At 37.4% G+C, this 127184-nt stretch overlaps 1 protein-coding gene across 4 annotated transcripts; it reads left to right on the top strand.

Annotated features, from left to right (window-relative positions):
* Positions 1–38467: 38467 nt before the first annotated feature.
* Positions 38468–113196, top strand: HMGCLL1 (3-hydroxymethyl-3-methylglutaryl-CoA lyase like 1). 4 transcript variants are annotated; one of them, XM_048936547.1, is made up of 9 exons: positions 38468–39512; positions 59967–60044; positions 60948–61055; positions 64919–65014; positions 66603–66751; positions 76916–76979; positions 81092–81280; positions 108000–108125; positions 111892–113196. In XM_048936547.1, exons 1-9 carry the CDS (start codon positions 39420–39422, stop codon positions 112003–112005), a joined length of 1017 nt encoding a protein of 338 aa, XP_048792504.1. In that variant the 5' UTR covers positions 38468–39419; the 3' UTR covers positions 112006–113196. The 4 variants fall into 4 exon arrangements, with proteins under 4 accessions (XP_048792504.1, XP_048792503.1, XP_048792505.1 ...); XM_048936546.1 differs by lacking the exon at positions 38468–39512 and adding an exon at positions 39640–39825; XM_048936549.1 differs by lacking the exon at positions 38468–39512 and adding an exon at positions 39951–40030.
* The last annotated feature ends 13988 nt before the right edge of the window (positions 113197–127184 follow it).

Here is a 127184-nt window from a genome sequence, read left to right as displayed (position 1 = left end):
CCCTTCTGGAAGGGAAGCGCTCCGAGCAAATTTCAGATGTAGAAGGTCTGCTAGAATGCACAGAGGACCATGAGTTTGTGTGATTTAACTGACTTTGTCAACAGCACTTGACACAAGAGTGGAATCATGGTCTCAGAACAAGTACACCATTCTTAACATACTTGGAGTTCTTAATACAATTCCAAAAGAGTGAACATACAGCAACTGTCTTTGCATTTATATCTGTATTTGTTTGCTTGTGTTTGTGCCTTTGTTTTTATTTTCATTTTTATTTCTTCTTCTCTACTGGTGTTTTGTTTTTGTTTTTGTTTTTACCTGCCAGAGTATCACAGCATCCAAGATAGACCGATCTGTCCTGTGTGCTTTGTGGGGTGTTGTGAGAATTTGTAGCAGAGTAGAATGTTGCAGAAGGCAAGCAAAAAGGGATGTAGAAATAAGGAAAGGTGGTCAGAAACAGTCTTCCTCCCTGAACCACCAAAAAATAAAGGAAAAAGGAATGAGGAAAAAAGGAAAAAAATTACCAATACAATGTTGCAAAATGTAGTGGGGATCTTGGCCACTAAGCTGAGTGGGGCAAGCAGAAGAAACTGCAAGACTTGATGCAGTGTGGTTAGGGGGACAGAACAGTTAAGATGTTATGCTGAAGTGTTTCCTGTGGTGGCCTGCTGTTTTTCTTTCATGCCTGTCATACAGCTGCTCTCTGACGGAGCCACAGGAGATGAGATTGATGGCAGACTTGTCAAAAGAATGCGTGCCTGAAGACTAAATCCTTCCCCCTTCTCCTGTCAATAGTTTCATCCCATGGTGATATCCTGGCCATCTCCTTCTTTTCCATTAAGTAATCCCACTGAGAGCACACTGAGCCCAGCACATGCTTTCTGTTGAATCAAATCAACAGGAGAAAAAAGATTGGAATAGATATGTCTGTTCACTTGGAAGGAGCAGCTTCACATTTCTGTATCTTTCCCTTCCTTCATCTTTGAGACAGGATATGCACCATCAGGATCCTGGAGAAATGACTTCCTCATTCCTCAATCATCCCTGTGACTTTCAGAAAGAAAGCTACCACCTTTCTGAAATCAGTTCTGTAAAAATGTTTAACTTTCTACACGTTGACCTTCTACAAGAAAATCTACTTTTTTTGCTTAGGCTTTCATAATTCATGTAGCTGCCTATACTCATCTTTAGCCTTTAAGACAGAGTAGTTCCACAGTGATCATAGTATCATTTATCCCTTTGAGTTTCTTTCTCTTCAAGTATTTTCTTATTCTGTTCTCCTGAACTATTTTTTTCTTCAAAATACATCAATGAGAAGGATACTAAGAGACAAAGAGATCAGTAGTTAGTATTTTCCACAGGATGCTGAGATATTGAAGATGTTGCAACATGCCTTGAGAAATGGAGAAAATGTCTAAGAACCCTCAATCTCCTTAGGTTTTCAAAAAGATGATTGAGGGGATGATTTAATTACTGTTTAATTACATCTGTAGAAACTTTTTGAACTCATCTGAAATAGGAGTTTCATGAGGACTGAGACAACCAGCAAGCATCAATGAATTCAGAATATAGTTTGCTTGTTTTCTCACTTTTACAGCTAAAGCTAATTAGTGCATTTGAAAATACTTAAAAAAAATTACTTCAGAAAGTGAAAAGAGGTTAATAAAAAGTCTAATTTAAACATTTTGTATTGACCTAACCCTTTTGTTTGTTAAAGCAAAATCTGGGTTAACTCACTATGTTGATACCAACTGCTCTAGCAGTCCAGTTATCACTTGTTGATTATTCTAGTGCTAAACAGACATTCCCCACAGTGGGCTTTGTATTCTCAAGTTGATGTAATCAAAAAGGCAACAAGACCCTGGAATCATCTGAGTGTTCTTGGGTACAAATAACCATGGTTTTCTGTCAATGGGAAAGTGAGAGAATGGCCTACCCACATTTTAATCTGATAATTCATCTCATATATGTTGAGAGGGAAAGGGAATATTTAGCCAAGTACTGTTATTATAATCTTTCAGTCTTAATATTGATTTAAGGCTTTCATATCATAACCTATTAATGTTAGCAGTGACCTTCAGGTGGAGCTTTCTTATGCCCTCTAACTCTTGCCTTCATGATTTGAAGATCAGCTTTATGAGGCACTTTGCTAAAATAACTACTGTGTGGATTACTGCAGAACATGTGTCATTTAGAAAGTTATGAGGAATGGAAGAAACACAGACATCCAGGATCAAATTGTTGAAGCAGTCAGGGAAATGGACCCCTTGGGTCATGACCCAAACTTTTGTCTTAATGAGGAATATCAAGCTCAGTGTTTAATTAGGAGAAGTAAAATTGTGAAATCAAACAACCTATTTTTAAAATAGGATGCAAAATGACTTTCTTCATATGCAGCTCTTGTATCTGCTTTCTGGAATAAGTGTTAGCAAGGATTCAATCTAAAGAGTACCAAATTTAAGACAATAAAGATGAACAGTCTTCAGCAGAAGTACTCATGTCTGCTTCATAGGCCAGCCAGCAGCTCTGGACTTCTGCAAGCTGTTCTAAAAAAGAAAGCATTTGACTAATTGGACAAAGGTGCTTGGTGGAGCTCTAAAATAATCACTACCATTCCTCATCTTTCCCAGCCCTAAATATACATTTGAACTCTATCTTTTAATCCTGTTTTTTGGCAGAACATCTTTAATCTCCTGTCCTCCATACTCACAAAAATTCATCTGCATGTGAGTTTAAATAAAAGTCACTATTTATAGTAGATTTATATTGTCTAAATTTTTATTATACTGTCATGAAGAATTTTTCAGAGTTCTGCTTTGAACAGAGATTTAGATGTGCGCTCTACTTATACCCTCTAACTACTGACATTTGATTTTTTTTCCTACCAGTAACGATTATCATTACTCCTTCCTTTTTCTAAAATGAAGTTTGAAGTCATTCAACATCAGCTGCAAATTTGATTTGAATTTTGTTTAACTGTTCTTACAAAGTGAAAAACTAAGGAAAAAATTTGGAAATGAGAAATTTCCAAATGCTTTAAAGTCTAGTGTTTGGTTTACAACAAATCTAAGATACCCTTCATAAGCATGTTTTGCCACTGTCAGTGAACTCAAATTAGGATACAGAATTACAGAACTGTAGGGGTTGAAAGGGACCTCTGGAGATCATCTAGTGGGTTCTGAATATCTCCAGGGAAGGAGACTCCACTGCATCTCTGGGCAGCTTGTTCCACTGCAACTGTCACCCTCAAAGTAAATAATTTTTTTCTCATGTTGATATGGAACTTCCTATATTCCAGTTTGTTCCCATTGCCCCTTGTCCTGATACTGGTCATCACTGAGAATATCCTGGCCCCATCCACTTGATTTTCCCTCAGTGACTCCATGTCATCCAAATTCCTTGGAGATTAACATCTTGAATAAGCTATTCGTCATCTTTATCATCTTCACAAAGACAGAGATTAAGCTGAGTGGCCTGTAGTTTCCCTGGTCCTCCTCCTTCCCTTTTTGAAGACTAGATTGACATCATTTTTCCTCCAATCCTCAGGCACCCCTCCCATTCTCCATGACCTCTCAAAGATGATAGAAAGTGGTCTGGCAATCACTTCTGCCAGTACACATGAGTGCATCTCATCAAGACCCGTGGATTTGTGCACACTGAGTTTGCTTAGACAGTCTCTGACTGGATCCTCGGGGGAGTCTTCCTTTTTCCAGACTCCCTCTTCACCAGGGAATAGGACTCCTAAGGGGCAGTCTTAGCAGTAAATACTGAAGCAAACAAGGTGTTCAGTAACTCCACTGTCTCTGTGCCCTCCATTACCAGAGGACCCACTTCATTCAGTAGGAGGGCAGCTCACAGGAAGGCAGCTAAGGAACGTCTGTCACTCTTCTGGTTGGCCTGGATTATTCCCCAGTCAGTTGCAATGGCATAAGCTTTGCCATTTTTGACCTCACCCCTGAAATCCTTCCATTTAAACCTCATTTCACTAGGTTGGCCAGCCTGCTGCCAAAGATTGCTCTGCCTCTTCTAAACAAATGGATCCTGTCGCTCCCTAGCAGGTTATTATTCTCATGATTTCTTTTGTCACTTCGCACTGGCTGCAGCCACATAGCTGTGAACTGATGTCTATTTCTAGCTGCCTTCTTTCCTCCAACTGGCAAAATTAAAAATAAGGTAATTTGGGCACCAGTATTCTTCACTTGTGCTCCTAGTGCTTTATAGTCTTCTTTGATTCTACTTGTGTTCCAGCTTCTGCTGTCATTCATGCCCACATACAAGAGCAATAGTGGACAGTAGTCTGTGTTCTTGACAAGCTTTGGCCCTCTCTTAGTAATGTCCTGGATCTTGGTTGGCTCCTGGGAGGCAGCAGACTTCCTGTCAGGCTGCCAATGGGGAGCCTCAGTACCTTTTAACATGGAGGTACCCACTACAAGAATAGTGCAGTAGTTCAGGTTCCTTAAGAGATTCAGTTCCTTAAGAGATATCCTACTTGAGCCCTCTGCCCACTTCGTTCTTGGAATGTTTTCAGCATTTTCCAGTAGATTACGCGTTGGTAGCTCTCTCTATCTTTCATTCTCTCCCCATGAATCTGTGTTTAAATCTCTAATATTTTCGCAAACTCATTAATTAATGCTAATTTGATTAGTGGACAAAGAAATAAGAATTATATTGTGTATTTTGGTTCTGTGGTCATATAGAAAAAGCAGTTATTTTTCACAATCCCTTAACCCCACACTAAATTTTTGGGTGATGATTTCCTGGATACATTACGTTGCGTTAATAAAGAAATTTGATGCCTTGGTTTGGGTGGCAGAGGTCTATAATAAGCTGTCTGTGTTAGTCACTGACCTAAGGACTGTTTACGTCTTAGAGACCATTTCATCCTGCATCCTGGTTTCTTAATGACTCTTTAATTTTATTTTAATTCCATGGTTATTGTGACAGAATGAATTATCAGATATGGGAAAAAGTCAAAGCATATGGGCCCAATTAGTCATTAATCCCCTCATGGTTTTGCAGCGAGCTATGGCAGGAGTAGGGAGAAAGCTCTAAGTCCTCCAATAAGCCAGACTTAAGTCACTGCAGGACAAGAAGTATTCAGAAGTTTCTGAAGTACCAAGAAAGAATTTGTCTAAATTGAGACTGGCAGATTTTGGAATATGAAAAATAATCCTTCCATTCTCATCAAGTCTTCCTGCATTTATTTTTGAGCCTTGCACTTCAGGAAAAAATATAGTTTGAATAAAAAGAGAAAATGGAGGAAATAATCTGAGACCTTGTAGTCTCAGATTAAGTGGTGAAGAACATGCTTCCAGGTATCTATCAGTAAAAGGAGAGACATACCTCAGAAAAAGCTAGGTTTGACTATCCAACGCTATCGTGTCTTTCAATGTGTGAGTTCTGAATCAACGAAATTCAAACGTGTTCTTCAGGTAAATGCTATAACCCTTGGAGGAAGCTAAGGAGACAGACCCAGTAGTGAATAGGACAGGACTGATTTGTATTTTTGATGTAATATAAATACTATTGCTCTAAGAGAGTTTTGACTGAGACAGAAATGGGCAGTGACTCTGGCATAGGTAAGTTACTCTCCCAAGTGACAGATGCTTGCATTTTGGTCCTTGGTCTAGGGGAGGTATGTATATATAAACACTCTGTAACTTTTAACTCTCTCCTTAAAGATGAGGGTTAAAATTCTTCAACCCAGACAATGAATTAGCTATTGTCTTGTTTAGTACTTTAACCCATGATGTATGTGATGAAAATCACAGAGGAAGTATGTTCACACTGGTTTTGTGTAAAATTGAACCTTAAGAAATACAAATGAAACTATGGTATGAATTTAGCAGAATTTCTGTGTAGTTTTATCATGACTGAAACTGAACTTTTAAAGGGGAAAAAAAGACCTTCTTAACACACTAAAATGTTGTCATGACATTCTGCTAGTACTTTTAATTACATTACAGTGTTAATACATCTAGACTTACAAGGCTAAATCTAATGTTCAGATGTGCTTTCTGTGAATATTATGTCTTCACTCTTTTTTTGGAAAATAAAGACCTGAAAACAGCTGTTACCCTCAAGAGAGCCATGTTCTGAACATTGTTTAGATGTTTGCTGCTGTTTTAAATTGTTTCAGGAGACCAATATGCAATGCTTTTTAGTATTCTTACACAAATAGATAAAAAGTCACATTAAAAAAATGAAAAATGAAAGCAAAAAGAAATATCTTGTTTTATAACCAGGGTACACTATTTGCAAATACTTCTTTTCATGTTTGTCCATTGATATCAAAATGTACCATCAACTGCAGCATTTTTTTATATGACAAATTTTCCTTTTCCTTTTTCATCCATTTATCAAAAACTAGAACAGTCTCCTGCACTATTTATGACTTGTAAGAACAAGTTTAAAGTAGCATCCCCATAGTATTTATTGCTTAGTTCATTAACGTTTGGAGAGCAATGATGGTCTAGTGAAATGTAAGCACTAGTAAATAGATTATTCATTCTTGCATATAGAATCTTCACAGTTCTCAGACTGCCAAAACATGTATTTATCCACTCCTTAATTCCCGACTACTCAAACCAGAGAGCTATTGTTTTCTAAGGCAGAATTTATTATTTTTTCTTTCATAGGAGGCCTCCATTACGTGGCTATCAGTGATAGTACTGAAAATCAGCATGGGGGACTAGGTGATGCCACGTTAAGCAATATAAGGGAACTCAGAAAAAAAAACCCAACATAAAACATAAATTAAAAAGTGTTCTTGGTCTTTTCTTGCACCAGTGTTTGTTGCTATCACTCCTTTTTCATTTCAAGAAAGAAGCATGCCCAGTTTGGCACAATTAAAGAACCTCAAGAGCAGATGAAGGGCTGTTGAACCTATAGCTGTGGCAATGCTTGTGGGAAAGGCTGGAACAGCTAGGAGGAAGGTGTCAGCCAATAAACCTGAAAAATGGTCCAAACACTATCATAAAGCCCTTCTTTAATAGCATTTTTTAATTTTAATAATATGATTTGGTTTGTTTCTTAGGGCCCTGTGCTTATTATAAATCAATCCTTGAAGCTGCCAATCTATGGGATCTCCCCTAAACTCCCTCAGTACACAGTTTTGGTAGTTTCACTTTGTACTGAGAAGGTCCATTAATAACCATACACTACAAGAGGCATTAAAAAGGCCACCCATGCTTCTAACACGCACAGTCCATATTTCTCTCCTCTCTTCATGGCAGCTAGCCTAATGGGAATGATGTCAAGGGGTGCAGTGAAACACTGTTTGCCTCTTGACTTCTATCTCAGGGTGGATCTTTTCCTGGTTGACAGCCATTCATTTACTCAGAGAACACTAAAGTGGAATTCATTTACTGCTGACAGGAAAGGAAGAGTGCCACCTGCCATATCATCAGCAGCAGACCTGGCTTACAGCCTATGTTGCTGCCCTCCGGTCAAGTCTGCATACACAGACCTGTGAGTTGCTCTAATGACACATAACTCTCAAGTTTATCATCCACACGTGTTGCATGACTGTGACCCATAAGCAGCATCTGCAGTGATGGGAGCCTCATTTCTGGCTGACTCCAGACAGCTTCAAGCTTGCTCTGTGCTCCTCCCGTCTGTCTGGCGAGCTCCTCTGTCTGTCCAGAAGTAGACAAGCGAGCACAGATGAGGTTTTCAAGGAAGTACATGTCTATGTGCAAATGTCTGTGCGCAAACTTCTATTACAGACAGAGCTCATTTATCATTCTGTTTATTTAAAGTTGCCTGACACTTCTGACTATAAAATCTCATTTTCAATGCTGAAGTGTAACCATCTGATCTGAAATGGTCCAAGTCAGTAGTCTACCTCAGACCGAAGTGACTGTATTGGGGCATGTGCTTATTATGTGAAACTTTCAGGCAAACCTCTTTGGTGGTCCCCTGAAAGTTAGGAGCAAAAATACGCAGCTTTACAAAAAGTGCCCTTCTTTCCCACAGTACAAAAATGATTGCTCTTTGGTGAGTTTTTCTTTGAAAATTGCTCATGCTTCATAATAGCAGGAATGACTGCCAGATCAGCTGGCATATGGTGGCCTTTAGCTGAGAAGGGTATGCTTTTAGTGAAAATGTGTCCAAGTCTGGCTAAGAGTTAAGCCACCAGCTCAGAAATTACAACCCGCCCTGTAACTGCAACTTCCTTTGTGTTGCTGCAGACACCTGAAAGAGTGTGGACTGGTTGTAGGCTGCTCACTGCCATCTCTTGACCTACCAGGCTCCTGACTGCAGTGCTGTCAAAACTCACATGTCTGAGACTGACAGCTACTCTACAAGACAATTGTTTGAACTGTTTGACTAATTTAACTGTTCTCTACTGCCTAAGCAATGGATTGGTTCCATTTATGAACTGTAGTGCTGATTAGTGGTGTTCCCTGGTGCGTGCCATCCCCTCTTGAGGTGCTGTGGCACTGAAGGGAAAAGCACTAGTTAGCACAGGGAAGTTAGCTGAAGCCATTTCTCTAATAGTACTCATTATTCCGTAGCACAGTCAGAGCTACTGCTCTGACCTAAAAAGAGGATGGCCAGAATGCTCAAACTCATGCAGTTAAAAAATAAGGGTATTTGTAACAAAATTCAGACTTTCAGAAACCCTGTAATCAGTCAGATTGGTGGAGAGGCAAAAAGCCAGGCACCTTAGAAAGATCAATTGAGTCCAACACCAGGCAAAAAAAGAATTTACTTTCTGAAGGCTTCCCTTTGCAGTCAGAGCCCAGCGCTCCTCCCCTGCTATCATGCAGCTATCAGCAGACGCTAAAAATGTTAGCTACCTTCTTAGTGATAATGAACAAAGAAGAAGACCACTCTAAGTGTGTTATCGAGTTACTTCATTTGTTCAAGTGGAAGATTTTTTGTCTGGTATTGTATTAGGACATCAAAGGGCAGATTCTGTTCTCTTTTCTGTTTTTTTTTTTTCCAATTTGCTTCAAATGAAAGCCCCTAGACCTTTACACATAAAAGAACTGTAATCCAATCGTGTTCAGATATACAGAATTTAGGAAATTCCAGAATTCCAGTGTTTCATCCTGGCAGTGTTTGTATGAAAGCATAATTCAACAATACATAAACATAGAAAATTCCATATAATTTCTACCAGTATAAAATGCAACCAGACATTTTTCACAAGTCTTAATCACAACCTACATTATTTTCGATTTCCTAATATATAATCATTTATCTCTGTGTCTGCTTTACAAAATTTTACTGAACTGGTAATTTTTTCTAGCTCTTTGTTATATACCTATTATTATTTCCCAGTCAACTGCTAACAGTCAGATTGATCCTTTCTTCTCTCTAGAACTCTTATTCACGAGTATGGAACCTAAGCACATACACATTTTTCTACTTAATTCGACATTTTTTTTATGTAAGTATCCTGAATTTTAATGAAGAAATTAAGCCCTTCAATCATAATTACAAAGAAATACAATTGCATAGAAGAAAAAAAAATGCACAATACAAAATAATAGCAGACTATTGTTTCTAATAATTGTTTCTAATAATTTTAACTGTTGTAAAAGAAAAAAAAAACAGTCCACATTGTCTTCAAGCAGAGCAACTTTTATCAACAGCAGCTGTCACAGATGGGTTATGTTAGTTAAGAAGATTCCAAAACAGGAAAAAAAAAGAAAAAAAAGAAAAAAAAAGAAAATGCTTATATAAATGAGAAGAATATCAGCTTGATTATAATAGTCTTTCATGAAAAGAACATTTAATGCTAGGCTCATCTGTGTTTCCTTAGACATGAGTAAGGAAGTGTAGACCATAAAAATACAGTTCAGAGCACTTTTTCCCATGTAAAAACTTGCATTTATTCACATTCTCAGTGATTAAATAGAACACAATATATCATTCTGCATATTTTGAGAACTTCGTAGGAGCCTGGATGAGAGAACTGTTAAGATCATGAATCCAAATGCTAAATTTGTTAGTAAAAAAATAATACTTTATTGCCAGATTCGTTTCTGAATGGTACTGATAATTTTATCTTAATGTATCACAAATTTATATAGCTATTTATTTTTATTTCAATCTTTACAGAACTTTAATTAAAAAAAACTGTTTAACATTGACTTAACATAGGAGTCACAAACCAAAATGTATTAATAATCTGAAAATTACTGGAACTTTGTCTGACATGATCTCACATTTTTATTTTTAGTCATGTCAATAGAATTAACTGGAGTATACTCTGAGATTTCTGTATCTATGCTATACAGCTCTTCATGAAGTGAAGATGATGGTGGTGGTTGTTGTCAAGTTCATTACATAGTCAGATGGAAGAACTAATTAGCTTCAGAACATTGATTTAAGTAACATTTCTCTAGCCAAATCCATCAGCATAATCTAATAATAAGCAATTCATTTCAGTTTTTGCCATTGAGATTATGTATACATTCTGTCAACTGAGTTCAATGCACGTGGTTCCAAAAATGCGAACATGATCTTATGCACAGAGGGCTCCAGCAGCCTGAGGTCCTTCTGATTCCACAGTTTGTGTTCTTGACATCCCAACTGGGCACCTTCACCAGGGCAGTCAATAAACGGAAAAGAAAAAGATTCAGATCATCTGGGGTTAAATTGGGATCTCATTTTTCTGGGCCACACACTAAAGGCAGTACAGTGCTGTGTCAATGAAGGTAGTACTACTGTTTGTCACTTCTCACCTGAAGAACTGGCCAGCCAAAGAGCATACATGATGTTTTAGGTAGTGATAGTAGTTTCAGCGTCGAAGTCCATCTGACAGAGCAGCTAAAATATGTAGAAGGGTCAGAAATATCAACCCTTTATTTTGGCTGCTTCCTTTACACTCATGTAGGCTGATGGTATCCACACCCTCCTAAGGCACCTAGTTTTCTCTATTTATTGCATAGGGAATGCAGATTCATGATTCAGTGTTACAAATTTCATTCCATGGTACTGGCACAGCAAGTCAAACGTTATGTGATACCAAATGCTCCTCTCAGAACGTGCCTGAACAAGAGAGTAAGATGCACACGGTGCACCTTAACCTATACTGGTACATGAATTGCACAACCTGCAGAGGAACAACTCATCTCTGTCTGCATTTAACCATGGCTAGGCTGCTGTTCAAACTAATTACTTTCAAACTTGATATTTTGGTATCCTGAATATATGTTTCTTTAATTACCTGTCTGACATAACCACTGGAAATGAGGTGCTGGAGGAATCTCGTTGTAATACATTGAGTAGAATGTTTAAACCCATGTGATCTCAGATTTATTAATCACCTTGTAAGGTGGTATTTCTAGTGTAAAATGAGACCTGCAAATGGAAAATGTGAAAACAATGCACAGGTTTGGATATGCTCCAGAACTTCAGTCTTCTGGATAACATGCTTCACTAAAAATTTGTGTTTGCTCATTAAGGACTCAGAAGTTCACCTATCCCATTGCTGACATCCTCATCTATTCAGACGTCTATTCTGTCTGAAACAAATAATTCAGAAAAGTTAGAATTTGCACTTGAAGATTGAAGATTGTTCTGTTTCTGATCAGCAAAAAGTCCCATGTTCCTGGAAACATACCTGCTCTTTCAAACAACATTGATCTAATCCCTCTAAAGTCTGCACCCTATTCTTGTTGAAAATCACAGCCTAGAGAAATCTGTTGAAGATCTATGCTTCTAAACATGTCTGTAAGCTCTTTTTGGATATCTGCTGTGTATAGAGTTTTCTGAACTCTGTTAAGATAAGGCATGAAGTGTTCTATGTGGGAATTGTCATATAACACATTGTAAAATTTGTTAAAGTTTAAAAAATTTTACTGTATCAAGAGGTCAGACAGATAGGAGATTTGGGAAAAGGAATGTGTTAGCTTGCTTTTAATAAAGACAAGAAGAAGGGTCACTAAGGAATGTATACTAAAGCTACTAAAGGATTAAAAGGTGCAAAATTCTAAATAAAAAGGTAGTAATATTTAACAGTGACAGATATTTAACATGATATATTTAACATAATATTTAACATGACCAGATCCAATCATTCGTTATATTTTATATCCTTTGTGAGCGTAGCAACATATTTGGTACTAAAAACAAACATTTTTTTTTAATTAAAAAAAATTCACAAAGCCGTATTTTAAGAATCATTAACTATGAGAGATAGTAAACAAGATAGTAAAAAAGATAGTAAAAAAAGAAAGTAAATGAGAGATAGTAAAAAAGGATGTATAGCAATGAATGACTTATACAACCAACATCTAAGCAAAATAACAAACTTCAAACTGCTGGTAAAATTAAATTTGTTTGAATGAGATATCTTCAAGTAGCCCACTGAACCAGTAAAATTGAAACCAGCTATTGAAAGCACATCAAGGCATCATCAAAAGAATTCACTGGAACCAAAAGCGGAAGAGGCTGTTACTGATTTCAACATGAGTGTATTATGCAAACAGCAAGAAATACAAACAAAAATATTATTTATTTTTCCTTAATTGGTGTTAATGAAACACAGAGTAAGATTTTTAGTTCGCTATTTTCCAAGAGACAGTCAGAATGAAATATTAAGGTAACTCATCCTTTTCCCTAACAATTTTTTTTTTCTATTGTTTTTCATTGTTTCTATTATGGAAGGATCTTGGCCCAGCTCTTTGTCCTTTTTTCCTTCAGACATAATTTAAAAAAGGCCCAACACCTATGTTTCCAATGACGTAGCTGTAGTGGAAAAGCTAAGAAGAGCACACTTGTAAGGGAGTAAGATCAGCAGCCTTTTTTGTTCTCACTTTCATGACGTAAATACCCTTGTTTGGTAGACCACAGGAGGAAGTTCAGCCCACATATAACATTTTCACCCAATCTCTTGTTCAAAAGCATTAACCTAGTTAGCAGAACTGAAGTCATTCTGCCAGAACACTGTGTACCTTTGGCATTCCCAGATAATCAGACGCAGAATATATTCCTGTAGTTATAATTGAATTCTGAAATAAGTACTTACTGTAGTATAAAATACACTTGGGCAGCATTTTCATTACAGCACTTAATCCAGCAGGAATCTGTATGAGTGCCTCAGAATTCCCCCAAAGAGTATCACGTTTTCAAAAATAGATTTGACAGATGTACAATAGGTCATGAAGTACTTAACAGAGATAACACCTTGAAAACATGATTACTTCCACAATGAAATGAATAAAAGAAACGTGTGGAGTCTTAAATAAAACAAGTCTGAAATGCTACACATCTGACTGGAGTACCAAAGAGGTCGAGCTTTCCAAGAAAAGAGCTGAAACTTATTACAAAACGGAGGTGAAATATCTGCTCTCAGGACATGGCTTCCAAAATGGCATTTATTTTATTGTGACTGTAGGACATTTAAGACAAAGATTGGTCAGAGAAGTATTTTAGTCGGGCTTTCAAAAGAATTCCTAAAATCTTTGAAAATTATTCTAGTGATTTATTTTCAAAAACACTGTACCTAATTACAAGAAATAATAGAAAAATTCTGAATAGGTTTTCAGCTGCCAAATTAGTTTAAGAACTAAAATAAGTCTAGAACTTCTATTGTCTGACATTTCAATGTTATATGAAACTGCACACATAGAGGCACGTATTTCCATTTGATCACTTTAAATGGTATTTTTATAATCTTTACCAAAGAGATTGGAAAGTATGTTCAGGTAAAAATATATGCTACAAAGATATGTCTGATAAGAAGTCTCATTAAGTATATGCATAAATTCCCTTATGTCCAAAAAGAAACATTTAATAATATATGAAGCAGATGTTTTCAGCATAGGCAACTGTAGAGATTGTATATACAGTTGAATTAAAATTAAATGGTATAGAGTCTTTTTTCCACTTACACAATATCAAAATATTTCACTGCTAGGTGTCTGATTTGCCCAACTACTTACAGTTGCTTCTTAACTATGCAGTTTGTACATCTGTTAGCTCTGATTGCCTAATTGTGGCTGTCAGGTAATCAGAACAGATTAATTTGCATGATGATGATATATTTCTTCTTCAACAGCTATAAGCTGAATAGACAAATCTCTACTTGATGGGATGACTATAGTCTTAAAGCTTTTCAAAATTATTACAATGCTTGCCAGCAGTAATGATTCTGTTTCTCTCCTCCCTTCTCTTCAGTGCAGGCAACCACTCCCAATTTAAACCAAGTAAGTGAGAGAATTTACATACATAGAAGAGAAGGAAAATCTCTTCCCTCCAGACCTAGTTCTTCTGCAGTTGGAGTCAGTGGAAGTTTTGCCAATGACCTCAATAGGAATAACACTTTGTAAACTTCCTTTCTTCTAGCAGGCCAATAAACTTCTTATCTGCACAATGACTGCTACATATTTGTACCACATATTTTTACCTACAGTTTGACTAGCTTAACACTGGGAGAAGTTACATAGTCATAAATTTTGGAAGTGTTTAATAGGGCTTTTAGGCACACAGTCCCCTGCAAATCTGCAGAAACTATGCAGCTGAAACCCGACATTCACTCTGCAAGTGCTATTGAGGTACCATTTTCTTATATATGCTGACTGCTAGTAGACATATGGGTTTTTATATCAGAATAATGAATGTAAAACAGATATTATTTACTTGTTATATATGCTATTGAGCATCTGAATTAATGAAACAGAATTTGTGTATGGATGGCAAGGTCAGGGAAGAATAAAGATATTATTGCCTATAACTCAACCTTTGATGTATTCATTTACGAGTGGCTGAGGAGGAAAGCTTGTGTTGCTTGTTTTGTTGGCTTTTACAGTTTACTTATAACTTGATATTTGGAGGAGGAAAAACAAATAGTGAGATTATATGTATAATTACAGAGTAGACAATTGCAGGCAAGGCTATTTTCCAAATGTTGGTTTACTAGTGTGCCTCTGTGAGGACTTGAAAGAGTATCATAGATTCCAGGCGGATGCAGTGTTTTCTGATAGCGGAAGTAAAAAAGGTAACTGTAATGCAGCTGTGGGATAATCACGTATGCCCATTAGGCTCTGGACATCTATCTCTCTTTAAACAGAGCTACTGCACAGCCATCATTTACATTAAAACTCCTGGTCCATTACTAACGGGTGACCTTGTGACCTTAGTTTAAATGCTTCACATCCTATTGCTTTCCTCTGAACCATCTACTTTCTGAATACTTCTACAATGAGTCTTAGCACTGTCATGTATTTCCGGCTTCCAATTCTGGAAAATGTTTCTGTTTGAGAAAAAAAAGTGCATTATTTTACTTTTCTCGTGAAATTAAAATGAAGCATGCCATTACCTTTTGCTCTCCATAGCAATAGACTGAAAATACATTTGTGTGCTTCTCTGTCCTGGCCTCTGGATGATGGCAGTTAATTTTCTCAGTCTTTCAAACAAAACAAAAAAACCCCCAAAAAACGAATGTAGTCATAAATGCATTGAAATTAAATACTAATAAAGAGTCTTTGAAAGAAAGCATATATTCATGTTCCCACTTAAAATAAAGGTTTATTATACTTGAAAAAGGTATTTAAAGCATTCCAGCTCTCTAAAGCCTTGCAATACACTTCTGCAATAGCTTGTTACCCATTACCGAATAGATCTAATTATATTTTCTCTGTAGTAGAATTACAGTTACAGATGTTTTTTTGCTACTGATTGGAACGTCAGTAATAATTTAATTAGATATTATGACAGTTTCCATGCCTTATATGTTAACACAGTTAAATTCTCTCTGTAAACTAGTTTTGAGAACAAATGTTTCTGTTCAAGACCTTTTACAGTGGAAATGTTTCAAAGGTAGAAAAAGTTAATTATAAGGCTTTTTTCCCCTTCTAAATCCTCTGAAGGAGCAGGAACATTTTCCATGGAAATATGGTCAGTGGCTGAAATGTCAGAGAGGCTCTTACTGTCAGGCACTGAATAGTAAATGGAAAGTATATGAAATTTAAACTACCTTACAATCTAAGTTAAGCGGTACTATTTATTTATACAGCTATAGTGACCCTCACTGTGCAGAAGATATGCTTTTTACTGTGTGGTTTGCTTGTATGCGAGAACATTGAATGGCTGTATTATATTTAATTAAAAGCAATAGTGGGCCTACCCAGATGTTAAAAGGGCTTGATCTCAACAGTGTGTTGACATCAGATGAATAGGAGAGGCCACCTGCTAGCTCCACTTTTGGCTTTGTGGATGATTTGCATTCCTGTGGCCTGTTGCTCTGCATGATTGCTCTCAGCACTTTACAGCCCCATGAACTGTTTAATATCATGGATACCTTCCAGCCATGCAGGCTATCTCCTTTTGTAACATCAGTGCAAAAGAAAGAATGACCATTTGCATGATTTTGATGGGTAGAGAATGATGTTTTCACTTAGTATATACCACATCAAAGAGGGGGAAATGCTTTTATATAAACTGGCTTAAGATAAAAATTAATCCATTCTTGCCTAAGAGCACCAACAGACTTTATTTTTCTCTTTCTAAGGGATAATGCTCATCATTTGAATCTGTGTATGATGTGGCTCAGTCTGTGAGCAGTACCCTTGTCTTTTCACTTGAGCTCAGAACAGTTTTAGTGCAAACACGCAAAATGAGAATAATTTACTAAATGTGTTCAATGATTGTCTGAATGTTGAGGATCCCTTTAGCAGTTTAATGTATTCATGAAGACAAGTGCAGCTGTTAGACTGTATGATTTATAAGGCCAGTGCAGTCCTGATTTCTAAACTCCTTCTAAGAAATAATAAATACTTTAAAGTGAGAAGTAAGAAGAGTAGAATCAGAAGAAAAAGAAGCAGTCGTAACAATGACTGCAATGATTTCCAGTAGGTAATATTAAAAGACAGAAGAAAAATGTGAGATGCGTTATTTCCATATATTGTCCTCTCCTGAAATTATATGTGCTGTGTAAGTCTCACTGTAATTAAGTTCCAACTTGAATGTTACAGCATCATCACTCAGGAAGCAGAGGGATGCCATTAGCTAAAAATAGTCTTAGTTGTTTTCCAGATTCTTTTGTATTTGTGATCTGTATTTATTATTTCAGCAATATGTTGATTCATCCCAGCAAGCTCTACTAATGTTTCCTTGAAGTTTTGTACTTTGGTATTAAATAATGCATTCAGCAGACACAAAAATGCATCCCATTACGCTCTGATAAAAGGTACATTCATTTACTAAAGCTCTAGAAGCAAAAGCTAACAATTTAACTTACAACAGACAGCTTGCTTTTTTGTTTATCTTTTTCATCATGCAGTATGATGATTAAGGTACAAGATTGAAAAATAAATTATTAATACACAGCGGATTTATATACAATATGTGCAATAATTCAGTTTTAACTTCATGCTAAAGGATTGTTAAATGTTGAATATTTTATATCGACCTTTTGCTATAACTGGACAATGATTTCTTGTGCTAAATTAGGAAATTGAGATCTAGGATAGTTGAGATTAAAGCAGAATCTATATACCAAGACTACAGATTTTCTGAATCCTTACTAGTTAATGCCTTGGGCTAGCAGTATATAAAATTCCTATGCATTTATGTTTATGATTTCAAAGCTGCTCATGGGTCTCAATTTTTTTTACTCAGCATATCCACAGACAACTCCAGTCTCTGTGCTAAGGGACAAGAGAGATTTTATTTTGAATTTCAGAAGACAAAATGCCCCTCACACTTATGAGAAATACGGTTTCAGGCTCACCCTTTGGCTGCAATGGTCTAACTGTTTCTAAACCACCAGACTTCAGAGGTTTCAGGGCACAGGAGCTGCCACTGTCTTGTGGCTAACTGAAGTTTTTCAAAGACTGATGAAACATTTTCTAATCAGCAACTGTGATTCAGAACATCAGTTAGTCAGTATTGGCACTATTCCAGGGAAGACTGCAGTGACAGCTCAGCTAGGGTGACCTGTGCCACTGCCACTGGCTAAGCAGAAGGTATGTGACTGCCTCAGTTTTCTTGCAGGAAAACTGACACCAGTTTCCAGATTGTGAAACACCATTAGGCAGAGATATCTCTTAAATCTGTAATTAAGTATATAAAACCTTACATGGGAGTAAAGATGAAGACAATTCACCACTTACAGCATTTCTTACAAGCTGCTTTTATTGACCTCTGCTTTCTGAGTCCAATTCATGTGTCCCTGATTCTGCCCCACTCTTGAACAGGAAATCCAATACGTGGCCGTGAAATCTGTCAGGGACCTACATTTGGGTGCTAAATATTCACAACTGCAGCACTTCAATACTACTACTACTACTACTACTACTATTATTATTATTATTATTATTATTATTATGGTTCCAGACATAGGATCTGCAGAGAAAAAGATCAGATTCTGAAAACACTTATAGTGTCTGCATACACACCAGTCTTGTGGTCTTCTCCTGGACTGCCATTGCAATTAGTAAAACTATAAGGATTTAGAGAGCATACTGCAACTAATACAAATGTTGTATACTAGCCATTTAAAGGTAACTGTGGAAACTAGGTACTGTATGCCCAGACTGCAGCATAAACTGCAATTAAGTAAACAACATCATAGCATCAGGAAAATGTAGAGAAAAGAGAACAGTAAGCTGGATTGCAGGGCATTTAACCATGCGCTCATACTGCTCATGTCCACTATGCTTCTTCTGGAGGGGCCATGCAGGCTTAGGAAAGCTCAAGAAACTGAGACTGGCAGCAAATTAAAGTTTAATATGCACTGCAATTTGTATCTTTTAGAATCCTACATCACTTCCTGATCATAACTGTGTGTGTTAACTGCCATTACATCCAAGTATATGAAGTAATAAATAGGTCCCAAGTGCCAAGTAAATAATAATAATAATAATAATAATAAAACAAACCCGAGGCATTTCTCCATGTGGGAACCATCCCTGGTGAACTATAGTTCTGTAAAATGAAACTTATTACTGTTGTTCTACAAGTGTTTTCCTTCACTAGAAAGCTGCTATGGAAAATGACAAAGAATTTACTCTTTTGTTGAGTGCTCTATATACGTTGTATGCCTTCTCCAGATACAGCTTTACAGATGGAAGTATTTGAGGTGAGGCTGAGTGCTGTACTGAATTGCAATCTGTTATAACAGGAGTTTTCTTCTCAGTCTAATTCATTCTGCTTTGCACTAGTCAGGTGCTGCAAACCAGCTGTTGGACTAGCTGCTTTTATATCTGTAAATTCTCCTTATGCGTGAATGCCCGTGTAATGTTGACAGAAAAGGACTTGAAAGCTGTGTACCAATAGATTTTTAGACATGAAAATCACAGAATCATAGAATCACCAAGGTTGGAAAAGACCTCCAATATCATCTAGTCCAACGAGTGGCTTCCTGGGGTACATTAAAAGGAGTGTGGCCAGAAGGCCAAGAGAGGTGATCCTCCCGCTCTACTCTGCCCTGGTGAGGCCTCACCTGGAGTACTGTGTCCAATTCTGGGCTCCCTGGTACAAAAAAGGGATCACTTGGACAGAGTCCAGTGGAGGGCCACAAAGATGATAAAGGTCCTGCAGCACCTGTCTGATGAGGAAAGGTTGAGTGACCTGGGTCTGTTCAGCCTTGAGAAAAGAAGACTGAGAGGGAATCTGATCACTGTCTGTAAATATCTGAGGTATGGGAGGCAAAAGGATGATGGCCATCACCTTTTCAACAGTGTGTGGCAATAGGACAAGGGGAAACAACCACAAACTGAAGCATGGGAAATTCTGCACAAATGCGCTTAAGAACTTCTTTGCAGTGGGTGATGGAGCACTGGAACAGTCTGCCCAGGGAAGTGTGGAGTCTCCTTCTTTGGAGAAGAACCCAAGTTCAAGACCCGCCTGGATGCCTACCTGTGTAACCTGGCCTAGGGAGTCTGATTTGGCAGGGTGGTTGGACTAGATAATCTCTAAAGGTCCTTTCCAGCCCCTACAATTCTCTGATTCTGTGTGATTCTGTGAACAGGACAGTCCCCAATACTGACCCCTGAGCAACGCCACTCACCACCAGTCACCAGCTGGATTTAACTCCATTCACCACCACTTTCTGGGCCTGGCCCTCCAGCCAGTTCTTTACCCAGCAAAGAGGGTACTTGTTCAAGCTACAGACTGCCAACTTCCCTGGGAGAATACTGCGCAAGATACTGTCAAAAGCTTTGCTGAAGTGTAGGTAGACTATGTCGACATCCTTTCCCCCATCCACCAAGTGAGTCACTCAATCATAGAAAGAAATCAGGTTGATCAAGCAGCACCTGCCTTTCATGAATCCATGCTGGCTAGCCTTATCCCCCAGCTGTCCTGCACTTGCCATGGGATTTCACTCAAGATGATCTTCCCTGGCACCAAGGTCAGGCTGACAGGCCTGTTGTTCCCTGGATCCTCCTTACAATCCTTCTTGTAAATGGGAATCCCAATGAAATGAAAACAAAATGGATTTTACTAAATAGGTGATAATCCAGAACATTCCTGCACTCCAATACTCCCTGCTTCTTTGTGTTTGTGAACATATTCATATAATTTTGAAGCACAGCTAACTTCTACCACAGTCAAATTAGTTTTTGCTGAACCTCAACAACACTGAAAATGACCTGAAGTCAACTGTGCCACTCATCCCATGTCAAGGGATTATGTTTAATTAGACCTTAGTAAGGAATTTAAGTAGAAAAGAATAAGATTATATAAATTTAACTTTTAAAACAAATATAAGATTATCATTCCTTTGACCATTCCTTCTTAGAGACAGCTTTATGATAGTATCTCTAAATATGCCCCAAACATGATAAGGAATTGATAGTGGATGTTTTTGTTGCTATAGCAAATAGAGTGGCAAAGCACGATGAAAACCACTGCTATGTATTGCTATTGTATACATACTGATGGGGTTGTAGGGCACCACTCTCTTTGCTTATCTTTGTCTATTTTTAAGCAAAGTGTTAATTGAGTGCAAATGTGTCTGATTCTGTGATGTAGAGAACTGTGCTTTGTTGACAGTCTTTAGTCTCTTGATTGCTTGTTTGGTACTGACCAGCTGTGGCCTTCAGTGATGAAATATCTTAAAATATGAACCATGCTTTCTTCAAAGTATGTATTTTGCCTTCACAGAAATCAAACCTTTAGATTTAGCTTACAGGAAGAGAGGAATTTTGCTATAATAAGTGCTGGGGGGGAGACCTCAGTTCAAGGAAAGAGGATGCTGAGGAATGTTAAAAGCAGATACTGTTATCACTCCATTTGAGTATTGAGTTTACCTTCAAGTACAGTTGCTTCAGATCCTCCCTCTCTAACCTTAAAGAAAGCCTTTCACAACTACTGTGACATAATTTAAGGAAGATTTAGCATTGAGGGAGGGTAGGAGGAGAATATCTCCATTTTCTCCTCACAGTATTTTTACAGGAAATACATAGTGAACCCTCTGGATTACATGAACCTTTTTAATGTTCTGTTTTCACAGTAACAGTTCAAACATACAAACAAAACCACAATGCTCTAGTTTTGGTAAGAGAAACATAATTTAATAAATCAGAAATTCTAACCTAGAAAAATTTCAGATTATTTTCACACGAATTCCATGATTGATACGTGTTAACAACTTTTCCTCCTGCTATTGTTGTTGGGAATCAAACACTCTTTCCCTTATATTCTAATAGAATCTCTAATATTCTAATATCTATATATCTTTTAGCGAGAACTACTGGTGATACGTGGATGGTTGGACTGGATGATCTTGTAGGTCTTTTCCGACCTTGGTGTTTCTGTGATTCTGAGATTCCGTGATATCTAATATCTGTACTTGAGGATGAGCCTGTCACAAGACAAAATCTGAAAAGCTTAGGATCTTCATGCTTAAATGAAGAACTGACCTCAGTCTCACAAAGCATACTTAGGTGGTAACTAAAAACTGACTAAGTCTGTGGCTCCATTGGATCTGGAATGAGGCCATTGGGACATTCATTTCAACAAAGCTACTCAGATGGGATGAGAATTCACAGGACCAAGTGCTAGTAAGTTGCTTGTCCCTCAAAGGAAACATCTCTTGCTACCTCTTTTCCAGAATACAACTCATTATTTGTATTTTTAGCATAGTCTGTGGTTTGTTTGTGAAGTGTGCCTCACAAGATTTGTTCCACTTCCTTGAAAAATGAATGTAACAATCATATTTGTGGTTCATGTTCACTCCAGTGGCATTCCTGTTTCCTATGTCTTCGGAAGTCACATATTCTCTGCTCTTAAACCAGCTCTCTTACCTTCATTTGGCTCCATTAGGAAAGAGCAAAACTGTCTGTGACTCTCTCCTGAGAAGTATTTCCTTCCCTTATTCTTGTGCTTATTGTGTGAAGAAGGCAAGAAAGTTCTCTCTGGCTTCATAATTTTCCTGGCTACCCTTTCTTACTGCCTTCCGTCAGCAGAAAAGTTGGCATTCTGCTAGCATATCTTTCTCACTCGTACTTTGTGGGAACTTACGCTGTTGTGGGCACAGTGCAGATCTTAGCAGCTGGAAATGAACTGTCAGGCCTAGCCAAAGACAGGTGTTGGAAAAGACAAGATATTCTGATTTTTATCAAAAAAAGTCACCATAGTCTTTATATTTGCAGCAATCACGAGTTAGGTATGTTTTCATATGTTTAAGATGAAGTCTTTCACATGTGTGTGGCATTTATATATGTATATGTGAGGCTCCATCTTGCACAAATTTCTTTGGTAAGCTAGTATCAACAATTAAGCTAAAAAAAAAAAGATCTGATTATTTTATTTTTCTTTTTTTGCAATTCAATTATGACAGAAGACACTTCAAAACAGTGCTTAGGTGGCTCTCTTGAGATCATCAGAACAGGTTTACTTCTGCTGTGATGAGCCAAGAGGAATTACAGTATGTAGAGCTTGAGTAGGCTGAACCCAAATTTCTTACAACTGGAAGATGGAAAAGGGCAAAGAAGGAAGGTAAAGTAGAAGGGGTTAGAAATGGAGCGTGTTATTCCCTTTCCTTCCAAAATGAGTTCTGGAAAATTATAAGACTGCTGTCAAGATTGTGTTCTCAACCTACAGTAAGGAACCTAGTCTGCCAAAATGAAGATGATTTTCCACCTTTGAGGCTCCTGTAATTTTTCAGTGAAGCCAACACAGCAGGACACCTACCGAACAAAACAACTCTACCTACTGTTTGGAGAAAAAAAAAAAAATTACATTACTGTCATGACAAAGAAATGTTATTCCTAAGCCACTTTGTTGTGGTTTATTATCCAGTAGAAAAGTTACCTTTGAGGATTTTTTCCCCCTGCTACTTGTGAGCACATTAGCAGGTATCCCGAATCTGGAATATCTCTTCTTGAAGCATGATTATGGTTATCTACAGCCCTGAAGCACTGCACTCTTCAGAGTTAAGAAGGCAGAGCAAAGGTCAATGGAAGCTCAGCTCATGACTTTTTACAATCCAGCTTTTTCTTTAGCACACAGTGTGAGGAAGTCCAAGCTGTGGTGTTTCACTCTCATGAATGTCTTTTGGCTTTCACTTCAGCTTGTATTTAAAGCTGGATAACTGTTTTAAAGGGCACTTGAATTCAGTGTCCTTTGTAGCATACTGTTCTGCGTCTATTTAAGAGGTGTTCCATGTGCTTTTGGCAGATGATATTTCCAACCATTCTGAAATGTTTTAAAAGGCCAGTTTTCTGAACTGCCTGCTGCTATGTATGCTGTAATTCCAATTCAGGCTTTTGAAGCTATGGCTAGATTCAGCATTTTAGTTTTACTTTGTTGTGAAAATAATAAACACAATAAAATACCCTTCCAAAATACAAATAGCAGAGGAAAAAAAATGAGAAAAATACAGATTTAATGATTCTGTGGTTTGTCTTTTTATATTTGTAAGACTTAATTTTGTTTCTTTTGACCCAGCCAAGAGCCAACAGTTCTCACTGTAGCAATATGGGAGGCTTCAGGCCCAGAAAATATAATTGCAACAGAACAATATTGTTAATTGTTGGGTAAATAAAAACATTGAAGGTGACTCCCAGAATAAGAAGATCAAATCTTTATAAGCTTATCTATTGTGACACTTGTCATTGTCCTATGGACAAAATGAGATGGAATAAAGGAAAGTTGTTTCCCCTTGCAGCATGATGCAAAAATACGTATCCAAGCAAATAAGATGGGGTGATATCTGTGGATGCCCGCTCTTTCATTTCTGTTTGCTCATTAGAAAAATTTTAAAAAAATTTAAAAATAAAAGCTGTTCTGACAGAGCTTGAGGCAGAGCTTAAAATTCAGAGGGCGCTGAGTTGCTTATTCTTATGTTGACCTTAAACCAGTGCTACTTTTTCGGCAGTTACATTAGACCGCCATTCTGGATGGGAATGGTTCACAGGTTCATTTGTCTGCCGTGCACATACAAGCCACGTATCATACCTTGCATTTCAAATTCATTAGCCCCATACAAACATCTCATTCACTAAAGTGCTTAAAAATATAAGACAGCCACGTTACGAACCCGAATCACTCCCCAGATGGACTAATTGAGAAGAAGGGAGTCTGTTCTTGGCAAATATTTATAAAGGAGGATTCAGTGGTTGTCCACTGTTTTTTTCACCAGCAAACAAGTACCTTGTTTGTAGTTTAGGTATTCATATGCCAATGTTTAAATTCTGGTAGAAATATACATGAATGCTACGCAAGTTTATGTCCGAGTATTAACAATAAAAGGTACACTTCATTGTGTGTTTGTGAAAGTGTTTGTGCAGATTTTCTACTTAGAAAATGTACTGTTGGAAATACTAATCTCCCACATTTTCACACGTATAGAGAACGGACAAATTCTTCCAACTTAGTGTACATTAAATATCATTCTCTAAGTCACGTGCTTATGAAATCTAATTGAAATAATACATATTCATAATATGAAGGACCTGCTACCTTTGTTTAAGCTTCTAAATTTACATTAAACAATGTAGCTAATGCATTTTTAGTCATTTAGAAATGGTCATGACAATCAGACATTGCTGGTATTGAGGGCGTTTAACTCGGTACTTCAATAGCTTTCATATAATGCTGGCAAATAGGATATTGGAGTGTTCTCTCAAGCGCAGTTATTTTGAGTAATCAGAACTGATGACATAATGAAATGCCTTTCTTTTTGCCCTGTACAGCTCCACATTTAAAAATATTATGTGACTTAAGTTGGGAGTGCTCAGCACCTCACAAAACAGTCCTGGAGCAGCACAGTTGTACAGTTGCATTTTATTAAGCTAACATTAAACATTCACTTTTCAGCCTTGGTATCAATTTTATGCTGTTCACATGCTATGGTAGTTTGCTGTTTTCAGATTTGTTGCTTTTGCCTCACAGTAAGAGGCCAGTTTACAATGCTGCAGAACTGGCTGCACCTTGGTAGAAGCAAATATATTGCAGACATATGCTAAGCAGCCACCCTGTTACACTCTGTTTCTTCTGCTCTGTCACACCACTGTTACCACCGATCAGAGCCTCTCCTGAGTGAGGGCTGCCAAATGTGCTGAAATCCCTCCAACCTGTGTGGCAAGTTTCTCAAGGACTCTCCTAACGTGAGGGAGGCTTGGTACCTAATGAGGTTTTTGCCTTAAAAAAGTGTATCAAATTGGAGGCAGTTGTAATTTGGAGCATAAATCATACATTGAGTAACATAACTGTAGTTTGCCCATCGTTTTTCACAAGGAAAATTTGCATAAAAGGTATTTCAATGGATAATACATAAGTGGTGTTAAAATGCGAGAGACAATGCTTGCTTTAAAGAAAGACTGGCCCTTTACTTGAGAAAGCATATTTTATCATTAAGATTAATAAAGGTATCCAAAACAGTATGTGTCTGCAAAATTCCACAATAATTTAAAATGGATTCCTTTTGGTGAGCAAGGCTCACCTCAGACCAATTTCCACATTTGTCGACTTGCAGATCAGGGTCTAAAAAGTTTACATCTCAGTGGGGAATGTCCTTTATGTTCTTTCACAGCAGGTGAATCTGTCAGATAGGAAGAATGATACCAAGAAGACTTGTTCCAGCCCACTCTATCTTTCACTCTTGTTTTGCTTTATTAATTTTTTTAAACGATTCATCAGGTTAGTCACCAAGCTTTATTCTCTATTATTACACTAATTTTAAAATGATACTATTTTGTCTGCAAGAATAATGAGATAAAGTCATTGGGGATCAGCTGTGGATACATGGCCCCTCCTTTACTCATGCTCTCATGAGGAGGATTAGTCATATGTTGGTTTAACACATCCCTACAGGCAATGTCTTATTGCTTAAGGTTCAGAAATATGAATAATAAAACTAGACCATAAGCTATTTAACTTGCTAGAAATTAAATTTAACAGCTTCAGCTCATGAATCCAGCTGTAAAAGTACATACAAGGCATTAAATTAACAGGAACACATGGAAATCTACAGGATCATATTCCAGAGGAACCAAATTTTGTGTTTGTCTTACCAGATAATGTGGTAAGACTAGACAAAACAGATTTCTTTTTCTTTTCCTAGCATGAAACTTTTCATTCCACTATGGAAATCCTTCTCCGAAGAAATGTCACTGTTGCAGAACAATATTCATAACCCTGATTTGTCCTTAACTCATAAAAACACCACATCTCTCAGCTACTTTCCTTTGTCCCTGTTGAAAAAAAAAAAAAAAAAAAAAAAAGTTGAAGCAGGATTAATGTGCCTAAAGAATCATCTGCTTTTTTTCCTTCCCAAATATAGTGACTAATCTCCCTAAAAATACAGCCTCTACCTACAGACTTGTGCATCTCCTTAGATCACAGCCACAGCAGTGCAGTGCTAATAGCATCAGTATTTGAGAATACATCCGCATTAAAAAAAAAAAATTACTAAAATCCTGCATCTCAAAAATAAATTCCAATCCAAAATGAGTTTTTGTGTTTGTTTGTTTGTTTTTTGCAAAGTAAGGGCATTGCTTTTGTTACCGATTCTATGCACTCACTCCGCAGCAATAGGCAGCAGTACAGGGAGTGTTCACTGATAGCACTGTAAGATATATTTGAGTCTTTTGTGGCAGAAAGTTCATACAGGAAGTTTTTTTGCTTACTGCTATGACTGGCTTTAAGATGAGTGAGAAAGTAAGGATGATAGTGTAGGGGCATCATAGAAAGATGAGCTTTGAATCTGCTGTAGATATATCAGTGGGGACATATTGGAGTAGGCCAGGTTACAAGCAGAAATGAACATCTGGCCACTTGTCTTCCTCCAAATCCTACATGCAACACCTGCAGAAAGGCCAAATACTATGTAATTACATGGGACTTTAGGATTTCTCATTGTGTGAGGAAAATAAAGTGCTTTTTCTCCCATGAGGAAAATCTCAGCTCTGCTTTTGAGGCCAAGAAGACTCGTTCTATGCTGAAATTGTGTTTTGGCAGCAAATGTCATGACTACAGACTTTGATGGTGTATCTCTGTACAGACCGGTGTACCAGTAATGGCTTAGAAGGAGAGCAAGGCCAGTGATCAACTATTAGTCAGCTGTCTTCATTCAGCAGAGCTACATGAACTGCACTAGCAGTAGGATGTTCTGCTTATTTATCCACGGCACTCAATAAAAGATGAACTGCTATCAAAGTCTTGGGTCATAACTCGTATGAAGTCAGTGTTCCCCTGCTGCCTACATATTCTTTATGTAGTTACTGCTAGGCAGCCCTTTAGGAGAAAGCTGATTTCATCATACCCCCATATCCATCAACTTTATTGTTTTCTGACATCATCTCTCATGCCCTTGTATGTCTGTTGCTAGGTGACATCACCTATTGTGAAATCACAGCTGAGTAAGTGTTCAAGTTGTCATGCTCACTGTCTCGCTATTGTATCCAGCCTTATATTTTGTGGTGGTAGAGATGGAAGGATTCCGCAATGGCAATATAAAAAGGAGCAATCAAACCTTACTTTAAAATTACAACCTGATTAATATTCTTATCAAAAACATAGCACTGCATACTGGTACACATGCGTTTTGTTCACAGCAGAGGCATGTATTAAGATACCTCTTTATGTACAGATAAAGATACAATCACATCATGTCTAAGGTCTAGCTAATAAGTAATCTGTCTCAGGAGCTGCAGTCCATTGGCTATTATAAAAAATCAGACAGTGACCAAAAATTAAATCTGCTTCTAAGGAAAACTCTCTAATTCTTCCAAGTGTCAAGTGGTAAACACTTGGTGTATTTTTTCAGCTATCTTCTCATGCATGTGGTCACTAGTCCTTCTCAGAATTCTGCTAAGCTCTTAGATTTCATGATATCTTGTGCAAATAATCCCTACTAGTTAAGAATTGCCTAAAAATGTATCGAAATAAAAAATATTTCTATCATTTTGAAATGTTTTGCTTGACATGAAATTCATTCTTGCTTTTATGCTATAAGGGAAAAATGTGACATATTCAATTTTAACCTTGGTTAAGAAGTCCTATTTGTGATTTGTCATGATGACATATGTTAAGAATCAAAGGAATCATTTGCTTTCTTAATGGGATGGGAATATAATTTGCAGTTTGTTTTTAAAAGCTGAATCACTGTTTTCAGATATCATTCCTCAGAAAATATGTTTTCAATTATACGCCCTCCCCTTTTTCTCTGGCTACACAGTATTTTAAAGCAAAATATATTAATGTTTTTCATAAACTTACTTCCCAGATACCTTCTTTTCTAAGTCATTTTTCTTAGAATTGCTTACGCAATATCTAAAATAAGAGGCCACTTATTTTGATGTCCATCTCACTAATTGTTGACTGTGTTCAATATTGCTCTGTCTGATACAAAGCACAGACCATTAGTGTTATATTTAAAGACTGATAAGGACAATCTTTTAATGTTTTAATTAATTTCTGTACTCTCTGACTATATATAGAACTAGCTGCATAATAACTCAAGTCAGGGAATTTCAGATAGCCCACATTCTGAATACAATAATACAGTAATACAATATAATACGATAATTACCATGCTTAACAGACCATTTATGAATATAATTCCCAAATCTGTCTGGGTAGCCTAGAGGATTAGAATAAGAATTGCTTCATATCTTCCTTCAGAAACAACACTTCAACTCTTTCTGTCTTTTCCTTATAACTCTCTTCGGAGTGGAATCTTCGTAAGTGTTAATACTTGTTCCTTTCTGCCCTGCACTTCGGGAGCTCCACCTATCTTCTCTTCTCCTAGGGCTTGACTTTCATCTCTTTCCATTTAAGAAGAGCCCATCTTATTATCTTCCTAGCGTATCACTCTTTAAATGCCATAGCAATGATTTGCTCAGAGATCAAACAATGAAAAACAGATAATTTCTTGCATTTCTTATGAGGTCTTCAGCAATGCATCTGCCCCTCCTTAGCTAATGTACTCATTCATAAAATTTAGTCATGACACAGATAAACAGAAAACAGCAAGAGATTCTATACTCTGTGGTTTATTCCTAAGTTTTTGTGCCTAAAATAGTTTGTATTTTGTACCTTTGTCAGTGAAAGGCTTTTACGTCTGATTATTTTCTGATTACCTTTCCCTTCCCATGTTTCTGTGATTCTACGATTCTATGATTCTGCTCTCTCTTTCAGCATTTTGATAATCTGGGATAAGGACCATGTTTCTTTTTTTTCCTTTTTCTTTTTTATGCCTGGATACAGCCGAGCTTAAGAGAAGCATGGAAGCATTGTTTTATTTTCATATGTTTATAATTAATATCTTATGTGTTAACAGAATGGCCTCTTGCTGGAAATCATTGTTTCACTAAAAAGAAAATAGTCCATAGGTACAACAGAACACCTCTACAGCTAGCATTCTGCGACTTAGCATTCTGTGACCTTTCTGTTCTTACTGTAAAAAAGTATCAGACATTTAATCTATGAAGCACAGCATCCTGTCAGTGATGGCAGCCAGCACCAGATGTTGTAGACAAAGGTGAAAAAAGCCCTTACAGTAGGCAGATGTTGGATTATTTTTCTATTAAGGAGATCTCATCCTAAACCCTAATACTTAGAGATTGTCTGAAACTCTGAAGAATGAAGTTTCAAGTTCATTCCAGAAATCTTCTTTAGTGTCTTACTAAGTTTGTTTGTTGTGGAACAATGGCAGGAATTGTGTTGTGTGGGCTCCAGATGTAGGTTCAGCATTGTTTCCCATGCCGGAGCAACGTGCAAGAGCAGAAACTGCTCAACCAGTATATTAAACTACTTAGCTGTTAGTCTCTAGCAAACATAAAGAAGAAAAACATAGCCAGAAAATTACATTAACAGTTTGGAAATTAGATCGATATTCACCTGGACAACAGAGTGCACGTTCCCGACTTCAGGCTGTACAGCTAGCAAACCCCAAAGTTTTTCTAAAACACATGGAGATATCTGCCCTTCAGAAATAGCTTGACATACTTCTGCAATGGAAAAGCTTTGGCAACTTAAACTCAGTGGTTGCTATTTCAGGCACCGATTTACCATGAGTAAACAGCACTGTGTTTACAATGGGAACACAAGTTCATTGTCTCGAGAAACTATGTGGTGACAACAGTATGGCCATGAGCAGGAAATGGATGCTAATGAGGCTGGAAGAGCTGTTCTGGTACTTCCAGAAGTCTCTCCAGGACCAACTGCGAAAGAAATTAAACCTTCCCTTCCTGGCTGTGATGCACTGGAGCAGAGCTCCTGCCTCTGTGAATATAGGGCTGCCTCTGCTATTAGGCCTTCTGGAGCTCCATGCCTGCCTTCATTCTTGTCCCTCAAACAGCCCATTGAAAGAGGAGCATAAGAACTCAAACACCTCCATTAACGTTGCTGTATGAACATTCTTGATAGCTCTCTCCTTGAGCTCTGAGTTATAAAGCTGATTTATAATAATGAAGGCAGTGGGTCAAATTGTTCCTTAACATGGTATGAAACACCTCAAAAATTTCAATGGAAGTCCTGTATGGGCAGGACACAAAAAAGCTTTTTACAAAACCGATAAATCATAGCTTCAAGTCCAAAAGTCTAGAAGTCTATTTACCTGTTCTCCTCAAGGGAAGCTATAGATCTTTAAGAATCTCTCAGCCTTAGAACCAGCAATACTTAAAGGTCAAAGAAAAGTCAGAACTCTAACACTAATGTATCACTACAGAAATACTCTGTGCATTGTTTTTAATTCCTTATTACTCAAATTCCTGGCTGTGCAGTGATCCAGTGTCAACATTTGGTTTGGCATTTAGGATTCTCTCCTAGGAAATGGGAAGTGTGGGTTCAGTACTCTCAAGGCTTCTCAAATCCTGAGCCAAAAACTCCATGGCCATTCTTCCGTGCTTGAGGTTTCCTACTGGCCAAACCTTAGTGGCTACTTGTTCACTGTATGAGCATATGGCACTGCCTACAAGAGACACCTAAACTTCCCTCATTGCACAGCAGAAGCAAGCCTAAATCTTGGCTGCTTCAAACAACTCCCTGCGAGTGATGCGGACACCTACCTCTCTGCACTGGCTCTGCAGAAATATGCAGCTAATAGGCAGTCTACATCTCTCTGAAGGCTCATAAATGCTGCAGTGCCTTATTTAAAAGCCTAAAGTAGGAGGTTTGACTAATACTGTTCATACCTATTTTAAGTCTCCGCAGTCACATGCAGATCTGTATCTGTTAACCCCAGCAGGCAGCTGAGCACCACACAGCCACTTGTTTGCTCCCCCTCTGTGGGATGGGGAGAGAATGGAAATGGGAAAACAGAGAAAAAATAGGGGTTGAGATAAAGTCATTTTAATAGGTAAAGCAAAAGCCACATGTAGAAGCAAAGCAAAACAAGGAATTCATTTGCTACTTCCCATCGGCAGGCAGATGTTCAACTAGAAAGATTAGAAAAGTGCTAATTTTCCAAGGAGGCTAATTCTTGTGTTGCCACAAACCCCTAGACCTTCTATGTGAAACAGAACCCTTCTTGCTACTGCCTTCTGCTTTGGAGGCAAATTGTCCTTTAAATGGGGGAGAGAAACCAATGAAGGGTAGAGTGGTATAGTTGATACTGTGATGACGTTCTAATGAAAAAGAATGTTGTCCTCTTTTACAACATGGCATCAGTATTTTCATTTTAAGGTCGGTTGTTTTTTTTTTATTTATTTTTTTCCCTCAGATGAAGCTTAGTTATGTCTTTGTTTCAAATGCTTTGGACTCAACAGTAATATGAAGTAGAGAACATGAATTTTTAGGTGATCATGTCTTATGATAAACTGAAAAAGCAGATATAAAAAACCTACAGTTTTTACAAGTGTTTTATTTTTACAGGGCATCTTTATTTTTAAAGGGAATCTCTGAGCATAAATACCATTCCAGTACTTCCTATGTGATCCCTTCCTCTAGAGTTACAGCATTCATTTGCTTGATTCTGTCTTCGCTATTGAAGCCAAAAAATAAAACCTTTTGTTCTAACTTACGCATGCTACCAAAGAGGATTTTAGATCACAGAACACAGCTGAAAACTGCAGCCTGACTCTGAAGTTAAATACAAACAGAAAGGGAATAAATAAATGACACACACATTTACTCGAGGATCTCAGATTACTTTGTTTTATGGTGCATGTGATATTTGTTTTTCTTCTCCATTACACACTATTTCAATTTATTTTTCATTATTTAGTAGTATTTTGTCCAAAAGTTTTTTGCTATGTTGATAGTTTAACAACTGCATTCAGTTGAATATCCATTCTAATTACACATTGTTTGGTCAAAATGATATAAAGTAAATTGGAATACGTCATATTAAACACAAGGAGACTACCTTGGCAAGCATGCTCTTTATAAAATTTTGCTGTAAGGAAGAGAAAATTACACAAGATGCATTATTTCTGTCTTTTCCAACATTGTTATTTTAGTTGGAGAGAAAGCAATTTAAAGAGGAGTTAATAGGGTAGAGTACATATCGATAAGTTAAGAATGCAACAGAAATCTTCAAAGAATGCTTGGAAATTTTATAGAGGTAACAAAGGTTTTGGAACCCCAGTACATTCAGAACTAACAGAAAGTTTAAAAAAATCAAAATATTAAATTATATTGAAAGAAATCCTTGTATGCACATCTATGAATGTATTCAGTAGATGGTAGTTGCTGTATTTTTTAATGCAAGATCATGTATTTTAAGCAATCTAAAGAAAAAAAATGTCCTCCAGACTAGGTAGAAACCTTTTCTCTGATATAACACAGCTTATGTCCAACCCATAATGTACCTTGAGTTCTTACACATTCTTACAGTTCTGACTAAAACTGGAAAAAAATGAAAGTTCATAAAATAGCTCTTCTTACTCTGATTTTGCAATATATTTTTAATGAAGTGTGCAAATATAACTATGTTTGGACATTAGATTTCAGAAAAGCCATTTTATTGATCCATTAGCTGCCATCCTCCATTGTGTTTTTAAGGAATTGCCATTCAGAACTCAGATATTTGAGGGGATACTACATGAATCTTCTTGGAATCAATGATTTTGGATTTATATAGCTACCAAACTGGACTCTGGTTGTTTTATCTGCCTTAGGAGGTCAATGTTTGTTAACTAATACCTTTGCCTTTTTCAGTTTTGGGTTGGCAAATTAGGAGGCATGTTTATAGTACACCAGAATACTTCTTTTTCTGCATTTATTTTTTGTCTCACGTTGAGTACTGCTGGTGACAAAGAAGAAATAGAAAAGTTCCAGTGACAGGTTACTAGTCTGTCTGGACTTTAAACACTGCTATTTTTTTAGGACAATTTAATGACAGGGAAATAGTAGATGAGCAAATACAATCATTTTAGAAGGATAACTGTATAGCCAACACCTAAAAAAAAAATTTCCAACATAGTCATTCCTGGTATGGTCACAAGTTATTTTCTTTTGTAACATCAGCTTAGTAATTACAAGAATAAAATTAAAAAGAATAATGAAATCTAACTTCTGATTTTTATTGTCTACATGTATTTGTGCCTTATTAGATAATTGTCAGAGCTGTATCTCATGCACTGTCACTTCCTAGAAAAGTCTGAAATAAAGTACTCGCATATTAGATTTTAATATATTGAATCCTAGGATTTGTAATAAAATCACCAACAACCAAGTTAGCAACTCATCAATCTATTTCTCTTGAGATTTCACTGCCTACATACCCAGTTCCCTGGACTATCTGGGCTTCCCAGAAATGTTCTAGTCCTATTTCATCTCTTTTTCCCTGCCCTTACTGCAGAAACTGCATTCAGCTCTGGCAGTCTGAAGCAGGGACACACTGTTTGTTTGTCTCTTTTATCTACCTGCCTCAAAGCTATTACTGTAAAACCTTTAGCAGGTCAAGTTTGGCACCATATCTCACGCAACAAACAATGAGATTATATATACCTATTTTCAATTTGCATTTCATTTTCATCTTTCCCTAACAGAAAGATGACAAAAAATAAAATGATTAACTTGTACATGTCATTTCCAGGTATTTTCATTTAAATCAAATTCACTATACACAAAAATTGACTCTACCGCTTTTTACCGAGATCACAAAACATGACACGGATAATTTATGCATCATCCTGCTGTAATTTCAGTCCACTTTCAGCTTCTTTGGTGACCCTTTCTCTAAAGCCAGCAGCAGGTTTGCAAATAATACTGGTTTGAGACTTTCCCTGTCTGCACAGAGCAAGTAGAAATCAAATATGGAGTTGAATGGAATGACAGTATAATGGACTCAATCATGTTAGCTGGGATTGGGTCTTATTTAAGCATATGTAGGTAATGCAGCTATCTGTATCTGAGTAGTTACTTTTGGCTCTTGTCAGTAAATACATATGCATACAGTAGAATGTGGTTCATTTGGTCTTAAAATAAATGTTTAAAATAAGTTAGAAGAATTGCTCCCTATGAGAACACAGAAAAGGTCCAGGTCTTTATTTTTTCTTTCCTCTTTGGGAAACTCTATTCTCAGAAAGCACTGCAAGTTCGCTTGCCAGATGATTATTTTGTGGTGTTCTGCTTTAATTCCAATAAATGCTAAGCACCTGAGAAGAAATGAATGTAGCATAAAAGTCAACCCAAGATCTCCTTATTCAGCAAACATTTCTTAAGGATGATTTAGGGTTTCTGTGTACCGAGTGACATAAAGGGGGTGTTTACTGGAAGAGCAAGAAAACTGGCCTCACTGACAATCAGTGCTGTTCTGCTGACTCTCAACAACATAAAGGGAGGAAGGAAATCAGAGGTTTCTGCCTATTCCTCCTTATACTCCATATAACAGATAACATCTGTAATTACTGGCAGAAAAGACTGGATGGAGAGGGAGATCACAGAATCACAGAATTGTAGGGGTTGGAAGGGACCTCCAGAGATCATCGAGTCCAACCCCCCTGCCAAGCAGGTTCCCTACAGTAGGTCGCACAGGTAGGCATCCAGGCAGGTCTTGAACGTCTCCAGAGAGGGAGACTCCACCACCTCCCTGGGCAGCCTGTTCCAGTGCTCCGTCACCCTCACTGTAAAGAAGTTCTTGCGTATGTTTGTGAGGAACTTCCTATGCTGCAGTAATACCAGCAGCATTTATGTGCAGAGATGCTGCAGAGATACCAGCTGCATTTATGTGCAAAACACAGATGGAAACATAGTCTGTGTAATGGTAGGCAAAATATGTGCTCTGAAATGTTTTCTTAAGTATCATAGTAGCACTTTTAAAATCCATTCAGGCCATCAGCTCTTTGTTTCTCCTGATGAAGCTGAGTAGTAGCTCAGATACCTAAGATGAAGAACTTACCATCTAAAAGATGGAGTCAGACAAGAGACATATTTGTTCACTATTTATGGAAAATGGAAAATGTAACCCATAAATAAACCCTTTCTGCTGCAATACTTTTTGCCTGTGATAAGCCTCACAATGATTACATTTAGCTGTGTAGTGCTGGCACTTGAGAGGTTCAGAGTACCATTCTCAACACTGTAAGAGGCAGTGTCCTTTATATATATAGCATAGCTTTCTTTTCAGACTCTGTGCATCAGTGAATAACTTTCATGATTACAACAAGAAACAAGAAGCAAGCTCTAAGCTCACAGAATTTTCTTATCTTTTACTTAATACTGCTTAGTAGCACTATAATTAATTTTTTTTTCTTTATGTGTTCTACGCTGCGATCTAGTTGGCTAAAACACTGCTATCTGATTGAATTAGGGAAAGAATAGACAAGAACAGGATCCAACATCTGGCAAGATGCAACTTGGACTTTCTTCCTGATTATGACTGTTTCAAATGCCAGGTGTCTATCACCTGGGGTGCAGTCTTTCTTTGGCAAAGTAAATCTATTACTACCTCTCTGAAGAATGCTGTCTCTGAATGATGCTGTTGCTAATGGAACACTGATTTACTGCCACAACTGTAAAGAATCTTTTTTAACATTGTGTTACACTTCCCATCAATTTAGATCAACCAGACCTACCATATGTGAGAAGTTATCTGCATTTTTCTCCAATAAAACTGAAATGATGAAAGCTTTGCTTTCCCTAAGGTATCATCCACTATTGGTAGCGCAGTTGTTTTTTCTTTAGCCCCCATCCTCTCTGACAAGGCTGGAGCATATTATTCCTGCAATGCTTGCCAGAATTCTATGGCTTATTTGTTGTTTGAGACTCACCATATGTGTCTTTGATCCCTGCCTAGTAGGCACCTTGGCTGCTTGCCAGTTTGGCACTTAATGATTATCAGCGGTATGAATAGCTCCCTTGCTTCTGATTCTGTCCTTCTCGCTGTCATCAAATCACTCTTTAAACAACTTTCTTATTTTATTTTAGATGCTTGTAAATGACCGACTTATTTTTACTGTGCCTCTCTTGGCCAAGGGTTTGTGTCGCGCTGCAGGAAATCCAACAGTTCGGTGTTTTCACTTCTAATGATCTGACTGCCAACTACCTGTGTAATTGCATGGAAACAGTAAGCACTACAGAAATATCTCTCATGGTAATAGCTGAAGTTTCTCTGCATTTTACCCAAATGTGCCGATTCTTACCATCTGGTACACTCGGTGGCAGGATTTCTATGAGATTATTTATTTCAGTGAAAAGCATTCCTTTTAATAAACGTTTTAAAACCTTTGACCAGAATACAGTGAGCCAGCGACAATGATAGATTCAGAGAAGTATCAAAATGATAAATAGTTTTAAAAGACAGATGGAGAGCCTAAAGCCAGTCACGTGCAATTTCTGTTCACTGTTCTGACATACCACTAAACACATCTGAGTCCTTCCATGTGTTCCTGTAAACTGACATTCCTCCAAAATGCCATTTTTGAACAACAAAAAATATGCAGAATCAAGATAAAGAACAGCACAGGGCATGTAAAGATTCAGACCACAAGAGGACTGCGTGCTGCAGATCTGCCAGAAGTCTTGATTCTTCTTCACATGATTTTGCAAAACCTTCCATCAATAAATATGCTGGTAGTACCACTGAGGCCAGATAAGGTTAAGCAGCACGTGGCACCACCACAACATTCAAGTTAATTCATATACTAGGGTGAAGTTAAGTAAGTTTTTTAACCCCTGCAACTAAATGACAGCATCAGCATGGTTAGGTCTGCCTAAGGTGCACTCAGAGCTCCTTCTACTTTCTGTTGTTCCACGTGAGTCTAGCCTAAGAATAGCAATTTGGTGTAGCTCTAAAGGTTTTAGCAAAGTGTTTTTTCAGTAGATAAATCATCATTATCCTAAGAACCAGCCAGTTTTCAGATGAATATTGTGCAAATGCAATTATGTCTTTTGATTTTAAGGAAGCTGTTTACAAATAATTAGAAGCATCAGTTGAAAAATTCAGTGCTAAATTGCCAAGAATGAAAAAGATACATATCTGTTTTCAGGAGAATGAGAGGGGCAAAAGAAAAGAACAAACAAAGCAACAAACTACGAAAATCTGTTTATTTGGGATTATATTTTCAAGTATCATCATTATGTTTTTCTTCTCTGCTCAACACTACTGGGATTTCAATTAAAAATGCTCCTTTTCAACTTCATTAGTGGCACTCCGAGTCTTAAAGCAGATCTGTGCTACAAAATGTTGACAGAGGGCCTAGCATGGAATAGGACTGGGAAGCTTCGAGCCCCAGAAATACAGCATTCAAATCTGGCACAATGTTTTTCTGATTGCAATAAGAGTGACACAGAAAAAGGCTTATACCAAGTCTTATCATGAAACAAATTTCAGACGTATTTGTAAGAAAAATGATTAAAGGTTTGACTTCAGTGCTGAAGTAACTGGAGAAGAGTCCAGGTCAAGTAGGCAGGAGAGGTACACTGTATACACAGGCATACTCTACCTTTCTCACATAATTGTTTTGCAGCGTACTCCAATTTGCTAAGAAAACATAAACAATGCAAAACAAAAAATATTTACATCAATGCAGTATTTTCCTCTTCACATACAACACATCAGAAATAAACAGCCTGTCACAGGGACACAGAATAATGAGGCTTGTTTTATGATCAGCCTTTGTGTATTTTATTTCCAGTTTTACAGGTAGCAGGACTCAGAGTCAGCATGTTGCAGGTAATTTGTGGAATCCTGAGCTTTAAACATGTAAGAATTTTAAAGGCAAATACTTGTCTGGTAGAAGAGAGAAAGGATATGAATTGTGTACGATTGCAGCCATCAAAGAATCACCTCTTCACTTTCCTGTGGGCAGGTTTGAAATTGCAGAGATGCCCAAGACTGGCATTTTATAACATACTGTAAAACTGTATTTTAAATGTTTTATTTCTGAAGAGCTGTCACAACCCTCAGAAAATAAACATTTCCCAGCCCTTCCAAATTGTTCCAGCATTGTTTTACAGGGTTTCAATAGACAGAGGAGCAAGCCTGAAATACAAGAGACTGCCTTGAGAGTCTCAAGCCTATCAGCAAAGGGCTGAACCAGGGACTTGGCTGTAAACTTGCTAATCTTCTGTAGAAAATGAGGGAAAGGTGAGTGAAATTATGAACTCGCTGATACCCCAGAAAAGGAATTATCCAGAAAGCATAAGGTATTTCATTTGAGGAGCCTGGAAAATTGGCTGACACTGAAAGGAGTGCTGAAGGGAGATGACAAAATATAACCTGCTGCTTTTGAGAGCTGTTAAAGGCGAGCAATGTGCCGCTTGCTTTAAGTTTCCACGGCCCAACTGTAAAGCTGACACGCTGACAAGCACAGAAGACTTTTGTCAAAGATGTGCCACCATCTGAACTGCCAACCGGGAAAGGTTTTATCTGGAATCACCGGCACAGCCCCAGGGTCCCCAACCAGGCCGGCTCGCTGTCAGCCCTTCCTTGCCCATCTCTCCTTCCCCTCCAGCCTTCCGCGGAAGCACGCAGAGCACAGCCTGCACTCCGCTCCCCCAAGGACGCGTGTGCTTGCCGTCGCCCTGCGGCAGAGCGGTTGGCTGTCCCACGTTCGTGGCTCCCGCCCGGCAGAAACGTTGTCCCCGCGTCCCCTCAAGAGTTCCCTGCACGGCTTCCAGCAATGGCAGGCAGCTGTGGAGCCGGCCAAGCCGCCGCCCGACGCGGGCAGCCAGCGCCCGGGCTGCGCAGCGCTCGGGACGGCGTGGAGGGGCAGGTGAGAAGCGGGGCAGCGGCGGCGGCCGCCGGTTGCGCTCAGGCGCGGTTGCCGCAGCAAACTGTAGGCGGCGGGGGTGCCGGCACGGCGTGCTCCCGCCTTCCGCCAATCGCAGGCGCTGCCGGGACCGGGCTGCAGCCAGTGGCTGCGGCAGGAGCGGGGCCGGGAAGCCGGGCTGACCTTGCGGCCCGCCGGCCACCGCCCGGCCATGGGTACGGTGCCGTCGGCGCTGAAGCACTGCCTCAGCTATCAGCACCTCCTCAAGGAGCAGCTGTGGATCGGGGAGCCGACCGCGCCTCCTCATCCTGGGCAGGTACCGCCCCGCGCCGCGGGAGGTGGAGGGGTGGTGTGGGGCCGGCCCTACCAGGCGCCGCAGCCGCCAGGGGGAGAACAGGGCGCGGTCGCCGCCATGTGCCTCCGGGCGGGGATCTGCCTCGCCCCGCGCTCACCTGCGGCACCGCTGCATCCTGCCGGCGTCCGGTCTCCGAGTGTCCGCAAACCGTGTTGGCCCTCTCTTGGTCAGTACTGCAGTATTTTTCGTTTGCCCGAGGGTACGAAGACCCTATAGAGGATTCTGGATAGGCTGGATCGATGAGATGAAGCCAACTATATGAGTTTTAACAGGACCAAGTACCGGGTCCTGCACGGCGGTCACAGCAACCCCAGGCGATGCTACAGGCTTGGGTAGCATCAGAGTGGCTGGAAAGGTGCACAGACGAAAAAGCTCTGGGGTGTTGGTTGACAGCCGACTGAGCATGAGCCAGCAGTGTGCCCAGGTGGCCGAGAAGGCCAATGGCAGCCTGGTCTGTATCAGAAACAGTGCTGCCAGCAGGAGCAGAGAGGTGATCACATGCCTGTACTCAGCACTGGTGAGGCTGTACCTCAAGTGCTGTGTTCTGTTTTGGGTCCCTCACTACGAGAAAGACAACAAGGCCCTGGAATGTTTCCAGAGAAGGACAGTGAAGCTGTGAGGGGTCTTAAGCACAAGCCTTTTGGGGAGCGGCTGAGGGGACTGGGGTTGTTTAGTCTGGGGGAGGCTCAGGGTAAACCTTATTGCTCTTTACAACTACATGAAAGGAGTGGCAAGGTAGGGGTCAATCTCTTCTCCCAGGTAACAGTGATAGGATGTGAGGTAATGGCCTCGAGCTGCACTGGGAGAGATTCAAACTGACTACTGTAATCTTTTTTTTTTTTTTTTCTCAGGAGTGGTCAGATGCTGGAACAGGCTCTACAGGGAGGTGGTGGAGTCACGCTCCCTGGAGGTGTTCAAGAAACATGTAGATTTGGCTCTGAGGGACACAGTAGGCATGGTGGGAATGGGTTGGCAGGCTAAATGATCGCTTGCAACCTTTGTGATTCTGTTAACATGGCAGGTTTTAGACCATGCAGGTAGGCATCTTCTGAGTCGATCCAGGATCAGGGATGATGCATTGTTAAAAAAGAGTTCCACTTGTGCATCTCGCACTTCCACCCCTCTGTTACAGTTCACAGTGTGAAAAGTGAGATAGTTTAAAAATTGTAGGGTGACAAAAATCTTGACAAGCCACAGTATCGACTTTGCTTACCTGAGTTCTCATTTCTCAAACTGAAGTTCTGGGCCTCTCTCTGGGCTGCCTGTGGTGCTGCCCACAGTTCCAAACCATGTTGGTATTGAGCCTGTTGCTGATGCTGCTGCTGGCACCAGTGGAACTGTCATGCCCTCGTGTAGCATGCTGTGCTCTTACCAGCCATGGGCTTGTCATGGAGCCCACCAACACATGGGTCAGCAGGAATATTCAAATTTTTTTTCTGTATTACCTCCCCGTGCTTTTATTGGATGGTTTTAGTAATTTTCTTCTACTTTCATGGATGTTCAGATTTTCATTTTTCTCACACAGAAGCTCAAACAACATGCAAAAGTTTTCCTTATGCTTGAGTGCGTTCTGCAACTACTACGTTCAAGAAAAAATATATTCTTTATATGATAGAAACCATAGTAGCTCAGTTGATGGCTGTAAAAAGGTGAGATGTGTGTTAGGTAGCTGCTGTTAAGACCTAGGGGATGGGCAGGCAGAGAGAGAAGAGGGGAGAGCTTTAAGTAGGAGTTTGTTACCACATATACAAACATATATACCAAGGAGTAGAAGTTCAAGAGCTAAGAATCAATTGTTGGTGATCTGTAGTAGCTTTTGAATCAAAATTACAGGCCTAGTTACAAAATGACAGTCCAGTTTAGAAATCAAGTTAGGCTATGCAGTGTCTATAGCAGCAAAAGTGAATGGATTCCTAAAGGAGTTTGAAGCTTGTTTAATAAGGACTGTAGGCATAAACATTTAAGTGATTGTTGAAATATAGGCAGTTCCAAATTCAATTTTTTGATGACTTACAGTACATTGAACAAAAATGAGTTTGGACAGTTGGAATGTGTGCTTCAGTGTGAAGATTCATCTTCTACTTTCAATCAGTGCATCCTCCTCTGCTGTGGGAAAGTAGTAGCTCAACATAACTGGTTAATAAGCATCTTTCTCTTGGATAATTGTATTTTTATGTGCCACTGGCTAGATGTACCGAAAGGTGTGTCATATTAGTATTCATTTGCTCTGTTGAGAGCTGCTTATATCTATTATGTGCAGAGCTAAAATGATTAAAAAATAATGCTCCGGTCTCTTGCTCTGCTGGATGAGGCTGTGACTCTAGGAGACATAAATCTAAACAGTGCTGATGTGTACAATGTAATCTTGTCTAATTTCTGGGTCCTTTGTTGGATGCAGTATGCTGTTATTAACTGATTGATATGTTATCACAGCAAATCACGGTATACATTAATGTTAGTTATGTAACTACAGATGAATTCAAAACATGTATAAACTTGTATAATAACAAACCAAAGCTCACGTCCTCTAATTTAGACAGCTAACATCTGTTTCAGTGCTTAGGTCACAGTGATTTGTATGTTACATGCCTAATTATGTTTAATGACCTAAACCTAAAATGCACAGCCTTAAGATTCCTTCTCTACTCACCAACTGGCACTCTTGAAGCAGGAGATACACAGAAGAAAGACAGGGATCTTCTAGAGAAAGTCCAGAAGAGGGTTATGAGGATGATTAGGGGCCTGTTGTATCTCCCTTATGAGGAAGGCTGGATGTTATCAGCATGGAGAAGTCCGAGCAGGGATCTTGTCAGTGTGTATGAAAATCTCATGGGTGAGAGCCAGGTGAATGAGGCCAGGCTCTTTTTGGTGGTGTCCGGTGGTAGTACAAAGGGCAGAGGGCACAAACCACAACCCAGGAAGTTCCATGTGAGCATGAAAAAGGGCTTCCTTTTTTGTGAGAGCAACAGAGTGCTGGGACAGGCTGCCCAGAGAGGCTGTGGAGTTTCCTTCTCTGGAGATGTTCAGAACCCACCTGGATGCTTTGCTGTGTAACCTACTGTAGGGAACCTGCCTTGGCAGGGGGTTTGAATTCCATGATCTCCAGAGGTCCCTTCCAACCCCTACGATCTACAATTCTGTACTTGTCTTGCTTTTGCAGATTTAAGTTAGTAGTTTAGATTTTGCAGTATGCTGTCATTTTTTAATGGTATGCTAGAAACCTCTCAAATTTATTTTTAAAGTAATTCAAGAATGATGTGATGAAAACTGACAAATTTATCTGTTTTTGTCTTTGCCACTTGTGTTTAACAACTGATTCTTGGTTGAAATTGCAGCATAAAAATGGAGGTGTATGATATTATGCTGCCTGGAAAATCGAGGCATGCCTGTTATATTTGAAGCTTTTAGCTACTCCTCAGAGTGATTGATTTGGGACATACTGCATTTCATGTTCTTTTTATCTCTGTGTAATTTTATATTCCAGCAAAGAATGTGCATTGCAGACTCTGCTTAAATTGCTAGGTTATTTTAATTTTTTATTTAACATATTTAGCTTAAGAATTATAAAAAAAATTCTGGTGTTGCAAATATATTATGGCAATTACAGTGTACAATAAAAATACATCATAATTCACGTTCATTTTGTTTTGTTATGCTGAAAGTTGCCTACCAAGTCTGTTTTTGTGGGAGAAAAGAGAAGCTTGAAGTTGTAAACTTTATATTGTGGAACTCTGGTTTCATAATTTTTAGAAGGGTGATGTTACTGAAAGATGCTTAATGAACTCAGTACAGAGAAAGAACATTAATTTCAGGGAGTGAAGATCTGGCATCCTTTCCCCCCCCCCCCCCCCTTTCTCTCTGTGCTTTAGCCACTGTCTTTACCTCATTCTGTGTTTTTATTCAGAAATTCCAAGGTATTCAGACTTAACATTGCCTTTCATGTAGTTTAAATAACTCATTGTTAAGCAACTTAGAAATTTCTGATTTATAACCCTGCTTGTTCCTCTACATGCAGGGGCCGTGTCATGCATCCCAAGAATGAGACTTTTTTGGTTTGTTACAGATTTCCTCACATTTCCAAGCATTGTTTATTTATTTGGTAAGGCAGAAGGCATACAATCTTATTCAACCAATGAGTACAATCACAAGAATAAAGGAGGAAGGATTACTCAAAATAAAGAACAATTTAAATTGTTAACTGTTAGGTTGATATCAGCATTTCTTGATGACTTTGGAGATGGTAGATGCCACTTGACACATGTTAACACTGGAGGTACAAAATAAAACACAAAACACACTCCTACTGAATTTAACAGCAGTAGAGAGAGTTCAGTGTCAAACTCTTTCCAAAATTTTCCTTTAAGTCAAGAAGAATTTTCCCTTTAGAAGATTAGTTCAGTAGACTCATCTCTATTTTTTCAGCCAGATATTCTTCATGCTGTGATTTAACGTCTCGAGAACATCGCTGGATAAAGCATTGAAGAGTGGAAAGTCTGAAAAGGCCAAGCAGTCAGTTTTCTAAAAGTGCCAAGCAGAACGTTAGAAGGTCAAGGTTGGATAGTAAAATTTAGGTTTGACACAGGTGAAGTCACAGACTTTTTTTTAAAATGCTATTGGATTGTGAATAATGGAAAGATAACAGAAACTTTTTAGCTGATACAGGTTTATCCTATATTGGGATTATTATGTGGGTTTAGAACTTCGTAATGCAGCTGGAGATGTTGTAAAGGATTTTACAGATCTTGCTCTGCAAATTTGGGAATTAAAAAAAATACACAGGAAATTTCTGCTCAGACCCAACATCTGTTTTTTGGTGAGATCCTGTTTTTGACTTGTCCCACCTCCACCTCCTTCAAAGACTGCATATGGGCAGGGATGTTCATTTCCTCTCTTGCCAGCTCAAGGAGGGAGATTAATTTCAGACACCCCATGTGTCAAATCATCATTCTGTAAATTCATATGTCTTGAGATCATTCTTCTTGATTCATTTTCTAGTTGTTTTTGCTGCAGTGAAGATAAGTGACTTGTCTAAGATGAACTAGATTCACATTTAATTCCTATTGAAATAAATGGAGCTTTTAGCATTAGCTCAGGTATTAATAGTGGTTCAACTTACAGTTTCTGGATCTTCAAGCTTTGGAGTTGCTGTACTTTGAGTAAGGAAATCTCACAGCCTGCCTTAACAAATCAGCAGTAAGTCAGGTATAAAAGTTTTTGTAAAGCAAAATATTTACTGCTCCTAATGAATCAAGTTTTGAATCCTGAAAATGTTTGATGAGGATACTGATAAATTGTAATGACAGTAGTTTCTGTGGTGGCTTGGATCAATAGTTTGTTTATTCTTTCTTGGACTTAAAGGTAAAATGCTGGGTACTTAGAATGTAGTTACGTTTATTTACTCTCAGTTTTAATCCTTTTTTTTTTTTTTTTTTTTTTTAATGTTGTAATTGTTTTGGAGGAAGAGGGTAGCTTTTGTTCTTGCAGAATCTCTAGTAAAAGATTCACTTGTGTACGAAAAGGTGTGTTTGAATTTCAGTTTCCATGTGAATATTGTGTGGGAAGAAACCGGTGCAGTGTAAGTACAGTGCAGAGATAAAGCTGAAATGAGTTCTTGTCACCCTCTGCTCTTTCACAGCGTAAATATTTGAGGTATTTAACCAAGGCGATGATTCCCTGAAATTTTAGGAATTGAAGGTTACCGAAATCCTTTGATGTGTCAAATGTGGAAGGAGTTATGTTAAAAGAAACTGTGGGGGACTCCAGCAAAGTAGTTATTTAATACTTCAGGCTGTGTTGAACTCTCTTGTATTGTTCAGCTCCCTCATTCATTTAACAAAGATGGCCTATTTTCTTTAACATTCTTCTTTTCCCCCCAAATGTGTATTATAAAAGATACATGAAGTATGAAGAAGAAAATGTGTGTTAAAGATGGTGCTTACTATTGCGAACTTGCTGGGGAATGTGTGCTACAGCGTGTGCCAGTGCACATCATAGTGCACACGTGGACCTTGACGTGCTCATAGTGCCATCAAGGACCATGCACCCAGCTGCTTGTAAGAAGTAAGACTCATCAATTAACTGATCTTCAGAAAATACTGGAACAGAAAAATTAATTTTAAGAATGTGAAAGACAAACTGCCAGACACAAATTTATAGGGAAAGGTTCCCTTTGGCTGTCTAACCCATCCATTTTCTATCATGTGGAAGAACTCAGCGGGATATTGAAGCTCTCAGAAAACTTGCTTTATTGGCTGATTTGGAATTTCTGAGATAAGAGCATGTAATACGAGGTCTGTAACTCCGTGATCAAAATCAGGCTTTCCAACTGTGCTAAATACCAGTAAAGCTAATTCAGCATTTTAGCTTTTCAGCAAAAGGGAAATATTTTATTGCTGCTGTATTAGTGGTTTACACATGCATAGACCTCATGGGACGGAAATGTCAAAATTGTGCGCAAACTTTAAAGCTGAGTAGTGGAGTGGAGATAAAAGGTTTCCTTTCAGTTTTGTAATATGTTGGTCTGGACGTAGGATTTAATGAATAAAGAGTTTATTCAGGAGATTATGAATCAGATACGGATTTTATTTTTCTGACTTTCTGGCATTTTAATCAATCTCTTGCTCCAGAGGAGTCAGAAAACTGATAAATGCATGATATGCATTTCAGGAAAAACCTTACAGGGTTACTTTTAAGGTTTCTTTTTATCACGAGGTATTGAGTTGAAAGTAATCAACTTTCCAGACTTTCACTGGGTTAAATGTAACGACTGGCAGTGAAGATTTTGAGCATTGTTTGGACGAAATCTGATTGTGAAACAGAGGCTGCAGGAGATAGGGAGTACATTATACTTTCCGTCATAACATTGCTGTACCTCATACTGTTCTTAGATAATTCCTTTGTTAAACAGGGATTTATTTTTTGGTTTAATATAAATGAATGAAACTTACTCCAGTTGTTCCGTTTGAATGTGTTGTTTGGATTAAATGTACTTAAGAGTGCTTCTCAGCAGCTTTAAAAAAAATAGATTTATTACATGCAGAAACTGCTAACAGTATGTTGGTAAAATGCTGTATTGGATAGATATTTCTTCTTTGTTTGGCTGTTGTTTTTTTTTTTTTTCCTTTTGTCCACAGCTGTTAGCTGTTTTGTATGAGAATAAAGGTGTTAGTTTATGAGTTTCTTGGAGAGAGAAAAAAAAAAAAAAAAAAAAAAAAAAAAAAAGTTTAAAGGCTTTGAATGCATGAGATGTGGACTGAAGCGCCAGAGGACATTGGTGGAATGTTAGGTGAAACCCACTGGGAAATAATTGAACAGCAGCATCTGGAAAGGAATTGTATGTGGCTTTAGGGTTTACTTTTAATGCAAGTAGTTAAGATGAGATTAAATATAGGTGTTAGTATGTGAGAAATGGGGGAGCAAGCTAAGTGATGAAGGTATATCATGTGGAATGCTGGGATTAGGACAAAGATTTAACTGAATCTGTAGCTGATCACAGCTGAATTTTTAAAAGCTTGGAAACATAATTTGAGTTGAGCTATGTGTTGGCTTTATAAACGGCAAAACAGCTTATATGAAGAATACATTGGGAAAGAGAAGAGAAAGGATGGGGAAGCTGCTTGGACCTGCTGTTTCTCACTTTGCCTGAATGGTGTGGAGATGGCTTAGTTTAGCTGCTAAGCCAGCTGGCTGTTGGCTGTATGGAGAGGAATGTGCTGGTGATTGAGAACTGTCTTATCTCATCTCTCTGTCATCTTTTCATCTTTAGAACTTGATGCAGTTGCTTAAGCATAGTTGACTGGTACTGTTTCAGATGGTCTGAGGTAACTGGGACATCTCAGATTGTTGGTCAATACCAAACAGGATTTATGGGAGACCTGTGTAGTGGTAGCTGGCAGTCAAGTGGGATGCATCTCAGAAGGTGCTTGCAAATTAACCATCTGAATTGTGCCCGTATTATTCAGTTGACTTATGTCATATGCTTTTGGCCATTGCTGACAGTGCTGAGAAATGTCGTTGTAAGATACTCTGTCATATCTTGTACTCCATGTCCCAGAAATGGCCACTGGTCCCTGTGTTCTACATTTTGTCTTTCAGGAACTTTAAGACTGTACATGTAAAGGTGTGAATTGACTTTACTGAGCAAACTTGTAAATAACAGTGTAGAGTGTTGATACATTCTTGTTCACGTGCCTTAAATTCCAATTCAGTTATATCACAAGGTCATGTGAGGACATTTTGGGCTTAATGGTAATGTTGGATTGCCATTTAGACCCTAAAGATTATTCCCTATCTTCAGAGTTTAGAACAATCCTTTGGTACTAAAAAGAAAGGACAGCTAATTATAATTCTTTTAGATATTACTTACATATTTCACATTTAGTTAACGTTGACCCACTGGCCTTATTATGAATTCTATAGCAGCACATGCTTTTTTTCATATGTTGTACATCTTAATTTCTAGAATATTAAGGCTGAAAAAAGTCTTTGCAAAATCAAGAAGTGGAAGCAGTAACATCAGGAGATCTCATGATTAATTTTGCCTTGACAACTTGTATTCCAAAGTAGTCTGAAGTGATATGATTCCATTCTGTTTTTCTCTTTGTCCAGTATTTGTCTCTTTTTCTCCAGTACCACTCATATTCTTCTGCCTTTTCCACTTTAATGTTTTCATGTTTGCATGATAGAATATGTTCAAATCTTATACATTGCTGTCTGCTCATACTACATACTGTACACTGGAAACTTAACCAGTTTGTCAGAAGCCTCAAGTATACATAACATATCTTTACAGTGGCATGTCATTGTTTGCTTTGAAGTAAGATAATAAAAACTGATAAAAAATTAATATATTTAAAAGTGAGGCAGCACACCTGTCTTTTTCTGAATTTTAAATATGGAAAAATTTCAGTAGTTTTAATTGTTATCACTTAAATGGTCAGAAATTGATATTCTTTAAATGTGTTCACGTTTTACTGGTTCTGTTGTGAAAAGTGGAACACTCTTACAATACTGAGAATGTTGTAGTGTTCAAGATACCATAATTTCCTTCCTGCTATTGGGAAATTATTATGGTAACACTTTACAGATGTTACTCTTCTAAGGAGCTTCATAGAGTTCAGATTCTCCTGGAGTACAAGTTGCCAACTGTGACTAAATAAATAATCATTAAATTACTGTCGTTTTTATCAGTGTCTTTTGGGGAGAGCTGTGGAAAACGCAGCGGTGAGCCAGCTGTACTTGAGCTGAAAATTTCCTTGATTAGGTATTGGTTTTGGACACAGAAAGTTATTTTGATGACACTAATAATTGAGGATAGTTTATTTGCTTCCAGCTTTTTACTTGAATTCTCGAGGATGTGTGCATAACTCACTTTTATTGACAATGAGGTATTCAAAGAGCATATCTGATAGAGTGGATGGACTGCCTTGTCAGTGTATTCTTTTTTTTTTTTTTGCCATTGATATCCCAAAGTATTATGAAGGGCAAATTGCTTTCACATGTTGGTCTTGTAATAATGATCATGCCTCTGCTTTTTCAGTGTGTGTGGAAAAACACCACTCTTTCTGCATTCTAGAATTCTGTCTTCAGTCTTGCCTGTAAAACACCATACACACCATAATGCTATTACCATAAATAATAGTAAAGGAAAGTGTGGGAGGTTTTGGCTCCAGTGTCATCAGTATGCTGTTGATCACAGTTCTCTGTATCCTTTTCATCCAACCCAGATGGCAGAGTATAATTGCTTTTCCAGACTTTGACCAAGATAGGGAAATGGATGAAAGTGAGTTGGCTGCAAATCAACTTGGTTAATGGAGAAATGCTGCTTGTTAGCCAAGGGAAGCATTTAGGAAAACAGAAAATGGTAATGTATACACTGTGTCCTGAAAATACATCTTTAGTTTTTGCTAAAGTGACCAACAATGCTGAGATCTAACTAACAATAGGCCTGTAGTACTGTTTATTATTAATGATTCCATTGTAACATGAGTCTAACTGTGGTCATCTGTGCCTCTGCTACTGCCTGATTCCAGTAATACATTCCCTTTGTCATTATTTTGTAAATTTTACAAAGTCATCTGTGACTACAGAACATCTGTCTGCTTTTAGATTGCATGAACTATTGTTAGCTGTGATTGACACTTGTATGCAAAACTCTGTGATAACACATGCTCTCCATTTGTAGAAAATAGCAAAAATTTCTTTTTTTAGAAAATGGCAATTCAAGTTGTCCGTGATGATTTAGAGTTCAGACTCATCCAGGAGTCTGTTAGTTGACATACAACGTTTAACTTTTTTATTCTGTCATGTTACTTTATGTCATATACATGCACAAATGTGGAAGAATATCTTTGTTTTCGCAGGCTTGGAATAGCCTATGGGCTTGGTTTTATCCTTCTGAGTATCTTTCTTGTGGTAGTCCTGCTCGTTTCACAGCATCCAACATCACGGCAGGGAATAAATAGGGTGTGATTTGCAGTTGCTGTTAGAACTAGCTGCTGGTATTGCTGGATGTTGAGTCTGCAGTTCCTGACATTTCATATTCCTAGGGCTGTCAGAGCAGCAGTTTGGATAGCCTGCCTGTGCCGTGTTCCAACTGGAACAGGTTGCCCAGTAAGGTTGGGGTTGCCCCCTCCATGGGGCTGTGCTGGGCTTTGAGCAACCTGTTCTGGTGAGAGGTGTCCCTGCCTTTAGCAGGGGGATTGGAACTAGATGGTCTTAAAGGTCTTTTTCAACCCAGTCCATTCTATGATTCTGTGATGAGGTAGTCTTGATAGGTTTTGCTCTCTTAATTACTTAATTTTCTCTCCAGCATAGCTGTTACTGTGTACCTGAGACATAATGACCGGTTAAATTGTGTTCTATCATTTCACTGTACCTGTGCTTTGCACTGTTTTGGGGTTGGAAGCAATATATGAAGAGTTAGGAAGCAGGGACTGCGTTAGAACTGATGCCAAAGAATGTAGTCTAGCAACTCATTGTTTTATGCACTGCCATTGGGGGAAAAACACGCACATGCCTGATGTAGTATTTCTGTATAGTTCTTCAAACCTGGAAGAAATAATACTATTACAATCTGTGCTTGCATCAAATAATGAAGAGATTGAGAAGAAAATCCAGTTTGTGAGGAAACTGAAATGTCATTAATAAGTACAGGATTCTGTGAGATCAGTGTGGTAGCCTATGCGATTTGTTTAAGTAACAGTAGTTTCAGAATGCATTCCAAATGCACGATATGATAAAAAAGTGACGAGGAAATTTTAAGCCTGTTTGTATTACTTTTGAACTCATGAAAGAGGAAAATGAGAAATAGTCTGAGAAAGAATGTCGGTTTAATCTTTCATGTAGTTTGAAGAATATGACAGGAAAGAACTTCTTTTCTGTATTAAAAATGTATTAATAAAATATTAGTACTTTGGCTTTTAAAAGAAATGTAGAAGTAGACATTCCTAAACAGTACTCAAATGTATGACTGCTCTTTCAGTTAAACAAGAAGGAAGGAGTCAGGGTTTCTGTGTGTATTTGTAGTTCAAGCGGAGTTCACTAGAATTGGTTATACAGGCGAATTATCTGATGGAGGCAGCTGCAGGTTTTATTTGCATCTCTGATCAGCTAAGGACATCCGCTGCAAGTCAAGGGTAAACTGCATCATAGAAAACAATATCCAGCAGGTGTTGCACACACAAGATGCAAGAGTTCATCTCATCTTGTGTGCTGTAAAGAAAAACAGTCTGAAGGATGACGACTTCTCTTATTCCCCGTGTTTGACTCCTGCAAGCAGAGATTATGTCAATTTATGAATTCTATAAGATTGTTTGGAAAACATGCTTTTCTGTGTTTGGCATGAAATGAATTTCTTTTTATCCAGAAAGGAGTTGCTTTATTTAATCTGTTGTTATGTATAATCTCTTGCTGCATTTTGCTAAGACCTAGGATATACCATGCTGGGAAACAGACATACACGCTTATTAGTACTCTCCTGATTCCTGGTGATTCTCCTAGCAGAACGTGGCCTAACATGACTGCATACACTTTTTTTTCTTTTAAGTGGATTTGTATTTGTGTATCAGAGAGAGCTCTTTGAAAGGGTAGATAACAGCAGGACAAGGGGAAATGGTGTTAAGTTGAGGGAGGGAAGATGTAGGTTGGATGACAGGGGAAAGCTCTTTACTATGAGAGTGGTGAGGTGCTGGAACAGGCTGCACAGAGAGGCTGTGGATGCCCCATCCCTGGAGGTGTACAAAGCCACGTTGGATGGGGCCCTGGGCAGCCTGGTGGCCCTGCCTGTGGCAGGGGAGTTGGAGATTCATGATCCTTGAGGTTTCTTCCAAGTTGGGCCATTCTGTGATTCTGTATGATTCTGTGATTGTGTGATTCTGTGTTTTTCATGTCAGAGACCTCTGCTTGTATTTGGAGCCCATGTCCTCTCAGGACTTCTCTTTTGGGATGACTCTCATAGCATCTAATAACTGCAGCCTCCACTGAATAAGGAGGCAGTGCAGTGGGCTCAGAGAGTTAATGTCCAAACGCTAATTTTCAGAAATAGCTTACAACTGCTGCTGTGGAACATACTATGTTGCTGGCCTCTACTTGCAGTAGTGGCCATTAAGAACTGCTAACTCTTCTGTTTAGGTGCAAATGATGGAAAGACACAAAGAGGGGTAGAAGCAGGCTATATTCTGTTCCTAGCATTTATGGTCACTCAGGGTAAAGAAATGTTTGCCTGCAGCTGCCTGAGGGTGGGGAGATTAGGGTGGCCTTGGGGCTGGGACAGTAGCCAGGTTCAACCAACTGTACAGAATTTTCTTAACCTTGAAATGAATACTGCTTTTAAACCTTGACTAGTGTAGCTTTCTATTCTATTCTGTCCTATTCTAAAGGATTTCCAAAAGGAATAGTAATGAATGGATCATAGTTTGCTTTTTTAATTCATGAGCATATGTTTGTGAGTAGTGTAGTTAGTACAACCTAACCATCTAGTTTTGTGTATTTTTCTTAACAGTGCAACGTTTATAAAAAATTAGTTAATGTCATTTGTTAATTTTGGATCTATCAGTTCATGAAAATTCTGCTTGCTTGATATAATTGTTTTTCTAAAAGATTGTCTCAACAAAGGTAGCAGATTTTTCTTACTGATTCTTAGTTAATATTCTTGGCATTTGATGACTTTTCCGGGCAGTATTGGTGGTTGGTAGATGGTTGAAGTAGAGGATCTTGGAGGTCATTTCCAACCTTAGTGATTCTACTTTTCTCTTGACTATTACAGTCCTCATTATTAACCTAATTATACCAAAAAACTGTCCACTCTGGCAGCATAAGCATTTATCGTTTGGCTGAATTCCCCTTGTGTTTAAAATCACATTTATTTTGTTTCTGTATGACTTGTATTTAGGTGTAAACAGCCTTGCAACAATTTAATAGGTGTGATAGCAGATTATATTTAGATTTCACAATTAAAGGAAATGATGGTGGAAATGTTAGATGTATTACTTTGCAATAATGAATTCTCAATTTATATAATTTCCTGATATATGTAAATCTCTTTCATAAGCTCTCACAAGCCTTCTGATAGAAGTTATAAGCACATTTGAGTTAAATTTGAAGAGGTGGGCTAAAGTAGTAGCTGTATGTTTACTTCCCATTAGAAGTCATGTGGATGTACTGAATTGAATCCAGCAAAGGGCCACAGCAGTGATAATAGATAGGAGCATCCCTCAGATGAGGAGAGGTTGAAAGAGTTGAGATTTTTCTAGCCTGAAGAACAGATTTGAGACATCTTACTGATGTATATATTAATACATCAGTACATTAACACTGATGGGGAGAAGTCAAGCTCTCCTCAGTGTCATGTCAAGAGGCAGTGGGCACATACTGAAGGATAAATTCCATTTAAGGATCGGAAAAAATGTTTTGTACTGTGAAAGTGGTCAAACACTGGCACATGTTGCCCAGGGAGGTAGTGGGTTCTTTGCATGTGGATGTTAACTCTGCATACAGCTCTACTTTATAGAATGAAGCTCATTAACAAATTACTTTGATTTTCTATTTTGCCGCTCTTTGGTTGGTCAAATTCTTTTTTTGAAGCATAGTCCAAAATTAGGCCTAGTATTTCTACTCATCAAGTGCCGTGCTGCCTTTTTAATTTCTGACATCTGTTTTTATCTCCTAAGACCAGGGTTATTGTTTCACTTTTGTTTTTTCTAGTAAGTGTTATGGACTCTTATTCAGTTTGCTACCAGTTTAATATCCCAGTACTTTCCTATAGAACTGTTTATTCAGGTACCATCCATCTTTTGAATTTTCCAAGTATCTTTTTTTTTTTGTCAAAATTGTCAAACTAGAGAAATGAACAAAATAGAATTTGTAAAAGACAAACAAGCAACAATTATTTTAATTAGTCAGTATAAGTATGATAATTAATCAGCCAGTATTTAATTAATCAGGATTACATACAGTAATGCTAATCCTAAGTGTTATGCATTGCTTTATTGAAATGCATTGTGTTTCACCAGGGGATGCTGGACCAGATGACATTCAGAGTTTCCTTCTACCTCAAACGTTTTGTGATTCTGTGTTTGTTTCTCCAGTGTGCAAATGGAATTTCTAAAGCATTTGCAAAGCATTTGACTGTGGTATTTCTATTCAAGTTGTGAGTATGCAGTAGTATCAAATGAACAATTTACTTGTGGAAAATGTTTCATAGGCTGATGAATTATTTTACTACTGACATGTGCTCCTGGCTAGTGGTTATCCAGCAATTGTGTCAGCAGCATGTAATAGATATTCTAGGATGGATGCTCAGTTTATCTTTCTCATAGAATCATAGGATGGCTTCGGTTGGAAGAAACCTCAAGGATCATGAATCTCCAACCCCCCTGCCACAATTAATACCTCCAACACTTAATACCAGACCAGGCTGCCCAGGGCCCCGTCCAGTCTGGCCTTGAACACCTCCAGGGACGGGGCATCCACAACCTCCCTGGGCAGCTGTTCCAGCACCTCACCATTCTCATAGTAAAGATCTTCCTAACATCCAACCTAAAACCATTTCCCCTTGTCCTGCAGTTATCTACCCTTTCAAAGAGTTGATTCCCCTCCTGTCTGTAGGCTCCCTTTAGGTACTGTAAGGCTGCAATGAGGTCACTCCATAGCCTTCTTTTCTCCAGGCTGAACAAGCCCAGCTCCCTCAGCCTGTCTTCATAGGGGAGGTGCTCCAGTCCCCTGATCATCTTCGTGGCTCTCCTCTGGATCCTCTCCAACAGCTCCCTGTCTTTCTTGTACTGAGGGCCCCAGACCTGGACGCAGTACTCCAGATGGGGCCTCACGAGAGGAATATTTACCAGGTGTGTCCCTCTGTTTTCTGAATATTTGTATATATTCTTCGTATTTCCAGGTGAATCTCCCCACTTTTTCCCCTAGTTAGATTGGGAATGAATCTCTTTTATAAGCAGCTTCCCATAGCGCGAACAGTATAAACAAGTCTCTGCAATATCACTTCAATCATTGTTTGATTTATAGTAATATTTGAATTTTTTCCTGTTTATTTCCTCTATGTCTTGTAAAGTTTAGAGATGTCTGTGTGTTCAGAAAATTGACCACTGTTTTCTTTGTTCTCCTTCCAGCAATTGTATTTTTTATCTCAGAGTCTTTACTCAGTTATTGGGCATTTATCCATGTTGCTGCACGTGTGCATACGAGGTCATGATGCCGCATCCCTGCTGATTTGTCTTTAAAACCATTCTCTTCAGCAAATTTTCTGAGATGGACCTGCTTTTGCTCAGTTGTCCTCTATGAGAGAACACCACCTTGTGGAAAAGGAAAGCAGAGCTTCATCTCGGCTAGATTGAAAAGACCAAACCTTCAACTTATTCTCCCTTATTTTTGGGTCTCTTTAGTTAGTTTTGATCATCTCTGGATAATATTTGCCAGTGCTATTAATCCCCATGTAGGTGAGCTGCACGGAATGAAAGTCAGAAGTCTGAATAAACCTCAGTGCCTTTATTAGAAGTTTTGAAGCAGTGACAGAGCTTAAAAAAGCATGTTTCTTTAATTTGATTACATTTATGGTTATGTTAAATTATACTGCTCTAATTAAGGATTACTAGGATTTTCTATAATAAACTTGAATGTTCAGCTATTTATAACTCAGGGAAAATATTTCCTTACAGAAATTTGGCATCCAGTGTCTCAAGCTGAACAGCATAGCTTTCCTTTTTCTAATTTTTTTTTTTTTTTTTTTTTTTTTTTAAGACTCTTTGGCTGGATTCTGTTTAGAGGGAGGCAGTTTTTTTTGTGGTTTTATATGCTTTTTGTTCTCCCTTGGCAAGGCTTAGATACATGGAAAAAACAAATTTTCTAGGCTCTTAGTCTTTTATGTCATCTATTTCCTTTTTGATATTTCAAACATCGTGCTTTGCTAGCCATTACTTTTTAACAGAGCCAGTATATAATTCAATAAACAGTCACCTCTAACTATCTGCCATAACTACTTTTTATATTTCATTACATGAAAGTAGTTCATATAATAAAGTTATGTATTATTTTTCTGAAACAAAACTGATTTGCCTTGCATGTTTAGTGTCTAACATAAATACTTGTGTATTTCTGTAGGATTCATCGTTTTTGGATTCTCTTCAAATATAAAAAATATTTCTCATTTTTCTGTTTATTGCAGAAATAGACCATTTAATGCCATACTTAAAGGTATCAAAAGTCTCTTAAGTCTTTCTGTTCATTGGTTCTGAAAACCCTTCCCTTTTACCCAAGGGGATGGTGCACATTTGAAATCCCTGTTTTAGAGTTAAGGAGACTCCATTCCTCAATTCAAGAAGTTCTGGTTAAGGTCTGATACCATCCAGATAGTAAACTCCACGTAAACTCTTTAAGACTTCAGTCTGTTCTGTGGGTTTGATGTTTGCCTAGTGAATGCAAGTGGCATTGAGCCTGGCACAGAACGACTGGTGGCTGTGCTCGCTTCTTCAGCTGTGTTTTAAGTGGCATCCACACACTCTGCAAGTGTGACATTGTGATCAGAAGACTGAGCAAGAAAACAGGGAGTCTCATTTTCTGATTGCATTGTCAAGTACGTATCTCCAGCTTCTTGGAAGTAAGTCCTAACTGCTTGGTTACTGAGTCCTGCGAATGTAGGACAAGTGAAGTGAAAGTGAAGAGATGTTTCTTTCCCCTCAAATTCAACTTGGAATACAGACTCTAAAAGATACCGCCTGAGAAGATGTAAAATAGTCCCTCTTTATTTATGAGCTTTATTCAGTGATTATGTACTGTAAAATGCGTAAATAGTACATGGGACTGAATTTGTCTTTGTGTCTCTTTTGCTCGTTACTTGAGCTTTGGCAGTACAGCACAAGAGAATTTGTATGTTAAGTTGGGGAGAAAGATGATGAGAAGAGGAATTGCAAAATGAGTAAAAAGCTGGCTGAGGAGGAACTAAGAGATAATGTTGAAAGTAGATGTTATACTGAAGAGACATTGCTGGCAGAGATCCTCAGATAATTTTGTTTAACGTGTTTCTTCAATAGTGCTAGCTCAAATGTATTGAATTGAATGTATTTTTGCTAAAATGAGGTATACTCATGGTAGTCCAAGTGTTTTAGTTATGAAATTAGTAATGTCTGTCTACTGATGACAGAAAAACAGGAGACCACGTCAGTACCGCACTGGATAGCACACAGGAGGAACTGGGTGACCTTGAAGACAAAGCAATAGAATGTAATAGGTGAAATCAGAAATAATGTAATGCAAAGCAAGTCCTTCCTGGTCTGAGGGCCAAGGTGTTTACTCTAAGCCATTAGTTCATTAGCATGAAGAAAGTCAGGATTTGTCTATAGCGCTGCCTTGAATTTCCATTTCGTGACTTGTCCTCATGAAAATCAGCCTGTACCCTATCAGTGTTGTGGTCAAGAACAGAGTTTAAATTGGGACTGACTGATGAGCAAAGAAGGCTACAGAGAAAATCAGATATGGTATGCCTGTAATATCACAAGTGGAGAATATAAATCAATGCTGGAATGGCTTTCTGCAGCACTTTGTCTTTTTGAAGTTCACTTTGTCTTTGTGAAGTCCGAGGGCTGCAGAGCTCCACTTGTCCACTGGTCGGCCATGTAAGTGACTACAACACATTGTACAGTGAGCATGCGTGAGCTGTTCTGTAAGAACAGGTACAACTCTTCCATTCAAACAGAAGTTTTACAACAGTAGGAATTGAGCAGGATTTACAGGATTTGGCCTAGGAGTTGAACATTTTTGCCACCAAAGTTTTATGGATATTTTTCATGCTCTAAATTAAGCTTTGCATTATCTATTTTAGCTCCTTTTTTTTTTTTCTTTTCTTTTTCCCCCACTTTTTTTTTTCTCCCAGTCACAGCTTCTATTCACAGCAACACTGTGGCATTTGTCTTGTAACAAGAAGGATCTATAATCATGAAATAACCCAGATTTATGCTTGAAGCTGTGCCATATTTGTGAAAATAACTCGAGGGGAAAAAAAAAGAAAAAGGAGGAACAATATACAGCAGATGTGAAGGTTTTACCTTCCCATTTAAGTAGGTTTATACTGTCAGCGAGTGTGGGCTTAGCACAGCCTGACAAAGTTTTAACTTACCAGATGTTCCACGTGATCAAATAGATACTATACAGCTGTTTCCCATTCTTTTTACTGAGCTCAGATAAATATACAGTAAATGCTCTGAAATAAGTTTATTGTATTTTGGCCAGTATGTCGCCTGTTACTGTAGAGAGCTTCCTTTAATCCACGGGCGCTGAGAATGCGGGGGAAAACCAAAGGTGCTGTAGAAGTGCAGTGCAGATGGCTCATTTGCCATTGCTGTGAGGAGAAATTAGCAGCACTTTGATTCAAACTACACTGATGCTACTAATAAGGAAGGGATGAAATACACATTTTGAATAAGACCACTGGTCTCACAACATTCATGTGTGGCACAAATGAATTCTGTGGGCTGTGCTTGGTCTCTGTGCAAACTCAGACTCTTGCGTGCAGGGTTGGTCCCCCGGAGCTGACAGCTTCATGGATGCAGCGGAGTTTAGCAGCCAGGGGAGGACATGGCTGTGAGAGAGCTACTGTCCCACAGGTAGCTTGCACTAATCCCATCAAGGGCTTTAGCACGAATTGAAGACACCAAATAAGATTCTGGATTCAGTGCAATATAGAAAACAGGGCACCTCCAAAGCTTCTGGTGGGGCTGCCTGTATTCTTCATCCTGTCTGCTCATCCAGGGGCTGGCTGCCTGCCCGAGGTTGGCCATTTGATTTGTTTTTTAAAGACACACAGCATTTGGGGGTCAAACTAAGCAACTACTCTGAAGTGTTTCAGGACTTCAAGGCGCAGGTTACATTAACTGCCACACCTGTCAACTTGATTCAATGACAGAGCAGCTAAATAATAAAAAAGGAAGTTTAATTTCCCCTCACCTGCTTTTCTGCTCTTGTTTCTCGTTCCTCCCCCTTCAACTCCCCATGCTCTCCTTAGCCCTATAACCTTACTGCTGCCTTCTTTCCCTCCTTTGAGCCTCCTGCTTTTTTGGATCTTCTCTTACACCTGGAAAATTCCTCTTTTCTACCAGGGGCCTTCCTTGTTCCCCTTTAAATCCTTCTTTAAAGCCTTCATCTTCCAGCAGAGGAATTACTTTCATCTTTCGCTAATAATCTCTTCAACATTTCTTGACTTCTTTGCCCTGTTCTTTTCAGATTTATAGCCTAGTCTTGCAAACCTTTACACAGAAGTAAGTGTTTGGTTAAATTGAGAACATTCAGGTAAAAGTTTAGAGGATGGTAACACTTGTTTGTTGGGAAGCTTTTAGAAATGGGACTATTTCTCACTTTGTAAAACAAAATGTTCATTTATGGCTTTCTGTATATTCTTAAAATAAGCATTTTTGGCTTCAGAGTAGCTGTGGAACATATATGTCAGTAACTTCTGCTTTTCATTCCCTAATTGAAGGTGTGTAACATATTCTCACAGATTTTTTTTAAATTCACTGTTGACAGTATGACTTTATACCTGGAATAACAGGAGAAGTGCAAGCTGTGCCTTTTATTTTAGAGATCTTCATTGTTTTGTGTTTCAGGAATCCCAAGTATCTGGACTGCCGGAGTACATAAAGATTGTAGAGGTTGGGCCAAGGGATGGTTTACAAAATGAAAAGGTAATTTCTTTTTTTTTTTGCGTACCTTGACATGGATATCAGTTTCTTTTCATTGTGTAAAATACGTGTGTCATACTAATCATATTTCTTCCATTTTGTAAAATATAGTTATGTATATTAATAACTGTCTTGCATAGAATTAAAGCATGTTACTGTTTAGCCAAATGTTAAATTGCATCACCTCTTGCAATACTTGATTATGTAGCTTTTATTTTATTCCACCACCTTTTTTTCCTCTGGATTTTTTGTCAGCTAATCACATTCTGTTATAACAAAACACTAGCTATGCTTGTAATATGGAACATGTAGGTATATATATACAGTAGGAACAGTATGATAGATTTTGTCATAATTCCTGAGGAAATGAAATTATTGCCTAAAGGAGTATAGGGAGTATAGAAGTAGATTGAAAGGGACTATTTAAAACACTGTATATTTGTCAAAACCCAAACAATAATCCCTTTCATAAATGGGTGGTTAATCTCATTTATATTGTTACTTATGTAAAAGGTTTGGTAGAGTTAGTAGTACTCCAGAATATGAGAATAACTCTGCCTCAGTTGTGGAGCTTTTATTTTTTACCCCAATATTTCTCTGGTTGGACTATTCTCTGTTACAGTTTCCTTTATTGCTTCTTCTCCAGGCTGATGTGAGGACAGATCTATAATCAGTTATGTGGAAGTGTTTCCTCATTTTATTTTTGTGGTGGAAAAAATGGAGTAGAATCTTGTGTACCATCTAGTGCTTTCCCTGAATGTCAGTTTCCTCTCTCAGTAAATTGCATAGTACAAGTATAGTTCATTATTTTATAACTCATGTATGGATTATTGCTAGGAACATGTCACTTATAAAAACGTCTTGCTGAATGAAATGCTTTATGATAATATGTCTCCATGTTCACAGGTGATTGTCCCAACTGATACCAAAATAGAGTTAATCAACCGGCTTTCTAAAACAGGCCTTCCAGCAATAGAAGTGACCAGTTTTGTTTCATCCAAATGGGTGCCTCAGGTATGTAAAGTCATCACGATTTCTAATTTAAATTTACATGTCATTCCATGCAGTGGAGTTTTCCAAGAGTATAGCCTGTATACTTATCCACGAAAGTGGAACAGGGGTAATACACTGTGTCTGTAAAATCAGATATTGTTGTCTGAGGCTATTTATGCAGTTTTCACGTTTTATGGTTTTATCTAGATTACTGAAGTTGAACTAATTATTAAAATGTAGTCTCAATACATACACATATATATATATAAACTCTACACACCTTTATCTATCTTTATGTCTGTGTCTTTGTCCCACAGCGTATTCCAATGAAAAATAACAAGCTGAAAGTATTTTTATTGTTTTCAGCTGCATCCATTGAAGGGCTTGTTGGAACATGAAGGTTTTATAGCTTCAAATTATAATCTAGTGTTAGCCAGAGCCGTGTGTTGCATGCCCTGAGATGGGAGTCACCTGCAGTGAATGCAGACACAATCAGTGTCAACAGTTGAACAGAAGTTCTGCAGAAAAATGGTTAAATCCATAACTCAGTAGAGTGAAGGAACAGCAAGAACAGATTGCTCCAGAAGGGAAAGGAAACCCTGGTCCAAACACAATAACCAGAGGACCAGAGGCTGTAGCCTTGTTGACAAAGGGGTATTCCAGCAGTGCCCAAGAACAGACCAAGGTGGGTGAATGTAACCGGGGGTGGCACTTACTGAGGCAAGTCTATGGTGATTTGACAGTTCAAGATAGGAAGTCGTATCTATCTGAGACATAGCCAGAATCTAGTCAACAGATACATGGCCAAGCATGGGGTTGGTTGCTCCACAACTGTGCTGTTTCTCCAGCAGGGAGGAAGAGTAGAACCTCAACTTTTGACCGAAAAGGGAAATAGTTTTAACAGAGCTGTTTGGAGTATCCTCTGCTGAACCTTCTTCCAGCTTTTTCTTGCTTCCAGCTTTCTTCTTTCTTCCATAGCTGAAATCTTAGACATCATCGTCGCTCCCAAACATAAGAAATTTTCTAGAGGAAGAAAACATAATTACAGAACTTGTGCAAACTGGGGATTACTTCAGAAATGTTCCCTAGCACCAAAGCAAGGCAACTGACTCTGAGATTCCTATGTATACGCAGAAGCATTTGAGTATTTGTATATTTAGTAAGGACCACATGAATTATTTACAAAGTTATACATGTATATAATTGATGTGAGAAAATATGCTAATTTTTAACATTTTTATTTGCACATCTTCTGTTAAAATGTATAAAAAGTTTGTCCAATTGAAGCTGTTGAGAATATGTCCTGCGTTCCAGGCTTTCATCTGAGAAAAACATGGTATGGTCATACTTCTTGTTCTTGAGATAGCAGAACAAACTGGCTATAGAGCACACACGTATTTATTTCAGTGTTTCTGGGATCATCAGAGAGGAACGTAAAGAAAGGATAAGAGAAAGATAACTACAGAATATCTTGAGTGGCAGTGTACTTTCAGTTTGCGTTCGTTAAAGTGCCTATGCTAAGTGTCATCAAACTTTGCTGCTACAGCAACAGAGAATAACACAAAGATTTTAAACATGTGAGGGAAAAGTCTAAAAAAAAAAGAGATGGACTTCTTCATTTCCTGTCTAATTATTTTCTTCTCCTATCAGCCATTAAGAGTATCAAATTTAGTACTGATGTGACAGTTTCAGAAAAAATGAACAATCCCTTTTTATCTTAAATCCACATCTGAATGCTTTATTTTAATGACTTAAGTTGTGCTTAAAATGTTTCTTTATTTAAAAGATAAGATTGTGTTGCTTTGATAGGAAGTGCAGTCTTGACTTTGTCTTTTCTTTGCTCCTTTTTATTTTCGTGCGTCATGGGAACGAAATTCTTGGTTATGTTTAGATTACTCATTCACTTATTTCTTTTTTTGGTATTTTCGAGCTTTTTATAGTTTCCCATCCACTTCTTTTTTTTTTTTTTTTTTTTTTTTTTTTTTTTTGGCCCAGAGATTCTGTTGCTGAAAAAATGCTAAAAGAAGTTCCACGGTAGCAAGATGCCATGTAAACAGGATCCCACACCTATAACTTAAATGTCCCAAAATTATAAATCAGAAAGCTTATTTTTAAACACATTTGGAAAAGAAATGTTTTATTGCAATTTAAAATTTTCTAACATGCAACATGTGTTAAAATGGGATTTTACTTACAGGAAAAATAGTAATGGGACAAATGTACTACATAAAGTATTATTTGGACCTGGCAGTTTTATGCAGTTTGAAACTGTGTCATTTTGGTTTTCTAATATATTTTAAGTTGGGCTATAACTTTAAAGTGTAGAATTACTTCCAACATTTGCCATTTATTTAATCATTTAGTTTTAAACATTCTCCTTTGCCCTCAGAAATTTTATTAAATTGTGGAATGCAAAATTGTTCTTAAATAAGGCAAGACAATGTTTTCTGTAACTTCATCAGATATGTTAATTATAAAGACCTATACAGTTTACATACAAGCAATTACAGAAATTTACTTTGTGCTATTTTCTTGATTCCTGATGAGAAATAATTTGTATCAGTCTATAAGACATTCTGTACGTACCGTGTATCTACTTCTTTACAGGCGCACGTTGGCCTTACACTGGAGGAAACAGGCATGCATATTTCTGATGTATTTAATTCATCCATTTTCATAATAGGAAACCAGTTATGTGAGATTCTAGGTTACTGGTAGTATTGGCACTTAATTACCTAGAATATACTTAGAATTCAGGTACTGCAAACTCTCATTATTTCACGTCTTACTTTTCCAAATAACAAGTAGTGAAAGCTTCACAGTTCATGTATTTTTTCATATAGTACTCCTAAGCTGACTCTGCACAAGTGTGAAGGTAATCAGAAATCCAGTTAAATATTTAAAGTACTGTTTGTTTGGAAATTTATGTAAAAACTGATGTAAACAGCACTTGAAACGTATGTAGATTGAGTATTCTAAAACTCAAAATCTGAAAGATGCAAAGTAGGAATTACTTGTGTTGTTAACTCTGTTGTTTTCAAACGTGGGCAACATTAAAAAAATTAATTTTCTCCCACTTTTTCAAGAAATAAATTGTCTAAATAATATACAGTTTAAATAAGTCTTTGATTTTTCTTCTTGATTAATACATGGATCTATATGTAATCTCGAGTGAGAAAAAAGTAAGCGTATCCTGCAAGGTATGATTTCTCTTGTGAGGGGAGGCTAAGGAAAACAAATGCTTCAGTAGGCGTTCAGTAAAGTATTGTTCTTTGACTTTTGTTGTAATAATTTTTTTTTTTTTTTTTGGAAAGAAAGTCCCAAGTATATTAAAATGTTGCGCTATGCAGAAATTTGGATTTTGCTGTATTTTTTAAGAAAAGACTAAGCACTTGGTTCTTAGTCTTTTCAAATATGCTGGTTACAGCATTGAGTAAGTTCAATTGTTTTCAAGTTTGTGAAGTCTCATTTATCTCATATCTGATGTCTCATTTATCAAAGTGCTCCATTTTCAAGTTTTGGATGGTTTTATTCTGTTGATTTCACCTATGGAGTCCATCAAGGTAGGTTTAAAGTTGCAGTAACAATCAGAGATTAGCATCATAAAAAAATTTGTCAGTGTATAATGCATTCTTTTTTTTACATATACATGTAAAACAAAACACTACAGAATTTTTAATCCCAGTTCTGTATTCATGTGGAACTTAAAAGCTTGCAACTCAAATACTCAAAAGTTAAGAAATACAAGAAAAGACGTTTGTGCAACCTCAGTTGAATCCCTGTGCTGTTATTCTTTTCTGTGAACGGTATACCTGAACTAGACATTGTTTTTTTGCTTAGATATATAATATAAAAATTAGCTGCAAATTATTTCTGTATTTTAGATGGCAGATCACAAAGAAGTAATGAGAGGCATTGAGCGGCATCCTGGAGTCCAATATCCTGTTCTCACGCCTAATCTTAAAGGTTTTCATTCAGCTGTAAGTGCATTTGTAGAAGACATTCACAATTACCTCCTCCACGTTTTCATTTTTTTCCTTCCCTAATTTCTCACACCAGTGGAAATATCAATCAGTCCTTGCATATTTGTATAAATGATACTTGCATAAAAAGGAGAGCTTCTTTTCTTTCTTAAGCTTGTTGGCTCTGGAAAAGTTTCTGCAGAATTTTTTCTTATTAGAAAGTAGTGAGTGAATTAAATGAAAATGGTTTAGAGGAATGTGTTAGGTTCCTTAAATTTTTCATTTCATTTCAAAAGTTTTTAACTGTTCCAGTTCATACAGAGTAAATATTCATTATGTTAAGACTCAAAATGGTGTAGTTCAGTCTTCATAAAGCAATGCATATTGATAGTTGTCTTTACATTGTTGTTTTTTTTTTTCTGAAAATGTTTCATGCTTCCATGCTTTGCTTTGATAGAGGACAGTCATATTTAGAAGGCACACTGCTTTGCAGATGGACAGTTGTGGTGTAGTCTGTTGTTCAGTTTCTATACTGCACATGTAATCTCTGTTAAGTAGAACTCTATACATAAGTGAGTCAGTTACCAACAGTCAGCCAGCTTTGTCTGCAGTGGCAACTTGTGTAAATTAAATTAGAGCTCTGCATACCCTGCTTAGTGATATAGTGAAGGGAAAACAAAAACAATAGTTGCAGGTGATTCCTCTGTCCTTTCTTGATATTTTTTTATCCTTTTATTTGAAAGGGTTTTTGTTTCTGTAGTGGTTGCTGAAGTTAAGACATCCCACAGAAACAGCAAATAAAGGGAAAAGTGAGCTGGAGAGAGAAAGCTACTAGTATTTGTACCAGAAAGTGAGAATTAATTAATTAGCTTAAATGTTTTCTCAGTGTTCTGATTTGCCTCCTTAGTTAGTTAGTTGATTAATTGAGAACAATCTTGGGCTAATCACCCCTTCAGTGAAGCTTACACATTGACACTAGGCATTTTCTAGGCTGGTATTTGCTCTGAGGCCTTTTCTCAGCAGAATCCAAATGCCCTCTTTGTGTTCTCAGCTATGACACCAATACCAGTGGAGCTCTTGATGGTAGCAGTCAACTGTGTCAAGGAAATCTTATTGGTTACTGCTGCTTCTCTATGTACTTGTGGGTCACAGATGTTGTGAGAATGACTTCTTGGCACTGACAAGGAGCTGACTTTGTACGGAAGCTGAATGTTTCAGAGATGTTATGCGATCTTTACTTTTGCAAAAAATTAAATGAATTGTTATTTTCATTGAATGTTTATGTATTTTCCTGCATTTTAATACTTAAATTTTATCACTTTAAAATATATATGTATTTTTAATATATATTTATGTATTTATATTTTTACGTGTGCATGATTGCTAAGAAGAAGGAGATTTGTCATAGGGTAATGCACTCAATGTTTGATTTGACTGATTTGTATGAAATAGATAGGAAAAAAAAAAAGTAATTAAACTTATACTTCAGAAATAGAGAAGACTTATAATGTACTTTAAAGTTCCAGAAGGTCTTAAGAAATTAAGTACTTAATCTCATCTTGTAATGTAGCGTTATAATTCTGTTCTGTTGAAATGTATTTTTCAGATTGCAGCAGGGGCTACAGAGGTTTCAGTATTTGGTGCAGCATCTGAATCTTTTAGCAAAATGAATATTAATTGTTCTATTGAAGAGAGCATAGAAAAATTTGAAGAAGTTGCTAAGTCAGCAAGAAATATGAATATTCCAGTGCGTGGGTAAATATAAAGATTCTTAAATATTATAGAATTTTTGGAATACTGTTAGAAGTTTATTTTTTTTACAAATAAAAAAGCATACTACCATATTTTTATGTAATAAATTAATGAAATAATAGCCTTTACTGTGATATTATTTTCTTAAGTGAATATATTTAGTAATTTTGTTCTGTATCTTGCAACAATTAGTGGCAACTAGATTTATCTGGAAATTACAATGTGTATATACATATCCATTTTATTATGCAGTTTTTTTTTATCATCACAGATGACAGAAAAAAACGTCTTTTGTGTTGCTGAACCTTAAAAAATATCCTGAATGCTTTTATTTTATAGTAATATTCATACACTGTATAATCAAGGTATAAAAATAATGAAACAAATCCATTCCTAAAGAAAAAAATATTTTTCATGGAAGTTGTTGTGAAAACTTGGAGATCTGGAGCATATACAGTATCTACTGCATGAAACTCTGAAATCTTCCAGTATTTCTCTTTTTCTAGTATATTTTCTTTTAAAATTTCAGAATTCCTGAATGGTGTGGCCTTTTGACAATCTTCTCCGTTTCCATTTTCTGTTGCATTACATTGAGCTTTATATCTAAGATTGTTTGTGAACGCAAAAAACATTTGTATACATGTTTCAAGATGAAACTCAACACTGGGATTCATTGAGGAGTGCTAGTCATGCAAACTGCATCAGACTCAGGAAATACCTGGAGCTGAAAAGTAGATATCTCAGAGTCAGTTCTTGGAAACCTGCCTGGGAATAAATACTGAGATCTGTCTTTCCTTCAGAACAGTGAAGAGAGAATGCTACTGTGCACTTTTTGCACAGCGCAGTGTTTGCCTTGAGAAAAGCTTTTATAATATATCTCATACCTGCTTATGTCCTTTTTGCCTGGCCTGGTCTGGCCCAATTTGGATGGACAGTCACTTGGATAGAGAAATAAGAACCTAATTAAGAAACAATAAAATTGTAACGGAGTTTAAGTACTCCAACTAGCGGCTAATCTCTTGAGTCAAGCTTTGCCTTCCTGAGCAAACTCTTTTATAAGAAGTCTGTTTAACCAGTCTCTGCAGCCGCTGTTTGCTGTGTTTTTCTGAAACTGAACTCTGAGCTGAGAGCATAATGAGTGACTTAAGTTTTCCAGGAAGACTAAGCTCAGGGATTAGCGTGTGTCAAGCAATGTTTTCTCTTTCGTGTTCCTGTATTTCACTACCAAACATCAAACATATGGCCCAATAGAGCCAGCCAGCAATCAAGGGAGTCCTCAAAGCTTGTGGATTGCATTGCATATATTTTTGGATAGCTACGGGTGTCAACAATTGAAATTTCTGAAGATGTAAACTGCAGGTGATGAAGAAGCCCCCTGTGGTGGACTCTAGATTGATGTTGAAGCTTAAAGTGGTAACTTATATTCTCTGCACTAGTTTGCACATGCTTAAGAAGCTGGAACCCTGCTGCTTTTTTTGCACAGAGTACGCATTTAAGGCATTTGTGATATGCCAGCAGCAATTATTCTGGCTCTGATAAACTGACATGTGATGGAAATAGCCGTTCCCATGGTAGGATTCTACAACATTCCCATACATTTATTGTTAACTATCTGATCAATTATGTATGGCCACAAGGCAGAAAAGAATGAGAAAAAAACAAACAAAAAAACCCCCAAAAAACAAAAAACCCCACACAGTATTCCAAAATGAGATGATTTAACTCAGAGAAAATATAATCAGATTATGTATATATTGCATTAGCTTTGGACTTGTGGAGCTTTACACTGCATTTAATGACACAGAACAGAATGTGGAAAAGACAGTCAGGAAGTGAAATTTAAAAATATCTTTAGTAGAAATATTCACTGCAATCAAGGCGACTTTTTCCTGGAGATAAAACAGTCAACAAAGTTAGTTATCAGAGCTTGTGATTTATGACCTTGATATACTAATGCCAATTTAGCTGCTATTAAAAGAATTAGTGACAAGTGAAATAAATGTTATTTTCCCTAAAACATTTTAATAACCTTTGCAAGATTCTCTGAATGCTAGAAGAAGCAGAACTTTGTGGTTTATAAAAATTACAACAGGTAGAATGAATGTATCAGTAGTTTTTGTGGAAAGTAACATAAAGTAAAGCTGTATAATGTAAGGGCAAAGATTTGCATTCTGTGCATTGAGAATTAACTTTTTTGTTTTTAATTAATCTCTTAGAGAACAGCTACATCTGAAGAGCTGTGGCCAAATTCCACAGCCTTTACACATGCAAACGTCCAGGACTACGCATTTTGGTTTCTAATATAAATGTTGTAGGCAAAATATTTTGTTTGAATTACTTAGGTAATAAAAATATGCATGAATTGTGTTTCTATTAATTTCAATACAGTGATTGTTTCCTTTCTAAAGAACTATTGTTGTTTAAAGTGTTATTTATTTTCAGGAAATGGATAATTTAGTGTCTTGCCCTAAGTCCTTATTTGTGCAGTTGAAAAATACTTTCAAAATAATTTTAAGGGGTTCAAATTTTATTTCCCATTTTTACTGGCAATTTAGACTTTATGTATTGAGTGTAAATCATTGGCAATCCTTGAATCTTATGAAAAATGCACTCAAATAGTTGAAACTAAATGGTAAGCTTTTGCATGTCTTACTGTTGCTACAGCTGCACTAACATTGACTCGATCATCATCCAGAAAATTTATGTTGTCAGCTGTCACGTTTAAAATCTGTAGTGTAGTACACAGTTTTCTAAATGTTTACTAAATTAGTTCAAATGTTTATGAAGAATTGAAATCTTGCATATGGTCACAGAAGTTAGACAATTTATTAGCATCATAAAGGGGTTTTAATTTTTAGTTTTTGTACATGTATAAAAACTTTACAATAACATCTGGGACACATTCTGTGAAGACACTGTGCCAAATCAGTGTTATGAACTGTGTGGTCAGTTAATGACTACTATGCGTATTTTGCATGGGACATGGCACAAAATATATAGCTGGTTTTAGGATTGTATCTTTTAATGCATCATTCAGGTACTATTACAAGTATCACATCTTTTTCTGTGATTAAAAATGAACTCAAATAATCCAGGATTATTGAAAAATTGTGGCACGTGCTAGTTCCAAGTAGTCCATTGGACTGTGTTTTACTGAAATTGAAATTTTAGTGTAAGTGTAGGTATAGTAAGAAAGTTAAGAAAATTCTGGCTAAGCCACATTCTTTAAAGTTAATATAGTACATAATTTGAACAGAGAAAGTGCAGTTATTGCAGTAGAGAGCCTTTAAGAAATTAAGTAGTTTCTCATCCACGCTCTCCACCTCTTTTCACAAATAGCTCTTCAGTTCCTACTTTAGTTCTGTGACAGTGAAGCAGTATTTTTCATTTGAAACGTTTGGTTCTGTGTAGGATTGTGTTTGTCCTGAAGAAAATCAATGGTGAATATAGAGCTGAAATGTTCCTTTTTTTTTTTTTTTTTTTTTTTTTTTTTTTGTCTATCAAAAAACACCTTTCCATGACCTGTAATTAAAAGCTGTACGTATGTCACAGTCCTGAAAAAATTCCCTGTGAATAGCCCTTTTGGACTATTTGCATGTGCATGTGTAAATCTGAGTGTGTACGCGAATGTTTAGAGTCTCAGCGTTGGAAGAACAGATGGCAATGTTTGCTATAAAATAACTTCTAACTCTGGAAGCGTTTCCTTACAAAGCTGCTGCTTCATAAATTAAAGCACGTGTAATCACACATTAATTCTAAACTGATGTATATAATTCCTTTGTTTATAGTCTATAATTTTTAAGAATGAGCAGCAGTGTCCCGAAGTTCGCAATATGGAAACGATTATTGAATTGTATCAATATTTGGCAAACATCCATGTTTGTATGGAATTCAGTGCCAGTTGATACACTTGAAATTTAGGAATTTTTTTTTTCTGTGGCACACAAATGTCATACAAACAATTACACAGCAAAATTATTCAAATTGTTCAAACAATACATTTATTATGTTATAATAAAATTATCTTAATGTTAAGATTTAAAAGTGTATGCTTCCTTGTTGATCATAGGAAATAGTTATTATTGTACATCTATGTTAATATAAAAAGTAAGAAGATACAAAATAGTACAAAATCTAACAGAAAGAATCAAGTTTAATTTTCTTCATTCTGCTAAAGATATTTGGATTTATTCTGGGGGGGAAAAAAAAGGAGGGGGGGGAAGAACACATTGGTATTTTTTTGATATATTTTATGGCATGCAATTCCAGAGATGTTTATTTTTATAATGAAACATTTAGAGTATCTGAAACTTCTGATTTTCAAGACAATTTGATCTTAATAATTCAGTTCAATAATGCCATTTTTCCATTTTTGACCGTTTACCTTAGATACCTTAATACAGGACATTTGGCTGGCCTTACAACACTGTACCCAATGAGAAGTACTATGAGATGAAACTCCGACAATGCAGTTTTGCACAGATCAATGTGGTTTAAAGCTATGTATATTTTACCAATAAAGACAGGAACTTAGAATTCACATTTTTGGCTTTTTAGAGAACTTAGGGCTAGACTACATATGCTTTTTCTGAATTGCATTAAACCCTCATTGTTAGGCCAGATTGAGAATTCTTTGGCATAGCCACAATTATATTAATAAGAGGGTGATTTGTATTAGTATCACTGCTTTAGAAAGTTAGTAATAGTAGCTTAGCACGTTCATGTCGCTATAAGTGAGTCTATGTTTGAGACTGTGGGAACAACAAAATGTAGACAAGTATTTAGCAGACTTGGAAGCAGTGCATTTTAATGTGTAAATGGTAAACTAGTCTACGGGGTTGTACAGTATTAAGCCATCTGGTCACAGTCCCCTGGAGAAGTTTGAGAATCCAGAAACTGTTAGAAGTTGGGACTTGGTGCATTTCTCTCTACTGCGCAAAAGTTAAGAAAATAATGAAGGAACTGTTATAATAATTCCATCATGGTGGATGATTACACAATATTAGAAGAGAGATTTTCCTTAAGAACCATGTTATACCAATTTGTACTCATCTGTTTGGTGCCAGGAAGATAGGAAATATTACTGTAGGGCCGGAAGTGTATTTACTTGTTTCTCTTATTTCTCTTCTCTGAATTTAAGCAATCCCTCTTCATTGCAAGTGGTAGTGTAAAATTAGATATAATTGTTTGTATGAAATTATAAAATAGATAACCACGCAGTGCTTGGTAGTATGTTATTGATTATTGCTTGAATAATTAGTCATAGTTACTAACCCTGAAATGGCCCTTCAGTATAGAAATAGTATTCTGTTTTTAGAGAGGTTGAAAAATCATTCATAGAATTCAGTGGTGTTTTCTGGACTTTTTTTTTTTTAAGTACTTAAAAAAATCCTGAACTTATTTACACATTTTGAGGCTGTCTTGGAGATTTTGTTTCTAGAACAATCTCCTTTCCCCCCTCTCTTTGTATTACCCTCTCCTTACAGTAAAGATTGTGTGTTTCTAACAAATGGCTTCCTTTGCAAAGAGACAGAATATATCAACCTTAATATTATGAATTTACCAAATGATAGGCATATACATTTTAGCACGAACATCCAATAAAAATAAATACATCTGCAGTGAACATGGTAAATTATATGCGAACTTACACTATAATAATAAACAGGAAACAGCAGCATCTGAGTCTGCAACTGGCTTCTCAGGAGGCTCTGTGCTTCCAGCTGTGGTAGCAGCTGTGGATCTGGCTCTTGAACTCTTGCTGAAACAAGCTGACAAAGGTCTGATTACAACATGGAGTTGAGTTTCTGCTTGGATTCATTTTCATTTTAACACTTTGGTTATGAAAAGTTTGTTCATTTACCCTGTTTGTGGTTTTGTATCCTACATTTCACAGTCATTGGGCTGGTGTGGTGATTATCACTGCTACTAGTCACCTTGATCTCAGAGACTTTATACTGTCTATAGCATTTGTGGAGCACAGCAATTTAGTTTTGGCTTATTGGAAGAAATTGAAAACTCTCTTCCTCTTCCTTATCCCTCCCCATCCCCAGAGGCTGTTCAGCATTTTTGTCCAAAATATTACACAGTAAATTTGTTGGGTTTTGTGTTTTAAATTGTTATTATATGCATAGAAGGCAATTTAGGAGAAACTCAAACGATCCTCACCTGCAGTGAATTCTGAAAAAACATGCAAGAGACTGGGCAAACTCTGCCTGGGGATGCAAGTAGGGATCTTTTTATCACTTTTTTTACTAAAGGAAGTAATTGGTCTCATAAAACCTGAGTGAGAAAAACAGCATCTACCTGTGTGTTCCTAAGGCGGCTTTATAGGTAACTTCACGTATTGCAAGTTCTTCTTTCTGCTCCCAATTGCTTGAGTTCTTTTAGTGATAGCATGCTAAAGACACAGTTAAGCTACTAAAATGCCTGGCCCTCATTCAGCAAAGATTTAAGCACATACTTAGAATTAAACACTTCCATTGCAAAGTCTGGTTTGTGAACTCCCAGATATGTGCTTCTGCTCATATAGTGAGGAGTGTCTCTGGTGAATATCCTGAGACCAAGACAGTCTTTTTCATTACAAATTCCTCTTTTCTTTCAGTCTTGCCATCTTTTGTAGAAAACAGCTGTATTCTCTAACTTAAGTGAATCCCCAAATTAAATCCCAGTTGTCTCTATAACTTATTGCTCAAACTCTTCCCTCTTTTTCCCTCTGCTTCTTTTCTTCACACAATGTCTTGCTTTTTCTCATGTGGAAAAATAGATACACTGTGCTCTTCCTTCTGTCATTCCCCTTCCGTAATCTTTTCTCCTTCTCCACTGGCGAGCAGCAGGAGTTTCTTGTCTAGTTTCCATCTGTACCCCTTCTACTTGCCCCAGTGACCCCATGTTCTGTTCTCCCTCTTATTTCATCCCTCCCTTATTCTCTTTCTTAACCTCTCGTTGTCCTCTGGCTCTTTTCCACTGCAATATAAGTAAGCATTTGCCTCTTAAAAATTGCACCTTTGACCCTACTTGGTTCTTCATATCATATCTCATTGCCTATCTCTCCTTCATTTCTAAGCTCATTGAAGGCGCTGTTTATAATTACTGTCTGGAGACCCTCTTCTGTGATTCTCTCCTATAACTCCTACACTTTGGCTTCTGTTCCTTGCTTGCAACTGCAACAGCTCTCACCAAACTCCCTGATGACACGATCTCAGAAACAGTAGTCTATCTCCATTCTTCTTGCCTTGTCAGTAGTGTTTGCTGCACTGGACCAGGCTCTTCTTTAAATGTGTGTCCTTTGTTGCTTCCTGCAGCTCGATCTTGTTAATTTTCTTCTTTCTAAGCAATTCTTTACATGTTCTTCAAGGTTGTCTGCAATTTGAAAGGGTGTGGGTGGAGGTCTTAAGGCCCTTGCCTTGACTGGATTCTTTTTTTATGCCTTATGGATTATTTCAAATACCGCAAAGAAAATGTAGCTACCAAATGTATCTGTAGATAACAGGTTTTAATATAAAGTTACCTCCTCTTCCTCGAGCTTATTAATTTGTGTATGTGTTTTCTTTTCACGTGAGAGATTGTACTGCTGCTTGCTGTACCAGCCCTTGCAGGCATCTGTTCCAGCTTTTTCTATGGATGACTCAAATCATGTCTGTTTTCCAATGAGAACATAACAACTTGTCAAATGAAATTCATGTTTTATATTCTCTTCTAGAAATGCTTATCTTGATATATGCATTTCACTATCTTACAGTCTCAGGCATTTCATTCCTTTGTCATTGCTGCCTATTGAGTCTCATTTATGTTGATTCTGTCCTTTCTTCATAGAATCCCACTGCTTTTTTGGTAAGGACAGTACCAAGAAATTTCATGTAACCACCACGTTTTTAATTGCAAGTCATTAAATGAGTGTTTTTGACAAAATTCTACCAAATCCTTAGTGTTTATCCTTGACAAACTCTACTAAAAACAATTATTTCATTATCCGTAGAACTTTGCTCTCTATGGTAGGAATTCCTTTACCTGGCTAATTTTTCCCTAGTCCCTATTTTTTCCAGTCTAATATTGAATATCGGGTGCCCAGTTAGATTATATTTGCTGTATTTTCCTTGTTTAAAATTTCATTCTAGTTACAATGGTGGAAGCATGCAGAGAGTTCATAATCTCAAACAGATTTGTGCATTGTAGTAGGCAGATTTCTTAGGTCACCACATAATTTCATACCCCAGCAGGCCCAGCTGCATTATGTGAGCTCAGGCAAGTTTCTGCTTGTTGATGGGAACTACAGGGAGTAGTAGTTCCTTGTTCTGCAGGTACCTTTTGGCCTGTTTTTGCTTCTGTTTGCCATATGCCATTCAGGATGCCACTTGTGCCACATTATCACTACAAAATGCAGGTCTTAGTGATCTAAGGTGCTAAGGTGCTAGTAACATGTAAGTTATACATAATTAAAGTGAACGTGTAAATAAGTACTGTATGTTTTGTATTTACTTTGTACTAGTTTTGCCTCACTTCACAATGAGTGCCGTGGTTGATATTGCAAATTCATTTCATTAAAAGTCAGTGTGTTTGGTTTGGTTCTGACATTTGTCATGTTTGGTACCTTTTGAAAAACTCTTTGTATGCAGACAAGAAAGTTAGGGAAATTTTCTCCAGTTGTTTCTGAGTTACATGTTTCTGAAAAGCAGAGCAGTGCTTAACTGTTAAAAGTAGCTAATGTTTTATATAAAATTTGGAATGTTAAAATTTAAATGGTGACAACTAAATTGAAGGATATTTATTAAAGTGTGTGGATGAGGTTGAAAAACCTGGTTTTTATAGTAATGTAAAGATAATTGAAATCATGCCTACTGGGCATCTGGGTTAAAATTACAAGTAGGATGTAATGGACCCAACCACTTTTGTGGAAATGAACTTTCTTTTCCATTTCTTTATCAGGGCTAATCAATGGTTTTTTAGGTTCAGGATCTGCTTCATTCTCACTGCTAGTTCTAATGTGCCATATATAAATGAAGGATGGAATATATTCCATGCATTAAAATGCTGACATTTTTTCACAATTAGTTTTTGCCTGTTACTCATCCCGATTTCACATTCTATGAATCAGTTTCTCTGTCAACTGCAAAGAAAAAACATGTATTTTACCCTACAGATCTTGACTACATACAAACTGGCTTCTTTTCAATCTAGTTTCATTATACAGTGTATAATTTTGTGTTATATTCTTCTGTGCTGAGGGAAGGGAAATGACGGGATCGATGAAGGCTCTTGTTCTCCTATTAAGCAGTTGAGTAACCTCCCACTGGGGCTGGGGCTTTGCCTGTCTTTGAAGCTGTTGTAAATCCCTCTACAGCAGCACATGCTTAGATTTTGAATGGCTGTTTCTGGTTGGTTTAATCCTATTCTTAATCAATTTAAGATAAACAACTAGAAATGTAATTGAAATTTCATGGCTTTTAATTGTTATTGAGAAAAGGAAATTTAAACCCAATTCTACATTATCACGGCATTAAGACTGAACAATGAAGATTCATCTGTGGCTTTCAGTTTTTGTGCTTTGTGGAATAGACAGCTGCTGAGAGACACAGTCTGGTTACTCGATTTCTTCTTGTCCCAAGCAATGAAGCTGTAGTTCTCCTGGGGCACTGAGACAGAGATGCCAGCACAAAGGGCCAAAGCTATCCTATTCACTGCAGTTCCAACTACTGATGAAGTGGTGAGGTGGTTTTATGTTGCTTATGTCCTTCTACTGCTCTCTGTGATCCAGGTAACAGGCACAAGGAAGGAAGTGTTAGGATGCTTCCTCTGAATAGCTTGTGTGGGCCAGGCAAGGCAAAACTTGAGTGGACTCTTGTAACTTATAAAGGAAATACCAAGAAAAACTGAAGTTTCTTGCAGCAGAGTTAACTTGGCTGCATTGCCAGTGCTTTACAACTTGTAACATGTTGAGCATAAATAAAACTATAAAATCTTGTTCTGTGATTTAAAAAGAAATTTGGGAAACCTGCTATTTTCATCTAATGTAATTTTAACTTTTCATTGAGAACTTTATTCTACACTGACTAGCTTAATTGTTCAAAATTATATTTAAGCTTTTTCTTTTTTTAATGTAGCATGGATAGTTACAGAAATGCATATATAGAACAGAAGCATCTTTGTGTGTTGTTCTTTTTACTGTAGGTATGTTTCTTGTGCATTGGGATGCCCATATGAAGGAGACATCACACCAGCTAAAGTGGCTGAAGTAAGAGTGAAATTATGGCTTTTCTTTTTAATGAAATTAATATATATTTGAAAATGTCTGTAAGTCATGTTATCTAATTAATCCTAAAAAAGATCTTCAATGAATAACAGGAGAAACAAACACAAAATGCAGCTAATACTAAAAGTGGGTGCAAAACATCACTATTTTTTTCTACCATCTGTGGTCAAATCTAAGGAAAATTGTGTGTTTTGATTGTTTTCAGTCATGAGAAAATGTATAATGTACTATTTCCTTCAACAAGAAAGTAAGGAAACACTTAAAGAAGTAGATCCAAGCATACGTGTCGGTGTACCAAGTTGTATGAGATGATCCACTCTGCGCTGGCAAGAGTATGCTCTTACAGTCAGCCAGCAGAGTCACAGGTAAAACTTTGTGTTTTGGCATGTGTCATACAAATCACATGATTGACACATGAACTCATGCCCAACATGATTGTCTACAACTTAACTCATGCTCCTGTGATTAAGTACACCTCTCTCCACCGATTTTTTCCATTTTGGATAAAGGACAATGAAGTCCGGCCTTTTCTTTGCTAGCAGAGCTAGCAGACAGAAAAAACTGGGGAGTAGAACACAAGTGTTACATTTTTCAGGAAGATGCAGAGTGCACTGAGGGTAAGATGAATTTGAGCAGCACAAGGCAGAATGCAACTTTCCTCCTGGAGAAAGATTTGTCTTCTCTGTTACACTTAATCACCTATTTTTGATGATTTAGCAAAATCTGCAAAGCACTTCTTTTTTTGGTAGCACTAGCAGCTAGTCAACATTTGTCTGATTTATTGTGTTCTCCTTGTGTGGCTTTCAGGTCCAATTCTCATGCATCTTTTTTCTGGGGTACATTCCAGATGGAACTTGTGATAATTCTGCTCCCACAGCAGCCACATGATACTTGAACTCTTTGAAAAAATAGCTAAATTGGAAGGTACTCAGTATTTCTAAATTAATTGGTTTTAATATGAAGTGAAAATTAGAAGTGACGCAGCTTTACTTGGAGCGGTGATGACAGATTCAGCTGTGGTGTTGGTAAATTGCTTACTGCAATATCATGTTCCCCAACAGGCTTCCTTCCATGTGTTGCTTGTTTTCTTAAACTAGGTATTCTCCTTGTGCAGAAAAGCCCCTTTTCAGATTTACAGTGGGAGTGCTATCTAACGTTCCAAACATGCGTATATTTACATACACAGCTATCTTATGTCTAAATCTTAGTATGTGTCTTTTTGTGTACCTCTACACCATTGTGAGTTTAAGAATGAAAGCTTCCTCATTAAAGTTACTAATTCAGGCCTTGATTCAGCAAGCATTCATGTTTTTATAGAAATATCTGATTAGCTGTTAATGGATTTTATGTGAACATCTGCACTCATCCTTTGCTGAACCAAAATGATCAAAATTACTGGCCCTGTTGCTCAACCTGTCAGAGATCTGCCTCTTGGGTCATCATCTTTTTTGGGATGGGAGCGTCTGATTGTGCACGGTAATCAACAGCTATGATTGAAAGGTTTATGCTATTTTGATGCTGTCATGAGAGAGAACAGATTATTATTTTTATTTTTTTAAACAGAAGCTTTAAGTGAAGCAAAAGTAATTAGCAGAGAGAGGTGGATCATCAACCTACATGCATTTTAAGCTTACTAGGTCATAACTATTTTACAATTATCTACTGACTCCAAGCTTCATATGCATATAGAATACATCTGGTTCATGCATATAGTTCTTTATTTGAAAGTGAAAAAAAAAAAAAACCTAAGCATTTTTAATGTATTGAAATAAAACTAGATAATCTTTTTTATCAGTCTGCTTCTTCTTGGAATAGTCTCTGATTAACTGTTTTCCATATAAATATTTATTCGTAATAGTACTTATTCATATTGTTATTAACTATGGAGTAATTTCCATTCATTGATCAGACTACAGAAAATGTACTTAATCTTTTTTTAACATTGTTTTATATTATTGCAGTTTCTCTTGCATCACAAAGACTGCAGAGTGTTTTTTTGTTGTTACTCACTTAAAAGTATTAGTAACTAGACTAAGGCCTTTTTTATTAAATTTAAGAGTATAGTTTTAGATTTTCTTTGCAACAGTGGAATTATTCACATGCCTCTGGGGTTGCAGTGTTGGGTCACCAACTTCCATTTTGATCAGTGCTTGGTGTCAGGGCAGTACTCACAGAGGGAGCAGCCCAAGGCTGATGCAGAGAAAAACTCTTCAGTAGTGCAGAACACAACTGTCCAATTAAAAACCTCTAACACATTCTCAAAAATCTGTACCGAAAAGTTACAAAATTTTATAACTAATGAGCTGCCTCTTAGTATGGTAGATTAGAAAATTCAGCATGAAAAACTCATTCATTTCTTAAGCATGCACATTCTTCTTGAAACTAAACATGTTTCTCTTATGTCTCTAAGACAATGATGAGCTCAGCTTGTTAGCAGAGTTTCCTATTTTCTTCTTTCAGGACTACATATTCAGGGAGCTGGCAGACAGAAGAACTCAGCAAAGGATTGAAGGGAATCCAATAGGATTTCTAGCAGTTGATATACTCTCCTGGTCATCACTAAAATACTCACCTATAAAATGAATCAAGCATGGAAAAGAACGTGAAAACAAACAAAACAAAAACTGACGTTTGGGGATGAACTGGGCGTAATTCACCTCTAACTGCAGTTGATCCATTTTGTGTTACAACAGCAGTCCAGTTTAAATGGATCCAGTTTATATGCAGTGTGTTGATGCAGTTAGAATTCATTTTTGCAATCTGGTGAATGTCCCTCCTTTTCTTAAGTATATATGGAATATATATTGATAAGACCAAAGGATTCTTCAACTGTAAAGCAGGAGTTTTATTACATTTGCAATGGTCGTAGCACTTACAGGCTTAAAGCACTTACAGGCTACAAGCAAGACAACTCGGACCACTTGAACTTCTTTTTCAGCTGTTCTTTGAATTAAGTGAACAATGATATTGATCCAGTCCTTCTGGGACTGCTAACGCAGCACTTTGTCAGCTTCCTCAGACATATTCACAGCAATCCTGCTGATGAAGTCTTGGAATTGTTTTAACAGCTAAAAGCAGTGCAACCAAAGTTGTCTTGGAGAAGAGTCGTGTTTTTTCGTTTCTAAACAGTTGATGTCCAGATCAGGATTCCTCTCCAATGGAGTGGCCTGTTGGGATCGCTGATGCACAGTGGGAAATGCTAAAGGAGGCAAACATACTCAGCATGTGTAAATCACTTGAAGCCTTTTCCAAATAGGTTTGACAAAGTTAAAATAGGGAATTCCTACATTCAATTTCTAAAGCAATATATTTAGTGCAAACATAATTGCTGCTTTCTTGTGTATGTCTCTCCTCGTGCAAACTGATCTCATATTTACACAGTGAACTCAGCAAAGACATAATTCCTGAAACATTTAGGGCACTATTTCTGTAAGAACAGCAACAAGTATGGGGTTTTGTTTGTTACTAAAAGAAAAAAAAAATAGGATTTAAAAACTGGAATACTAATTACAGTTTTGCTTTTATTTGTATTTTAATGAATGGCTTCATGAAAAGCAAGCATCTTAAAACTTCAGTTTTCATTGATGTTTTCAGTACCAAGACAAAGCCAAATCAAGCTGCTTAATTATTTATTGTCTTAACTAAGCCACATGCTTGATTCTGTGTAGTAAGCAAACAAAAAGGCAGATCTTTACCCTACACAGTTTGTAATCTGGAAAGTACATGGAGAAAAACAAACAGCTGGGAAGTGCCCAGAGAGAGGAAAATGCTGGGAAAGGGCTTGACAGAATCTTAGTTCACAATGTAAAGTCTATCGTATTTAGATTATGTGGGAGAGTCAGCAGTTGTTGATGGATTGCTTGGCTGGTTTTTCCATATGTAGAAACGGACCTATAAACTTGAAAAGGAGAGGATCTATGGGATGTTCTTCTTGGGGTGCAATTTTGAAGAATGAATAGAGGTTTTCTTATATATAGGCCCACTCATTGTGACTAAAACTAAAACTGTAGAGAAATGTACTCTTTTTAATGTATATTCTGGACCTTATTTTCACTCTTTCATCTTGATCTCTTGTTGTTTCTGTTTCTGATCAGGTGTCTAAACGTCTGTACAGTATGGGCTGTTATGAAATCTCTTTGGGGGACACAATTGGTGTGGGGACTCCTGGAAGTATGAAAAGAATGTTGGAAGCTGTTATGAAGGAAATCCCTCTGAATGCCCTTGCTGTTCACTGCCATGATACATATGGGCAGGCGCTAGCCAATATCCTCACAGCCATACAGGTAACATGGGTTCTTATTTTAAAGTCATGATAGAAATAATAGCTTAATTCAAGTAAAATTGTTTTTAAAAAATCTTACCTTTAAAGGAGAGGAGCCACTCATTAAACTTTCAGCAACTATTGCTCACTTTTCAAACTGTCTGCGGGTATTATAGAATCATAAATCCTTGGAGTTGGAAGGGACCTTTAAAGATCATGTCATCCAGCTCCTCTGCAAAAACCAGGCACATCCACAGCTAAATCACGTTTGTCATAGCCTGGTCCAGCCTCGCCTTGAATGTCTCCAGAGGCAGGGCTTCCACTACATCTCTATGCAGTGTATGCCAGTGACTTTAACAGTGACCCTCACTGTTTCCTTATATCCAACCTAAATTTGCCCCTCATCTGGTTTCAAACTATTTCCTCATGTCCTATCACTACAGACCCCACTAAAGAGTATGTCTCCTTCTTTTTTGTAGCTCCCCTTTAGATTCTGAAAGGCCGCTATCAGATCTCCCTGGAGCCATCTCTCCTCCAGGCTGAACAGCCCCAGCTGTCTCAGCCTGTCCTTGTAGGAGAGGCATTCCATTCCTTGAATCATTTCCTTGGCCATCCTCTGGATGCGCTCCATCAGGCCCATGTCTCTCCTGTACTGAGGACTCCACATCTGGATGCAGTATTCCAGGTGAGGCCTCACCAGTGCAGAGTAGATGGGCAAGATCACCTCCCTTGCATTGCTGGCCATGCTTCTTTTGATGCAGCGTAGGATATGGTTGGCTTCCTGTGCAGTGAGGGCACATTGCTGGCTCATGTCCAGCATGTCATGTCTGGGCTGCCCTCACAGCCCAGAAAGCCAACCATATCCTGGGCTGTGTAAAAAGAAAATTACTGCTTTTGAAAAGCAAACAAACAAAAAACTGCAACTGTAAAAAAATTAGTACTATTTTTTTTTTTCAAGAAAATGTCAAAACATATTCTGATACCTTGCATGAAATAGAAAGTTCTGAATTCTGATATTATTTTCAATTCTGTACAAAAACACTAAGAAACGTTGATGATGAATAAATTCCGTTTATGTTGCATGAATGAGAGAGATAAAATACTTTTTATTCTGATGTCTCAGATTCCACTTTTTTTAGGAACATCTATATATTCATTGTTCATTAAACTAAAATCTCTGTTTTACAGATACATCTAAATATAAAACAGAATAATGCATCATTACATCTTGATTTCAGATTGATAAGCCTCAGTTATTGACAGTCATGTATACAGAATGGTATAGATAATTTTTTCACTATTAACACACTTTCAGTATGCTTTTATGTTTATGAATTTCATCTTTCAAGCAACTTTGCACCTTGTTCAATCTTATTTGAAATTCATAGGTAAGTTATCAGGAATACTTAATTTCCATAACAGTTTTTTGTTTTGTTTTGTTTTTAAATAATATAACAATACAAAAAATAGACTACAAATTCTAATGGAATTTTTGTAAGGATAGCATCTTAATGAAAAATACTTTCACAGGTACATGCATTCCTTAGGAGAGCCAGTATTGTTAAGTTTTATACTTAATGGCACTTTCTGCTTCCTTGCAGTTCTTGGTGTTACTTTTAAGGTCAACTTTTCTTTGTACTGTCTTTTTGTTTTGGCACTGCTCTTATTATTTTGTTTAGAAAATAAAAGCATCTTATTAACAGTGTTAGTGATAAAGGCAACAAGAAAGTACACAGAAGTGTTTCAGTCAGCATGAGAATCTCTGCAGGTATTAAATGCTGGATGACAAAATCTGATTAAAAAGGGTTCTAACATAGTATGTTATTATTATTATAGTATTCATTATAGACCCTTACTCACTTTTACTATTGCAAATATGTGTGTATGTGCCATGGGATAAATCAATTGCCAATTTCGCAGTTAGCTTCAGTTGCAGATGTAATAGCTAAAGGCATGAAAACCCCTGAGTATGGGAGGAGTTTGCCATAAAAATGTTTGAAGGATTGTTTTCAAATCCTTCCTTAAAATAATTGCTGTCATGGTGCCTAATAAACACTGAGCTATGGTTACGCTTTGTTAACCCTGGTATTAGTTGTGATACTCATTTTGTGTTTCCATCATGTTGCAATCTTTTTATTTACATCTTAACTCTGGAAGAGTTAAATGGGGAAAAAAAGTCTTAGGTTGCCAACGTGCAGTTCAGACTATTTAACAGGTAAATTCAAGAAAGCAATAGACCTGAAAAAAAAAATCCCTAGGCAGCCTTCTCTGATTCCTGGGAAGCCAGAGGTGCCTGAGCTTCCAACAGCAAACTTCCTTATGTGCTCAAGTTCTGCTACAGTGCATGCCTAAAGGTGCTGTGTTTTTGGCTGAACTGAGCTTGTCATAGATTTTGCCAAAATTTCGTGATGAAGCAGGCATTACACAGTCTCCCTGGCTGGATTTATGCAAGCAGCTCCTTGGCTTGGCCTGAAGGTAAGTCCCCAGACTCTTGGATACTCAAATGGGTCTGGAATGTCACAACATATCCTGCCTCTGGTGCTGGCTCTAAGTAATGGCTTTGTTTGAAGAGATGGGGCAGTTAGCAGTGAATTATAGCTATTCAATATTGTTTCTAAAATAGGGCAACTGTTACTGGTCAGTTGGATTGTAAATGACAAAGGTGGATTAGAATTCCAAGTCACTTCGTAGTCCCTGCTGCTGGGTCTGTCTCTGTTTTCCTCTCTGCCAAAGAAACATGAGTGGGCAACTTAAAATACTGGAGCAAAACTGTTGTCTTCAACTCAGTAATTTGTTTCATAGACCAGATTCTCCATAGATGGAATTCCTTACCCTGCCTGCTTTATGAGTTTTTGTGACCAACACAATATTTCATCAGGAGTGAAATGTGATTGAGGGGTTATAGAAATAATGGGCTGCAGTTATTGCTTGAAAACAGTTTTCAAGAATATTCAGCAGGTAAATTACACTATTCCTGAAGCAGTGCAGATTACAACCTTCAACTGAGTACTATTGCATTGTATATTGTGTTTCCTAAGAATTAATGACTGACAGCTGGAAAGCCACAAATCACTCTACACTAATTCAGGCATTACTTCGATGGGAGATCTCCTAGGAGTGGAGAGAGGTGCTAGTGATTCAGTAAGTGATTTTTTATACAGATCACATTGTTCCATGCAGGATTATACTACCCAGAATATTTTCTTTTGTTTGGGGCTGGTCCAAAGTCATCTAGAACTGACAGACCATATCTGTATAAGAAATTAGCAGGGAAGTAGCCTTGTAATTCTAGTATTCAGTTTTATGTGTGTTGTTTTAGCAAAAGGATAGGTAGTGAAAGATGGAAGAGAGATTAGCCAATATTTAGAGGATAAGTAATTTTTTAAGTTGGAGTGAATAATATAGGTAGAAAGCACTGCATTAAAGAAAAGAAAGGAGATTCACTTTTATGAAAAGAGTCTGTGTAAAATGTGAAAAACATGAAGGGATGTTTCAGAACAAAACATTAAACAGATGACTGGCTCTTGGTTAGCTGCCTTAATATTAAAATACAGGAATACAGAATTAAATGAGGGGGCAAATTCAGAGGACAAGAAATGATGTGATGATTTAATTAGAAGTTGTGGTATGTTGAGTAAAATTGCATATGTGGGTTAGTTAATGCGACAAATACAAAATGGGGCTAAAAGAAGTAGTAAAACGTCCATAGAAAATTGTTACAGACCTCCAAAGAAGACTAAAAAGAATGGTCAGGAAACTTCTGTGCTGGAGAGGCCCCAAAAAGGTAGACCATCTATCTCAGGAGATCTGAGTTACCTTGATAATTGACTCCTATAGCATTTATAGAACAAGTAAGAAAGGAGAAGTTTTTTAATGGAAATAGTACAAAACTCTGTTTTCTTTTAATAGTTTGTGTAGTTGCCAGAAATAGCTTTGACTGTTTTCATAGCACATACCTTAACATGAGAAAAGAATATGCTAACAGGTAAGTGGGAGTTTTGTCTTGCAGTGATACCTCAGTGAATTAAACAACTGCCTGGTAATCTCACAGAATTTTATCAAATTCAAATTGCTATCTTAATTCATTGATATGAACTGATCCCTACAATACTGGGATCAAGTCCTAATTTTGGGAAAGCGAGTGTGAAATTCTTATGACTTACAAGGAGCAAAGATTTTTGTCACTGTGTGTAATATTTCTACCTTACTAGAATACAAAATGAATGAGTTTGACAATTATTGACACAAAAATGAAAATTATTTTTCATTAGTCCTTTTTTTTTCAAGCAAATAGGAACTTTGAAATGAAATGCACACTTTACTACCAGAAACACAATCTAGCAAGTCTATAATTAAGCTTTTGAGGCTCAAATTGAAAATTTCAGATTTGTGAATAGGGTGTTTCTCATTCTAGAAATTATATGTCCCCTTGTAGAGATGAAAAAAAAAAAAAGGTAGTCTCTCATTAATATCTTTAATGTCCTTCAATTTTAAAAATTAATTTCTTTAAAAATGTCAACAGAACCAACAAAGTGGAGTGGTTGGCTACTGAACTCTTCCCTTCGTAAGTTAAGTAGATTCTAGACCCCTTTTTACATGCTGAACAGATTAACCATTTTTGTGCTCAAGCTTACGTATGGAATAAGGGCTACATTCACACAAAGGCAGGCAGTGATGATATGGCTAAGTTTTAAGTGCCAGAACCGGGAGATGAATATGAACAAAGATACTGAAGGTCATGGTGTATTAATTCACAAGGATCATTATGTTACAGGAGCAGAGTTCAAAACAGCCAGCAGCCTGAAATGGGAGAGCCTTAGGCAACTGAAAAGGGGATTATGTTTTAAATTCCTTTTTATCATGATTCTTATAAGCTTACATCTGAAGCCTTAGGTGAGATGAATTTTGCACCCCAAGCCATCTCCTAGATATAAGTGCCTGACTCGTTTGTTGATGGTTTTCTGTTTTTTTTTTTTCAAACACAAGATTTGCTTTTCCTGACTGATTAGCTTGCCTATAGCAAGAGCTGACTGTTGGTCCATTTAGCTGCTTGTTAAAGCCAGCTCACCATTAAGATGTCTTTCCAAGAAATTGCTCCTAAAATGCTTCTATTTGGGCTCCCCCTCCTTCACCTGAGGGTGACTTTAAACCTGAAATCTTGTGCTTGGCCCCCTCCTGAGCTCCCCTGCAGGAGAGTTGCAGCTGTGCCTGCAGCCGTTCTTTTATCTTGATTCTCAGACTCATCCTCACACACTGACTTTGCTTTGGACCTGGCTCATCAGTGAATTACTGTGTGATCGCTGGACTGCTACCGATCCTGATTACTTGGCCATGAACTGATGACTCAACTTCTGACTCCTTTTTGGTGAGATTGATTCTGCTGCCTGCCTAGCCGTGACTCTTGGCTCCTCGTTTGCCATCCTCTAAGGCGCAGACTGTCCTTGGCTGCTACTTGAGATTATCAAGTATTTAAAGGGGAGACCAGCAACCACTATCAGAATTCAGGATAGAGTTGAGCAGCAGCTACTGATGAGCTGGGAGATACAGCATGAGTTAGCATGATCCAGGTCTATAAATATCTAAGGTGTGGGGGCAGAATGGCGAGGATGTGGTGAATTTTCAGTGGTGAATGGAGACAGGACAAGGGGAAACGGCCAGAAACTGCAGCATAGGAAGTTCCACACGAATGTGTGCAAGAACTTCTTTACAGTGAGGTGACGGAGCACTGGAACAGGCTGCCCAGGGAGGTTTGGAGTCTCCTTCTCTGGAGATGTTCAAGACCTGCCTGGATGCCTACCTGTGCGACCTACTGTAGGGAACCTGCTTTGGCAGGGGGGTTGGACTCAATGTTCTCTGGAGGTCCTTTCCAACCCCTACAATTCTGTGATTCTGTGATTCTGTTTCCTGAGATCTTGGAGCTTGGCTGGTGGCCTTGTTTATCAAAAGGCAAGATATTGCTATTAAGTACAGAAAACATTTTCTTGTGTGTGGTTGCACACAGAGCCCTAGCAGTATTACACTGAGAATTTCACTGTACTTAAGAGAATGCAGAAAACCCAGCTTGAGGTATTGATGTATATAGCAGAGGAATATCAAGATTTTGAACTAAAATATCTCTTTTAAGAGCCAGATTGAACTTTAGCCACACTTAACTTAAAATTCATGCTAAGTTTTTAGTCCAGTATTTCTGGAACTAATTGACTTAATGTATACATAATGATGAATTTCCAACTAAGTACAGCATCTGTAAGAAAATTTGCTTAGTATTTGTATCCTACAGTCAATTCTTGCATTTTTTTCCCAATTTATTTACTGAATAATTTTATTAGATGGTGTATGGTAACTGTTGAGTCACAGCCTGAACCAATTGAGCACTTGGGAAAAGGACCAGGTCAGCCCTGGGAGCACAGGTAAAGGTAATTCACTTGTGTTAGCAGAAGGGGTGGAGCCTGGCTGCACCTCTCAGGCCTCATTTAAGGGCTGACTGGCACTGGGGAAGGATCTCTGCTTGGAGATCCCTTCTTTGTGGAGTTCTCCCTGCAAGCCTAGGTCTTTCGAGATGGGTGAGCATTTCTTTTGTACTGCCATTCTACTACCAGTCCCTTTGCTACTATGCTCCTGTATTGCCCTTCCAGTGTTTCCACAGGATAGTGAAAAATTCAGCACTCATGCTAATGTGCCCTAGTAAGTGGCCATTATGTGCAGCTGGAAGCTGTATAAATTAGAGTAGCTGAATAAAATGGGAAAGTAATAGAGAAGAAATAATGGTAAATTAGCATGAAGGTATCAGTAGTGGTGGAGGAAGGCTGGGTAGCAAGAAGGCAAATATATTTGTTACGTATAGCTGTCCAAAAGCTTAGGGCTTCTGTTGGAAGTTTGTTACACTTTTACTTTTTCATAGTATGTGAATGATTTCATGATTTATATAACAGCATGTACGTATGCAGACTCAGTGTTCTTAATTTTTACAAGAAGCAGCAGGACAGATGTTTGAAGTAGAATTTTATGGAATCTTATTTTGTAAAAACTTATAAGCATGTTTTCCTGTGGTTTAGTTTTCGTGAGCTTTGTGTCCTGATTTTTTCTTTGTAATTCATTTCTGAAAAGACACAAAGTTAAAAGGGAATTTTCTGGATTTATGGTAAAATCTGCTTTTTTTCTTTCTTATAATGAAAAGACATCTCTGGGTTCTGATCTTTTGGATGGCTGCTTGGACAGAGTCACAGAATTAACAGTGATGTTAAAACTAGATGGGTTGTAGATGGGTTGTATTGCAAAATGCTGTATTAGCAAAGAGTGGTGAGGATGTGAACTAAGGAAAACATCAGCAATAAAACCAAAAGACTCTTAGTTCCCTGCTTTTCTAAGGATGAAATAGCAATAAGAAAGCAAAACAAAGTCTGTAAAAGAGAGCAAGGAAAGCAGGATTAACTCAAATCATCATTCATTCGGGCATGCACATTAATTTATGTGCTGTTATATACAGTCACCATTTTAGATTATCAAAGTTTGGGTTTGTTTGTTTTTTTATCTTCCTTCAGTTGGGATTTTACCAGTATCTAAATTCCTTCACTAAAACAAAGTGTTGTGAGTGCACAAGCCTCGAATAAAAGTATAAAATTTCTTTTTTTGTTTTTTTTTTTTACCCTTGATTCCTAGGCCTTGTGTTTGTCATTGATAATTGTACTTCTTTCTAATGACTATAGGCTACAGTTGTGATAGTACTATAAATACGTGCTATACCCACATCTCTCACGTATTGTCTTACTTACTAGTAACCCAATATTGGACATTCAAGGTGGTACACAGAAAAAAATAAGCCTTTTTCCTTTTTTTTTAATGAAATGCTATATTTTAAATTCCTTACAATGCACAATCAATAGATCTATAGTGTAGGAGAATAAACTTCTGTTGAAGGATAAAGACAGGTAAACCAACATTGAAAATGTATTGATCCTTGCATGTAATCATTGTGATAGACTTGAACTAGGAATTTGTCATGGAACAGTGAATATGAATTTACTAGCTGTGGAAGACAGTCTGCCCTTATTTGCCTACTGATAAACAAGTCAAAATATACTCATTTTTGAGCAATAAATAGTAATGGAGGTGATAAACTTTTATGTAGTAGACTGCTGAAGTTCTTGATTGAGCAATACGTTAAATACCACTGGGATTTTGTTTTGCTGTGTACTGGAATGCCCATTGCCTTGCAAGGGAATGATTTACATCTAAACTCATTTTTAATAGTGTAGTTAATGTTTCAACATTATACTAAAGACAATTTTTTAAGCCAATAGGGAGGTATTATATGGAGTGAATGAGGTACAGAAGGCAGGAAACATAAAATCTTGGCTCTTTTCCTGAGTTGACATGTCAATGTGTACGTCAGTTCTCTTCGAATCATCTGTGTTTTGTAATACGCCATTACATTTCTTTTGCACAGACTGGTACTCTGAAGAATTTGTCCAGACCAGTGTGGGAGTGAGAAAGGCTTACCATGTGAAGCACTTGCATGTTTTGAGATTTTGAGAAGTATTAATATTGTTCGCATCTTTAATTTGAGAAATGCATAGAATTGCTGAAGTGTCATCAGACTTCACAAGTTTACTTGATTCATTTGTAAACAGCAGAATAAAGATATGCTAGAATTCTGCTGAAGTCTTAGCAGAGAACTCCAGAAAGTAATTTCAAGGTTCAGATAGGGAAACATTAGAAAAAGCACAGCTTGACTGAGAATGGGGTTCAGGAAGGGCTGGTCATGCTTCACTGTTTTGCTGGAATTCTTTGAGGCAAATGCTGCCAAAGAAGACAAAGGATATACAGTGGCCATCATATGCCTTGATTTGTCAGAAAACAATTCACAGTGTTCTGTACTGGAAGTTAATACTAAGGCGTGGAGGTGTAATAAGTGGAAAATTGGCTAAATGGCATGGAACAAACAGAGTTACAAAACAGAATTTATTCAAGCTGGAAAGTACCCTTTAGCAGAGATGTGGAAGTACTGGCCTGATTAAATAAGTAATTCTTAGTACCATAATGTTCTTAAAGGCAATTGGTCTTAGATACAGAAATTAAAATCTTCAGACTTAAATTTAGAAGTTCTAGACTTCTGTTGTGGCTAGCACAAATTTTATGTATAAATCTGTCTAATACTCTAAAAAGAAAAGTTTAGGATCAAAAGGAGGAGAATAGGAATGAATATAATTTTTTGGTAAGGTAAAATGTTCTTTATTACGGTGAGCCTCTCAAAAAAAAAAAAAAAGTCTTCCTGGAGCTTTCTACTTTTGGGTTTCTTAGGGAGCTATTTAGTCCTTGGTACTTAATAGATATCTTTTGGGTTTGAAGTGAAAATGATACTTTTGAACTATTTGCCAGTATCCTAATAAAGCCATTAACAATAACACCAAATTATTTAGAAAATGTCAGTTTGTGTTTTTATTTTCCTTTTTTCATTTTCTTTTCCTATCAGAAACAGCAGGAAACATAGGTATAGCTAGTAATTCTAAAGTTCATGTTTAATCTGAAGAGATATGTGATGTGATGAGATTAAGAAGGGAAAGAGTGAGCAAAATTACTCAAGAATGAAAACTAACAAAAAAGAAGTGAGGAAAAGTGTTTGGAAAGAAATAAAAGAGAGGCAGGTGAACTGTGAAGAGATACCAGATTACAGTATTTCTGTTAAGAAATCTTAAGAGAGTACATACTTGGGGAAAGTAGAAAAACACTTGCATTATATCAAATAATATCATTACTACGAGTAGTCAGCTAGTTACTTTTGCAAGCGAAAAAACATACTGCAGAAATGAGTATATCAGACCTACATATGGGAAGAAAATGAAAGTGTAAGCATTCATACTGAAAATCACAGAGATTTCCCAGTATTTTCTCCGTTCTTTCTCTTTTGGGGGCTTATTTCTTCATAAATATACTGGTTTTATATTATTGCCTGTAATCTCAATGAAATAAAGGAAGAGAATAAGCAGACAGTACCACTCCTGCTCTTTACTCAGATCAATACAAAAGAAGCAGCAGCCCTGTTTCTGTTGCTTTCTGCTCCCTTTAGCAGGATGTGCATAGTTTTCTGAAGGGCTAGATGTTTCTGACCTTTCTGTGCTTCAGAAAAATATGGGAATGTTGTTATTTACCAAAATAGCAGCCAAAGTTGCAAGATGAAGAAATATACATTTACTTTAAAAAGGTAGCATTTATGTTTTCTTAGTGTATTGTAAATGATTATCAAATAATAGAAATCCTCATTCTAGCTGCTTTTAATATGATGATTGAATTTCAGAAGCTTTCAACCGTAGTTACTGAACCAGCAAACCTCAACTCTCTCTGTTTTGGGATACTGATCAGACAAAGAGATCCTTCATCAAAAATAGATTATTCTCATTTCCAAATTCTCTCACTAGTACTGACTCGGAACAGTATATACTGCTTCCCTTTGGCTTAAAATCAAGCCTTAACTAACTTTTTAAACATTTTTAAACAGTGTTTAAACTGAATTTCTCATGCAAATTCATGTATGTTTCTGTATGTCTCTGATAGTTCATATGGATTTGTCACTCTAGATGTGGAATATGAATTGAGAAATCACTGTAGTATGAGAAAAATAAAATCTGAAGTGGTTTTAGTGATTTTTTTTTTTTTTTTTTTTTTTTTAAATCTTAAAGGCAATGATAAATTTATTTACAAATAGCACTGAAGCTGCAGATTAATGGAAGGAATGAGTTTGGCCCAGAAGTTTTGTTGTCTATCTTTTTTTCTGTGCTTGCCTACATAGTCTTTATTCTTAGATTGCTGTTTTTAATGTAGTTTTCCTAATCTTCATTTGAATGCTTTCATTTCTGAGTTTTCCATGCTGTAAGTGATGTTCAGTTGCACATTTCATTCTTCAGCGACAGTGATATGTTCCAGTTTTAGCTTTGTTGATAATTTTCTGATTCGTTAAATCCAGAGCCCTTAAGACAGTTCTGTTTTGATTGACCAATACCTGAAATCTAGCATTGTTTCTATAACTGGACATCTTTCTCCTGTTGTGAAAGCACTTCTTATGAATGTAAAAATAAACAAATTTAGATTGCTTATTATAAATGGTTCCTAGGTTTTCATCAGATGCTGTTCTACTGCATCATTCTTTACTTGTCATATCTGGGAACTTTGTAAAATGGAAAGTAATTAGAGTCTGTAAAGTATTGGTAGACAATTCTGTCTTATTTCACCTTTTGCCTATTGATAACAGGTCTGGAAAATCGTGCTTGCAAACAAGGCTCTCACAAGGTAATACACTACATGATGTAGGTACTTAACCCATAGATTAAAAGCCCTTCTGAGGACAGTGCTCTGTACAGGATGTTATCGTCTACCTCTGTTCTTCGTAATCCTTTTCTTTCTTTCTTTTTTTTTTTTTTTTTTTTTTTTTTTTTTTTTTTTTTTTACCATTCTTTGTCTCCCTCAGAGCTTGGCTGGGTAAATACACTGCTGGCAATTCACTGACAAGAAGGGAAAATGATATGAGCAGATACAGTGTTCCTACATCATCTAATCATAATATTTTCCCTGGCACTTAACATTAATTTTCTCCTCTCTTTCACTATTTTCCTAGTCATTGTTTTCTAGCTGTAAGTCCACATGACCAGAGAAATAGTCTTCTTACAGACCTCCTTCTGTCATCCCAACTGTGTCTTGTTTAACTTGACTATTTAAATGGCGAGGAGTCAGCATCATCCAGTTCTGAAGTGGACTGGGCAGTAATCCAGCTCTTTCTGTTAGAGACAGACATTCATTTTTTTGGAATAGAAACAAATTACTTCCAAATGCTGGAAATGTAAGAAGGCTTTTCAGAAAAGGTTTTCAGGTGTTTATAGAACAAATCAGTATAAAATAGTTTTCAAAATGCTAAGCCCAATTTAAAATAAATATTTAGTGCTTTTAGGAGTTGTGAAAATATAGCACTAGAAAACTGAAGTCACTAATCTGTAGCATGCATAAAAAATGTTGTGGGGGCACACAGTGTCAATTTCCCGATGAATTTTTTTTCTGTTGTGCCTCAACTGGATTGCCTGCATAGAAAAGTAGCACTTCCTTTTTTTTTTTTTCCTCACCTCCCTTTTTTTTTGTTTTACATGAGACTTACATGGCTGGCTGAAAGTTTGTGAAGATGAATGTCCATAACAATCCAAAACTGAATTACTTTAAAACAGCTTTTGGTGCAGTGTCTGAAAATCTAGATTATCTGGACTGGAAAATGCAGACTTTTTGTAGAATCATAGAATGATTTGAGTTGGAAGGGACCTCAAGGATCATCAAGTTCCAACCCCACTGTCACAGGCAGGGTTGCTAACCACTAGATCAAGTACTAGATCAGATTTCCCAGGGTCTCATCCACCCTGGCCTTAAACACCTCCAGGCATGGGGCATCCACCACATTTCTGGGCAACCTGTTCCAGCACCTGCTCACTCATTTATTTGAAGGTGGTTTTTGTGTGTGTCTCTCATTCTCCACAGCTATTATCTATCTCTTGGTTATACGATGTCTTACTTAACCTATTACACACCTACAGAACACAAAATGGGATTTCCATGCACAAGTATTTTACCCAGCTGACTCATCCTAGATCTGCTCCATCTTGTCGGGCAAGTTCCATTCTCTCCACTCAGTATGCTTCCCACAGTATGCATTTCTTTATCAATTTCTGTTCCATCAGCTGTCACATAAATTTTAGGTATCAGTCTATGTGTCTCAATAGGTGTAGTGCTTGTAGAATTGCTGCACTGCTACTTTGTGTGTTCCCAGTCTCATCCTACAATTCTAGTTGTGTAATTTCTTCCCTTGTACATTTCATACTATTTCCCATACTGTATTCGTTTTTGTCGTAACTCCATTTGAATCAGTCACCTTTCTGTTGCTGCGTAGGTCTTGTCAAATGTCAAAACTGGCTACATATGTGCTCATAAATTACCTGTCCCTAGGCTTCTGTGGCATCAAGGCTGATTGATATAAAAAGTTGCATCCATTAAATTGTTGCCTTCCAAAACAATGCAATCACCTCAAAACTGCCAACTAAGGGTGATCTCTAAATAGTGCTAGTTCCTAAAGTACACCAGAAATGGTTTGTTGGAATCCTACATGGCCAAGGCTTACAGCAAGAATTATGCAGAGTGTTCAGTTTATTTCCACTACTTGGAATTCTTCCATGACATAGTTTAGTTTACTGGTCATGTATGTAGTAACCAGAGGGCACAAGTAACATTACATTAAATGCAGGAAAGAGAGTTTTTGTCATCATTACTAGAGGTAAAAGCCACCGGGCTGTCTGCACTATTGAAGTTTTGAAGTTCTGGTCAGCTCTGGCTGTGCTCTGTGCTGCTAGAGTCCCTGGGGGTTTTCACTACCCCACTGACAAGAGTCTTTATCACACACCTGTACAGTGTACGTGTTTTTGTGGTGGGAGTCCCCAAGTTACATGTCCTTGATTCAAGACACTGAGCAATTGCTCTTCAGGAGGCTAACAACATTGTTTTGAAAAGCTGATCTATTTTGGCTGGGTTTTTCCAAAACAATGTAGTTCAGGGCAGACATCCTTCCCACAGGATTTCAGCTCAATTAGCAAAAATTGGCAAAGTTGTAAGTAGCGTACCATGGGATCTGAGTGGTGAAGATGCTGGCCGATCTTTGTAGCTGATATTTCTAATATGGCAATTTAAATTTCTAATTGAAGTACACCACCAAATTAATGTCTGTACTTAAAAAAGTACTCTGAAACATATTCTTGATTAACAATTTATGTTAATAGGCAACCTACTTCCTCCCATGATTAAGATGTATTTATGATTCTAGGATATGTGCTTTAGCTTCTTTGTGATCTAGAACATCTGAGTATGCTAATAGTTGTGCACTGACCTTCATGTTTTAAGATAGTTTCCTTCTGGATGGACTGTGGTATTTGTTTTGAGCTTACATGCTGTACACTGAAAAGCAATGTGGTACAATGGCAGTAACACTGTATAGTATTTCAACACAATTTTAAAGCAATTCTGAAAAGAAAATCAGAAATTTGGTTAGGATATATTTAAGTGCTTGTAAGAACGTTTTGTTGTGACATTAAAAAAAAAAAAATACAAATAATAAGAGCTGCTTCACTTGTTTTTAGAAACTCTCCCTAAAATCATCTTGCACTTCAATAAGGTTGTGATTCTGTATAAATCTGCCAGAAGATAAATGGTTTTTAAGCTTTTGTATTTTTCTCCCTCCCTTTTTTTCCTGAAGTAAATGGTTGGGGTTTCTTTTTTGTTTGTTTTTGTGTTTCTTTATTTGTTTGTTTTTTGTTTTTTTTGTTTGTTTGTTTTTGTTTTGGTTTTTTTTATTTTTTTTTTTATTTTTTAAGGCTTAACAGTAAGTATAAAATAAGGACAGAATTGCTACAATGCTTCTTACTTGAAAATGGTATTTCTTTTCATTAACTTACATTGTTTGTGAGGATGGTAGAGTAAGACTAATTTCCCTTGGCTGTTCCTGCCATGGCAAACAACTGCAACTGGGTCCCAAATCTCTGTGTCTCCTGCAGGGAAGTGCAGTGTTTACAGCATGATGCTTACTTCCTTTTTGGGCAGCTCTACAGACAGCTGTGCTGAGGGGGTGTAACTAAACCTCTGGCCGTTTTTGCATATTTATGGCTTCTCGGAACCAATTTTGTTATGATCCAGCAGGCAGTGAAGGAGACAGATTTACTTCCTATTGTTGAGACACGTCAGGCAGCTTTAAATAAGCTGTTTAAGTAAATTAAACTGCAGAAAGTCTAGGGATGCCGGTGTCTGACATGGTGAAGTTTCAAATTCTCTGTAAGGGAGTGTGTTCAGTAGATCTTTGTAGCTGTATGAGAACAAATGGTCATCTTGCGTAACTGCAATGAGCCAAAGATGACTCTTCGGTCAAGACAGAAACCAAAGCTGATGCAGTACTTAAAGTATGACAATCATCTTTCCCTTCTGTGCTGTCCAGAAGCAATGCTGAACTGCTCTTCTGAAGCAACTCATTTCTCATTTATCTATTTTTTCATTTGAAATATTACAGTACAAATTGAAGCAGCCAGGGTTTCGAAAACAAAGCCTTTTTGATCATTGTAAAGACAAATGGATGATACGTTCCATAATTTTTACCAGCTTGCATATTTTCCTGTTTATTTAATTCTTTTCTCCTTTGTTGCTTAGTGCAACTACTATACAGAAGCAAATTGTCAGAGGCAAATGATATGATTCGCTTAACACAAAGTCCTTTCAAATGCAGAAAGTAGACAATTATAGAAGAAAGTTTTTCTCTGATCTGTGTTCTTTATAGTTAGATGTTGCTCACTCTAGTTGTACCAATATGTAAGAATTTTTATTTTGATGTATCTTTTCCACTTAAGAATACTCTGTATGAACTGAGTAGAAGTAATCTTAACAAGACAATATAACATGCACTTACAGCAAAAGAGAAGATGCTAAGTTGAATTTTTTTTCTTAAACAAAGCCAGTGTTCAGGCTTTAATGTTGGAGTTGTTTTGGATGAGCGATTTGCAACTTTTTTTTAAGAATTTTATGCAGATTAAGGAGAAATAGTGTATAGTAGATTACAGTTTGTAATCTTCTTTAATGTAGCTTTGTGCTACCATTTAAGTAGTCACTGTATTAGAAAGCAAGATTTTCTTGGAAGTATTGTAATATGATAAGGCATTAAAATGCAATGTGGTAAATATTACAGAACTGATGCTCTTACAGCAGAATAGTAGAAACTGAGCAACTGTCACACTCTCTTAAAGTTTACTGCATTGTGATGAAAATCATGCAAAAAATTTAAAATGAAGATTAATTCTTTCATATAATGTCTAAAAAGATGCCCTATTTGATTACATTTTCTCTGGTCACTTTACATTAGTTATTAACTGTTTAATCCCATCCTGGATTCCTGCTCAGGACATTACATTTTAGAACAAAATGGGTAGTTCTACTTCCTTGAAATTACGTAGATGAATGAGTAAAACGTATATTCTGCAGTTCCTAAAAGGAGAATGCTCCTTGGTTCTGTATCTTTACAGTAGAAGCCATTTTTTTTCAACAAGACCTTGATGGCCCATTTGTTAAATACATTTGTCTGAGTCTTGAATAAAATTAAGCCTGTGTATAGCTATTTGCAAGCTATAGAGGGTATTTAGTGGGAATGAATAGAAAACTCAAATTTACTGATGGAAACAATCTGTTTATTCCTTTCTACATCTTTTGCAAAAATAACAATAATAATGATAATAAAACAGGAATATTTATTAATTTATTATACCATAACTTCCATTGAAATTTTTCTGTATCTTGTGCTTACCTAAGTGGGATCCTAGTCTTCCTTCCTAGGAGCGATAGATATTTGTTTTTGTTGTTGGATTTTGTTTGATGGGGTTGGGTTTTTTGTGGGTTTTTTTTTTTTGGGGGGGGGGGGGGGGGGGGTGGTGATGGTCCTTTTTCTTCCTTGCAGTGGTTTTCATAACACAGATACCAGTGAGGAGAAAAAAAAGCAGCAGTGTAGCTATTGTAAATATTCTACAAAATGTCCATCTGAAGCCCCTCAACCTCTGGTAATTAGAGGCCGTACTGTGGAGATTGACAGGGTAAATTACCAGTTAATGTTTACACAACAAAACATATGCCCAGTACAATATCCCACACTGATGTTACTGAAACCAAAGTCCGGAAATGTACAGTGGAAACAAGACGTGGTACTTTTCTTGTGCCAACACAAACAGCAATTACAGCACAGTGTGAGAGAAGTCATAAGAAATACTACTGCATATCAGTAGTTCAACAAAGTCAGCACTTTTGTGTAATTGCAGGGGAAAAGGGCTGAAAAACATTACAGAACTCAGCAAGAAATGGCCCTTTATACTTTTAAAGTGATCCTTGATAAAACAATGCTGGGGTCATGAGAAGGCTACTCAGCCAATTTTGCTTCACTGTGGGATCCATTGACATCTGGCTGAGCTGCGGAAGCTGGAAAACTTCTTTAATATTCTCTTGACAGTAAAATGGACATGTGGAAAACATTCTAATCTGTTAATCTTTGGTGCTCCTGAAGAAAAAGGACATTTGGCTTTATACTTTGCGATGATAAATATTAAGTCTCCAGGTCTAGCTGTAAATAAGTTAAAAGTATTAAAATGGAGAATGTATTTCTTCTTTTCCAAATATGGGAGAAGATGGATATGCACCTGTGTAATCCAGATGATGTAATAAATGCCAGGAGTTTTTTCTAAGGGTAGTTTACCATACGTCTTTGGCAATTTGCTCTTCTTTATGGTGAATATATTTAGTCAATGAATAATGAGGAGTAGAATCTCCAAACTTCCTTACATCCTACATACTAAAATAGAATAAAGTATTTTGTTCACTCAGGGGATTATGAAAATAGAAATACGAGGGATTCAAAATAGTAGTTTGTCTGAATAAAAGGCTGCACCTTTTATTTGATAGCATTGACTCTACAAATCCTTTTTGGCCTGACCTTTGATATGGAGTAAGGTTGAAGGATGGAGATATGCATTCATTTAACTTGAGGTAGCTTGCACAGTTCTTCATTACTGTCATGAGATGAGAAGAGCAATTATCTATCACATAAAGAAGTGACTGCAGTGAGCTTATACTATGTGTTGTAAATATGAAACATATATTGAAAAAGGCAAACATGGGAGAACAAAACTAGAATTTCTGCACTTTTTTTTTTTTACATTTTGAATTAGTCTAAACAACTAAAACAATGCATAGAAATAATACATTTATTAATTTTATGAAAATTAAAGTGATTTTCTTGTCCAAAGTAGCAAATTACATTATTGTAACACATGTTCTGTGCTGGAAATGTCTGTGATTTCATTTACGTATCTTCTTTTACAAAATAAATAGCCTTGTAAAGTAAGAAAACTGTTGCCTTCCTCCTCTCTTCCCCCTTACCCCCCCTTAAAAAAAAAAAAAAGAAAAGAAAAAAAAAAAGTGAGAACAATTGAAAATATGAAAACAGACTTCTATTCCCTGATAAAAACAGGCCTTTTTCTTTCTGCCTGCTTATTTGGGAATGATGGTATTTCAGTGATTGTTACTGAGATCTGCCAGAGGCATCAAATCTGAGTTCCAGCTGCAGGGTAGAATTATTTTAACAATCGTAATAGTAGTGATACAGTCCTGAAGTTCACATCCCTTCTGAAGCAAGCTGCCAGTGAGGAATAATTTTAGTAAAGTAAGAATTAGTCCAATCTACTCTTGGAAGACTATGTTCGCAAGAGTTCTATGCTTCTAAAATAGGTTCTTTTAAGAAGCTGGCTTTATTGACAGGACTTTAAATGTTGCTGTTGCCTAAGGGAAGTGCAATAAAATTTGATTGAAAAGCTTTTTGGGGGGAAGATGATGTTACAGACATTCTAGGCTTCTCAAGGCACGTGGACAGACCCACCAACATCCTGGTGTTTCTGAAATAGGTGAAAGCTTGAGCTTCAGCTGAGTATTCTATTTAAATTGGTTTAGATCAGTTTTGTCTGTTGAGCTTCCCCAGCTTCCATGCCAGTGAGGCAGCAGCAGTTTCAGACCATGAAGACCACACATGCCGTATGGGTGATCAGCCCTTAGGGAGCTGATAGGATCTCCACAACGCATCTGGAGATACCAGCCCCGGGGATTTTGGGGAGGTCCCCGTTTTTGCTGGCGGGGTGGCAGGTGGGTGGGATTTCAGAGATAATATGGGGAATGAAAGTCAAAACAAAGTGGTTTCTGTGGGTGAGTGATGTTCCTGGCTTTAGGGGAGTCAGGTGCTGCTGTGTGAGGGCTCTGGCTGAATTAAAGTCAGATGGGATTGTAATTGCTGTTACCATTCCTTAAGATACCCTGTTGTTTACATACTGCTGTATAGAAGTAGCTTTATTCTGTTCTTCCAGCTTTTATATAAACACCATCGTTGCTACAAATCAGTTTTATTGTATTTATATCTATGTTTTCAGCAGCCCTCCTATTCTTTTTTCTCACGTAGGTACAAGCTAGCATCCTCTGCCACTTAGTGCATCCTGCTGGAAGTGTTGTGTATACAAAGTGAGTTAAATTAGACCTCCAGGAACAGTTTTTGGCCACCCAGCTCAAGCCACAGAGTAGATCAGCAGAAGCTGGTCTTCCAGGAACTAAAAAGGGTAGGAGCTGGCTGATGCTAATCAGGAGTGAATGAGGAGATTGAAAAATGTATAATTTCTATCTGAAGTACAAATATCTAAAAAAAGGGCAGCTAAGATAGATGAACTAGATTATCTGATCCCTGAATTTAGGAATAATCAGCCTTTTCAGGCACTACGATACTCGGGTCAGATTTGCTATTTTCACTGAACTAATATATTCCATTTTTTCCACATCCACTTAAAATACTAGAACAGTGCCTTTCTTCTGTCCACCATAGCAGCACTTACCATTTTCAGTATTGTAACTTACAGTAAAGTGCATTCCCTGCAGCCAGTATCTCAGCCATTCATTTTCTTCTGTGGCTCCAATCTTCAGTCTGCTCTAAGCTGATGCTCTGTAATTCAGGCATTATGATAATTCAGCCATTTTATCTCAGTGGGCACATCTCTGCTCAGCTTATCCTCTGTGAGACATCCTTGGCAAAATGAGTGGGTTTTGTTTCTTCATCAGACCTTCAGTGTCCTCTGTTCCAAACAAGGTTTCTTTAGTCTCAGCTCATTCTTTCTCTCTCAGAACAATCCTCAGAAACTTTTCCATCAATTTAAGTAATCTTTTTGTCTTCCCTGTTGATTCTCAGACCTTTATTAATTTACAATGTGGGGGTATGTGAGGAGTCGGGAGCAGCCGTTGCTCCCCTTTCCCCTCCTCTTTATCTAGTGAGGATGTATCAAGCTGTAGCCTTGTATGTACAGATTCATATGTAGTATGAATTTGATGTAGTATGTGATGTATGTGAGAATAACTGTGTGGCGTAATTGTTATGTGTCCATAAAATGTTTCATCCTACCCACTCCACTGTTGCCCATAGCTTTTCTTCTCTTACTCTTTTCTTTCTGATCCCAAAATTATTGTTTTGTTGCCTCCTGACTGTACAAACTTGAATCTATCCCAAATTTTAAAATCAGGTTAATTCAGAAGATGTAACAAACAGACAGTGTGAAACCACCAGAGCTTTAGCTGAGAGCAGGAATTTCTGCTTCAAATCTCCAGCAAGCAATCTGGAAAATCTGGAAATGCCTTGGGTTGCTTGGGAAGGGAGAATGGAAAGCCATTCAGTGCCCTTATGGTCATCGCATCTTCATGGGTCTGGAAGTGTGTCTCCTTTTTCCCCCTGCAGGGTCAGTAATCCTTAGCAGGGGAGCATCTCTAACGTACAGCCCTAAATAAGCAAACTATAATGTCCTGTAAATAAAGAGGAGTGCATATACCATAAAGAGAGCAAAATGTGCCTGCAAAAGCAATACTAGTGAGATCAATAATAATAGTAGTTTTTGAATTTTCAGATTCTGAGTAGGACTTTCTGAACATTTCAGAATCTCAAAATTCCTGACGAAAGCCATTCTCTCTTACATTTAGTGGCATTGATCCCTCCAAAACATCCAGGAGGCTTCACTGAAGAACTGGATCCACAGCACAGCGTGCTGTAGGCAGTTGGTGAGATGTTTCCCATAGAGGTGATGCAGTGTAGGGCAGAAGCATGACTTTTTGTAGTTTCAGAGAGAAATTGCTCCCTAGTTCATTCTTTGTTGAGAGTGAGCATAGTCAGTTGTTGATGCCTTGACTGTCAGGCATTTTAGATACCAGGCTGCTGAGGCTCCTGACAGGGAGGTGAAGCTTTCCTCAGCCCAGGCTGTGTGAGCACTTAAAGTCAGTGTTACTCCTGTTCCACATTTGAGAGCATAAAGCTACAAGAACATCTCCAAGAAGCTGGTGTTAGAATTATTGAATATTAGCATAACAAAGCATTTTTCTTCCCCAAAACTTGTTCTCGGAAGCAGCCAACTCCATTTTTCACTAAAACTTTCCAAAACAATACAGCCTGAGGCAGAGACAAGGCATGGAAAATATAAGATCCAGCAGTTAAAGGCTGACAAAGTAATAAACAACTGAAAGTAGGGCCTTATGATGGAAAGTGTTAGGGAACTTTAACTCTAGATGTCATTGCCAGCTTTGCTTATAATAAATGTGTCAGTAGCAATATGAAAAGATGTGTGCAATACGTTAAAGGAATGCTGTTTTAACCTATTTTATGTAGCACGTCTGCCCACAAATTGCTTGCATCTCAGTATGTTTCAGGAGAAAAGGATATATTTTTTTTTTTGGCTGAGCATACTAATTTTCTAAAGAATGAAATGTGAAATAGTAGATTTTAATGTAACAGTGACACCCTGTGGGCAGTAGTGGTGCAGTTTATTCTCCAAAGCATTTTCTTTTGTGATGCCTTAATTTTTAGCAAGAGAGGAGTAAGAGAGAAGCAGAAGGGAAATGCAGTTAGCTTTCCACAGGGAGAGGTGGCATCACATCATGTTTCTTCATGTGTAGAAATACATGCTTCTAATTTTTCATATACTAAAAAAATATTTACTTATGTTGTCTTACTGAAGTAAAAGTGGATGACAAATCTTGATTTTAGTCATTTTGAGAATATAACTCATAGAAAAGTTTCTGTGGACATTCTTACAAGGAGTTCTCAGAATAGCTATATCTTTTAAGTACTTGATAAATGCAATTGATTTAAAAAAAAAAAAAAAAAAAAGTTAGAAGCCAGAAAAAATGGGTATATGTTATGGTTTCAAAATCTCATAGTTTATTTTTGTTTTTTATGATGGACCTGGGTTATTGCTTCTGAATTACAGTTTATGCACCCCTCAAGTTACTGATGCTGATCTTGCCATTTTTAAGAAAGGGAGAAACACATTTCTGTCAAGTGAAGTCACGTTTAAAGATGGGTAATGAAGAAGGCTGACTGTCACAACAAGAATTTATGGGGAGTCAGTAAAGCAGACTGAGAAACACGAAGCATTTATTGTCCACTGGCAATATTGGTTTCCTGTTAAAATTGGCTATTTGACAAAGGTGATGAATTGAATTCCCTGCTCTCTCTTTGGGGAATTAAGAAGTTAACACGGGACAGAAGGAAAGAGCTTTCTGCTTTCTCTGGAAAGTAAACTGATACTAGCCAAAGCTGAACTTTAGAAGGTCTTCAGGAACTGCTATCAGGAATTTAGTGATAATCAAAACTGTACAAGTCTTTAGAAAGATTGGAACATTTGAGCGGTCCTGGAAGACAAGCCATCCTTCACCCACGTATATCCTTATGTAAAAAGCTCAGTGAGTGCTTCTCTTGGATGCATTCTACGAAGTAGCTGCAGGGCAATGTCTCATGAATCTCAGCACAGCTCAGTACCTGTCAGGAAGTGACAATGAGACTGTGGGCTTTTTAAAGATCTCGTATTGACAGTGAATGTTTTGCAAGCTTAGGTTGCTGAAAGGCTTGAAACTCATTATCTCCTTTAAAACCCTGTCAAATATTGTACATGTGATGAAGGATGAGGCCTTATTTTACACTTCCTATCAGTTTTTTTGCTTTTCTTTTAGAGCCCCTTCTGCTTTTAAGGGCTGCAAAAGCAAAATAGCTTCATAGCTGCTCAAACTTGCAGAGAAGTTATTTATTAGGTGCTATTTCAGACTCTGAGCTTGGACAGGCTGTGCTGTAATATTAACCTCCAAATTAGTTAGTAGTGCTGCTGAAGGATGTTTTCCAACATCTGTTTTTAGCACTGTTAGAATGGATCTTGGAGTATGTGTTAAGTACTTTTTGAATGGGGCCATACTGGAGATGAACTGCAGCGATTCTGCACATGGATCAGAAAACACATTGTAGATGCCTATCACTGAAAGAAGTACCACATGCAAAAGCAGATGGATGCTGCTGAGCCTGATGCTTAAATAGCAGTATGGTGCAGTAGGCACTCTGAACTGTTGTAAAGAGGACTTTAAAGAACAGAATTCTAAAGGCAGAGACCCACTCACTGCATATTAAGAGAAATGACTTGAAGTCATCAGATTTGAATTTAGTCAGAACTGCTGTATTATATACATTGTTAAGAACTTCTCTACAACTTGCTGAATGTTTAAATGGCACATCCATCCTAATGCAGATACAGGCAGAGACAAGTTTATATCCTGCTTCTCAGTGTCCCAAACTAGCATGGAAGCTGCTGTTTTGGGGCTGTGAACTACTTAAAACTGTGACTATGCTTCCTTCTTTCTCTGTGTAGGCAAAATAGTTGGCCTTTTAAGTGAGACTGTCTCCCAGTAATCATCTGTCATCTGAAGATTGTTGCTACCACTGCTTAGCCAGTTAGAAAGCTCATGCCTACATAGGCAAAATGGAGCTCACTCCATTTTACGGTTTAAGTAGTTTGAACTGACCCAGTGAGGCTGCCTGAGAATCCTAGGATCTGCTTAGACAAAGATGTGTATTTTGTTTATGTTGCTGTGATATCCTGTACCCCTCCATATGTTCACAAACCCTTCCAACAAAGAATAGTAAACATATACTCCAGTGGTATGGACCTTGCACTGCAAATGTAACATTACAGTGGCATTGCAGCTATCTGTACAAGCATATGTGCATTCAAATGCTAATTTGTCACCAAAACCAATTTAGTTGATATTTCTCCCATGTTTGCTCAATGGAAAGTGTTTCATGAGATAATTCACTGGAATTAAAAGATGACTTTTCATATGATACTAAAGCTAGTCCTCAGTTTGTTGATCTTTTTTTAACAGCTATGATGTCTCTCAGCACATAATTTACCTAAAACTTTATCACCCTGTGAAAGTCTAACCAAAAAAAGTGCATCAAGAAGAATTCTCTGGCAGTTAAGACTTAACCTGGCAGCTGGGGAAACTCCATAAAGGACATGTTCTTCTAGCTTTTCACTGCTCAACAGACACTTCTGATGGAAATATTTATTTCTGATGGGAATCTCAAAATCGGACTGAGAGAGCAAGCATGGTTGGAGGATGCATGTTTGCATTGAAACAGCACATCTACATTGTAATCTCTCTTTTTTTTCCCCTAAACCTTCAGTATGCCTGAAAGCTTTCTGGTAACAGACCTTAGCTGTGGTTTACAGTTGGACCAGATGATTTTGTAGATCCTTTCCAACCTCGTTGTTCTGTGATTCTGCGGGGATGCTTGCAAGCCCATCAGTTGCTGCTTTGGAGCTCGAAGCAATGACATCCAGAGTGAATGTATGAATCGTAGCAACTAGTGTGAAAGAAACAGAATTGCCAGTTGAAAGCTATCACAAAAGCATACCCTCTGTATTGGACACAGATGTGTTGTATAACACGTTTTTTTGACCGGTGGGTTACACAAACAAAGTGTGTGACAAGTGACTGAAATGTGAAACGTGTAGTTCAGTGATTCACTCCATAATTCACAGATTAGTATACTTTTAAGTACAATATCCCTTCTCAGAAAGTCTCATTGTGTGAGCAATATGAAACAGTACTTACTGCCTTGCCTGTCATGGTTATGTTCCTTGTCTCATTTGAGGTCTTTATTACAGGTTTTTAGCAACTACCTAGCTCGAGACAGTGTTTCCCCTTTTAGAATGGGACATAGCCCAGCACGTCATTGGATTCCTCTTTTATTTTTACTCTCCAGAACTGCCAGAACTTCGAAGAGCCAAATTTAAAGGCCAATGACAGAACTATAGAAAGCACTGTTAGAACTTAGAGGCAAGTACAACAAAACCCTAGGGAAGTTTATTTCAGAACCTCCCACATGTAAGGTGAAGCTGATGGGTATATTTGGAAAGGGGACTTCGCAATTGCAACATCCATCTTTAGTCAGCCTTGCCAGGCAGTTCTATCTGTGGCTGTGAAGGAGAAACTCAAGCTCCCAGTTTAGCCTATGAGGATGGTTAAGTACTTCTATGAATGCAAGCAACAGAAGTCAGCTTGTACTGCAGTCAGACTCCTAAGCTGGTCTTAATGACTTGCACATGTAAACAACAGAAATAATTTAACCTCTGAATTTCTCAGGATTCAACATCAAGGTTGGGGTAAAAGCTTGTCTTTGTTCAAGAATTCCTGTCCTCATTCTGGGTGCACCCTCATCCAGTCTGTCTAAACTTCTGGTGCATGTCTGACTAAATTGTAGGTGGGTAGCCCTAGTGGGAGGGAACACACTAGTGTGCTTAGGGTAGAGAGGTGCTGGTGTGTCTGAAGAGCTGAAGACCTCTCTGTCTGATACCATTGCCTACCTCTTGATTATCTCTAGAGCTTGAATGCTTCCAAAGGTATCTGATCTACAAGGGGAGAGATAAAGAGCTTTCTCTGGCAAAGTAGGCCCAGTGGCTAGGATCACATGCCTATGTAACAGAAAAAAAAAATGCTTCCTCATTTCAGCTTTATTCTAAAATCTGTTCACTAAAAGAAGAAATTGAATAAAGCGCTGGCACTTACAGCCTCGAGTTCCTTGCCCTGCCTGACCAATTTCTCTGGAAAGGCTTTATCCCTTAGGAAATTCAATGTTATCTACTGGGGAAAGTCAATAATTGTTTTTAGTGCTTTTTATTGTGACTCTCCTGAGTGGCGATCAGGAGAGAGAAAGAGATCAGTAGGTTGGAAAACCATCCTAACATAACCTTAATCCAAACTCTTGTCCGAATCAGAGAATTATGAATTAAAGACAGTTGACTATTTTTTAAGTCTTAATTTGAATTTGAAAGTTTAACATTGTGTTAATATGCTACATGTGTTTCCTTAAAAAGTACTCAAAGTAAAGATCAGAACCTGTACCTACGGAGAGCTTCTGTGATACCCAAACTAATGAGTAATTTCAAGCAACTTAACATTTAACAATCAGATTTCAGAGTGCTGTGCTAGGATGTGAAATTTAATGGGCTTGGGACTGTGTATTCTTCTAGGCTTCTGAAGATTGTAAAGAAAGAGTCAGAGTCACCAGGATGCTGCTCTTTACTGCTTTTTTTTTCTTTTCCCAGTTGTTTTGAACTCAAACTTTTTTAAAAGGTGTCCCCAAAGTAATTCTTCCTGACATTGAAGCGTTCAACTTGGTGAAAATATCTCAGTCTTCATCTAAACCAAAAACTAAGAAAATGTTGAAAGAGTTGTTAACATGGTGATTTCATTGCCTCCAATAAGAGAAACCAGAAGAAAGTTAGAGGAAAGAAAATGCTATTACTGACACTCCTCGTGGAAGGGCAAAACACATTTTAGAGTATTTATGTACCAAAATCATTGAATAATAAATGATATAAATCAGATGCTAATATTAAAAGTTCCAACTTGCAAAGATTTGTACATATGCTTAAAATTACATATTTGAATAATGTATTGATTGTTTAGTTATTAGAAAGCCTTTACAGACTAGATACTGGCTTAAAAATAATGTGGAGATGTAAGGAGAAAGATACCATAGAACTATGGTTGGTTCTAAAACAGCAATCAGTTATCTGCCAAAATCACACGTAAGTTCTCTGTTCCACATCCTGTGTTTGGAGAGTTTTACATATAAAGATGTCAGGACTAAGGCTGTTGTAAGAAACTTCCTCTGAGGAATGCCTCCATTTGTGGAGATGTGTATTTATCTATGGTAAATAATGTGTATAATCTGCTACTTACTAACAATTACAAATAATACTTGTTGACAGTGATGCATTTTTGTGTTTGTTATTTTCCAGATGGGAGTTGCTGTAGTGGATTCGTCTGTTGCAGGTTTGGGTGGCTGTCCCTATGCAAAAGGTGCTACTGGAAATGTGGCCACAGAGGATGTGGTATATATGCTTAATGGTCTGGGGATCAATACAGTAAGTTATCTTGACTTTATATTTAAGACTTTAAAGCATACTGAACAATGATGCTATGCAGTAAAATATTGGAAGCAAATGGTAGTTTTTTGCCAAGGCAGTGTTTTAACGTGGCTTGTCAAAACTTGAATGATGTTCGTGAGCAATCTAGATCAGAACTGTATTTGGCAGGGATTTGAATAACCCCTATTTCCCTACCTTGGAGATATGAGGAGCACAGTAGCAAATGCTTAGAGTCATTCTATTGCCTCAAGTAAGATAGTTTGGTTAGGTGTTGTTTGAACTCGATGATCTTTAAGGTCTTTTCCAACCTGAGCGATTCTATCATTCTATGATAATGAATTTTTACTAATTTAAGCTATGCAATGATTTTACCTTCAACTTGGACAAGAAGGAGCTGACAAAACTGTAATGTCTGTGGCTTGCATTTAAACCACTTCAAGAAGAGCTTGAAGTCTGACGTCTGCCATGCAAAGATCTAAGTTAAAGGATTTGTCTATTGAAGTTCAGTATGGCGTTCTTTCTAACAGAATTGCTTGACATAATAGGATCATGGTACTTCCTTCTGAAATTAACATCCTCTAAGCATTGTAAAATCATATTCTGTGCCTTACAGAGTTCACTGTAATGATCATCTACTTCCATGTGCTTCTTAGGGTGTTCTGGTTAGGTGTTGCATACCTGTTCAGAAAAGTTTCAGTCTCAAGTGTCTGTTGTACAAGTGGACTCAGTTTTGAATTGTTCATAGCTGATTTGGGGTGACTTTTTCATGAAGAAGGTGCACATTGTTTTAAAATAACAGTTTTAATGAGGAGAAACCATGCATTTTAGTTTACATTGCTGTGTACGCTTAAAAAGTCTTTCAGAATACTCTTTGTCTGGGGAGAATACCCAGTGACTTTTCCGACTGACTCCCAGCAAAAGAAATCAATTGAATAAAAATACTAACTGAAAGAAATGCACCTTGTTCCAGTCTGGTTGATAAGATTTACTAGTCTATGAATGATGTGGAATCTAGCTTATTCTAAAGGCTAATGCCAAATCCCATGAAGATAAATATCTCATCCTCAAACATTTTGTGCTCTTTTTTTTAAGTTTAAATTGTGAAATAGCAAAGCATGAGGCTTTGCTTCTTGACTCTTTTCTGGCCCATTAAAAAGAGAGTGGTTTACTGGATGAGAGACAAATCTGTGGATGTAGACAGAGTTTCAAAATTCTTATTTTAGTATATGAGCTTTGTTCTTTGCAGTCTTTGTTGGTTTTTGTACCATGGTAAAATAATCACTGAAAAAAATCTATTAATATGTCCCTTTTTGTATGATGGAATAAAAATGAAATTATAATTACTAATGCCATCCATTTGCAGAGCTCCTTCTCTTGTTCCTTTCAGTGATGCACTAAAGCACTAGTTTTGTTGACTAAAGTCATGTAAAGTGTCAGCCAAAGGATGGGCAACATTTAAGTGCATATTACTGTGTTCAGATTGACTAGATACATCAGAATAATAATTAATATTTTCTATAGACTGTTCTTCACATTGCCTAACCAAGAAATGATGCGTGAAATAAACCTCTAGAAGGATAAATGTGAAATTTACAGCATAGTCTATCTACAACTGATTGGTTGTACCATAGTAAATGGACAGAAAATAATGTCATAGATCATTCATGCTCATGAAGGGGAGCAGATGGGCTGATGTCAATCTACTCTCTGTTGACCAGCGATAGAACCCAAGGGAAAGGCATGGAACTGCATCAGGGGAGGTTCAGACTGGATATCAGGAAAAGGTTCTTCACTTGGGGGTGATCAGGCACTGGAAAAACCTCCTCAGAGCAGTCATGGGGTCATGGCACCAAACTTGACAGAGTTCAAGGAGCATTTGAACAGCGCTCTCAGATGTATGATTTTTGGGTGGTCCTTTTGTGGAGCCAGGAGTTGGATGCAGTGATCCTAATGGATCCCGTCCAACTTGGGATATTCTATGATTCTAAACTTTATAGGGGCCCTATAAAGTTTAGACAATTTCTGTATGGTTCCTGTGTAATTATAGTAAACAGTACTTGTGCTTACAATGCCTCTGAAGTTTGGTTAGCAAACAATAAGCCTTTCTCAGAAGTGACTAAATACTGTTACCCTCATATCCTGACAATGAAACCAAAGTTCATACAGATAATAGACTTGGTATTTATGAGTGCTGAATGAGAACCACTTAATTGAACTCAGCAAGAGTTAAAGAACTGTGCTTTTTGGCAGATGCTTTTCTGATGGAAGTAACTTTTTCATGCTCATCGATGCTATTGGAGAAACTTGTTTCTGTGTTTCATGGTAGCATGGAATAATTCTGAATATACGAAATGCTTACCAAATACACCTGAGTACATGTCTGAGCATCTATCTGAAGGCATTATTTTGACTCAACAACCTTACAAATATCTGTCACTGCTCTTTTCCTACATCCATCTGTGAGCTATGCTTTTAGATGTTCCTTATCAACATGTATCATGTTATTCAGTGTTACAGTGCTGAAAACGTGATTTTTCTATAGTTTTGTTTTCTTATTTTGGCATCTTACATAACCGAACCACTAAGTATGTCTGTGGTGGAATGTACCTTGCTTCTTCCTAATAAAAAGCACAGATGCTCTTAAGAATTTTGAGACTGTTATGTACAATAACTAAAGCTGAGTAATGACCAATGAAATAAAAACAGAATGAGCTGAAATTACCCTTGTTATAACTCTTTGAAAATTAACAATAAGTTTGAGGTGGTGCTGATTGCTATTGGAAATTAGTCTTTTTTTTTTTTTTTTTTTAATTAAAAATATTTTGATTCCATTTTTGTGAAGTATTTCCTGTACTCACTAACATTTGTAGCCAACTCCAAGAGCATAAAAGACTAAGTTTTAGTGTAGAACGTGGAAGTATCTTTTAAAAATTCTAAGCAACTAAATGAGGTTTTGGTATAAAGTGCAATATTATGAGAATGTCTTTTTGGTGTAATAAGTCTTGCACTCTTTAGTGCTGACTGACACACTACTCCCAGTTTTGTGTAGCTACTTAGTGTACTGGCAGTTGAATGTCTTGTTTTGCATCCCTTCTATTGGCTTTACTGGTTTCTAATTCCCAGTCTTCGGTGCAAGAGCTTGAATTATTTATAAAATCTAACTCTAAAACTTCAAGTGTACATGAGTTGCTCAAGAGACCATTTTAGCTAGGACCGATCTAGCAGCTGCAGGTTTTTGCTCAGTTGGGTTACCAGTGTAAACTGCAATTTTGCACTGAGGGGAACTTTTTCAAGAAGGCTTTATTTGTTCAAGAGAATGCAGAATCCTGTTTCTCACTGATGTTATTTGCCAATAGATTTCCTCCATTTTCCTGAAATGCAGATGGAATACTTACAAACATCAAGTTTTTCAGCGCTTGACGATAAGCAATTGCAGCGCATATTTAGACAATGTATTTTTCTCCCAACTTCTAGTTATTATTCTGATTCTTTATTCCAGATTCTTTTGTGTTCGAAATTTATTACTGTAGTATTTGGTTCACTACCATTAGAGTAAGAGATCACCCTGATAGTGGTAGAACTTCCCACCAACAGGAAGCTGTGATTGTTGTGCAAGTCACCACAACTTTACTGAGCTCCATTAATGACTTATGAGTCAGACCCTTTCCAAAAATTAGACCCTGGAGCAAAATAAGATGACATTTAAGCATTTTCAGTGTGTATGCTTTTATTATTATTAATGATTTTTACTTCTATTTTTCAGGGAGTCAATCTTTATGCCGTGATGGAAGCTGGAAACTTCATCTGTACAGCTTTGAACAAGAAAACGAATTCAAAGGTTGCACAAGCTTCCTTCAATTCTAGAACTATCAAGTAAACGGATTTTCTTTGCAATTACATTTGTCATCTACCTTGACCAAGGACACATATATCAAGAAACCAAATACAAGAAAACCATTTCAGCAAAGAACTAAAATAGAAACCAGATATAACTTTCTGTTATGGAAAGAGTTTCCATACTGTAGTGTCTTGTTGAAAATTGTCTTATAAATAAGTATGAAATAAATGACTATCATAAAGAATGCTATGCTTGGTACTTATACAGGTGAGAAAACTGTATAAACAGCTGGTCATTTTATCATGCTTTAAGTTGAATTTTGTTTTTTGAGTTTTTTTTGGTAACTGGTTGGAAACAGTGAATACATAGTTAACTTTTAATCAAGATGACTTTTAGAGCAATACAAATATTTGCAGTAGTTTATGAGATCCCACATTGTGTGTGGCCATTCTCTTATGTGTTTTATTTATCTGAGTCTATATTTTTCGTTTGTCAACTCAGTTCTGTCATGAACACAGATCCAGATCAGAATTCACCGTAAGAAATTTTTAGATACAGCAATTTTGTTATTGTGTTTTGTTTAACATCTGTTAAATATATGGATGACTTTATCTTGTTCCAAGACTTTATGGTTAATGGCAGCCTTCCAGATCTTCCAAATCTGATGCAAATTTTCTTATTTGCTACATATGTTAAATTTGTTGTAGTTGCTTTTTTTTTTTTTTTTTTTTTTTTTGTCAACTGTATTAAAACCTAATTATATTAAGCAATTAGAAACTGGCAAGATTTTCAACTGTCATTCGGGGTAGTAGTAATATAGAATGGGCAAAAATTTTGTCCATGGTCTCATTGAACAACTGGACTTTTTCTTCTGTATTCTATGAGTTGACATTTTCCATTAATTTCTGAGGATATTACTACTCAGTTGGACTTGCTTACACAGTGAGAAGCATCTGTAATATTTCTCTGTGCTCTTGTGATGGTGATACTTTACTGTTAAGATGTCCTAGTTCAGCAAGATGCTACTGAACTGCTTTGTCATTTTTAGATCTATAATTGACAAAAGCAAAGAAAAGCCTTATATCTATAAACTGTTGAAATGCTCCATGAAAATATTGTCATTTTCAATTTGAAACATCAGTACTGTTACTGATTTTGTGTAGATTTTTTCAGAATTCTTTCAGAATATTTAACAATATTTTTATCAGTAAAGTTTCCCCTTTCAGTCTGTTTCTGTGTGTACACAGTATAAGCTCATTTTAGCCTAAAGTGCCCAGTTCTGATGCAGACTGGTGAGTGTTTTGCATCCAAGATCCTGTGAGCAAGACAGCTTCTTGAAGATTGAAAGTGAAGTCACTGTTGGGAAAAAAAAGTAGTTTTTCTGCAAACCCCTTTTAAAAATTGGCCTGAAATTCAGACTAAACCACTGATGAGAGGTGAAGATCAGCCTGAGGAGATTCAAATACACTTTCTTTGGGGATGCCCTAACCAGTGAATCTGACCACTGGGATGAAAAAGAACATACTTCCTAACCAATCTGAATTTGTGTCACTCTCCAGGAAGGAATTCAGGATTCCTGAGACCAGAAAGATGATGAAGAAAAAAGAAAAGGTGTTGTTTTTTTTTTCTTTCAAGACGATGATGAGATCATTAATTGTAGGCCAGTTTGGGAAGTGAATTGTCCACTTGTTCAGTAACTAACCAACTATGAATTTCTTAAATAAAAGTGGTTGGTTGCACTGCTATCACAACTTCTGTGTCAAATAAAATATCTATGCAGCATATAGAGTATAGATTAGAAGAGCTATCTCTGCTCAGTTCTCTGAAAGTTCTAGACATCTATATCATAACTCCCTAGAAGAATTCCTGACTTGGGCTCTAAGAGACCTTTAAACCCTGGAGGTTTGCAGATATGTCCTAGTGTGTAATGCACTGCAGGCTTTTCAGCAACCAGCCTGCTTGGTTTAGAGTTCTAAGGCTCTGAACTCTCCCTCTATGCACTGAAACAGGGTACCTATTACATTGTGGGAATGAAAAACCTAAAGTCATAGAATCATAGAATAACCTAAAATGCCTTAGTTCTTTACAGGTTTTGCTTTAGAAACAACTTAGGAGCTTTTGAAGAGTCTTGAATGCAGGTCTTTTGCTCTCTAGTGATGTGAGCACTGGAAAAGATGAGCAATCACATCTGGAGCCCGTACTTCACCCACACGTTCATCTTCAACCACGTAGTGAGTTATAGTAATCCAGGGTGGAGGTCACAGACATATAGATTGTTTGTCAGGATCGTTTTAAAGGAGAAAGAAACACAGAGCCAGATTAAAAAATAATGAATGCTTATTTGCCAGAAGTGCCACCTGGGATGAATTTAAGCCTGGGTCCAGGTGAACAATCCCAACAAAATCCCTGAGATTTGTTAGACATCTCATGTTCATGCTGCTAAAGTTTGTTGGGCGCATATTGTTCTGCTGCTTGCTTTCCTGGGCTGGCATCCCTTTGACTGAGAGAGCATTTTAATGCCTACTCTTTGGCTTCAGAAAATAGACATACATCAACGTTAAGATCAAGGACTAATCTGGCTGTTACTCACATAGATAACACTGACTTCAACACAGCATAGTAAAGCAGTCGAGACTGCATCCCTTCAAAATACAGCAGAAGCAGCATAAATTGTGATAATGCTACTAAATCTAAATCCTTATGCTACCATTCAGAGTGATTGACCACCAGTGGTGGCTGCTCTTCTAGTCCCTATCAGCGTCTCCCATTGAGTTCACTTCACCCTAAAGTAACTCTCTGCTTGTGGAAGGCTTGACTGCAGGTGTTCTGTTTCCCTGTTGTGCAGCCCTATTCCTATTTGTGACCCAATTATTATGTCATTATAAAAATTATGTATTTGTTGAAAGCTATAAAGAAAAAGCAACAAAGTGCTGAATATCACGATCACACAGTTAGAATGTGGGGATATGCTGCCTCTCCGTCTGTTTTGGTGGTGCTCCTATATAAATGCTGAAAAGGGGAGAGTGTAAACTCTTGGCATCTGCAGAGGGGAGAAGCTCCTCCTCCACACTGACTGCTCTCTGTGATTTTTACCAGAGCCAAATTACATGTTCCAATATATTTATTTCTGTTCTTTGAAAACTGTCTTCTTCTGTGGGCCACTGGATCGAAATCACTACAAAGATCTTCTGGAACAACATGGAGGTCATTTTATTTGTGCTGGGGCCATGGAGTATGTAACTGGAATATCCAGGGCAGTCTTTGGTCAGTGGCCTTCTCTGAGACTGTGAAGGTTTGACAGATGACCGATGTTGCATTGCTGAACTTTCTTTAATACTTCCACAGTAGTTTTCCTTCTTTCCATGTTGTTGGCAATGACTAGAAAGTGAAATACTGGCTCTTGAAAGGTCAAGATACTCTATTCTAAAGGCATGGCTTGTACATGTTTCTGGAGAAGTTGATTAGTTCCGCTAGTAATGGGCGTAGTTCTTCACTGGGCAGCAGTGTCATGGATCCCTTACATGGGCAGTGCTAATGTCTTCCAGCAGCAGCTTGCTTTGTAGTTTATTTGCAGCTTTTATGTATTTGGGCAACTTGGCTCTGGACCAGCACTTTAATGTTTTATTTTCATGTGTAGCCAGAGTTTATGGGACAAAGAAGTGAATATTCTGGTCTTGTGAATAAGTCCAGAGAAGCTTCGGCTAATTTTCCCTTCTTAATAGCATCATTTGAGTTCATAAAACTTTTACTATTGTAATAAGGAGTCACAGAATGAAGACTGAAAGTCTGTGAGGTAAAATTTGCTTTTTGGGATCAGCGCTGTTGAAATGAAATAATCTTCATCCAAGGGTTTAGTGTGAATGTATGAGATACGACTATTTTTTCGGAGTTACTTTTAAGTGGTAGAAATATTGCTTAGATATGATGCTAAATATCTGAAAATTAGAATTCCGTGGCACTGAGTTTTATATGATTTCTCAGGCTGCCGTAAGTTCTTTTTTTAAAAATAAAAGGTTGTCCTGTTCATATAATATTATCAGGATAACTGTTTCCTAGATCCAAGATGTATGCGGAAGTGGATAAATGTAAAAATCAGTCTTGAGAACTGAACGAAACACACACTTCCTTTCAGTTCTTACTGATAAATCTTTTTCTACTAAAATGCGTTTTTGAACATTATTTTTCTCTAAGGTTCTTCTCTAACACTGTGTTGGTATTCAGTGCTACAGTGTCACCACAAGCAGAAGAAATAAAGCCAAATTCAACTTAGTCCCTCAAAGCTGATGTAAAATGGTGATGCGTTTGTTAAGGAATCAGCATGTACCCTGCTGGTTATATCCATTGGTGATTTTGCAATGTGTGATGTTAAAGATGAAACAAAATCTTTCTCAGTGTTTATTGAAACTGATACACTTGTCTGTTACGCCAGATTCAGCAGTTCTGATTTAGCAGCTCACACGTATGGCATTAGCAAATATGAGCTGTCCCTCTGACATGTCCTCCTGTGTTGACTTTGTTGCCTCATAATCTATTTGAAGTACATTTTCTTGGATTTACCTTTTTATCAGTTGTCCCCGTGTGCTTTTATAGCTGACAAATCTCTTCTAAGTAACTAGGAAAACATTTTTTCCCTCCATTAACTGAACATTAAAAGCTACAGGCAGTAATGGAGGTACAACTTGAAAATTCAATGAGGCTTCATCCAGCTTTAGATGTTCCCCCACAAAGTAGAAATCTCTGCCCTGTAAATGGTGTCAGAGACTCTCTGTACAACTCATGGGAGATGGGACAGCTTCAGCATCTGGTCTGAAATGTCAGCATGTTGACTGGGGATTATTCTTGGAAAAAAATTGCAGTGCCACTAACCAGTGGCACTGAGCTGCCTCAACCTGAGCTGCAGACATTTGTCTTCACCACTTTGAATCCAGCAGTAAAAGACTCCCATGATAATTTTTTAAAAGAACAGAATGGTGTTCACTCTTTTAAGGCACTGTGCTGGGGATGTTGATGGTCCTGCTTGCATCTGTCATCTGTGTTAGTAGGCTATGATTCCCACAGCTTGAGAGGGTTGTCCCTCTAAAAAGTAAATTCTCTCATCTCATAAGCATTTCAAGTAGTTGAAGAAGATCTTCCTTTTGAAGAATTTAGGACTCACTATGGTAAGACAAGAGAAGTGTGGACTTTGAATTTTAGGCTTTATATCTTCAGCACTGCACAAGGAACCAAAACCTGTATGTCTCAAAGACTCTTTACATTTAATTTGAAGCAATCTTTAGATAAACTGCATAAATGATATTGAAAACAAAAACTGACATACAGTATTCCCTGTTTCAAATGAGAATACGACTAAAATTTATGCTTTCTCTCTAACCTGGTTATTCTTCATTTCTTTACTGTGCAATGTCCCAGCTCCAATGGAAGGGAGGCAAATCATGTGTCCTTACCCAAAATGACCATGGAATACCAAGTCATCAAAGAGACATAAATGTGGACTTACTTTCCTCGGCAGATGGTACAGATGTTTCACTTCAGATAAAAAGTTTTTAATGATGAGGCTGTTAGAAAAGATAATACTTCATCAAGACCCATCCACGTGCTTTCCTGTGCAACCTCTTGTAGGGAGCCTTCTTTAGCGGGGGTTTGACCTAGCCCCTGTGATTCTGTCATGAAGCTAATCTACAGGGCATATGACATTGTTGGGTGTTTCCTAATCGTATTTGGGACAAAAGTGGCAAGACTGGGGATACTGCTCTTCAAAAAATGCTGACTGAACTATAACTGTATTTGTGTAGTTGGTGCTGTGCTGCGCAGTGCTTCTTTATTCAAGAAGTAGTTAGAGTCTAATCATGGTACTTGAATACAGATTATGACAGCAGAGATTCCTTTATTTAATAGTTAACACTTACATACAACTGACAGAATACAGTGCCACTATGAAATATAAATCAAAGGAATTGTGATGCAGGTACATGTTACATGTTGTAATGGAGGAAATTTACTTTTCTTTTAAGCATTAAAGTTAGTTCTAATGAACAGAGCACATCAAATTCCACATATACGGTATGTATACAGTATCCACTCAATATCTTGCAGTCTTTCAGAATAACCCACATGCTTACTCCAGTTTCAAATGCATTTTGCGTACTCCTGTGTGTGAGAGTTTGTGTGTCTAAGCACACGTATGAAGAGTTCCTAACATCTTAGTATAAGCTAATTAGAAAATTTTGTTGGATATTATCATGAAAAGATAAGATATATGCTGCTTGTGGTGATAGCAAAACAAGAAATGCCAGTCTGTTACTTTGTGCTGATCAGAACCTGATTGTTACAAAAACACAACAAAGATAATCAATTTCTAGTAAACAGAAGTTTAATCTCGCGAAACAACTCAGCTACAAGGAGAAATCCAGAACTCATCACCACAAAGTGGGATCCAGAATGGTGTGTTAGGGACCATGACTCCCAGTGCAGTGCACAGGGAGAATTAGGCACTTCGAGTATGGCCTAGAGACAATGAATATGAAACAGGGATGGAGAGGTTGTATCTGATCTCTCAAGAAACAGGCATTTCACTTCATCCCCCATCAAATGTTTTTTGCCACTGGGAATTCAGACCATAGAATGTTTTCTAAAATTGTTGTTTTCAGACTGGCAAAGTTCTTTCATGTCTTTTTGAAGCATCTTGGAAAGGAAGGAATAACCAGTTTCAACAACAACATGCTGGTCAAAACATCCACCCAGGCACCCAGTTTAATTCCTCTTTGCACTGACAGAGGCTGTAATCCTGATCTTCCTCTACCCTACTGAGTGCTCCACAATCAAACTGCAGGCCACCTTCCCATGTGTGCTGCCTCATAGAAAGCCCATTGGGTACATGGAGGAAACCTGGAGTCCTAAATCCCCACATATATGCTTTCTAACTGCTCTCTGAAATGTTTCCGAGTGGATCTTTTTCCTTTCTGCCTGATAAATTCACATCTGTAGAGTGGCTCTCGTAGTTTGCTCCACAAGACACATTGCAAAGCCAGGCTCGTGCTGATACAGCATTAAAATCAGTCACGTGAGTCTGAGGATATAGCAAATATATAGCTCAGGACAGATCTATGAATCTACGCAAAAATATGTTTTTTTTTTTTTTTTTAGCTTGTGAAAGTTTTAATGTGTTAATAAATAGAAAAATCTTCTCTATGCACAACTACAAAATTACGTAATTTATAGTAAGTTTTCTATTATATATTTTATTACCGCATATGTACAACAGGCTGGCTTTCAAGAGTAGCCTTAAAAAGCATAAGCAACAAAGTAATTCATCTGTGACTTTTATAATGGACCATAAATGTTTCAGAAGAATGATCTGGCGAGGGACTTCTTGACTCGTGTTTTGTTCTGCAGGCTCTGAAAACAAAGAATGTGCATGTATTTAACTATAAACTATACGGCTTTTGGTTTGAACTTTGGCTTAATTGAAATCAGTGGCAAAATTCCCCTCTTTTCATGATGAACTTTGTGGTATAAAGTAATTCCCTTCACCATTATTAATGTGCTGTTCTTTCTTCCATCCCCTGTATTCTTTAAATCTGAGTTTTATTTATATGCTGATATTCCTGTAACTGCAAACCTAAAGGCCTCTGTGCCCATATATCCTTGAATTGCCTTTTGCATTTTTCTGCACGATTCCTCTTTGATCTGCCTCTGAATTTAATAATGAAATTCGACTCAATATCCCCCCCACTATATATAGCTCCTGCTACATCATGTTCTGTTACCTATCATCTGACAGTGTAATTCTTGAAATCTGGCCATTTAATTTGGTCCAAGAAAATGTATCATTTAAGAAAAGGCCATGTTCATTTGATTAAGTGAATGCACATTTCTGTTTTCTTACCAAGCACTGGCATATGGGCAGCATTTCATACTGTGTGTGGGAATGTTTACAGAATCCTATCAGCAAAAATGGTATTTGGCAAGAATATTAACTACAATAGCAGCATTCACAGTTCTGTTTCTAAATATGTTATAATGCTGAATATTCTCATTTCCTTTCTGCACTTCCTCTGCCTTCTATGGGGCTAGGAAGGTAGCCTTGCAGAATTTTTGAATTCAGATTTCACCTTCTCCTGCCATGGGACAGGAAATGAAACCTCCTAAAGCCTGAGATCTCCGTATGAATGGAGGGCATTGTAGATATGCATCATATTTCACATCTTCCCGCTGACACCCGCAATGTCAGTTCTTTCCATCGCTGGGATATGCTGGACTGTTTTTAAAAGACAGTCACAGCGCCAACTCTCAACTAAATCAAAACATTTTATTTTCTGCTTTTCCAATTTCCTAGAACCAAAGATTAATGCTCCTATCAAATTACCTGATCTTTAGGAGAGTCAACAGGACTATTCCTAGGATGAGAACTATGCAGGAGGAATAGGCAATAATGTAGACTGTTTCACCTACAAGCCAAAACCAGAAAGCAGACAAGAAACATTCTTCAGTGACAAGAATCAGGTTTGAGATCTGAATTGGAACACATACATTTGCACACTAAATTAGCAATCAGTTCTGATGCCAGTAATTAAAAGGAGATTGTATGCCAACGGTGGGAGTTACTCCTGCTTCACCAGCTGGTGCAAAATCATTTTCAGACTTGTAGTAAACACCAGCTCCAATAGCACTTCACGTGTGTAGCACTACCTTTTACTCTACCCCGGGGAAACTGCAACAGCTTGTTAGTCTGATTTGTGTTTTGGAGTATTTTCCCTGTTGATTTTAAGATGTCAGTTTTATTCGGTGTATTGGAGGAGATCTGGCTCTTAAATATCTGCCTGGCCTCTTTTTCTTTTTCACATATTACCATAATTGCAGTGTGAAGCAATACTCAGTCTAGAATCAAATTAAAGTAAAATGGGATCTAACATTGTGTTTCTGGGCCCCGTGCCCATGGAGTTTCCTCTTACTCTTAGACTTCTCACCAAGAAATCACTTAGGCAGCTTATGTGCTAAAAATTCTGACTGTTGAAAAACTGGGAATTGTTTCAACTGTTATTTTCCAAAAGAGGGGAAACTTGTTTTTCCTGATGGAGTGAATGTATCACTTTTGATCAAATATTCCGAAGGGAAAATATTTGGCTCAGAAGGAAACATAATGTGCCAGAACGTGCCATCAAGATGTGCAGAGGTTCAACAACAAAAGGACCCAAATCAAAAGCCACAGGAATAAAAATTAGACCCTTCTACTTGCCTATTGCAAGATGTTCACAATGAGATCATGCTAAAAGCCATATATTTTCTCCTGCCTTCTGAGAAGCATGGGAATTTGTAAAGCTGGGACAGGGCACAGTTTTGTGGCTGAAGTGACAATTCTTCATTTTATATTTTCATTTTACATATTCTTTGTTTTCTAAATACTTGAATGTGCCTATTCATCTTCCCTTAAAAATGTTGTAGGTTGTCTGTTTCTTGATAGGCATCCTACTTGTCTAAAAATGCAAGGAATGTTTTATGTTAATTTTCACTATTAATCTGTCTCCATCCAGTTCTCAAAATGTGAAATACTGCTAGGGGAGTTAGAAAATATAGATATGAAATTTTGTCTCTGTTCATCCCAAATCCCATCCATGAAAACTACCAGAATACACATGCAAGTTCCTGTATGACATGATGGTCTGTGTGATTCCATTTTTCTCATCTGAATATGATCTTAGCAATGATTTAAGGCTTGAAACCAGTACCTAAACAAACATCAAGAACACTGACTGAAATTAAGCCCATTTGTAGTTACGGGTCTGTAAACAACCTTAGCTCACATGCTGTGCCCCTGTTCACATTTCAATGGATAGCAGACATCACAGTGATTAAAAACATGATTAAAAGTTCAAACACTTTCCTACTCCTAGCAGGATAGCAAATAAAAAATGCAGTGTACACAGGTCACATCATGACTGGGTTCTAAGAAGTAGCTGTCTACTTTAGTGCTTCTCTTCAGCACTTTGAGGTGCAAAAGAAGAGATCTTGTCTGAGTTATCTGGCTGGATGGAGAGAGGGATGCAAATATCTGTGTGCCTTGTGAAGACTGAAAGGCACACACAATGTGCAAAGACACAGTGCAGTAGAAAGCAACTGTAAGATGCAGAATGAAAGGGCACAAGAGGAGACAAGACATTCCCTTTGCTATGGTGTAAGGTACTGAACTGTACCAGCTTATGCAGCTGTCTCATGCTCATGAGAATTTGGTAGAGCCGCTTAGGGACAAGTCTGTGGCAAGGCTGCCATGGCTTTGGGACAAATGTCTTGCCTTTCCTTGGATGGACTACAAACCTCAGGAACACGACAGCTGTAGTGCTAGTAGGAACTGCCTATATAGAAATACACTGCAGTGACAAAGTTTGCAATAGGACAGCTGTGGGCTCATCAGCTGAAACAATTAGTGGCATCAGTCTACATGTGTATGGAGTGAGAGAACTGTGAATATTCATTAGATAAATTAACTCTGGCTGGTGCTCTAAGGTTTCTTGGCTAACTGCAGGCCACTGCAGGCTTTCTTCTACATTTATAAAACAATGAGATTGACAGTGTTTCATGCCTTACAAATTGAAATTGCTGGAGAGGAACTAATCTCAGTTCTCACAGCATCCAGTATAATTGTAAATAAATCCTGCCAATTACATGTTTATCTAGATTCTCAGCACAGCAAAACTTGGTACTAAATATCTGAAAACTCTACAATTTAGGAGGAAAATGAGATTAACTCCAAGAATCTTGGGTCATGCCCAATTTTACTGTATCTGACAAGAACCAGAGAAGAGTTGTGTATTCCTAGCTTTTTCTTCCATTCAAAAAATGCTCCAGCTCCAAAGCTGATGAAAGTGAATGTTTATCTTCATGCATGATTCATTTTTCAAATTAAGGTGTAGGAAGCAATCTTTTTAAATTATTTGAATCTGCAAAATCATGGAGATGATTTGCATAGGATGAAGTCAGAACAGGCTGAAAGTGGGTAACTACATGGGCAATAACAGCATTTTTTGAGGTTTGGAGAGCTTTTGTTTAGTTTGTCACTTGATTTTTGTGCTATGACATAAGATTCTGGTCCCATTTAAACTTGCAGGAAAAGTCTCATCAACTCTGTAAACAATCAGGCCTCTGCTTACATCACACTGTTTTAACTGGGACAAATCAACCCACAGGTTGTCATGTATCCTCCTGGGTATATGACTGAGTGAAAATCCTGTTAAGAATTTTAAACAGTCCTGTTTTTCATGGCAAATCAAAGGGCAAAAGGCAGAGAACTTCATCTTTTACACCTTCTTTTCGAGATATCTTGTGGTTCAATATTCCTGACACAAGGAATTTCTGCCACACAATTTCTTGTGTGGCAGATCTCACTGAGCTAAACACAGTAGCGAGGGTGACCTCTATCATCACCCTTATGCCACCTGGGCCAATGGTTGCCAAAGTACTTTAGATATCTAATCCTGTTTTCAAACATCACAACCTAATTTAGGAGGCTAAGGTCATTGATATACGTCATGCCAGGCTGTAAAATGTTACCGTTACCTCTACATTATGCAGCAGCTTCTCTGCAGCAGCATTTTATACATACTATTCTCCTTTTCTCAGTAAGAGATGGATTAAGTTGAATTTTATTGCAGGCTAGCAATGTGCATTTGTAGTCACCAAGGGTCAATTTGTCCACAGCAAGTGGTTAGCTCTTGATTATGGAGTTGTGCATTTGAACTACTTTGGACCCAAGATATCTGGCTACTGCATTCACAGCAAAGCATCTTTGCTTACACCCAAATGGCATAATTCTCAATGAATAGGGTCATATTCATTTGTACATATGTTGGTATATATATGCCTATACTTATTATTTGTTAGGAAGCACTCCTTTTATTAAAAATTACTCAATTATCCAAGGATGGACAGTACTACTGTGTAAACCAGGAAAGTGTTTTTGAACTGTTTTTTGAGCAGTAACTTTTTTGAGATAAAGAATTAAGGAACAGTTAAATAAGGACTGAATTTCTTTCTTGGCTTGCTCATCTGCAGACAGACATTAATTTGAATTTGTGAAAGATCTTTGTATTTTATGCAAGTTAAGAACTCTTCTGGGATTTTGAGGCACAGACAACACATAGGCAAGTGTTATCTCCAGCATTCTGAGTTCAGCAAATATTCTTAAATATCTTCAGACACTCAAAAGAATGTATTTGACAACTTAACCATTTTGCATCTACACCATGGGATTCTTCTTGGGATTTGATTTCAATAAAGATAAATACTTTGTAAAGATGATAACTCCCTTTGCAGCCAAAGTGATACGCATTTACTAGCATATACATCCAGGGTACAGGGATAGATTTTTGGCAGCGGGATTTATGGAATAATTTGCAATATGGTTTTTATCATCAGGTAGATATCCTGAAATCAGATTCTTCTCCTTGACCTGGCTTCCTATGAGACATATATAGCTTAGAGAGTTCCCAGCTAGTGCACATGTCAGCTCCAATAGGAGGAATATTTTATTTTATCTTTCAGGCTGGTCAGCATTCTTTTTATTTTTCTAAGGCCATCCAAAATTTTGTTAGAGTTCAAGGATGGGTTTTTGGAAAGTGTTCAGATTTCAGTGGGAGCAGAATTAACTGGGCGCAGCCTGCTTTTTGCAAACATTTATCTAATTCTTTGAGGGAAATACATATTGCATTCTACCCAATGAAGGGGTCTGCAGTTAGAACTGGTCACTGGGGTGAAATAGCTCACATTTTACTTTTTCTCACTTATAGCAGGATTTCTTCCATTACAACATTCATAATTTAACCACTAAAGTCTAGTTCCAGCCAGCCAGAGATTCAGGCTCCCCCTGTAGTTGGCAAAAAGAAGCCAATGCTTCCAGGATACAGCTAAGAGTTTTTATTCTAAAATGACAGTGGAATGCTCAATTATTCATGACATTGGTCTCAGGAATACTGTTACTAACATCTATATTTATAATTCCCAGGTTGGACACTTCAGCAAAAGCTGAAGGGTGGACCTGATGGAATATCCTTTATTTTGTACTGCATGTGGAGCATGAATTATTTGTTCACTGTTAAAGGTGTTCATTGTGAACATTTCTTGTAAAAAAGGAAATAATTTGTAGTAATACATGGAGTACTGCAATCTACCCTATGCAAGGTAGAGCAAATGTTTCTCATTAGAGACAGTATTTGTGCATTGAGCTTTTTAGTATTCTTACTCTGTAGTGGGGTCCTTCAAAAAGAAATATAAAATTAATATTATTTCAGCTATGAGAAAATTTATTAAATCAGTATCTTTTATGTCACTTAATTGCTTACTGTAAATGCATAGAAAGAAAAGCAGATGCTGCTTTTCAATCCGTGAGATATCATGATCCACAATTGCAGGCTTTGCTGTTGCATGAGAAGATAATAGCTGATGGAGTGTAATGCAGCACCCTTCTCAGATCAACTACTGCATCTTCCTAATTTCACTGTAACTAGTATGGCACAAAAAGTCAAGAAAGTTAGGAAGGAAGCAGGTGTGGCATCAAAGCTAATCATTTATTTTACGTATTATGACGACTATTGATTGATTCTATGAATTGGACGTGATGATCCTTATGAATGCTTTCCAACTTAGGATATTCTGTGATTCTATGATTCTCCTGATTTGTAATGACTGTGTGGAGACTCAGGCATGGTGGGCTTAATAGCTTAATTGTACCCAGTTACAATATAGTGATTGTGAGCTGTCTATTTCAAAACCACTTATCAGAGTAAGTGGTGCAGTCTTATTATCTTTACTTTGTGGTTGTATAAGATAAGGAAAGCAAGTAGAAAGATTTTTCCACATAATGTTGAATGACTGTGGAAAAGGTAAAGCTCACCTTCCTGGAACCACCCAAGGGAGTTAATCTTTACTCTTCTCTGTAACACAACGGAAATTTCAATAGTGCTTCTATTAAAATCATGAAGTGATTTGCTCAAACTTACCATTAAATGAAGATGAATGCAGTTGTGTTCTGGAAAGCTTTTCTCCTGGTATTTCTGTGTTCAGCCAATGAAAACCTTTCCTAACTGAAATTTGACCTGAAGATTGGAAACATGTATCAACTTGAATTATTATTTTTAAATAATAATGTAAACAAATATTATTATTTGGTGTTTTGATAAGAGCCTCAGAACTAAGGAAGGCAGCAATAGTACCAATCCTTTACTTAGACAAGGGCTTTGGTTCGCCAGTTTTTGATTGACTAGCAGGAACTTCATTGCACCACAGGAACAAGCAAGTTTCTGTTCTTCAATCCCAATTAGGTTAGGGAAGTTCCCATCACAAAAATACTTTTATCCTGAGACTGCTTCGGTGAATGGCAAAACCTGATGAGCAATTATTTGATTATTCTAATATGATAAACATCTTTCTTCTTGCTATGTAAAGAGCAACTAACAGAGTTAGTTTGGATCATTAGATACAGTCATGGAGAAAACAAGCAAGTAAATAATGTTCTTCAGGAAACTCAGTGCCAGCACAGTCTCAAATCTAGCAGTGTTACAGTATTACTTTGTCAGAGGAGCTGGTGCAGCAATTTTAAACTTTTCTCAGGCTGAACTGCCTGGTTGTCCTGATTGTCTAAGCTTAAGCACAGTGTTTCTGCAGTTACTTTAGTTTTCAGGTGTATTTTGAAGGACAGGAAAAAATTATACTATTATCATTAGCAATTTTGGGGGAAGGCTAAAACTCAAAAATTAGCTAAATCATTCAATGAAATGCATGTATGCAGCTAATTTGTTTTTAAAAGTCACTTGGATGGAACTATGACATAATCATTCCTTTTCTCTGAAATCTTTGGAAGTAATTCCTTCTCCCAGGCTACCATGTGAATATATAATTACATATAGAGGCATTAGCAAGTTCATGTAATAGATAGAAGTGCCACATTATGTGTATTTGTGGAGAGGGTAGTCAGGTCGTAGATGTGGTCCACAGGTGGCATGGCCAGGAGCTGATGTATTAGGTGAACATTCAGCTTCAGTTTTAGGCTGTGGGAGTCCAGTTCATCTTCTCCTGAACCACTCTGGGACGTAACCCACAGCACAGTAAGTGAGGACAAACAAACAGGGGATTTGCTTCAAAAGCACTCTCCTGACCCATATGAAAACACTGATATTCTCTTTCATGTTGCCATTTGTTGCACTAACGACTGAGTCCTAAAGAAGGTCTTA

The sequence above is a fragment of the Lagopus muta genome, chromosome 2 (genome assembly GCF_023343835.1).
Source record: "Lagopus muta isolate bLagMut1 chromosome 2, bLagMut1 primary, whole genome shotgun sequence".
NCBI lineage: Eukaryota > Metazoa > Chordata > Aves > Galliformes > Phasianidae > Lagopus > Lagopus muta.
This window is presented reverse-complemented; position numbering and strand designations above follow the sequence as displayed.

What these genes read in the sequence shown, in the direction of transcription:
- HMGCLL1 (XM_048936546.1), top strand. Translation starts at nt 39,721, where the DNA reads ATGGGTACGGTGCCGTCGGCGCTGAAGCACTGCCTCAGCTATCAGCAC. An exon ending in CGCCTCCTCATCCTGGGCAG is followed by an intron (nt 39,826 to 59,966) that starts GTACCGCCCCGC and finishes TTTGTGTTTCAG; the next exon opens with GAATCCCAAGTATCTGGACT. An exon ending in TTAAAGGTTTTCATTCAGCT is followed by an intron (nt 65,015 to 66,602) that starts GTAAGTGCATTT and finishes TGTATTTTTCAG; the next exon opens with ATTGCAGCAGGGGCTACAGA.